General features: G+C 40.4%; 4 protein-coding genes across 5 annotated transcripts; 2 read left to right on the forward strand and 2 right to left on the reverse strand.

Annotated features, from left to right (window-relative positions):
- The first annotated feature begins 13,614 nt into the window (after positions 1-13,614).
- On the forward strand, positions 13,615-80,024 carry LOC129108416 (cGMP-inhibited 3',5'-cyclic phosphodiesterase 3A-like). Of its 2 annotated transcripts, none has more exons than XM_054620224.1 (14): positions 13,615-14,553; positions 50,229-50,279; positions 59,466-59,726; positions 62,240-62,397; positions 70,129-70,202; positions 70,910-71,061; positions 71,203-71,337; positions 71,595-71,706; positions 71,937-72,050; positions 72,657-72,856; positions 73,407-73,610; positions 74,762-74,923; positions 78,242-78,500; positions 79,161-80,024. In XM_054620224.1, exons 1-14 carry the CDS (start codon positions 13,615-13,617, stop codon positions 79,454-79,456), a joined length of 3,117 nt encoding a protein of 1,038 aa, XP_054476199.1. In that variant the 3' UTR covers positions 79,457-80,024. The 2 variants fall into 2 exon arrangements, with proteins under 2 accessions (XP_054476199.1, XP_054476201.1); XM_054620226.1 differs by having other exon boundaries at positions 70,913-71,061.
- A 13,223-nt stretch (positions 80,025-93,247) lies between these two features.
- On the forward strand, positions 93,248-100,373 carry LOC129108272 (solute carrier organic anion transporter family member 1C1-like). The gene is made up of 13 exons (XM_054620002.1): positions 93,248-93,389; positions 94,416-94,548; positions 94,764-94,885; positions 95,270-95,416; positions 96,002-96,100; positions 96,616-96,864; positions 97,274-97,438; positions 98,048-98,243; positions 98,511-98,676; positions 98,874-99,058; positions 99,355-99,419; positions 99,791-99,908; positions 100,148-100,373. Exons 1-13 carry the CDS (start codon positions 93,248-93,250, stop codon positions 100,371-100,373), a joined length of 2,013 nt encoding a protein of 670 aa, XP_054475977.1.
- Positions 100,374-101,634: 1,261 nt separating this feature from the next.
- LOC129108791 (B-cell receptor-associated protein 29-like) lies at positions 101,635-103,530 on the reverse strand. The gene is made up of 7 exons (XM_054620708.1): positions 103,430-103,530; positions 103,075-103,175; positions 102,831-102,978; positions 102,544-102,679; positions 102,154-102,250; positions 101,823-101,923; positions 101,635-101,670 (listed from the first exon to the last, which is right to left on the reverse strand). The coding sequence occupies exons 1-7, from the start codon at positions 103,519-103,521 to the stop codon at positions 101,635-101,637; spliced, it is 711 nt and encodes a 236-aa protein (XP_054476683.1). The 5' UTR covers positions 103,522-103,530.
- A 10,582-nt stretch (positions 103,531-114,112) lies between these two features.
- LOC129108701 (G-protein coupled receptor 22-like) lies at positions 114,113-117,595 on the reverse strand. The gene is made up of 2 exons (XM_054620600.1): positions 117,414-117,595; positions 114,113-116,494 (listed from the first exon to the last, which is right to left on the reverse strand). The coding sequence occupies exon 2, from the start codon at positions 116,488-116,490 to the stop codon at positions 115,174-115,176; it is 1,317 nt and encodes a 438-aa protein (XP_054476575.1). The 5' UTR covers positions 116,491-116,494; positions 117,414-117,595; the 3' UTR covers positions 114,113-115,173.
- Positions 117,596-144,179: the final 26,584 nt, after the last annotated feature.

Below are 144,179 nucleotides of genomic sequence, written 5' to 3' on the forward strand. Positions count from 1 at the left end.
TGTTTAAAAATATGAGTATTTCACAGGTATTGGGAGAAGCCACTAAACTATATCAGCCAAAATTGCTGCAGTAAAGTATATGAAGAATATATATCAGCCTGTTTACTTGTATATTTGTTAATGAATGGACTTCTGGTTCCCTTTCTAGTTTTTTGACCACTCAAAGTGCTTTAGCCAACATTACATGCCAACATTCACCCATTCACACACACACATTCAAACCTATACTGCCATTCAAGGTGCCACCTGCCCATCAGATTCTAATCTAATCTAATCTAATCTAATCTAATCTAATCTAATCTAATCTAATCTAATCACACACACACACTCACACACAGCTCAGCCTTCGGGAGCAATTTGGAATTCAGCATCTTGCCCAAGGACATGCGGATTGGAGGAGCCGAAGATCAAACCCCTGATACAATATAGAACCGCTCTACCTCCTGAGCCACAGCTGCCCTAGTGTTGTTTGTATTACAACTGTTTCTGTGACAATTAACTCATGAGTCAGCTAATTGCCTCTTCAAGATTTATAACCTCTCTCCTCCCTCTCTTCACACATGCAGTGTTCATTCATGCTGCAGACACACTGCCGGTTGGTTGACTGAACCTGGCTCTCTCACCTTGCATCACCAGCAGCTGTTATATGAGCTGGAGAGCCACAACGAGTGCAGGAAAGTAGCTGGTGCATGCTCAAAACGTTGTGTAGTTGTAGCAGCAGAGCTTGCATTGACAACTTAAGTTAATTGTATTTTATTTTATTCATCCTGTATTAATTGAGGCTAGTTTAGCTGATTCCTGGTTACACAGTTAGAATTAATGTCAAAAAGAACAGACAAACATAAACATAAAGCAGTTATAGGTAGTTATGGAGTCATATTGCACATCTTGTAGTTACGGAAGAGCATACATGTTTTGATTTTAGGTGGTTTTGTAGATTACTCCTTGACGTCAGTGTGATTACAGTGAAAGCTGTCTCTCCTATATCACTTCTAGCATGGGCTCCTTAATCATCAGCCAATTATTGTAGAGAGTTAAGTATGGACCAGAGTTCCAAAATTGAGATATAAGAAGTCAATTTTCCGACTGGTGCTTTTTAGATGAATAAACACCAGTGGTTATTATGTCTACAGTCATGGAGGACCAACCAACCTTACTGTATTAAATGCAGTGTTGTAATTATCTCCAGTAATGAACCTGAGAGCGAATGGTTAACCGAATCTTAGGACCTAAAGTAGAGACAGCATCATGTCTACAAAATGAGAGGAAAACTTTGAATAATTATTCAGATAAATCTGCTTCTGCTTCCCTTTTTTTGGAAAAGTAAACTTCTTGTCAAACCAGGCTAACCTCAGTCTCAGCATTAAAACTTGCAATGAGGAACCATGTCTTCTTTACACCTTAAGGTTTAATGAATCTCTAATAAGCATATCCCTAAGTATACTGTATGTACATGTTGGCATTGCTTCAGCAAGGTCAAAGGTCACGGTCAGCCATGCTGTAGTGTTTCTGCCCATTTAAAACATTGTGCGAATAATAATAATGATATTTTTTTTTCCATATCTGTGGATATGGGGAATGCAGGAATGTTGTTTTATTTGCCTTAATTGCCAATTTAAGACTAATAAGAGCAACTTGCAGTGCATTTAAGGCAGTTGAACTTTCACAGTGGCTAGGTAGGCAGAACAGCAGCACTGTATAAAATAGCATTATCTGTATATAGATGTGCCCTTCTTTAACTTCTCTTTGAAAAGATATTTCATGTTTGCTGTGAGCAAGACAGGAATTTAGCACTTTTTTAAATTCAACCCACGTGCTACATTGACGCTAAAAATATATGGTTCATAAACAGAAGTCAACAACTCCACAGGAGCACCTTGACAAGAAACATCCAAAACAAACTTAAACTCTATTGCACACAAGCTGAAGCTAAAGTGCACAGTGTTCTGTTACAGATAGCAAAAAGGAAGCTGTCAGATCTGACAGCTCTGATTCACAGCAGCTGAACCTTTGTAATGTCCGGTTATAGAGAACCATTTGACATGTCAAACTTGAAAGAATATTTCCAGAACTAGCAAGAGTGTCTCAGGTGCAAGTGTAATGAAACTTGCAAGAAGTAGGGGGATGGGAAATGGGGAGGGGCCCAGTGAGCTGTTAATGAATATTCTTAATAATGTATTTTTTGCTGAACAAGGAATAATTAAACAACAACCGCAATGATGGCAGAGAACCTAGCCGCAGAGAAAGTGACACTGCGTCCAAACAGCAAGCATTTCTTTACATCATGTAAACAAATCATGTCCTTATGAGCTGTACCATCGAGATAAGACTTGAGAAATTACTGATAATACAATATAGTGAACATCAAGTAGGAAACTTCTAGCTGATCTACCTCCAGCCGGCTGCCACCTTATTAAGGTTTCTGTAGTGAAATGAGGACGTATCCTATGGATAACATTTTAACTTCACAAATGACCCATTCCTCGTCCATTACAGGCTTTCAAAGTGAGCGAAAGATGTAAATAGATCAAAACAGCGTGTTGCTTCAATTAAGGCTGCTGTCTACCTTTACACAAAATGTTCCTTGACATTGCCAGGTGAAGATAGATAATAGTGACTATACATTACTTTCCTTACTACTGCTCTCTCTGTTCAACACTGTAATACATCAAAGGGTTTGGTAGTTGTAGCTCTCATGATTGGACAAAAATGAAATCAATGCTCCCTGTGTTCAATCAAATGGATTGCTGAATACATTTGCCAATGCACTGCTAAATCAAGCACAACAGTGAAGAGCCGAAAAATAACTGAAGTGTTAGCTGAAGTGTAACTTCCACTTGATTGATGGATGTTGACCTCCTATTATTTTTAGGTGGGTATAATAACACCTGGGGTGTGTATATGCTGAATACTGGTGTATTTGTCCTACCACACCTTGGGGTCAACCAAAGGTGAATGAATGAAATCACATGATGGCAATGTCTCCTACAGATCCCACAACACAGCAAGTGTTTCTCTTTCCTCACGCAATGGAAACTCCCTACAACTTCTCTGCCTGTCATGATAGATCAGCAAAATATTCATCCAAGGAAACTTGAAAAGTGAGAGTGAGTTCCTCCCAGATGGTGTGCCTCCTGGTTCAGCCAAACATGATGTGCGTGTGCCTTCAGCAGCGCATATGAACATGTATATAAACTGCTCTCACACACATGCAAATATAGCTGCAGGCTTGATTTGTCAAGCACCCTCAGCCATGATTACATACAGCTATCCACTGGCATATGTTTCCTTAACAGACTTATTCTTCAGATTCCTGAGCGGTTAGTTAGTCAGTAGGTTTATCTGGCTGCTGAGGCCAACATCCGAGCACAAGGAGCACTTTCCTCGTGAACCGGAGTAATAACAAACTGTGCTGGGTTTTTCTTGCCCAGCACAGATTAGATCAGTGCCAGGGCCCAATGGTTTGGTCTGTCTGAGAGCTCCAAGTCTTTGGCTTTCACCACTTGGCCCAATGTTTAGGCCCTGTCCCCAGGGAACTGTCCAGTTGAGGCCAAGCAGAGTGGAGGGCTGCAGGGAAAGTCCAAGTCCAACACACACAGGTCTGAGCACCAGACAGGAAATGACCTGGGCCTTTGGAAGTCATTAAACCCTTAATCTGATACCGCAGGGCTCGGACACACTTCGGCAGCTCCCATCGCACTCTCATGGAGATATTTTATTCAGTATTTCCAGTGAATGTTTCAGTTCTTGCTGCATTGGAGACTGTATTTGTTTGATTTCATTTCTGATGATGTCTTGTCAAAAATCATTGCATCCATGAATGTGTTGTCTTTATACTTAAAGATCCAGCCCATAAATCAGATAAGAATGATCTTGTCACCAACATAATTCAAGAGAAATCCTCATTATAATGATGTCAAATATTGATCAAATAGAAAGTATAAGAATAACTTGCACATTAAGTCAGAATCTGAATTTTATAAGTGTTTCATGATGTTTTCCATTTCTTTAACTTGCCTTTTCATCTCTTCTTGTTTTTTTGTGTGACAATAATGTTATTTGTATCCTCTTGAAGACACTGTATGGCACATCCCCCAATGCTCATGAAACTGGTAGGATAGTGAGAGGAACAGTGCACAAGTAAGGCAAAAGGGGGTGGTTTAAATTTTTAAACATATGCCATTTTAGCACTTTAATTATTGAAAGCTCCCAGTGAGCCGTGAATAACTTGTGCATAATGCAGACCAAGAGAAATGTTTCAGCACCATATATTCTGAGAAATTTAGCTCATGTCTGTACTCAGTGTACTGTAGTACTTGTTACAGTTTCCTGAGAGAGAGAGAAAAAAGGGGGTTGTGGCGTCACAGGGTTCGAAAGTCAGCAAAATGTTATGTTTTTGTGTCTTCCTAGAAAAGATGACCGGGACTTAAAACTGATTAATTCTTAAGTGCTCTTGTAGTTGAATGAATAGCATTGTAAATGTTTTGAAACTCACATATTACAGAGGACACAGGAATCTAGATGCCATTAATGTCTTTAACCTCACTTAGTCCTACAGATTCAAACCAAATACTTACTGACAGTGATGGAATATTTCAAGAGGAAAAGTACACAATGTTTAAAGTGCAAAGTTGTAACATTTTCTTGTTTGCGATATTTGAATTACATCCTGTGAACTTTATTACAGTGTTTCAGCTTGAGGCAACTTAGACCGAAAACATGTGTACCCCTTGTTCTCATTCACTTTTTCAACAATGACATGTATCGCTGCAGGCTTTGCCTTTAAAGGGTAACAGGGATCTGTTGGTACAGAGCGACAGAGCACACGGTTCTTATAAACACTCCTGACACAAGCTCATGTTCAGTGTATCCTTGGGCACACATGCCTCCTGTAAATTGAACCAAATCTCAGACAAAGCTTCTCATCCAGCAACAGGGCACGAGTACAGGCAAATAGTACAGCTTTGATTCAAGAAATTCAATTTTTGTGATTTTATGCCTTCAAACATAGCAATGAAATTGAAGGTTCCGTGGTTAATTAAACACACGTCCTCTCTCTGTGCCAACTCTAAATCCCTGTTTAAACAACCTCAGTCTAAATAATCCCTATTACCAACAAAGCACTGTATTTATAGATTAAATGCTTTTGCTGAGCTGCTGCTAACTGATAGTATTATATTTGTGTCCATTTCCATAGCAATCTAGCAAACATATTTAGGGGTTGAGTACTTGACCAACTGAGAGAAAGGGACTTGACACGAGAACATTAAGAAGGCAAATGTAGGAAAAGGTGCAGAGGATAAAGTGCTTCGACAAACAAAAGAAGTGTTTGCATTGTCACCGCCATCAGTTTGACATTTTTAGCCCAAACTTCTTTAATGTCTCCCTTTTCCTGGGCAGCACCTTGTGGGTTTTGTGACTCAGTAATGCTTGGATTGCAGAAAATTTGAAAGGTGAGGTGTATGCCCTCGCTCTTTTTTCCACCTCTACAGAACATCTGGATTTGCAAAGCTCATTATAACATTTTTACTGCTGGGGTCAGGCTTTTACTTATGAATGCCATGATGTTTTATGTCATTCTGGACATATCTGCTTGGATCTCTGAAACTATAACAGGGTGTTAAGGAATTATCGACTAAGACGTATTTCATTCCTGTGTTATGAGGTACATAATTAACAGTCTCTAAGATTCTGCTGTGTTAGAACGAAGCTTATAGCACATATTGTACTCTGCAGAGGGCTCATGGGCGGCAAAGATCATGTACGTTTTTTCCCTGATGTTTACAACGTTCGGGCTTAACCAAATGACAACTGTAAGCTGTTAGAGAGGTTTCTCATTTTTGTCAGTTTACTTAAGGCAGCCTTTCCTCCATTAAATGACGTCAAACAGCCACCGGGAAGACTAAATAGGGCTTTTTAAAGCCTGTTGCCGTCTACACAACCGCCGTCACGCAGTTCTTAATGGGAGACTTTAAGTCCCTCCTTCTCAGTTGATGAAGGGAGAAAAGTGAAGAGGTGGAGAAGCATTATATTCTCAATTTAAGAGGCAAAAACGTTGCCTTAAAAGTCCCTGTTCAGTGTATCAACCATGTAGGTGTTTCCCATAAAATGTAATTGATAGAGAAAGGAACAAGAGTGGAGAGTGAGCGTTTGTAAATGGAGGCCTCAACCTGCCTGCTTCATCATGAGAGACCACACACTTTATAGATCACTTCCTCCTCCTCTCTGCTCCAAGACAGGCCTGACGTGTGCCGGCGCCATGCTCTGTGATGGCAACCAGGATAAACGGTACAAACAGCGGGGGATACATGGCAGCCTAAAAGCCTCTGTCCCAAATAAAAGTCACAAAAAAACAAAACAGAGAGAGGGGCTGTCAGAATGTAGAGATGAAGACCAGCCATGTGAGGTTGGAGCTGATCGGACAGAGCCAGGATGAGGCTGAGTGTACGTCTGCTGCTTCTCGGGGACAGGAAGTCTGCTGTGGTGTCCTGTCTTCTCTCTGTCTCTCTGTCTCAATGCCAGTCTGCTGTCTTTGTCTTTTTGCTCTTATGAGCGCCAACTCTCCAAAGGTCAGCCAACATCGAGCTTAAATCTCACGCTCTCTTCTTCATCACAGGGCTAAATCGTGTTTTACGGTAAATCACCTGACAAGTGATTCAGAAAAACTGACTTACGAATGTCTGAAGTTTGGAGGATTTGGCCCCAGGAGAGGAAAGTTTACTTTCATGCTTCACTGAAAGCCCACAGCTGTTGGCTGATTCTGACTGGTACCCTAAATTGTTCCGTAGGTTTTCATGCTTGATGATTGTTTGTGTCTGGCCTTTGAAAGACCATTTGCGTGTTATTCTGAGTTCTCTGTGAATGAAGTCCTCCCAAAGCAGCCCCCTTTTAAACATCACTGTACAGAATTTATTTGGATAATCCGCATGCTAGGTAACACAAAGACAACAGTCTCTATAAATGGTGATGTTCATTCAGCATAAAACGCTTTTTAAACCTGCATTAACTGGTGTTTTGGTCACTTGAGGCAGCAGAAACAAGCTGTGAACACAGCATTGACAACTGACAACATTTTAAGGTGATAAGGGCAACATGTTGGCAAGCCCTTACACATCCAACAGACTCACGGCAACATTATCATTCATTTGGAATATTAATATATATAATATTAACTTTCTTTTAGCTCTGTTTTGGTCTCTACCAACTCGGGAGGGAAATATCCTCCTCTTAAGCTGATAATTGTTCCACTGTGCTCACCAAGTGGTCACTAACTTTCTTCGTCTGACTTTTTATCCTGAGCAGGTAGTTATATTTTCTGCCTTCTGCTGCCAAAAGCAGTACTGATGAGAGCAGTGAGAGTGAACCAAAGCAGTTAAGTTGTCGTGATCTATTATTGATATTGAAACAGTTTGCTTTAACAATATACAGTTTATGGGATGTATTGTCATAATGCATCAACCTCATTTGACCATATCCTTTAGAAGAAAAAAAACTCCAAACATTTACATTTGTGTTCAACAGCTCTCAGATTATCTTTCATCACATTTTGGCGTTACAAAGTGAAAACACAGGTCTCTAAATTAAAGCCTAAAAAAAAGGTTTTTTTATGCTAAAAGCAGTTGAATCATTTTTGACTTCATCCATTTGGCTCGGAAAGATTTTCATCAGTCATGGGATTTTGTCATCCCTTAAAATTCCTTGTGATCTTTCAGTTGAAGTAAATCATTACACTTTCTCCAAACAGTGATGTATGTTTGAGGGTTGTTCCAAGTAATTAGTTATTTAAACATACAGAACAGGGCAAAAATATTTTGCAATCAATAAGAATCTGTCTGATTGTTTGTGATTATGCTTTTGGAAAAGGTCGTCCATTACCCTCATCCTTTTTTCCCCGACTGGAAAGTTGCCGTGAAGCACTTTACCCATGACCCCCTGTTTCCTTAACAAGTGAATAGAGCCCAAGGATCTGTTTCTGGGCCTGAGCGCCCAGCAGCATTCCTCATGTTTAGGAAAACATGTAAACTGACGTCGAAAAAATAGAAGTGAGCAGTCAGCTCCCTTGGCCTTTCTCGCCTGGCCCAGATACCCATATGAAAGCTGACTTTTGTGTGCTGGACAACTCTCATACAAGGTGGACGGCCGGTGTTTTTCCTGGCATGTCTTGAACAAACATGGACCAATTACTCTGGGCTGCCTGGTGTGTGGAGCCATGATCCACGGTTTTTATTTTGCATTATTTGAGAGGGCTTAGGAAGTAAATCTGTACTCCACAGAACAAGAGAGACAGAAATATATAATAAAAGTTCCTGCAGTTCCCTGGGTTAGCATAAATCCTAGGCTAAAGCAGATATCTAGTGTCTAAGACAAGCAGCACGTCCCACGCCAGCTAGCTGCCACGTGGTCTGAGCGAGCAGCTTTGAAAACTTTGACATGGAATATTCAAAACTCATACATGCAACTCCCCTGCATATATATGCAATAAAATGTGTGGCTCATTTTCCACTCAAACCTTGGAATTACATTATTCATCTGAGACAGTGTTTCAACTTCCTCTCTTTCTCTGCCTGCAGTGCTTCCACCCACAGCAGTGAATTAAGAACCCGTCTTCTAATTCAATCCCAATATTCTTCCCCATCGTTCTCCAAAAGCTGAGCCCCACTAGTGTTCACATGTTCTGTCTCTGTGTGCACGGTGGGGACATATGAAACCTTTTTACCTAAACATGCCACATTGATATATGATGAGTTTTTTCAACACAGAATATCATTTTGTTATATGTAAGTAGCAATACCACACTGTAAAAATACTACTATTAGAGAAAAGGTTATGTCGTGTTTTGTTATATTTTGATATATTATATTATTGGATTACAATACCAATGCATTAATTTGTAAGCAGCATTTTACTGTTGTAGTTGGGAGAGGTGCAGTAACTAATTCCTCCACTGACTACTGACTATATGCATATGTTATGATTAGACTTATAATTTGACCTAATAAAACAACCAACAATATGATAAAGGTTTCTCCTGAAGCAGTTTTTCGCACATTTTCTTGACTGTTTAGTTGTCAATAAAGTTTTCGACAAATATATTTTTCATTTGAAGTCTGTCACAGTTTACTTTTCTGTTAATGAGACCTTGAGCTGCCAAAATAATTTAATTAGCATGGGTTTTGTGTCCCACCGGTTTTTAGAGAAAATATTCAGGCGGTGAAAACTTTCTCTGCCATGAACAGTTAAGATACTAAATCAAAACCAAAACAACTATTGGCAGTCTCTGTACAAACATATTTTCATTGGCAAATCTTTCAGAAATTCATCTCCTATACCCCTGTGTGTGTGTGTGTGTGTGTGTGTGTGTGTGTGTGTGTGTGTGTGTGTGTGTGTGTGTGTGTGTGTGTGTGTGTGTGTGTGTGTGTGTGTGTGTGTGTGTGTGTGTGTGTTAGTTAGAGTTTGTTTGCATGTGCATGTACTGTATATAGACATCTGTTTTGGAGTGACATTTCATAACCCTTCTTCTAGATACAGTATGGTACAGTCTGCCATGTGTAGAGTCAGCAGTTTTATTTACCAACAAACACAGGAGACAGGGACAGAGCCTTTCCTCTTCAACAGTAGACTGGAGCGGACTGTAAGCACTGGATTATTCTAGTTATTGATTCATCTGCAGATCATTTTCTCTAATAATTGAGTCACAATTTGCTCTTTTAAACTTTTTTTTTTATTTCCTGAAGCTGATGGTGATAGTTGATGCATCGCTTAGCTTGTTTTGTACGACAAATCACGACGTATCATCAAATGTTTGGATTATAAAAATCTTGCAGATTAATCTTCAATTGATCGATAAATTGCTCTAGATCACATATTCTGTTTTTTGTCATAAAACTAGAGCAGAATGATATCATAATATTGGCTGTGTGTCATCATCTTTGGCTTGAGCATTTTATTTCAGTAGATATAGCATTAATAAAATTGTATCGAGACATCTACTGTAAATCCGTAGCCCTCTTGTGCCAATGAATCTCTGGCTTGTACATGATTTAAATTGGAATATTGATGGGAACATTTTAGTGGATGTTGAAATCATTGATTCACACTCATACATAATGCAATTGGCTCTGCTGTAGGTTCCTGCCAAGTTTTTGCAGTGATTGTTTAATACAAAAAAAGCACAGACTAATTACAGTTAGGGTAAGTGAGGTCAGATCCATGTTTCTAAAGAGAAAGGAAGCTTGTTGATTCCTGCCGGTGTCCTGCCTAGAAGGCCCCTGTTCTGTGGACAACTGCCTGTACACACAAGGGCAGATAAATGACTGTGTCAGGAAGTGTGTGCAAGTGCATGTCTGTGTATATGATGGCGGGAGACGGGTGTCCACAGCACCTTAGTGGAAACTTGGCCACGAGCCGATCGTTGCCCATGAGGGCTGGTAAACACGCTGGATGGATCTCACTCTGCACACGAGTGCCGAACACAATGTAAACTTGTTTCCATCACTCTATTCTGCCTCTTCTCTTCTTCTTTCCCTCTGATTTAGTCTCTCAACTCTGAATCCCACTGTATCCTCAATACAATTCCTGCCAAAGTGTAATCAAACTGACAGCTCCTCTTGATGGATAATCCTATTTAAGTTTATTGAAAGCTATTTACAACCAGATTTGCCTGAAGCGGAGATCATGTGAGTTATGTCATCAGTTCATTGTCATGTTGGATATGAGTAGAGCATGTAGGGGCTGCAGGGCGAAGGGGGGTTTAGTGGTAAACAACTCTGCAGGACATTCACACTTCCTGAGTATACATCAGATCTGTCAGCCTCACTCCCAGAGGCTGGTGTAGGTCTGAGCGAGGTCACATCACAAGTCTGGCCCCCCCATGCTGCTCACAACATCCAAACCAGATGTCTGATGAATTGCTCCTCATAAAAAGATTCCTCTTTTACAATGGACCGTGACATTGCCAAATAGGGTAAGACGGTGACGTTTGCATTCCCTAGTTGTTAAAATTCTTACGGGTAATTCAGAATGGCCTCTAGACGTGTTTGTAGGGACGACCAGGATTTGGTTTTTTTATCCACAACGATCTATTCCGGAGATGCTGCTTGCAGTGGCTGCTGAGGACTGTAGTGATTAATCTTCGTCTGAACCATAACGTGATGCTTCATAGGGGGAAGATGCAGGTTATGATGAGTTTCATTCATGGCCATTGAGAGTTTGCAGGAAAACAAAGACAGCTGCTTGCTTTCACAGTTGACAACACAGGTTTTGTTCCAGATATCTCACATCTGCATAACTGTAATTTATCTCTTAGTTTCCAGCCCATAACATAACCTGCGTCATTTCACTTTATATTAACACACACAGATATAGTTATTTAGTTATTTTGGATAACGGATTTGCCTCTGAAATGTAAAAGAGGACCAACAATGTCACACCATGAGTGCAACCTTGTATCCTACAAGAAAAACGAATGCTTGTATATCCCTGTTCTCTGGCTGACTTCAACTCCTCTCTCCTTTGTCTTGCTCTTATCTTCTGTTTGTAAAGAGGGAATGTTTCTGTTCCTGTCATCCATGAAATAAACCAGTCACATGAGGCAGTATTGTTTCAACTCTTCCAAAGAAAAGTTACCCATGAGATTTGATAAGGTGGAGAAAGAAAAAAAGATGTTGTCGCAAGGATCTGCTCACACTTGGAGCCAGCAGCTGTCCTGTGTGATGCACTGCATCGAAAGAGCTGTCTGGCACTCAGGGAGCATGTGCGGAGGTGATGGACAGGACCTGGCCTCCTCCTGCTCCTATCGCTCCCTGTTAGCGCTTCTTTTCCTCCCGCGCCTCCTGCTAATCTCTACCGACAAGGGATGCACAGGACTCTGTCTACACGATGGATAGAAAGAGTCCAGCTAACCTGTCTCAGCCAGGAATAAGCACAGGTTATGAACATCAGCATCCCAGAAATGAGTCCTAATTATTAGCTCCTTCTCTGTTTTGAATTCTGCAGCAGGATTTCAATAAATATAATGAAGGAAGTGGGGCTGCAAAAGCAAGAGTGTGGCATGATAGAGCATTGTCTATTAGAATGCTCTGACCTCATAAAGATGCTGTGAGGAGACCAGATGTTGGAGAGCTTCAGGGTTAAAGAAAAAGGGGGTTACAGAGTCGATAAATAGGCTGACTCCATTTACAGTATGTGCGTCAGCAAACGTGATGGAGATTACGTGTGCTTGCTCGGCTGTAGATGTCTAAACTGTATACGTGTGAGGGTGTGATCCCATGAGAGCGTTACATCTGAGGGAACACACGTGTGCCTCCTGAACTGTGATGTACTTATGCCCAAAGAAGATCTGGATGCTGAAAAATTGATGGAGACCTTCCACTATGACGCAACACATCATCAGTGACACTTAGAGTGGGATGAATATTTCAATGACCGGGTTAGGGTTAGGGCATCAGGAGTCAAGCTGGAGGGCGAGCAACCACAGGACTATTCTAGGATTTTCACAGCAAAACAGTTTGCATGAGGAGGTCCCACTTCTCTCTTCAGCATCTAGATTCTTATCCCGAGTTAAATATAAATTCATGTCAAGAGAGTTAAAGCCCTCATTTTGCCTCGGCCACCAACCACAAATCAAAATGAAAATACGGCCTTTTAATGTTTGTGTATAAATACACCATTTGTATTCCTTTCAGAGAGGAACTCACTGGGGAAAATATAGGTCAACTCCATTTTATACAAAACAGGTTTTGCCGGTGTTTGAATAAGTGGCAACAACATAAGAATATATATAAATATTTAGAGATTTCTTGTTAAAAAATAAGATATTCAAAAGTGTTCAAGAGACAAATCTAGACATTTTTTTCAGATCTAATGAGGACAACGCCTGCTGGGCTGTCTGGGGAAAGATATGGGGGGTTTCATTGCTGCTGCACTGTCTTGCTCCCTGCGTGGAGCCGGAACTGGAGGGTGTGAATGAGCTGAATCTTGCGGCTGGTTGCAGAGCTGGTGACAAACAGTCCGGATTAGCACCTTCAAAACCGGCCAGCAAAAACCTGACAGACTCTAGGTCAAACTGCTTCAATTCCTCAACGGCGTTTATCCTGGAAAGTAAAAAGGAAAGCCTCTACTTTTTTTTTTTTCAGGAGAGACCGGGGAAATGGTCAAACAATGGACAGGAGGAGCGCGTTTTACCGCTGAAAGCTGACGGAACGGGGACTGATGTTTTGTAAAGACTGCTGCTGCTGCTGCAAGGACCGGGACGCGAAGAGAAAGACGGCAGAAGTCGAAGAAAGGAAGGAGGGCAAAGCAGGACGCGTGTGTGTGTGTGTGTGTGTGCAGAGAAGCAGTGCCCTAGATCTGAAAAAAAAAAACTTCTGAGTTACTCTGTCCTTCAGGCTCCTTTTCATGCCATTTCTTAACCCTGCACCTGGGGGAAAAACAAAAGGGGGAATGCGTTCATCTCCATGCGTAAATGGAGACCCATCGGCGCGTATACTCGCTGTACTTTTCCCCCCCATTCCGCGTACAATAAATTAAGGTTGTCACCGACTCTTGTCCTGTCCCATGACCACACTCGTATAGATGCATTATAGACTTCCTCATACTTCACATCTGCCATGAGTGATGGCGATGCCTGCACAATCTGACAGCACCGGTGCGCAGAGCACTCGTGAAAAAAGCCTCAGCGCACCGGATCGTAATGGTTATGTGAAAACATGTGTCATCCCACTGTGCAGTGACCGAGATTACGAGTCGAGGGTGAGGCTGATGTTCACAAAAATATGGAGTTCCCAGAGACTGCGGAGTGCGGTGTGCGTGTGCGTGGGGTCGCTCTCGCTTTTTCTCGCTCTGTTGGTCAAATGTGCAGAGTGGAGAGCTGGAGCCAGCAGCAGCAGCAGCAGCAGCAGCAGCTCTGACAACAACAGACTCTCGCATTCATCGTCCCCTCTTCACTTCGTCTCAGGCTGCGCGCAGGAGCTGTTGCAAACTTGCTGGAGTGTCGTTTCCCCTTTGTTCACCCTCCTATGTGCCTTCTTTTGGGTCGGTGTCTACTTGATCCGCTGCGGAGTCCTGATCCGCACCGCCCTCTCCCTCCTGACCTTGTGCCACCTGGGCGAAGCAGCGGCGTGGTCTCTCCTGGACGGGACAGATGAGCAGCTGTTTTCACTCACGACAGCAGCCGCGGTGGTGCTCATCTGCGTGGCCACCGGCGCACTCATGGTAGCGCGGCTGAATCAGGGCATATCTGTGGTCGTTTTCATAAGCCTGGTCAGGACTATCTCGCTCTTCTCGCTGCACAAAGTACGGGCCACTTGGAGACCGTACGTGGCGTACCTGGTCGGAGTGCTGGGCATCCTGCTGGCGAGGTATGCTGACAAGCTCCTTCCCAACCAAGGGAGACACAAGGAGGGCTGCACCCCCGTGACTGGAGCTAGGGAAGAGATCCCTGTATTTAAAAGGCGCAGGAGGTCCAGTTCTGTGATAGCCTCAGACATGGCACACAGTCAGTCCAACAGTAAGTCACATCGCCGGACCTCTCTGCCATGCATCCAGAGGGACCAGGTAAGAAGTTTCTGTCCCATTCAACTTTTTTCTATTTCTGCCTTGTTTTTCCTTCTTTCCCAATGACGAGTTTTGTGTTTGAGGCGAGGCGAAAGGAGGGAGAAGTGGGATGGCAATTTCAAAAAAAAAAAAAAAAAAAAAGGACTGTTGGCCTTTATGACTGATTCGAATTTTCATTATTATTATTAATATTATTATTATGGTGATGATTATAGTTATTATTATGGATGTTAATGCATGTAAGGATGGTTGCAGAGTTTTGTAAAATTGATGTATGTATGACCATGTGTAGTGTAACACACAACAACAACAATAATAACATTAATAACATTAATAACGATAATAATAATAATCATACACATGATAGTAATAATAATAATGATAATAAGCTCATATTATGTGTTTCCATGTCATGCTCCTGTTTTACATTGTAGTGTGTATTTTACAGTTTGCTTGAGTGGGATTTGATCTTTGCTCAGTTGTTTTTCTCTGATCTGCACAGATCATCTTTGGACTGATATCTTTTCTGTAGAGCCACTTGCAGCCATTTGAAGGCAAACATGGAATTATAGCACTTTACAATATTGTTTTTCTACTTGAACTCCCCAGTAACATTGTCAAATACAGTAATGCTGAATTATATATTTTTTCTCATTAAAAAATTATACATTATCTTCTACTAAAATAATAATAATAATAATAATAACGACAGTCTATTCATAGATATATACAATATAGTTTACATTCTGTATTTTGTTGCTGAAGAGATGCTATTTTAGTAATAGCTTTCAAGTGCTGATGAGAAAGGGAAGCTGAGGACAAGATGCCAATGATTCATCACATCCCTAATTATTTATGTCAAACATTCTCCCCGGATGATCTCTGAGCCACAGCCACAAAACTGACAAATGCATTATTATCTCTTTGTCCTGGACTTTAATACCACTTGCTCCTCATCACTTATCGGGGATTGCAGTCCTTAAACTCCAGGAATGTAGCAGCTGCCTTTTAAACCTCCTGTGATACTGATACACATGCATACCTTTTTTTAAAAGGAGAGGAGGGGGGCTTCATTCAAGCAGACTCATATCAGCCCCTCAGCCCTCCTTATGGAAAATCAATGAGCATGTTGAGCACATGAATTAGAAACAGATTTCTGCAGTGATCAAAGCTCTCGTTGTGACCTGTGAGTGCGGTGAGGCTGCAGATGAGAGGCTGCACTGTCGGCCTCGGCCACTTGAAAGATGCCCTCAGCTCTCAGGGCCAGTTAACGTTGTAGTGTGCTTGTTTGTTTTTTTCTTTGTAGTGACACTCACACACTCCTGCAAACACAAATCAGATATGAAAAGACTCTTAGATATTTTACCGTTAACACTTTATCCTGATTAAGGTTTGATGTCTCAGCTGAAGCTTATTCAAGTGTCTATCATTATTCATTTGATATTCAGTCGTGGGTTTGCTGCAGTGATGGTGTGAAGATGCATATTTGTTTTTTGAATCCGCGATGAGCTGGAAAGAGGCTGGTTGTATAGTTTACATTGAAGAGTTACTGTATGGCTATAAACAAGCATGTGCATGGATGGCAGATTGCTCTACACTTTGAAGAATATAATACATTTATATTGTCCCTCTTTATTTGTATATATATATTGCATGAGATAAAAATCTCTGTGATTATGCAATAAAAAACAAGGAGAAAACTGGATAGGTGTAAAAACAAAGAAACATTTTTTTCCACTTCACACGGTAATGTTTCCATTATGGTAAGAGCAAACATAGGCATTAGACAAACATGCTGAAATAAACTCACTGATTTTAAGTTGCAGCAATGCACTATTTCAAAGACAGCAAATATGTGAAAAAACAGAGGATGAATGCCATTGCTCTCGGATTCAGACTCCTTTACTTTAAAGGTTTCAAGCTGGAGTTACTCGGAAAACAATAAAAACAGCCCTAAAATCAAGGAATTAGTCGTAAACAGCTACTATTGATGCAACACGTTTTTTTTCTTCTTTAGAATTTTTTCTTTTCTTGCAGGAATGTCCCAATAAAAGCTGAGCAGAACGGAACCACCAGACAAACAATGTAGACAATATCATGCAAAGATGCTAAACATTTCCAGCATCTCTGACTCTTCTCTGCTCTGTCACCTCGGCCAGACTGGAGCCCTCTGCTGAGTGATGATCTCTACTACATGTGTCTGTTGTGGCACATAAAGACAGCAGTGCTCTGACTGTCTTGATAGTACGTTAAAGTTAATGAATTCATTAGATCTTCTGTAACGAAACCTGAGCGTTCTAGCATTTGCTCTCATCTTTGGTGGTGGTGCTAAGCAGTTGAGCAGTCACTGCCTTCCGGTAATTGAGACACACATGGCGGACATATGCTGTCTTAACCGTGTCTTGTCTGTGTGGTCTGTAATGTGTAAACAAGCCTATGCTGACCCACACTAGTCATCACCTTGCTCACACGGGGCTCTGGCCTCCCTAAGGGGGGTCAGACGCACATTTGGGGGCCACCATGCAACCACCACATGGTGACGGGAACAGAGCAGCGTAACGTGTCTATCTGAGTCTGCCTGGAGCCCAAAATGTAGGAAACTTCATGGCTTTATTGTGGCCAAAATTTCCCTAAGTATCACTTCTCAGTTTGATGATATAAAGAGGCCAAATGACGTTTGTGTTTTTGCTGTGTTCAATAGAGTTATGATGTTTTAAAGACGCTGTAAGCTAAGCGCCGTGACAAGGAATAGATCTGCACTTTGTGATGTGACAATGTTTGCATTAGTGCTGAGCGTCTGAAGTGTGTGAAGAATAGTGCGAGGTTGGAAGAAGGATTACAGTTGATACCTAACTTTGTTTTTCTCAGGAAGCTTCTCCCACAGACCTTCTAGTCTTATATAAAGGCCCTTCAGATTGATAGTCACTGTGTAAAAACAGTTTATTCAGAAAATAAATAGAGCAAAGAGGAATCCCTCTGTCTCCTCTTCCTCACAGGCCTTAGAGCTGCCATGTTGCCCTCCGCCGCTCTGCCAAAAAACATGCTCTGAGGCAATGCTTCGCTCTGCACAACTGTAGATTTAATAAACAGCCATTTTCCCTACTTTTGATTACAAATTGGCTGCCAGCATCTATCAGCTCACTAAGTAGGTGCATTTCGCAACGCTGGGGTCGTCCTTCCCATCATGAGTGTAATAAAAGAAAGTCATTATCAGCTGATCTGATAGTGGTTAGTGGGAGCCTCTGCGGGATAGTTCTTCTTCTTGGGTTAATACAAAATGACAGGCCGGTCTTCTGTATTTCAGCTGGCGATATTGAACTGGAGGAAGAGGTGTGGATCGCTTTTCACAGTGTGTCAGGGAAATCTGAGTCCAAGGCTCTCCGGCTGCAGACATCAGCACTGTCATAGAAAATTCCTCTGCTCTCATTCAGAGGAAAGCAGTCTGCCATGTTGCCAGCACACACATTCTTTTTTCAGCTAAACCTACCTGAGCTGCAGAGCTGATTAGCCAGGAAGTGGAGTAGACATTAGCAAGACACTTCTACTTTTTCGCTGATTCTCTTCAGGAGGCGTTAGAAGCCACTCCCTTTTCTGTCAGTAACTCCATCCCTCTCCACAGCGCTCGGCTGTCTGTCCTCTCTCTGACACTAACACAAATATTATCCCAACCAGAGGAGGAAATTCTTTCTTAACTTGTATGATAAAGATATTCTTGAAATCTATGGTAATGACTTCCTCTGGAATTGGATCCAAACACAATTACTGTTGCTGTTGTAAATGTTTCCTGTTACTCTATTTTTGCTGCACCGTCCATAATTGAATTGTGTTTTGGATGGAGGAGGTTGTTGATAGCCTGTAGGGCAGAGATTTACCACTGGGCCACTGCGCACTCTCATCCCAAACAGCTTGTTTGTATTCTAAACACATCGCCTCGTGGGATGTGATGTTTTTTTTTTTTTTTTCTGGACTGGACAGGCCTCTGGGTTAGAAACGGTCTCATTGAGAGCCTCCCCCTGCGTCTGGAAAGGAAGCTGATATCAGCATGGGGCTGTGTGTCTTGTGATTGGGCGATCCACTTCACACTTTCAATCCCCATTCAGTCTCAGTGTATTAGCTGCGCTGTGCCTGTGTGAGGAGGCAACGGGTGGAGGAATTGGTGTAGGAATGAAAGTAGGTCATTCCAGGTTTTGTTCAGTAGCCAGGCAATACAGCAGGGTTACTCTTACCCCCCTGAATGGTGGAAGACAGGGTTTAAACCAAAAGTGCTAGCACCTGAATGCTGGTTATGATCTTAATACCCTATGTTAAAGGATCAGTGTGTAGCATTTAGGGGGATCTATTGCCATAAATGGAATAAAGTGTTGATAAGTATGTTTTCTTTGGTGTATGATCACTTGAAAATAATAATCATTGTGTTTTAGTGGCTTTAGAATGAGCGCTTAGGGACTAGAGCCTCTTCACGGAGTCCGCCATGTTTCTACAGTAGCCCAGAACGGACAAACCAAACACTAGGTAAAGAGGGACATACGTGTTTTCAAACTGTTGCCTCGGCCACAGTAGTTCTATGACATGCTTGGCACACGGGAGAAGTTTCAGTTGGTTTCAATCTGCATCCTCGCCACTAGATGCCACCAAAAAATTGTCTCTAAACTGTGATAAATGTTTACAGCTAACACTTTGTGTAATAATTATACCATTAGCCTCTCTTCCCCAAAAAATCTAAAACAGGCTTGTTTAATGAAATAGTTTGTCATTTCGGGAAGCATTGTTATTAACTTTCTTGCAGTGAGTCCGATGAGAAGTTTAAAGTACAAAATTGGATTTCTGTACTGTAAATATGAAGATACAGCCAGCGGTTTATTAGCTTAGCTTAGCATAAAGACTTGGAAAAGGGAGAAACAGGTAGCCTAAGTTGTAGAGCTAAACCTGTATGATCATCTGAGCAACCCATCTGAACAATTTTTTGTGATGTTGCTCTGTTCCTAGATCTCAGCCATTAACCGTGCGAGAACAATATTGTTATAACCAGCAGCAATGATGGGGAAAAACAAACAAAAAATAAGACCCAAGTTGTTATAAAGTGGAAATATCCTTAAAACTCTACATTACATGGCTCACCCATGTGTGTCCAGCTCTTTCATTACCTTCATTTACAGCAACAAGAGTAGCTCATATTCTGGTTCTTGCCCTGTGTCTCTGATCCCGTATAAACAGGCCAACCAAACCAGAAGTCCAGGACTAAGCTGAGTGCCTCTCTTCCCTCCCTTCACAACCCCTGGCACGACCAAGATCTGGCTCCCTACTGATTACCATGGAAATTATGGAAGGACGTCTGTGTGAGCATGTGTGTGCATGTAAGCGTGTGTGTGTTGCCAGCAGCTTGATGGCTGCCAGCTGCTGCAGGCTGAGAGGTTGAATCCGCTCGTAGAAACACGGAGGGCCTCAAACCACAGGCGCAACCCAACGCAGCTGGAACTGCTAGACAGGCAGAGGCCTCCAGTCCTGACACACAGCACACATATTAACACCTCGGGATCCTAATAACTGCCTCGCATTTGAATAGAATAGTAGAATCTGAAACAAATTATTGATGTACGTGTGCGTTGAAGGAGTAGATTACACGCTGTACTTTCTTCTTCTGCTGTCTGTTCTAAACTAAGGCAATTATGTCACTCAAGTTTTCTGTGTTACCATAAGAGACTATTTTAGTGATGGAGGTGAACAGAATGTTCCTGGCACAAATGTGTGTATGCGTACAGTACGTTGGTGTGTGTGTGCTTGTGAGGCAAAGATAGAGACAGAAAGGAGAGATATTGTGTTTGTGAAGAAATAGATGCATTTGCATATGCACATATATTAGGTGTATGCATGAATAGGACTGGTTATTGTTAGAAATGTTTTAACACTATAGAGCCAGTTTCGGCAACATTACCATAATGACACTTTTGTTGACATTTTTTAGACATATTTTACAGAACTCTTTATTTTTGCTTTAGTAATGTAGAAGCCGCACTTCTTAAATGTTAGATGTTTTTTTAAAACCCAAGCAGGTTGTAAATACATGAATAAACAAGGCTACATAGTATGTAGACATGTGGCATTTGAGAGTCAATTTCAAGTATGACATGTTTAGGCGCAGGCTGAAAACTCACCTCTTCAAGAAGTACTACCCTGAGCCTTCCTCGTAGCACTTATTGCATTCGTATTAGTTGTTGCACTTATTGTATTCGTATCAGTTCGCTGCACTTATTGAATTTGTATTTGTTTACTGCACTTATCCTATTCGTAGTAGTTTGTAGCACTTATTATATTCGTATTAGTCTGTTGCAATTATTGTTTTCGTAGTAATTTGCCTCTGCACTATACTTTTGCTCTGGCTTATGCTTTAGGATGCTTGTTTAAGAAAGGAGATGCACTTATGACTTCTGGTGACTAGTAGTTCTCTTGAATACCTATGTTGAATACACTTCCTGTAAGTCGCTTTGGATAAAAGCGTCTGCTAAATGACTGTAATGTAATGTAATGTAATGTAATGTCTACTATACAAAGTTCTGAGTACTATTAATACTCCTAAACTACTGTACCACTTACTAGCAATAACCATCACAGCTTGATCAAATACAAGCTTTGAATATACATAATAATATTAAACACTCTGATAAGAATGATTGAGAGGAAACAGGTGCAGGCAAATGTAGAAATAGACAAATTTAGAATTTAGAAAAATCTAAGAACTACAACATCTAGAGTGACCGCTGGAAATGCCTCCAAAAGTTGCATCTTTAGTGACAGAATATTGCAGCAGAAATACTGCTCATTGCAGTTTGAAATGATGGTTGTATTTGTTGTGCCATACTGGAGGAGGTACTTTAGTCTGTTAGGTGGTTTTCCCCCGCTGTGCAACTTTTAATAGTTTCTGGAACCTCTTGACGAGGATGTTTGATGAAATGCATTTTTGGGATAGCGTTTAGTTAACCGAAATACATTGAATATTTGTATAATAAAACAAGTCCACAGAGTGCGTAGATTGGAATGGATCAACTGGAAATAGGAAAAACAGCTTAGAAGAGAATAAAACATCTACTTAGTTCCTGGTTGGGCAAAATCTTTCCAACTATGAGCAGACATACAAGCGGCTTGCTTAAATAAAATGAAAAAGGAAACATTTTGATTTGAGAAATATGAATAATGATTTTTTTTACCAAACCCTTTTTCAATTAGCAGAGTAAGCCTAAGGTCTAACATCTTAACACAAACAGGCATTAAAGAAGTTTCACTAATTACAAAACCATCAAATAGACATATCTGATCAAAGAATAACTATTCATTTATCCAGGCATAACTCTTGGTACTTGACACTTTTTGATACTTGGTGATGACCAGTGGTTGTTTTTTAAAGGACTCAGGTTTGATTCCCTGCTCTTTGTAATAAACAAGCTTGTGTTTGCAATGTTGAAGCAATGTTTGTGCCCTTTTAAAGGATGGCCAGGTTAATGGGTGCCAGTAGGTATCCTGTAGGACGACACATCACTTTTGGGGGAGCTTTCATCTCTATTTATCCTCCTGAAGGGCTTTTTCAATCACACGGGAAGCCCACCTTTAAGACAGTGATCCCTTACATGAGGGGGACATTCCTGTGCTTGCCCCGGTGCTAAATGAACTGGAATGTGCAGGTTGAGCAGACCCTGAAGGACAGGCCTGTGGGCCCATTCACCCAGCCCTTCCCCTTCCCGTTCTTCCTCCCCCCCCGCACACCCTGACCTGAGCCAACACCACCATCCTGGGCTGTCACCAGGTGTGCAGCTGGCCTCTGCCGAATGAATAGACACTCTCACATCGCCCGGGGAAGTGTGTGCGTGAGTGTGTGTGTGTGTGTGTGTGTGCATGTTTGTGAGAGGGAAGGTAGCAGCAGAGAGAGGGGGGAGAGTAGTCCGAGACGTAAATAGCTGCAGTCGGTAGATGTGTGAAAAACAAATGGAAGAAACAACTGTTAATATCCCATCTCAGAGTGTGCACATGCACATCCCAGACAGCGGTGTCCAAAAAAAAATATTGATCTCATGTCCTTTGATTGGTGTTGGAGATGAAGCGCAGGTCCAGTCTGACCATTGTGTCTCCACAACGAGCCGAGGAGGCCACAGTCGCTGCTGCTGCGGCCATCATTCATTTAACCAGCAGGAACATTTCAAACCTCTTTGACTGGGGCCGTCCACTAAATCCTAATATGGTTAGCTATTAATTGATTATATATTTTAGGAGCCTGACAAGGAAAGATGTTTTCAGTAATTGATGATTCTGTTTAGTAATCCACTGCCTGGTTGGTTGCTTTACGGTTAATCTCTATAAACAGATTCTACATAGTGCAAAGTAGTCTGTATGCAGCTGGACAAGATTTGGGTATCGGAAACTTTCAGGTTTCTGTTTGTAGTCCAAGTAGTATTGACTAATCACGTTTGGGCAGGCTTTGTAGAGGCCTTTGTGGAACCCACCGGCTATTGTCTGACCATGACTTAGCTTTATATTAGCTTAAAGTTAGCTTGTAAACGTGCTACTTGTGAAGCAATCCGTCTCTCTGCTCTAGCTCCAGTCTCGACTCTCAATCGCCCCGTAAACAATGACCAGGCTTTTGTCCAGGATATCAATCAAATTGACACCTGTCAGAGTTATATGATATATACAGTAATTCTTATTACGGATTGATTTATTAACATTTAAGAAGCATTATTTATCTTGCCGAGGTCAAGCTAGTATTACAATTTATTATGTACTGTCAGTCTGATTAATCTGTCAGAATGCGTTATATTTTATAAACCGATCTTATGTTTTGTTTCAAATCATGATCTATAAAGTTATTAAAGTAGCTCTAAATTAGTGGAGTAAAAAGCACATAATTCCCTCTGTCAGCATGCTGCATGTCTGTCTAGCTCTATGGCGTGGTGCGAGGAAATGTGTTATTGTAACCTCTGCCTGTTGAGCCCCCCTTCCGTCCAGCCCGCTGCCTCACTGGCTCGCCATGAGCCAGTCTGTCCCTGCAGCCAACAAGGCTTCTGCTGTTCCCTGCTCAATGCCATGTTTTACTCTCTAAATATGTTTGAGAGAAAAAATTCTGTCTGTACATCTGTCTGTCAGTCGGGTTATTTCACCCCTCGCAGCGGCGAGAGTCTTAGGGTTTGGGTTAAGGGGGTGTTTTCGTGCAGTCACTTTCAATTAGTCAGATATTTAAAGCAGAATGTATAGCTGCAGTGCTGTGCTGGATTTGCATGATGGTATACAGTGTCTATATGATTTAGACTTTTATGGACATATGGTGTGTACGAACAAATACCAATGTTGGAATGCTGGTTACGATGCTGACATTAACAGTGTGGAGATATTTTTGTACTATGGTCACATTTCTGAATCCACTCTGCAAACAGAAACCGCTTATGGTAAGCACAAGGAAATGAGTTCTTTTTTATGAATTAAAAATAGCAATCTGCTATTCTAATGTTTTCTATTTATCTGTATTTGTTAGCACCATTGCTTGAAAAACATCTGTGCACATTATCACTTATTAAATGGGAAACTGGAAAAAGTTTAGAAAAACTTTTTTTCCCTTAATGTGCTAAGCTCAATGAATATTTAATCAGATTTTTAAAGTGTATGTCGTCTCAAGTTAACCTCCACTTGTTAGGTATTTGGTTTGGAAAAGACATCCAGAGGGCCCTGAGATATCCCCACCACTTGCAAGAGTTCAACTACACGCTGTATTATTCAGTTTGAGAGTATGAGTCTCTACTGTATTGTTAGAGAATCGGCGAGACGAAGGAAGGAGCTATGGCTTGTCCTGAGTTAGTTTTACCTCAACCCTGCTTTGGCCCTCGGCTTTTGTCCATGAGGAGTATGATAAAAGTGGTGACCCCCCTCCAGTTTTTCTTTTCTGTACACTGTAAACACCTGCTAATACACACACAGACACACACAGTCCAGCAAGGCCTCATTGATTTGTTGCTGCTCGGCTCTGCATTGCCTAGAGACACTAAACGATGTCTGAGCTGACGTGTTCTTGTGTTGGTGACATCCGTTTATAGTCGGCCACAATCGATGGCTATGAACAGCAGGCTCTTCTGTGCATATGTGTGTGTGTGTGTGTGTGTGTGTGTGTGTGTGTGTGTGTGTGTGTGTGTGTGTGTGTGTGTGTGTGTGTGTGTGTGTGTGTGTGTGTGTGTGTGTGTGTGTGTGTGTGTGTGTGTGTCAGACAAGTGCTGTGTAGTGGAGATAGTGGTCTATTGGTTCCAAGCACTCCTTCCTGCCAAAGATAGCCAAGCTCACCCACTAATTGCTTTGTGGAGTACAAGCCAAGCTGGTTCAAGTCACATCTCCACCCAGAAAACACAACGTGAGAAAAAGACACACCATGACAACATGTGAACCTTGTGATAAGTTGCATTGCATTGTTTCAGAAAACTTCACATGGATCCCCAGCCTTTCATCCACCCAGATAACTCATAGCCACATGGTGTACAGTATGTCTCTGAAAAGTCTCTCTGTGTTATAAAGAAAGGGGCTCATGTGCCTCAGGTTTCTCTCTAGACCATCTCTCTCCATGATGTTTTCCATTAGCTCCTGTTCCATTCATACTCTCACTGACCCTGCGTCGTCTCTTCTGCGACTGGACGCTTAAATGAAATCTCTACACCTACTGTAGCAGACACCTCCTCCCTTCTCTTCATCTCTGTTATTTTTTCTTTTTTCCTGATCCGTCCTCTCCATGGACAGTGGAAAGACTTTAGTGTCAGGTCTTCAGGCTCAAAGACGTTTAGCAGCCTCAGATCCTGGATCACATTGATGGCTCTGAGACCAGATTGCAGATTCTATCTTTTATAGAGCGTTGCTACAGACATAGTCTGTCTGTAAATATCTTCCTCTCTTTTACCTCTCTCGTATTAGTCTCCTTTTTGAGCTAATGTGAGAATTTGTGTTGACATTTTTTTGATCATGTTTTTTACTCTGTTAATAATAATCCCCTTCACCTTGTGTCTCGCTGTCATGGTCAGATGCACTTCAGTGTTAAGATTTGAGAATTGTTAGAGGTTTGGCAGGTGATTCATCAAGGCTCTTGGCGAGAGCATTTCCATTGTCAGGACGAGGAATGGCATGCGGTGGTTTTGGCAAAGCTCCACAAACTGGAGAGGCAGAAGGACTTTTGACGTCATCTGGAAACGTGACCCACTTCTCAAGAGGCGAGGAGCCTTGGGCTGGTTGAGCAGATGTTGCACAGATGAGCCTGCGCACACACACACACACACACACACACACACACACACACACACACACACACACACACACACACACACACACACACACACACACACACACACATGCAGGCAAGCATGCATGTGCACCTACACTGTGTGCACACTTTCTACTCTGCCTTTATGTCCCATTAAAATACGCACAGAAATAAAAAATCAACGGTCCAGGAGCTTTAGCCGGGTCTCATTTGGGTTTGTGGTTGTGCACAGGTGTGAACTGGTGTAAGCATCAGTGTGCGCGCCACCAAAAGAGGTACAGTACAACAAAAGAGAGGGTGTTAGTGGGTCATTGAGGTCGTATAAACTGGATTTTCTCTAAACAGGTCTCAAAGGGGTTCTGTGGAACCTGAAGCAGCTTAATGCCTTTCAGCTACATTGCTCCTGTTATGTAAGGTGGATGAAGTGAAGACTAGGTGATGATGGGCCCAAGAGAACCGCTAGTTTAGTTCTTCACTGGCTCCATCCTACCTGTCAGCCAGGGGCTTCCTCCTCCTCCTCCTCCGCCTCCTCTCTGCCATCACTCTGGCTTTTTTTTTAGACATTACATAATGCCTTTCTTTCTGGTTTGTCACTTAGTTTGACGTGTGACAGTTCAATAGGCTCTCTTTATCTCTCTGCTATTTTGCACCTTTTATTATCCCCGCCAGGAGATTGTGTGGATTTTGCACATGAGCCAGTGAGTGACTGTGCATATCTGTCCATGTCTGATCTCGCATTCTGCTACAGCAAACTAAGCATTATATTTTGGGTTGCCAGTTATGGCTGCATGCTTAAGGACCTCTCGTAATTGCGGTAACTCACACTTTCTCCAAAACACCTTTTATCGCCTGTTTTAAACTGGCATTGAATGCCGGCTGTCTCCTCGCTCACGCCTCTCTGCAGCCATAGATAAAGTTATTAGGTGCTTTTTTATTTATATGTCAAAAACTGCGCATTTAGCAACTACTGAACTAACTAATTACCTCAGGATTTGGTAGAGACCAAAACAAAGCTAAAAGGAGAGTATATATTGGAATTACATTAGTCAGGTGGACAAAAACATGTCTCGAATAAATGTTTAAGTTGCTCGGTGTCTGCTTTATGTGTAAAATAAACATGCAAAATTAACAATCATGTTCAACATATCAATTTAAATGGTGATGATATGTCGGTGGTGTATTTACAGCTCGTTGCCCAAAGTGGTAAAAAAAACAGGCTATCGAGGATATTATTATTATATAAGTTTTTCTGTCAGTTCATTGATTTTTTCATGTGCCACCATGTGGATCAAAACTCAGTCCCCTGTGCGAGATGATAGTGTTTCATCTAATCTGATTTCACCTCCTAAACCTAATACCCACATCACAATTTGCGGTGTAACCGATCTTCTATATAATTTGTGGTAATGAAGGGAAAAAAACCTCTGGCATTTGACAAATTTCAGAAGATTAAATCAGATCGCGGATAAAGTTTGTTCACAATACTTGCAGCAATTTTGTCTTTGTTAGATACAGTTGTTGGCTGAACGGTCCGGCCTGCAATCTGAATGTTCATGTGATTTGTATATGAATATCACAGGTTTGACAAAATAAACAATTTCAGGGCATTTTCCCTTAAATCTTTCTTTACGTTCATTTGGAGCACTTTTGATAGATATGTTTGGATTTCATCTTAGTTGCATTTAAGTCTCTCTGTCCCTAATGGGGTCAGAGCATTTATCCGTTGCATACAATTGCTTTCTGCCAAGCCGCAGCTGGCAGTCCCATCCTAATTTCTGAGAAAAATCTGATGAATATCCGGGATCTATGGTAAAAGGGAATTATCAAAGTCTATTGATCTCAACCATACACTTGGCTGTGTGCTATTATTATGTTGATATTGTTTAGTTTTTAATCTAGCTCCCTTTTGGCAGCCATGTCCCCTTCATTTGTTGTTTTTTCCCCAGGGACAAGTCAGAGGCTCTATTGATGCAGGCAGATGCTGGGTCAGACCCTTTTTCTATGTGTTCAGAATTCAGACAAAGTCCCGAAAACAAAATGGTGGCTCCTCCAGTGAGAGTCTGCTCACGCTGTCTATGATGAGCTCATTATTTCTGAAATGTCAGTGGTAATGAAGATTGGTCACCTTCAAGAAGCAACCCAATTTACTGTGACTGAGGTCTTTACGTTTCTCGTCACGCCCTGTTCCTCGCCGTTGTATACTCTGTCCCTGAGGCACAGTGAGCTGAGAGCCGATCCGACAACATTTCATGCTTATCAAGATTATCCCTGCTTCGTTTCACATGTGCCGATAGTATTGCTTGACGGCAGGAATGCGCTTGGATGTTGAAGGAAGTAAAAACATTCATGAAACACACATTCATGAAACACACACACAAACACACCTGCGTAGAAAGGGGGCCGGAGCCTGTGATGTTGCCACAGATGTAATAAGCACTCATTCATTTCCACGCTGGCAGAATCTTAAGACTGATTCAGGGGGCCGGTAGATGAAAAGGTCAGCGGGCTTGTTTTGAGTGAGTGTAAGATTTCCATCATCATGCCGCACGCTCTACCAGGCCCAGTCCAAACTACACAAACAGTGTCTCTGAGGCCCTTGACGGCCTCGCTTCTGCCATTAAGTCAATAATCTGCCCTCACTCTCCTCCTTCTCGTCCTGCTCTCTCCTCCCCTCACCACTGACCTGCTGTTAGTTTACGTACTTCCCTTTTTACTTACCCTCAACAACGCTTATCCAAACAGCAGCATAACTTTCCCCCCCCTTATGTGTTTCTCTTTCTACCACCGTGCCATTTTCCACAATTCTTCCACTTTTTCTCCCCTTCCCACTTCTCACCCAATAACGTTCATTGTTTCCAGACAGTGGTGAAACATATTGAGGTAAATGTGTGGAACCTTTGAGTCTGTTTGCACGGAGAAAGACAGGGACACACACACACACAGACACACACACACACACACACACACACACACACACACACACACACACACACACACACACACACACACACACACACACACACACACACACACACAGGAGTAATTGTTCCAGGAAAGTGGCATCTGTGCAGCCCATTAGACAGGGATTCAGTGGACCGGTGCCGTCCTTTCTACATATGGTGGTCAGCTGCTGGAAAGGAACTGGAACCAGGGGTCACATTTGAGAGAAAACATTAGGGGAGATGATGCATGTTGGACACACACACACAAACACACACACACACACACACACACACACACACACACACACACACACACACACACACACACACACACACACACACACACACACACCCTTCAAAGTCCTGTAGTGCCCTTCACCGCCTCCCTGGTACCGAAGCATTGCTCTGGCCAAGTCGTTCATAACCGCAGGGCCCGGCTGCAGGTTGGAGCAGACTGCTACTCTGCGACCTGCAAATAAACCCTCACTCTCTCACATTTGGAACCTCGACAAATTCTAGCACTCATCTCCTCCAGGGTCACTCCTGGAATCAAAAGCCCTAAAAAGTTTGACATTTGTTCATGAGTAAAGGGTGTGGGAGAGAGTGAACTCTGAGAGGCCTCTCATCAGTAGCAACTGAGTTATTATTGCAGCAAAAAGTCCACCCTACTGTAATGGCTGCTGAAATGACTCTCTAGGGAGCAGGTCTGCTTGACTTTAGTGAGAGAAGAGGAGCGAGTGAGGAAGAAAGGAGAGGAGTGGGAGAGTAAGAGACTATTTTGTAAAGATTTTTTGGGAAATTAAGTAAGGGGGAGTCTTTCTCTTTGGATGCTACAGCTGTGATTCATTAGTATATTTGTGTTGCTAGGTCTGAGTTGACTGGACCGTGTATGGAACCAGGCCAGGATACTTCCTACTGGGCCAAATGTTCTGGCCCCATATCTCTCCTCACTGTTTTTATTCAAGAGCCCATAGAGACATTCCTACTAAATGTGTAATGGGTAAAACATGATTGAATTGCACTATATTTATGGCTCATAATTGTGTTTAATTTTTCTCATCTTCTGAACATGACATATTTTGATATATATATTCTATATTACAAATATTTTACTGCAAAGGCATCTTGTGAAAGGAAGATTTTTTTGACTCTCAAATCAGTTTTGTTTAGGCAATCTGAAATGGTATTGTTGTTTGATAAGAAAACCCCTCGAGGCAAATATTGGTTTGTGACAATGGGCTGTATAGATAAAATTGACATCTTGTGAAGCAGTGAGTTACATGGTGATATTACAGCATTTAGTTGAGCCGTTGTTTGGTTCCTCCTACATTGGTTATAATGTAAGAAATTCACTTGAACAGCATTTGATATTGATCTTGTAACCCATGTGAAATAACGTTTTTAATACAACATTTTCTATGCATTATTGTTGCAGAAAAATCTGATTAACATAACATCAAATAATCTGGAAGAATGGTGTCCAGAAACATAAAGGCACTGATTAAACAATTTGGCATAACTTTTTTGGCATAACTTTACATGAATAAAGTAAGCTTGGTGGAACAGATTTAGTACTTTAAATAATTTTACTGCCATGAAATTGGAGTAGATTGTCCATTTAACTTAATATGCTACCTTTATAAATGCAGTTGAAAGCAATACGATCATATGCAATGTGGTTGTACTTTCAGAAGTTAGTCAGTGATAAATTACATTTGGAAAGGTAACTCAATCACCCTTTTTCCAATCCTTTTTTTCGTAAAGAGCCTCCAACATTTTAAAGAGTTAGTTATAGTGAGGTCATGTTATTAGGAGCGAAGTTCTAAAGAAAACTGCTCCTTCTGGGTGGTATGCTGTTGGTCACGGTGATATTACGAGAGGTACAACCCTCTGGGAGGATCCTGCTCACGTTGTTCGAATGTGTGTTGTGTCAGAGCACCTGGTCAGAGCCTCAGGCAGCGGATGTGGCTGCGCATGCTGCATGAATATGAGACTCATTAAGTTTCACTGGCCTGCCAGGTGGACTGCAGCTTGTTCCAGCGCATACACACATGCACAAGGTGCACAAACACACTCGCATGAACCGTGATGCATGGATGTGTACATGTGTGCCTGCTAATAGTTGTGCAAGTAAGACACGTTCACACACTTTGCAGGGACAGACGGAGGCAGGCAGAGCTACTGAGCTTGTAATCAGATCAACTCAGATATGGTATCATTGTAACCAAATTAGTGATGATGCAGAGTATAGTATATCAAGTTTTGGCCAGAGCTCAGTCACATTTGTGGCAGAGAAGTGACATGGAGCACTTGTGCCAAATGCAATAACTGAACTTGCGTCATGCACATTAGGGACAGTTGAAAATACAGATGCAGGGGAAGATAGACTGACGCTGGATGAAGCTCACTCATGTAACTTCATGTAGAAAAAGAGAGAGACAGATATGTCAGACTGGAGCTACAGTCACAAGGTGTCATTTGATTAGTGCTAATCTGTGTCACACAAGGCAGACTCTTTCAAGAAGAAAGCAGTAAAAAGTGTCAAAGAGAGGCCGCAGTTTGCAATTTTTGATGTGTCTTTACTGTAAAATGTTAATCAAAGTTGGAATAGTATTGATGTCCTGGCAAGACATTTGTTCATAAGTATAGGTCTTTATTTTTATTTTAATATTTAAAAATAAGCACTGCACTTAAAAGACAAATGACATTTGTTTTGAACAAAATGGTCTGACTCGAAGCACTGATGTGTGCTTCGAGTCATAAGACATTACATTGCTCTTATTTAAGAGCAATGTAATGCAATGTTTTGATTTTTTTTGTTCCCCTCTCGGTCCAGGACAAAAGAGCAAAGAATATGGCACAAATATACTAACCAGCTGTTTTATTGTTTCGGAGAATTCACTAGTGAGAAGCAGAGCAGATCATCCAATGCCATGATGGTTATTTAATGAGATTTCATCAGCAAAAAATGTTTTTAAATCCATCATTGATGCAGCATACGAGAGAACATAGAGAACTTATTTTCCCTTCATATCATTACTTTTCAACGCTTTTCTCCAGCAGTACCTATTTCATGTCCGAACAGATCTTTACGTAGCTTTTTATCAAGATATCATACATGTGCAGCTGTTTTACGTTTGAGCACTGTGCATTAGAGACCATTATTTTTCTTGACACCAGAGACATTCAGTAGACATTTGGGGTGAAAACACAGTTAATATGATCACAGCTGAAACTACTGGAGCCAGTCTGGCTTTTTTGACTTCTGGTGACTTGCCGTCTGTCTGTTCCCACCTAATGGTCTTTCTGGTGGGAATGCGTACGGCCCCAGTAATGGAGTCTGGATCACGTTTGTCTCGGCATACTCCTCTCTGATAGGCCCGTGGTTCTTAATTACCAGAGTGACTGTTTATCCACACTGTTTGCCTGGATCCTTATCAGCCCTAACAGTGTTTTAACTCCCAGTGGAGAATGTGTGGGAGATGGCGAGAGGAAGTGAGCGTATGTGTGTGTGTGCTGGTGTGTTGTGACGCACAATAGGGTACATGTCAGCGTGCATGTTTGATGTACTTTGTCAGACGTGGGTCAGAGTGTTTGGAATGCAGAACACGCAGATTCTGCCAGCGATATCTTGGTTGTGGTTGATGCCGATGAGGTTGTGTTTGCACTCCTCGTTGTCGGGACGGAGAGAGTCAGACTTGTGGTCTGCAGTCATCGAGGGGACACTTGTGTCGAGGTTTTTAGCGCTGAGGGATGAGTGTTCAAGTTATTACTTCATTCCTCAGCACCAACAGTATCAAGCAAACGGGGAATTTGCACGTTTTTGCATTCCAAATCAGGAGCCCTTGTAAAAGTGTGACCAGTTCACTGAGTCTGGATTGTAAAAATGTTCATGCAGTTTATCATCGGTCTGCTTTTTATTAAAGGTGGAGCGGCTAGAATGAGTTGGTACTTTGTGTGTGTACACAAGTGTGTTTCCATAAGCTTTTATTTGTGTGTCTACTGTATGCATGTGTGAGTGCTTGTGTGTGTGTGTGTGTGTGTGTGTGTGTGTGTGTGTGTGTGTGTGTGTGTGTGTGTGTGTGTGTGTGTGTGTGTGTGTGTGTGTGTGTGTGTGTGTGTGTGTGTGTGTGTGTGTGTGTGCGCATATGCAAGCATGTGTGTAACCTGAGCTCTGGCCATCTCGCTGTGTGTGAGTAATGGTCCCTGTTTTATTGGCCCGCTCCTCAACAGACTCTATGAGTAATCACATAATGCCTGCTCTGACGTCAGAGCTGTTTCCATGGCAACACAGTGCTCCCCACTCTGGGGAGGTGCGTTCATTTTTTATTTTTTTTCCCCCTACATCTCGTCCGATGTACGCTCAAAGCTCCGGCTCCGGATGGAGACATTACTCCTCGAGCTAAAATCACCTCCCCCTAATCTATAGTTTCACAATGTGCTCGTATGATTAGAGCAGCACACTTTGCTCTTTTTTTACCTTCCACTTCTTCTTTTTTTATTATGGTCCATTTCTCTGTATCTCATTCTGAGCCTCTCCTTCTCTCACTTCACTGTCCCTATTTTAGTCATCCTCTGTCTCCTCTTGCCTCCCAGCTCTGTCTCTTTCATGATTAGCCCCCATTTTACTCTCTCTCGTCTCCCTTCCACTCTCCTTTCTTCTCTTCTCCAAACTCTGTAATGCCCGACAAACCACCTCTCCTATTTCCACGCCAGATGTATTCATTTTTCTCCCTGCCTTTCATGCACTGTTGAATTCCAGTGAACGGCCGACCCCTCTCTTTTCTACAGGCTCTTCCTCTTCACAGTTTTGCCTTTTTCCTTTCTCGTTCCCTGCTCTGGTGAGAGGACAGGCTTGGATGAAAAAGAAACATACTCCCTTGTGTACCCGTGCCTACATAAGATTAATACTGCTCCAGCCATCCCCCAGGGAGCCGGAGGACAATACAGCAAGTTCAGGTTTAGTTTGTTACTGGATAGAAAAAAAGAAGCATCGTTAAAAATGATAACTTGCTAGAGTGCACCGATCTATTAACTGCACTCTGTTAATTTGTTTGTATTGAGTTTCACCAGGGCAACCAACTTTTAACAAATAGAAAATAGGGACAAACAGAAAAATGGCCAGCCAAAACTCTTCACTTTTATGTGAGAGGAGATTCAGCTGTTGAAGCAGAATCGAGACAGATTGGAGGTCATCTCTGAAAGTAGAGATTACTTCAATGCTGAAGGGCCAACGGATCTGTGGAGGAAATAAGCACAAAGGTCAATAAAACCACATTTTGAAAGGGAAAGAATGGATGAAAAAGCAACCAGGGACTTGAGGGTCGATATGTTAACGGAAAACACTTGAAATTCAAGTTCTGTAAAATATCAGATATAACACAAACTACAAAGAATTTAGTTTAGTTTATGTAATAAATATTTTATTCTGTTACTACACATTTTCATTATTAAGCTTATTCATAACAGCAGAGTATCTATTACTCAAAATATAAGTTGACTACAAATAGCAACTATATTTTCAGTTATGGAAACCAAAAGCTGATGTCCACTTTAAAAGTAAGTATTGAGCCCTGGTTTCACATTAAGTCAGATACCTTTGGATGCACCATTCAAATAACCTCCGTACATCCGTAATTCAAAGTTCAGCTAAAGCTTTTAAAGCGTCAGAGTTATTCTTACTTTTTCCCAGCCTGAAACCCATCAAAATATCAATAATCAGGCCAGCCTCAATCTCTAGCTAGCAGCGGAAGGTCTGTCTGGCTAGCCAAACACTCACACAGTGAACCCGTTAATGGCTCTGTGTTATGTCTGTTGTCACTGCTCAGAGAGGCCGGGGCTGAAAGCATTACTCTGCCCATTTCCAACCCATTTCCTTCCCCTATTGAAAGTGGTGTATTGCTGCTCAGGAAAAGGGGTATTGCTGTCTCCCAAACCAGTGGTGATCTACCGCCACCGCCCCTCTGTCATGTGGATACTCGTCTCCGTCAGTCATCCAGTCAGGAGTGTGATTGGTGACAAACAATGAAGACAGACTGGTTGTCTGGGTGATGTGTTTGGGTCGGGAGCAGAAACACTGTAATAGACTTTGTGTCTCTACAGCAGTGCTGCCTCGTACAGGCGTCCGTCTTCATTTTCCAATCAATTAGAGCCCAGTGGAAAACAGGCCGTCTGACACAGGTGCATGTGTGTGTGCACAGTTTCTCTGTAGATGTGTGGATGTGTGTTTGAGAGAGGAAAAAGAGGCAGACAGAGGAAACATGAGGGGTAGTGCATGAGTGTGTGTGTGTGTGTGTGTTTGATTCTGTGCGGTTTGCCAGAAAGGCAGCCTCACCAGATGACGGCCATAAAAAAGTGCCGCCTTGCAGCTCAGCCCCGAGTCACGGCCGGGTTTCTGGCTGACTTGTCCTTGACTTGTTTCTGAGGCCCAGGAGCAGACAGAGTCATACCCATTAGTGCATTGTTGCATGTGACTGGAGCTTTGACCCGAGAGCCTGGGAGCACTATCGAACCATAACCCAATGGGCCACAGTTGAGGGCGTTATTGCCCGGGGCGATGTTCATTCTGCTAACACAGGTCCCCTGGTTTTGCACAGTTTAGCGTGGCACTGCCAGCTCAGCAGTGGGATCGAATCCAGCCAAGGACGAGGACAAGGTGAGAGTCAGAGCTGGGGCGGGGTGGATTTTCCCACTGTAAAAATGTTGGAGTCATTGTCAAAGAAATAGTTAGACATTCTTGAAAATACAGTTATCTGCTTCCTTGCCAAGATATTGATTCAAAGATCAGTAGCACTCTTGTATTTGTCTGTTAAATATGAAGCCAGAGCCAGAAGATAGTTAGCTTAGCTTAGCATTAAGACCGAAAACGTGTGACTTTGCTATCCTGGCTCTCTTTGTCTGCAGCTTCTCTTTAACTCATTAATCGACATTAAAAACAATTTGTTTAATCCATACAAAAAACGAATTCTTCCAGTCTTCATGCTAAGCTAAGCAAACATTTCCTGCCTTTAGCTTCATATTTAATGGACGTGTACAAAAGTGGTTAAATTCTCTGGAAAAAAGCAAACAAAGTGTCTCCCAAAATACTGAACTTTTCCTTTAAGTGTACTCGTCTCATCAGCAATGCTGTCGCGTCACAGCCCATCAGTTTAAATAAACCAGTTGGTATAACAGTGTTTAAAAGATCGGAATGAAATGTGACACATGGAAAATGCCCCGTCCCACTAAAACAATCTCCCTTCGACCTGACAGGAGTCATTTAGCCATTGGCTTCCAACTTCTGACAGCTCATTATTGTTGCCGTGTAGTTCTTAGTACTGTAATGTTGTATTCACAGACAGCAAATGTTTTGGTTGTGGGTGCAGGTTGGGCGAGATCTGTCTGCAGTTTCTTCCTCCTTGTTTTGTCTTCAGTGTTTAACCGTGTGACAGTGGCAGTGACGGCCAGCTCTGAGAGCCCTCCGCCCCCCCTCTTTATCCCCGCTGGTTGTCTGCACAGATCCATTAGCTTCAGGCTGAAGCAGCTGTACTAATCAGGTTATATGGGGGGAACTAATTTGGTTTGGGGTCTGTTTTCCATTAGATTAATGCACACATGCAGATAATAAACATGCAGATTTTTTTTAGATGGAAAAAAAATAACCATTTGCCCAAATTTCCACAGTTTTTAACTACAAGGTGGCCATTTTGCAGTTATAAGTCCTGCACAGTACGGCCTTATCAACCGTGCCGTTGATACTGTTTATGGCTCAGTTTTATGATTCCTCTCTTCTAGTCTACCTCCCTAATTAATTGAACTACTTCCCATTATACTAGATTATCCTTTCCAATTGGGCATTTTCCAGCCAGGATTGTGAAAACAACCTTGGCTGATGGTCATCATTTATCCAGAGTTGCAGCAGACATTATTTGTTTCTGCTTTTACATGGTCTATGGAAAGTGCAATTACAGCAATTACAGATGAGGAGTCACACTAGCTTCAGGCTACAGACCCACTTTGTCGGACTCATACGGGCTGTGAACCTCTGTTGAACACGATTTTAAAACCAGGATTAATCTTTCTTTTCATTGTTTGATTAATTGTACTGCCACCATTACTGATTGGCCAATTAAGAGTATAACAAATGAGGATTTGGACAGTGTAATGGCTGAGTGAGGTTAACCGCAGCCTCCATCACACTCTCCATCATGTTTTTTCTCTGCTTCTTCAGATGGTAGCAAGATGAGCCCGCTGTTTTGCGGTGTCGTTGGATCATGTTGTTGGGAGCAGAATGCAAAGGCAAAGGTCTCAGCAAATTGTTTCCTCAGCTGTGCTGCAGAGGGGACTGTTTAGGATAGGCTAAGAATGGAGAAGCCCTTTTACAGTTGTGTTGTCTTAAACTTTCTCTGCTGGGAGAGTTTTTGTGCCACCATTTTGTGAAGGAGAACAAAAAAAGTTAACAACAAAATGACACTGTTTCCTATGTTCATGATAATATAACATACACATACACATTACCAAATTAAATAAATTGCCTTTCTATGACACTAAGTTGTTATAGGATAACAAATATGAGTTGAAGGAAATGTAACTGCCGCCTGGATATATTCATGTTTTTTTGGGGGAAAAGAGGAATTAAAGGAGGTATTTTGCTTTTGTACAGCATGAATGCATTAGGGAGGTGGTTAGGTGTGGATGGGGTTCATACAAAGCTTAGGACTGTTACACCATGGACCGGGGATTGCATCCTGTGTCCCCAGTGGATTTGGATTTGGCAACAAAATCACTTTGTTTAAGGTTAAGTTTGGTTTTGGTGTGCTGTTAAAGGGACAGTGTGTAGAATGTTGTGGCATCTAGCGGTGTGGATAACACTACTTTAAGATCAATGGCAGTCCACAGTTCTTTCTGCGGCTCTCGTTACCAAAGCTTCCCAAGCGTGTCTGAGAACTACGGTGGCCTTTAGATAACGTAAAAACACGAAAGAGGCTCTCGCTAAATACATGGCTGTGCAAAATGGTGAACCCAATAGTGAAAATGACCTCCTCCCTATGTAGATATGAAGGACTCATTATAAACTAAAGAAAGCAATACAATTTTTAGTTACAGGTGCGTATACTCCAATGGAAACAGGTATGAATATTATATTCCATGTTGTGAACTGTGCCTCAACTCACTGTTGACTTTTTCAGTATTAAACAATAAAACAGCCTATGTCTCTTATCTTAAGTGAGTGCTACGAGTTCCTGAACCGTTGACCTTTACCTCACATGTCACGAGCTGATATCGTATTGCAATAGCGTATGAGAGTAATTTCCTTGGAACAGATTAACTGTTGCAAATTAGTTGTATAGAAATGTAATTTTGTAATGTCAAATCCTATTGTTTGGTACATGACCTTCTATGAATACTTAACTGTTCACATTAAGCCTACATACACGCATTGAGCAACCATTTTATATGATCATAGTTAGAAGGTATTGTCCAAAAGCTACCAGAAATCATTTTTCTGTTATGTAAACCATGTTGTCTGGAAGGTGGTGAGTAGCTGTAACTGTTGGACTAAAAGTTAAATGACCTGCTTGCTTTGGTAGTCTGGACAGTGTAGTAACTTTCAGCCAACAACATAAACAAATTTACATTAAATACATAACATAACTTTTCACACCATAGGTTAATCTAATTGTAAATGCTGTACCGCTAGTACAGATTCAAATGTTTCATTTACACACTGTACATTATCAGACATACCTTATACTGTAAGATCCTCTTTTCCACTATTGTCCTCTATAATACAAGAGAGGAAAATACACTAATTTAACAATAAGCCTCAGACACGACACCAAACAAAACACATTGTAGTTTAGAGCTGAAGCGTTCATGCATATTTATGTAGTGAGTTGTTTGTTCCCTGTATCCATCTCCTGACAGCAGTTTTGAAATTATTTATGGATTCCATGTTTTAAGTGGAACAGGAAGACTATTTCAGGCAAAAGCTTTTTATGAGCGCACAACTGCATATGAAAACAGATGGCAAACACAATGCAGTTCTTATTTATTTTATCAGGAAAGAGGAATATAGCAAACTCAGGCCCGGTGAATGATTGCTGCTTTTATAATGTCTGATTTCTGCTCCCTCTGTTCTGCAGCATCTGAGACAGTATCAGTGAGAACTGAGACTGATGAATGTAAGGAATGTAAGCTGACGTCACTGCACGTACTGTAGCTTCAGTCACATGGCTAGGTAAACACAAGTATCCGTTTGGCCTAATGTGTGTGTGTGTGTGGGTGGCACCAGTGGCTCTGATCAAGAAGATCCAGGAGCAAAATGTTCCTTCAAGAGAGTTTTTTGCTCTGTTTTGAAAAAAGAAACAAATGCTTTGTGTATTTTATTAAGATTCCTTCCATGTTTAAATAGCAGGCCAACAAAGTTTTTTTACAATGTTTTTCTTGCTTGTGGTTGGCCTTAATGCTGTTCAAGATCCTGAGCACACATGCATACATGGACATTATTACTGTACACGTCTGTATGCACACAGACATTAAACCTGAGCCATGCACAAGCATATATATAGGGACATACTTAATGTTTATTGTACACCTATCAGGGATAAACTAACAGACATACAGTGTAAACACACAAAAGACCAACTTTTTATATATACAGACATGTAGTAACACACAAACATGCATTTTAACTCACTCACAGGTTGTAGAAAGTGCGTTTACTTGAATAATTCCATCATATGCAACATCATCTCTTCTCCGCTATTTTTTTACTTAACTACATTTATCTGACACCTTAGTTATTAACTACTATGAAGATCAGGATTATACACACTAAACATATATTGAGATTGTAATGTGAGACGCTGAACTTAAGTTGGTTTAAACGTGTCCTTAGTTCGTTGTGCTGACAGCCTTTTACCTAAAGCTGCACTAGTTCATATGTTTGTATTAGAAATATATCAAATGACTAAGTAATGTGAAAGGTCCTGTAGTGACAATAAAACGACACAGAATTATCAACTGACTCTGCAGTTCATCTCTGTTTTAGTTCAATGTCAACCTCTAGACATAGCACCCTGCTGTTTTCAGTAAACAAGCTCTGATAAACCCACTATATGCAACTTGCCCAGCAGCAAATGGCACAAAGGCAAAGTTAGTGACAAGCTGATCGGCATAATGGAGCATTTAGTTATCGTCTCCAAAAGTCGGTTAAGAAAAATTTAAGGAGAGTGAATAGTGGACTCACATTCACCTAGTGGCAAAAAACATTTTAAAGTTTAGCTCGTTAATCTTCGACTCTTTGCTAAAACAACTCCATAAGATGTTATTATGTCAGTGATATGCTATATGCCTTTTGTTCTACATCCAATTGGCAAAAAAAGCCATCACTGGCTTACACACATATAAAGCACAAGTCCACTCACAAATTCAGTTTGTAATATTTTAACCTTAATCACTCTGGGGTTTCCAGTAACAGAGCTGTTGTCACTTTTCAGTAGAGCTCTACTGAAACCATACATCATGATATACCTTTGCCAAAGGCATAACTGCTGCACGGCACAGAGACAACATATTATTGTTACTGTATCTTTGGTTATTATCACATCATATATCACTTATGTGAGCGGGACAGAGAGCTTTTTAGATAGTATATGTTGTGTGGTGCTTGCTAAGACTCCGTGAGCCCCAGCGAGGGTGTGATCAAAGAAGATGGCTTTCCTTTCACTTATGGAGCCTGTAGCCTATTTCCCCAGAGGACAACCAGGATCTCCTATATGTTATCCCCTTGTTTGCTTTGCTCTAAGCCAGGGTTTCTAGGATGGCCATAAGCATGATGATCCATTCCTAATGCCTTTATGTTTTGCCTCATCGAGAGAAGCCCACCAGAGTGAGTCAGAGAAGGCTGTCTCTTGTTCCCCTTTACCTTCATGGTCCCCGCAGACCCCTACATTCCTTCTACATGGGGAACTAGACCCCTCTGGGAATTTAACTGACAAAGCAAGCGTTTTACGAGCTAATGGTGGAAAACCCGCCCATGGGGCTGACCTGAGCCTCTCAGAGGGAACAGGCTCCGCAATGCAAAACCGTCCACCTGCAAAAAGAGGAAGCAGAGATTTATGCTCGCACACAGGTACACATGCTGTTTATTAGCGGCTGGCATTCACACACTTTCATGCATGCACACGCAGGCTTTGAGTACATCAGTCAGTACATAGGTGCTGTCTTGACTGTACATTTATATTTCTACAGCAGTGATTTATAAAGGATGTAGGGATGTGATTTAAAGGCACATGCTTGAGTGGGCAGTCGCTGTCTGTTTGTTGACTGGAGTCCTGTGGGAATCTTGATGGGATTGTAAATGTTCTACATGCAGCTGAAATAGTAGGGTGTGTGTGTGTGTGTGTGTGTGTGTGTGTGTGTGTGTGTGTGTGTGTGTGTGTGTGTGTGTGTGTGTGTGTGTGTGTGTGTGGTCCTCTCTCTGATGAGCATGGACAAAATGGGGAGAACACAGACCTAGCTGAGTCAGGCCTGTGAATAAAAGATGAAATAATGTATGCACTGGAGGCATGAATGCACAAATTCCCATACTGCTTTCATAATGTTGCCGTTCACTGTGTCCTCAGAGTCTCATTCCCCATTCACTGCATTATCTTCTAGCAAAGATTAAGTTAGATGCTAAAGCTATAATGGTTAGATATAAAAATATAGTAAATTTCAGATGTCACTATTGCGCCAAAACTAACTCAATTCGAGTCAATTGAAATGTGTTTGCTTCAGTTCTCATGTCAGAGTCAGGTCCAAATTGTTTTGTTATTCAACTGTTCATTAACTTTGAAATCCCCTCTTGACGTAGGTTGCCTCCTCCAAAAGAAATATTGCCTTCCGTCCCAGTCAGACTTATGGCTTCATAAAAACATTTTACAGTGGAACTGTAACACCCAGCCCTGTTGTCTGAGACCTGCACTCTGCACTAAACCAGCACATATCTATCCATTTCTCATTGCTTAAGTAAGACCAATGAGCAGCAAAATACTGTAAAATGTGGCTTAAGCCTTTATTATCGGCCTAGGCTCCTTATCCTCTCGCCTTTCATAATGTAATTCATAAATGTGACAGAAAGTCTTTAAGAAGACACATAAATCAATATAACCATTTCCATTTTTGTAATGAAAGCTGAGCTGGAAAATAAGTGGCTGAAGCAGGCTGAAGGGCTGAATCACCGAGTTGATGGATGATGGGGAAATGCACTCTTTATCTCAATGCTGTCCATCTTTTCTGATTAACATGTAGCCGGGCAAATGACACACACATAAGAGATCATTTGTTATCCCGTTGATTGGTATGTAATTAGCAAATCAACAAGCAGGTGCAGTCACCTTTGGGGAAATGTGTCGACCACAGAATGAGTGACAGCCCAGCCTTAATATATTCCAGAGGGAGACAAGTTACCTTACATTAAGTAAATTAATTGCAGCGTCACAACCTATTTATTGTGAAAAAGCTCTTCGAAACAAGTGTGCAGTGGCCATAGAGTAGCCACTAGTGTTGTCACAGTTTGAATCGACTGTGAATTAAACCACACAAAGCCCACTGGCACCTTGCAGATTGAACAGAGCAGAGGCTTGTAAAACAAACAAACAAGTGAGTGCTGTGTTCCCTTCTCAGCTTTCCAGGCCCCAGCAGTAATCCTGACTGGACTATTATACACTAATGGTGTTGGCATGCTGTTTTGAGGTGGGCTGCCAGGTCTAGCCAGCCAGATCCCCCCTTTCTAACCAGGCTGAATGTGCGGAGCTGGGAATCTAACTGCTTGAGGAGGATTTTCGGCCAGAGCTCATAAGCAAGGAAAAGCAGTGTGTACACAAATAATATTACAAAAGAGTAAAAGGTGATGCTTTGGTTTAGGCTTTCATGAAGAGATTTCTGCTTTATCATTGGCACATTGCAGGTCGTCGTGTTTGATGATTTTCGAGGTCAGAATATGGGGTACTCCCATAGAGGTTTTCTCTGGGCCACGGCATCCTTGTGGCCTGTGTTTTCACCCTTGGAGACTGACAGATCTATCTCTGGTAGAGCCTCAAACACTGGGTTTCTTCGAGGATCAGGCTAATTCTCTCCAAGGAAACGTAGGGATAAATCCCATTAGTCACACTTCTGAAATTAGCGGAGTCTGAGTAAGAAAGTGTGAAGAGTATGTCAGGGCTAAACAGAGTGCAGATGCAGTTTTGGTGTGGGAAATATATCATTGGATCACATGTGTGCATGTGACTATTGTTAACGCACATGCAATTGTGGTTTTGCTCATTAAGCGTGCGTGTTTGCCTTGCAGGCTGGTGCATGAGACAGAAAATTCCAGAGTGTATGGATGCCAAACAGCTTTTAGGTGTGAGTGTGTGCTAAGCTTTGCATTCACATAAGTGCGTTCCTCATTCCCTGCACACGGCCCCCCTCCGCTTTGGCAGCCCACCTCAATAGTTCCCCTCCCTCCAGCGATGACGCAAATGCCCCAGGATGACTGACCCCCACGGTAAAACCTGTAAAACATTAGCCAGCGTGAATAGGAATGACTCTCCATACTCTACCCTCAGCATGCAGGCAGGGGAGGATTTATTAAATTATTTATTTATTTAAGTGTCCTCCCAGTGGACGGCTGCCGTGCTTTGGGAGGATGTGGCAGAGGAGAAGGTGTGGCAAGGTTTTTGGAGTCGTTTTGGACAACGAGCCGGGCCGTTTGTGTCATAAATGTGCATTTGCCGTTCCTGAGAATTTACACACTCTTTTTCTGCAGTTTAACTGTAAAGTGTACAGTAAAAAAAAGACACATCCCTATTAATTCATAGCACTTAATGTCTTTTTTGCCTCATAGCATTACTATTGCCTTGTGTCCAATTAAATTGAGAACAGTTTATGAAGAGAGTTTCTAAAGGAGGTTTATAGTTTATTTGCAAGAGTGGGAAAGTAAATATAATGGGTAGAAATACGATGAAGACTCACACGTTTCCACTTCTCATTTCCATTTTTTCCATGTGTTTGTTAATCATATGGAATTTTCTTTTCTTTTGCTTGTTGTAATGTAAGTGGAATTTATGTAGCCGGAATGGGCTGTTTCTGGAGTCCAAATGCTATATTTAGATATCTTATAAAGAAAATCTGTCTACACTTCAGAGAAAGAAATGGATGAAGAACACTACGGTAGACCAGAGGGTCCAGTTATCAAAGCTTCCTGCGCTCAAAGCTTAGGTAGCAATTAATGTAGATGATAAACAATAATGTACACTATTACATAAGTTTCTCCAACTGGTGCTGAAAAAATACTTTTATTAGAAGAAATATCCTATAAATATACATTGTCATGATTCTCTCAAACAAAAATGTATTAAACCAAAAAGGACAGTTTCCAAAACGGTGCTATATGGCACTCACCATGAGAATACCTCCACCTGTGGGTGCAAAAGAAGATTACACCTCAATTTCAGAGCTTTGATGAGCAAGGTGGAGTTTACTGAGGCTCTAACAATCATAAAAGTGAGTACAAGAATCTTTGATTGTTGCTTCGATGGTGTTCTTTCAGCTAAGCTGCTGTCATTTCTGAAGCCTTCTTATAGTGAGACTTAGTTGAATCTGACCTAGTTTCTTTTTGTCGACTGAAATGAAAGTGAGTGCGGGAATATCGGAGTCAAGCAATGCAGACGTCAGAATATCTTTGACAGAGACCAGTGATAAAGGAACAAAAGGGGAATAAGTAAGAAAATATTCAGAGACCTGGAGGCAGCGAGTGTGAGTCTGAGTGCATGTGTGTGTGTGTGTGTGCAACTATGTAAGTAGGCATATGTGTGAATTCATGACTTTGCAGACCTGATTGTAAGTTAGAGCATAGTGAGTTTAATTGGACAGAGCTGGGTACACTAAACCCATGGGGCAAGCTGATTAATTAACCCAACCATACTGTTAGATCAGCACTCTCTCTCTTTCTTCTTCCCTTCCCTCAACCAGGAGATCTTTATCTGGCACTTCTTGTATCCATGTCCTCAATTGAAGCTGTATTTGGGTCCCAGTAAATCCAGTTCACTAACAAGCTACCACCGCTACTGAAGATCCAAGTAGACACACATCAACTCCACTCGTATGAAGCCAGTAATGAGGGTCGAAGTAGGACGCGGGAGGCGGAGAATGAAAGAGGGAGGCAGAGAAGAATGAAGGCCTGATCATGAATGAATGATTAAGAAACACTGCACTACCAGTTATCTTGCACTGAGCTATATTAGGACGAGGCAGTTTCCGGTTCCCTTTCCAGACACATTTAGAAAAAGTAATCGGTAGTGAGTCGATGACAGTGGGTCAGACTCATTGCGAGGCTTTAGAGTTATCGGTGTGAAAGTGGAGCTTCACTACGGGTTGCTGTCTGCCACTTCACACTCACAGGGAAGTGGTTCTCTGGTGGGAGCAAGTCAAAAAAACAAGCATATTCCAGTAGTTTGTTTGTGCTTTGACACTGTGGTGTTTACCCAGCACCTCAGAGGCACGGCAGCTTGCTGTGGGCCGTGGCTCGGAGCCATGGTGGTGGACAGGGCATGGCTGCATACTGGCATCCACGCTGCTGCCCTCTTAACACTCTTGGTGAGAGGAAGGCTGGGAGTTTGCTTGGCTGGCACGATTTCATTTTGAGTCATCAGAGTGCAGCTCCTTTACAGAGGGAAGCAGGCTTATTTTGTCTGGCTGCTTTCTTTGTCTGACAATTTTATATCATCTACTGTACTTATGGGAGCCCTTTTCATCATTTACCTTTGTGCCTATAAATCTAAACAAACTGTCATCAAGTCGGACATTAAAAGACAGGACTTCTTGTAACAAGACACAGGTTATAATCTAAATCTGTAAACATCCATCTTCTCCTTAAGCAACTTAATCATAGTGAATCCACTGTAAGACATTTTGGACAAGGGACAGTCCTTGTTTGAGCAAATAGACGAAAATCTGCCAAAACTAATATGAGGTTTCAGTCTGATTTACCTGAATCCAGTCTGTATCTTTGTCCTGGTAGTCTTGTGAAGTTTATTTGTCATTGTTTTTTTTCTTCTGCCTCCGTTTAGCAATAAAACACCATCCGATTTAAAATAAAGAAGGAATTTTGCACTTAAAAGACATCTGGAAAAAACTTCTAAAACTCTATTTGTCTAACTTGTGCAGACTGCTCTCCCTCAAGAGGTCAGTTTATCCCCCAAAAGTTGGAGTTTCTCACTTAAAGTTCAAAGATGTAAATCTCTGAAATTTCTGCCTTCACGCCATCACTTGGAAAAATTGAACAGCAACATCTCTTTTAAGGAGCAATGTCATGGTAACTCTGTGTGTGAAGACTTTAAAAGCAGAAAAAAGTGCCAAAGAAAACTATGGACGGTGAGGTCTTTGTTCCTGGAAAGACACATTGTTGTTAAAGTTTAAACCCTAGTGGGTAACTCTGGAGTTGTAATTTGAGAGAATACAAGTATGTGAACACTAGTTCCATAGTAAAAGCAATGGAAAATAGTTCGAACCTCCAGTCTCTGACAATCCAAGAGGTAGTATGAATGCAAACGTGGCCAAACCGACTGAAATAAAAAACAAATGGACCAAACCTTAATGTTGACAATGCCAGAATATTTATGCCTCTTAATCAGTGTTAAATAACATCCAGTTTGAATTTGTTTGAAATGAATTAAAATTGACACATTTAAACATGACCAGTGGTGCGGATGAGGGGTCACATGAACTCAGTATGTCTTTATCATTCCCAATTTAGTTCATTTAAAGGTCCTTTACTTCGCTGCCCCTTCATGACACTGAACTCCACATTATCATTTCTTTCTCTTGTTTGTTTCTTGAAAGTACAGCAAAATTCCAGAATGAGTTCACAATGGAGCTAGAGTCCCATAAAAATGCCTTAGACCTTGCTGAGAGTTTGTGTGTCATGTTACTCTGGTAGCTATTGCGCCATGATTGAAAGACGTACTTTCAAAGACACAAAGCATTTTATTCCTGAAGACTGGTTTCAGTCTCTTGTAAATCAACAGCATTGCTATAACTAAAAGCCACTGCTAGACCTGAGTTATGGGTTGGTAATGAATCTAGCAGAGGGTGAAACAAAGGGCATAACTTCTACAAAGTTGTTATTTTTCCCAGTAGGTGCACTGGAGCTTTAGGACAAAAACAAATCCATTTGGAAATTTTACTGCTTCGGCTGTGTTGTGCCTCCTGGAGGGTGTCCATGAAAAACCAGGAGATATCTAAGAAATCATTCATGTGCGGTTTTACCTCTTCAGACATAATATTGGCGGTGAACTGTCCTACGTTTTAAGTTTAATCCCCATCCTCCTGAAGCAAAACTTGGTAATAAAGTTTGAACAAGACTTTTTATTACCAGCCGCGACAGCATGTGGCTGGTATTGTTTTCATCTTGTGAGTCTGTGTGTGTGTGTGTGTATGTGTATGTGTGTGTGTGTGTGTGTGTGTGTGTGTGTGTGTGTGTGTGTGTGTGTGTGTGTGTGTGTGTGTGTGTGTGTGTGTGTGTGTGTCATCATGGCAAATGGTCATGGAGACACCTACTGTAGCAGGAACTACAACAGATGTGGTTTTGAGTACTTTGCCTGGTGTTTATATTTACGTCTCTCTGTCTGTGGACAGATTTTAGCAACGTGATAGTATAACAAGATCAAAATGAAAGCCAAGTTCGAAGATGGCTGTGGGAACAAGAGTGATGGATTATGGTCTCTGTTTTTTCTTGTTTCTTATCATTGTTTATTCTTGTTTGAAAAGGACTAACTGGCTTAGAAAGAAGACGTATATCCTCTTTGTGTTGTCATATTTGTCTTTACTTTTTTATTGACCGTTATATACTGTAGCCTCTGTGAAGTTATTGTCTAGTTCTGCTGGGTTTCTTTTGACTCTTGTGGCTTAAATTTCTTCTTTTTGTTTTTGAAAAATAGATGATTGTTCTACGGTAATTCCTTGTTTATTATGACACTGGTGATTTGAAAGCTGGAAGCACTAACACCCCAAAATTTTGTTTACTAATTTTCCAGCACTTGTAAAGAACATTCAAACACAGTGGCACCAGACTGCATCCACTGTTTGGTTTAGTAAGTGAGTAGCACACCATCCACATGTATTTGTTGATGAAATGTTATGAGCCGGTCTCAGAGGAAATGAAGTCCACTGTGGCCCGTAAAGTCGCTCTGTGCAAGCGGCTATCTGCGGCGCTCAAATTTTATGCTCAGCTTTGAATTTGTGTGGGTTTTTTGTTTTGGCACATCAAAGGCTGCATGTAGACTTCTGTGTAGTCTGGGTCTGTCTCTCAGTGCATGGAGATGAAAGGTTGGGTTACATAAGACTGTAAGACCGAATAGGCTGTTTATGTGTGTGCGCCTGGAGAGCCTCACTGATGCTTAGACCTTCTAATGGAGCAGGACTCCGCTGTGACCATGGAGGGGCTGCTGCCAGCTCCTATACTGTAAAAGAAAACCCCGTCGTCAGAGCAGTAAAATAAGACAAACAGCTCACTGACTGGCTAATATTATCATTCACAGTAATTTACATCTCATACATGGGCCCTTTACACAGCTGATTGCCTGTTTGACTTCCTTTTTCATCTAGCATGGTTATTTTAATGCATGAGAGGGTACACACACGCTTGACAGAGCTTTAAAGTGACTCACAGATATTATCATGCTTACGATTGAAGAATCCAGGCTCCTCATAGCTGCAGTCCTTGGGCTAGAAAATGGAGGATGGGTGAAGAAGATGTTTGTTGAGAAAGGGCAAACCCCTCATATTGCACTTAAATCAAAAAAAAAAAACTCCTAAATGTCAAACTGTGGAAAAGCTGGTGTGCTTTATGAATGGATGTGCATCGTGTTGTATGTGATGTTAAATTAAGCTGCCCTTGTTTTCTTACTGTCAGGGTTACCGCCGTTTTCTGGAGCCATTACAAAATTAAAAACACAGGATTTAAACTTGCTTTGACTCCCAACTTAATTTATAGTGCATGTGTCTTAAGGCCCTGAAAACATAGGTTCTCAATCAACTTCTTACTGCAACTGGTTCAATTAGATTCATATATTTAAATGTATAACGAAACTATCTTATAGCTAGAAAGGTGCACTCATTGGAGTGCAGACTCCACCAGATGTCTGCACCGGCGCTGTGCAGGTGTTGGTCTCAGCTCTGTCTCACAGGTGTAACAATAACTTGAAGGAATTATTTATGCTTAAAGTATTTTTTTATGACAATGCATGTGTAAATGTAAGATTGATGCCAAATAAAGAGGCATGAATTAACTGTGTCTGTGGCTGCAGAGCAGTGGCTAAGCGGCAGCGATGCAGATAGCTGCGTGTGTAGTTCTGTTAGCTGATAGCCAAATACAACGTGAAAAACAAAAGTCGGCAAAGTGCTATTCCTACTGTGTCTCACTTGCCTTGTCTCACCTCACCTGCCCAGGTAGGGGCCGCAGAGTAATGAGTGAGGAGTCAGCAGTCAATCAATGGCAGTATCAAACAGGCACTAAATGCTTGAGTTCCTCGAGCCATCAATGAGCACACAAAATATTTAGCTGATTGGTGCAGCAGTATGCAAGATTAGCCGTGGACAGACACAGAGGCACACACACGCGCAAACACTCAGTCACTCATTATCTCCTGGCAGAGATGATTATAAGGCAACAGGAACAATGTGTTTAGAACCTAGCAGCACTGTTGAAACACCACACCACAAAACAACATATCTGTCCAGATGGACCAGAAGCACAGACGACCGAAACCCACAGTTTTATAATGTTTTCTCTCACAGCATGACACAACTCAATGACCTCCTCTGACACAGTAAATTACACCTGAATTATCAATTTGGCTCTTATGCTGAGCCTCTTGCCTCAGTGTGTGCACCAGCAATTTGTCACAGCGACATGCTGGGTTTCTCAGGGCTTCTCAGTTCTGGGGCAGAAAGCCCTAACAGAGGTGGGGGGGGTTGACTTGGCTCTCCTGCAACATGTTCACCAAAAAAAATCAGTGACAGAGCTGCACTGATGCATTCGGTGACTCCCAAGAAAGTGGAAAACGGGTTTAAGAGGCCTGTGGGAGGACACAGTGGTTGGTAATTAGACAGCGTAAAAATCCACAGCCCCCACCAGGCCCTTAGGCCGTGAATAGGAGCTAAAGTAAACCAAACCTGGCTGTGAAATTGCATTAGACGTCTGCGCTTAATGGAAAGTAAAAAAAAAAGATAGACAAAACCCAATTTTTGCATTTACGAGCGTTTCCATTCCCCTGTCCATACACACACACTTCCTCAACTGTTTGCATCACCATTCCTGCTCCTCCTCTTTTTCGCTACAGCACAGTATTTCTCAATTACGGTGTTGCCTTTGTGCAGAAAAGTTCTGTTGTGGGACGCTAACAGGAACAGGATGTTCATGACTGTGGTTTGAACATGTCTCTCTTTTCCCACAGATGCTCTCCCGTTCGGATTGGGACCACAAGAGAGGCTCCCGAGGATCACAGGTTAGCACTGTCCACACAAAAAGAGACGCACTAGTAATAACAATAATGTTAAACAGCTGGAAGGAAAACACACAAACACACACAGGAACTAGTTCCCTGATCTCTGTCACTCGCCCACCCACACCTTATAAATGATGCAAATAGCAGAAATCCTACCACTAACAGGCCCGTTCACCCACTCATTTCAGCCCTGGTTAAACAGCATGTCCAGAGGTGTCACTTCCCACCAGAGTCCTTGTTGTGCCCTTCTAGTCTAAAGGATGCAGGTCTGTGATTTGGCTGTAAGGTTCTGCACAAGCCATTAAAGGCCAGGGAATTGAAACTAGGGGGACTCAGGTGAAACAGCTCGTAGAGGGCAGACACACACAAACACATTGAGATTACCTTTCCCATCTTTAGGGGGGGAGGAATGTGTGTGTGTGTGTGTGTGTGTGTGTGTGTTTTGGTGATTGGTGTATTGAGGTGCCACAGGGCTGAGCTCTAGAGTACATGAAGAACAAACATTGCCCTTGGTGTTGGCATGGCCATATACAGTATGTTCTGCTATCAGTAGGACATCTTTCAGAAAGTAATAGACAGTGCGTTCCTGCTGACAGTGTATGCTGGGGTAGCAATAAAAAAGTTGTGGTTGCGGGGTGAATTGGGGCCTTTTTTTTATGAAAAGCTCTCATAACTGTGCAGCGCAGGACTGGGCTTGAAATCAGATTACACACTGTAATTTCCTAGAGATGCTAAGACTCATAGAGCGGTATATCTGTTCCTGAATCAGCCTTACAGTAGTATCCCCTTTGAGCAGAGACATTTTCAAATAGCATGTTACCCTTTTGAAATATTGTCCAAGGCTCATATCAATTTGTTATGTGGGGTTAGTGCTGTAGGCAAGCACATAGTTTTTGATTGATGCATTCCCTAAGCTGCCATTTAGACTCAGTGGTCAGCTCAGTCTTTTTTTTTTTTTTTTTTTTTTTTTTTTTTTTTTTTTTTTTTTTTTTTTTTTTGGGGATTGGTGCTCTGCGTTCGTCAGTGGAATCCTGTAATAGTCCAGAGACTGACAAGACGTGTAAGAAGCCGAGGCTTATGTTGGCATCTCTCTCCATCTCATGGCTATTTTCCCTTGGCTCTGCTCTCTCGGACCGGGCTGCCGGTCAGAGAGGCTGGTAGCGCTCAACTATGCCATGGCACCTCGTAGAGTTTGTAAATCACACACTCCGCTCTTTACCCGGTGACCAGAGAGTTTGAGTGATCTCCACTTTGTCGTAGTCGCCAACATGCACACATTAGCAGGCTCATTTTCCAAACCGCGTTTTTTTTTTTTTTTTTTTTTTTTTCCCCACCCGTCCAAAGCATGCGGTGGATGTTTTAGCCTAGGAATTGACAGTGAAGTTATGTATGGAGAGAGCTATTTAAATATTTGTATTCGACTTGAAAACACATTGGTTTTGGAACACTACCCGGGGAGATTATCGAAGAAAAGAGTGTTTGTAGGTCCCGGATCTTGTGACTGTTATTCTAAATTACAGAAAGGCTGGAAGAGTGGTCTGTGAGGCAGACGAACCATGACATGGCAGTCATGTTGAAGATTTCTCAAAATCACTGTGAGCACTTCAAACACTTGAGACCAGTGATTCTTAAAATGCTGTTTTTTGTCGTTGTTAGAGGTCACTGACCTTCTGGTTGGTCCAATCATGACAGTCAAGTACAGTATTTTCTCATTAAATTGGGTCCTTTGGCATGACTGAATTCTAAGGTGAAATAGATTGAAAACATTCAACTTCCTGAGCTAGTGACCGTCCTCTGCCTGGTAAATAGTTGTATCTGCAAAGGATACAGAAGCATTAGCAGTTTTCAAGCTCCTACTTTTATGACGTGTGACAGTAAAACACCTCTGAGCTGGTGCCATTTCTCAGAGAGAAAGTGATGAATAGAATGACATTTTAATTTGGTTTAATTTATAGCAGGCCTATTCGGTTTGCAAGATTTAAAAATAAATTGTGACTGTGCTCACTGCTGATCATGGATTTATGTTTAACCACTTGTATCATGTGGTAAATCTTCGCTCAGTGTAAGCGTTCTGTATTACGTTTGCCCTGTCCTATGTGTCGGCATTTCTTGCTTGCTCCTGTCTCTACCGGTCTGTTTGTGTGTCTCTCTAGTTCTGTTTTTTTAATCTTACTTGGTTCCTTTGTTGGAATCAAACCCCCTGAAATATGTGTAAGGAAAAACAAGCCTCTCCTCGGAGATGAGATAGCTGCTTGTAAGAGGTCAGTTGGCTTGACCTTTCACAGTAAATCATTAATGAGGCAGTTATTATTTTTTGTTTTGTGTTAATACCCCTCAGATCCCACAGCACACCCCCTTTAATAAAATATGTAATAGTGTGTAATTGTATCCTGGCTGCAGCCGAGGACCTGGCTCAGCACAGCTTCGGTCTGAGTTGACAGAGGGGTTTGTGAGGGGAGTTGGGTCGTGGTGGGGGTTTCGTCGGGAAGTGGGAAATGCAGTTTTGGCTGTCGGAGCTCAGGCAAGGAGCAAAGAGTGTCTCAGTGGAGTTTTCTGTTACCGTTCTGCTGTGATTCACACAGTATCGCTGCTCCCTTATTTCAAATAGAGAACATCACCAACTCCCAGGCTCCTCCTCAGCTACTCCATCTGGACAGATGTAATCAGGGCCATTTCTGCACTGCCACTGAAATAGAAAACGGCACGGTAATGATTTTTCAAACATGCAGAGAGTTCTGTGTAAATGAAATCAACCTAAGAAAAATAATGAATGCACTTAAGTATTTTTTATTTAATATATTCCCCAGCTTCTTGCTCAGCAAATCCCTGTATATCTCAGTGTACGGGGGGTTAATTGCACTTTGTGCTTTTTGAGGATCCAGAGTTGCTTACATTATTCAAATGTGTTTACTAAGAGAATCAAATACCTTTCGTTCTCCAGTCGGCCCCCTGAGGTATTTGTCTCTCCTGTAGGATACATTATATTCTCACCATTGCACAATTTTTAGAAGCTTCACATATCACTGGTATTTTACTTGACTCTTAGAGGACTGTATGTTTAGATGAGGGAGCCAAGGGGTTAAAAGTGCAATAAGTGGAGCGTCTCAGAAATTGCAAAAATGTGACCTCTCTGTCTGTGTATCCCATTAATAATAATCATTGGACAGAAGGATCAGCGTTTTGTTTGTTGCATCAAATGCACTTCATCTGTCTTCTGTAGAGTTATTGGCAAAAACATGTGGACGCATCAGGAACACCAGCAAACATGTTTCAAATGTTGCAACAGTAAATGTCTGTGGTTTTGTTTATAATGTGTGATGTTTACCATGAAAAAATTACTTTTGTGCATACACATATCTCAAGTTTAAATATTGTAGATGCAGTAGAGTCCTGAGTACAGACAAGCTGTGTGGACAAACAGCTTTTCACTCTTCAAGAGTGATTGCTGGTTTGTTTTGACTGGCCCTTGGTTTGGTTTACATGAACTGCTGTGCGGGTGTTAATCTATGGCATGCCTACTGACGTAGTTTTCCAAACTGTGTTATTCACTTATACACTGTTGTTATTCATAGGAAAATGTCATTCCAGCATGTCCAAGCATGGTTTAGTATATGACTTGGCTCGTTGAAGAATCATAAAAATTGTTTGTTAATGCTGGTAGTCAGTTTTCTCAAATGTAGCTTTTCAACAAATGCTGGGGGCTTGTGACCAAATATCACACTGATTTGTGGTAAATTTGTGACCAGAGGTGCCTGGCACAGGGGCCGGATTAGGAGGATCAGTGGGTGTGTGAAAGGCTGGCATCAGTCGAAACAGGAACTTTTCTGCCTTTTAACATCAGCATGCCTCCTGCCAGTTAAATGCAAAAGATTGGCCAGCCACAAAAATACCAAACAGCTGCAAGCATGAGAAAATCCACATGCTCCAAAAATATTACTTCTTCAATAGCACAAGGTCACCACAATAATCTCCAATGGCACAAAAACAGGCTCTTATATATTAAAAATTAGAGATAAATATATTTCTAAATGCCCCAACCGGTAACTTGCTCTTGAGCAATGTATTTAACTGATAGAAATTGTAAAAATCATTCACTTCTCTTTCGCTAAGAACACCCTCCCACAGGATAAAGCGCAGCACAAAGTGTAGTCTGACTACTTTATTTATTTAAATTGGAAACACACAACTTTCAACTTCTCCCACTGGCATTTCCAAGTGGTATTAGACAACCGGAGCGATTTCCGTTTTCCTCATAGACTAGCAACTATACAACACAGGACACACTGCATTTTGTTTTCCACAGTTACTTTGGTTGTTTCATCTTCTGGAATTTCCGCTGCAAGGGATAGTACCTGCAAAGAACTACATTGATACTTTTTGGCAACTGAGGATAGCTAATGGTAGCTTCTGGGTAAAACAAAAGTGCTATCCACTTCCTGATTTAGTTGCACAATGGTTGATGCACCTTCTTTGGGTCGTGAATCAAGCCGTCATTATCCCAGGAGATCTAACCTGTTGGCAGATAGAATCTCATAATGAAAGCCAGGCTTATAGGGAGCCAATCTAAAGGCAGATGGTGTCATTATTCTGTAGCCATTACATTGTGCAATCACCATTCACTTCATAATGAAAAGTTAAAAGGCAGTTTGTAGGATTTTGTGGCATCTAGCGGTGTTGTTGCATATTGCAGTCTATTGAAAACACCTTTGCTCACTTCTCCCTTGTCAAGACTGTGGTAACGAGAGCCGCCAAATGCATAACCACCTAGCTCAGAGTCAATACTTACCATAATAACATTACTTTAGGAGCAACGGGAGCCAGACGGCGGATGGTGCTAACACAGTTTTTCTGCGACTCAGTTACAGTTCACAATCACTATGGTGGCCTTTGGGTAACGTAAAAACGAGAAAGGCATCTCTAGTGTTTGGTTTGTCTGTTCTGGGCTACTGTAGAAACATTTTGGTGCAACATGGCAAACTCCATGAAGAGGACCTGCTCCTTATGTAGATATGAAGGGCTAAAATAAACACAACGATTCTTATTTTCAGGTGATTATACACTACTGAAAACATAGTTATAAATATGATATTCCATTACTGCTAATTGATCCCCAAAGTGCTACACACTGCCCCTTTAAAGCCCAAAACTTGTTTATTGCCAGTTTGAAGCAATAGTGTAATATTTTCGGAAACACCCCGATTTGGTCTTCTTGCTGAGAGTGGACGGGAATATACCACTCTCATGTATGTAATGTAAAAATGAATCTTGAGACACTTTTTTAAAGCTAGCTTTTTTCTGTGATACTTTCCCCAGACAGGGGTCACTGTGTGGGGCCGCTACAGAGGTGGATGTGGCTGATGAATGAAACTGATCATCTAACCTGACGGGAAACGTTATATAACCTCATGATATTATGTAACTTACTCACAATTCAATCTGTTTCTTGACGTCCATTGATGATTCTAAAGTTTTAGTTTGCAGATTGTTGGAAGATTTGGAACATGTGGACTTTTTTTCCAGCCAAGACAAACTTGCGCCAGGGATGGTAGATCCTTTCAATTCTTAATCTTTCCCTGCAATCAGCTTTGTTTGATAGCTCAGAGCTCTTGCTCCTCGTCTCACAAACATTCTTTAGATAACTGTAATGGGAGGATTTTTAAAGGCAGATATACAGTGTTTTTTAACAGCACATTTTTTCAAATTAAGCAAGATCCTTGCTTGTTTTTTTGTAGCAGAGCAGGTTTGCCATTTTTTCAGGTCAATAAGAACAGCACAAATTCAGTTGGAGCAAGATCCCCACTGTGTCCCCGAATCTCAAATGCTACCAATGCACCTGGAGCCTTTCACCACACTTTATTTATCAATGACATGTTTTGGGCGTTAAGGGGCTTGCTCCAAGTGCAATATCAAACTGCGCACATTCATCATACCCTCCTAGGTTACATTTTTTTAGGTATTCAAAATTATTGACATCATTCTCATCCTGCATAGTGTGTTTAACTGGGTGCACACATGTGTCTTTGTGCTGCATGCTCAGGATGATGCCATTTTCACTGTATATTTGTGAAAATATCATGTGTCAGTCTTTGTCTATGCAACATTTGTTTTACTTAACTTTTGTGTTGGCTGTGGTGTGAAAACTAGGTGTTAAGTTTTTAGAAGTTGCACAAGTTGTTTGTTCGTGCACGCATGCGTGGTTGGAGAAGCTCTGACCAGACAGATGTTCTCCAGCAGCTATATATTCTGCTTAAACCCCCTTTTGAGCAAACTCCTAAATCAGCCTGTAAATGAGCTGAGAGACAGGTGTTTACGTCTTATCCTCACAGCATGCTTTAAAGCAGAATATAGGAAAGAGGAAAGGGAGGAGAAGAAAAAGAGAAGTGGAGAGGAGAGGAGAGGAGGGATGAGGGGGGTACAATAGTCTTCTGTCCAGAAACGTTCCATCGACCATCCCACAGGACGTCTCCTTGACTTTAAAACTTTAAAACGGATTAGCTTGGTCCCCGTGCTGACCATTTGTCAGATTTATCAATAAATGGGTGTCATTATCATGTGTGGATCAACACGTGTGGAGGAATGCCCTCGCACCAGCTGAACACACGGCTTTTGTCCTTTTGTAGACTAAAAGGAAAAGTGCATAAATACAGTGACTTATCTGATATGACTAGGAAAAATAAAACGCCAAACCTTCACTGTTCCCACAAGTCGAGACGAATGAAAGGTGTTCACACATGTGTTGTTCAGGTCAACCTCTTGCCACTTAGCCAGTGTAAACAGTATAATTCAGGGTGCCTGGCAGCTGGTGTCAAAGTGAATGGGACATTGGGGGAGAAAAATCTGATAACATTCTTTGGAGAAAAAGGGAACTCGTGAGCTTATTAGATAAATTTGTTGGCAGCCAAGACTGACGTATTTAATTGTGGTTGTTCAACTGCTCTCGGCAAAGCAATTAAGAGTGGGTTGTGAACTTTTCACTTTACCCCGCAAAGACAGGGCAGGCTCACACTATGATGGTGGCTTCAAAGCACAGGGGAGGAAAGGTCAGAAACAGACGAGGGCTGGTGGCCGTCTCAGGGGTCGAGAGTGAGGAAGTCAAAGGTCGGATTCTAGCTGAGGCATTGCTAACGAGTCCATTTATTAAGCATTAAGTACAACACAGCTGTGCTCAACATGATTAACTTCATGTTGTTGTTCACATGTCTAAAAGGCTGCAAGTATGTCAACTCCTACAGCTGTGAAGGACCACTCCCTCCTCCTCCTCACGTTTTGGCTTTTGTCTGAGCTGAAAGGAGCCATATAAGGTGTAGGTTAAAGCCTTGATGTGTGAGTGGATGGACGAGTGCATGTGCGTGTGAAAAACATTATTAAAATACACTTTACAAAGCTTGGCCTCATCTCAGTCTGACACTGTGATTGAATATGTCTCCTATGATAGTGGTCCAAATGAATTGTCTATTGTTTTCCCGCTTTCATATTGTTGTTGTTGGGTATTGTTTATAGATGTCATTTGTGCCATGTTGGTTTTTTCCCTGAGCTAAGTGCACTATTGAGACATAATTTGGTTATGGCTGTGCTCACTGTCATTGTCCTCTTATAATATATTCTCAATAAACATGGGACAAAGCTGATGAGTGTTAATTTTTGCTAGGGGACAATTGGCCTCCCCACATAATTTCTGAATACAGACTGTGGTAGTTTTTAAATCAGTCTTTGTTGTGTCAGCAGTAGATCCTGCTGTGATATAATATTTTATAGTAAAGAAAAAACAGTTGTGAAAGCATATTCAGATCCTTCATTAAGTAAAAAAAGCAAACGTAAGCAATGTAATGATAATCCATTACTAGTTATGCATTCAAATTGTTACATAAAGACAAGTATGTTCGAATTAAAAGCTAAATGTAAATATACTAGTTTCAAAAGTGAAAGTAGTCTTTCTGTAGGTAAAGGGCCTCCATAGGTTCCATTGATAAATAATTATGATGCATAAATGTGCAATCCACATTAAAACACAAAATTAGTACCTTGCTAAAAAAGCTGTTTCATTGTATATATGTTAAATCAGTTAGCATCCCCAATGGGTGTAGTATTGTTGTGTCAGAAGTTTGCTCTATTGCATTTGTAAACAAGTCTAACAATGACATCACTGTGCACTGACACAACCTGGAGTACACCTCTACATCAATGCAGCAAGATGAGAAGTCTAACCACTAGAAGTCAGTGAAAACTAGAGTTTGAGCTGCTGTTGTGTTGCTCTTTAATGTTGAAGCCATTTTATAAACTTAAAAACATAAACTGTATTAGAATCAACATATAAAACAGGTACATAGATGAAATTTGACCTCTGCATCTAACCCATCCTGAGCATTTAGCACACTTTCACATGCAGACAGAAGGAGCAGGGGGATTAAACCTTGTGGTTAACCTGCTCTACCATTTGCTTTATTGGCACATACACTGATAAAGCTGTTATTGCAAGTCCAATAGAAATTCCTGAATCCTTGTGGTTCCATCTTGTTCTCGAGGGAAACATATCTGGCTCTCGAGCTGCTAAACGCTCCACTAAGTTCACAAACTAGTTGCTTACTCTGTCCGTCGGTGGTTTGGCGCTGGACAGGAAGTGAACAGTGGATCTGTTAGAGCTAGCAGTTTTTTGCTGATGGGAGCAGTGAGACTGAACCAAAACAATAAAGCAAAGACAATGAGCTTAAGGTGCCAAAACACTCTGTGGAGTTGAGGGAAAATGTAGAGTTATTATTCTTTATGGGTTTGTTTTTATGGTCAACACCTTCTAGTACTATATGACCCATTGTTTATATAAAATATTTATCAGTGCAACTTAAAGTACAAATACCTCAGAATTATTCCAATTCTTTTTTTGTGCAACTTCCCTACAAAATCTTAGTTTTGCCCAAAAATGTTTGCTTGTACAACTTTAATACACTGTCAGTTTCCACCACTGAGAGAGTTTGAACTGTTTGTCTTAATGCAAAGACATAACTCCACCATAGTTTATTCCATTGACTTCCATTTCGGTAGAATTAACAACACAAGTGATGCCACACCTGCCACCCAAGAAGCTTCACACAACCACTATCAGATCCAGCCATACATCATCATCGACTCACATTAACCACAGCAGCAGTGATGTTTTATTTCACCTTTATCTTTCTCCCTGTCACCCCACAGTCATCAGGCACCACTGTCATGGTGGACATAGCAGTGATGGGAGAAGCCCACGGACTAATCTCAGACCTGCTGGCTGACCCCTCTCTGCCCCCCAACACCTGCACCTCACTGCGGGCCGTCAGCAACCTGCTGACCACCCAGCTCACCTTCCAACCGCTGCACCGGCCGCGCCCCGCTCCCCTGCTCAACCCCGGCGATGCCTACACTTTCTCCGACTCAGAGGAGGGACCAGAGAAGGGGGAGAAGACGTCCATCCATAAGGTAGAGATGTAGATGAAGATCATGATTTTCCCTTTACTGGTAAGATATACAGGGACAGGAAAGTGAGGATATTACACCCACTTATCAAAAGTCAGAATTGTTAATCAAAAGTAGTCATAGTACTTCTGTTTTTGGGGGGGGGGGGGGTTGAGATTAATCCTTAGATGGAAATGCAGTCCGCTTTATTAGGGCCAAATGATTTATACACCACACAGCGCTCCACACACATGTTAATCTTTTAGCCCATGTTTCAGCTAATGAGTGCTTCCTGCTCTCAGAGCTTTTAGCATCAAATGAAGGAGCGTATTTTCATAGAGTTGAGTGAAGAAAAATAGAGCGTGTCTACTGCTCCGAGCACTGTTCTCCCTTTCATAGCCACAGCTGTGTCAACATGACAGATGTGCCGAGCCAGACAGTGTGTGTGTGTGTACGTGTGTGTACGTGTGTGTGTATATACATATGTAGTCGTGAAAAGGGAGAGGCAACATGAAGGTGAACACATCTTTCAAAAGGTTACAAAGAGGGACGAGTATGTGTCAACAAAGCTGGACCCCCCACCACAATTACGGATCCAGTTATTAATCTCGGGAAGGTACCTATCCCAGCTGTTTCGGAAGCTGCCGTGTGGTCGATGGCTGCCATGCCATCAAGCCAATTTTGGGCTGACAGGTGGACGTTTTTTGTATATCGTCTTAACTTTGTCAAAGTAGCTAAGACAAGCTGTGCCTGTGGAGCGGCCGGTGAGGCTGCCCTCATTAAGACTCTGCTCCCCAGAGATGACGTGCAGCCTCTGACTGCCCAGGAGGAGAGTAGCGGGAGGAGTGAAGGTGGTTAATGCAGGAGTGGAAAGCCCTGTGCTTGCTTTTCTGCCTCCTGGCTAAGAGTTTGATGTCCATCGTGGTGCATACTGATGCCTTTCAAGCACTTTTCCAAAAACCCATTTTCTATCCAACACAGCGTTTGTTCTCTGTGCTGCAAAGAAGGAAGAAACACCTACTGTACATGAAAGAATACACAACTAATTATGAAATATTTGAAGTTTCATCAATCTTACTTTTATTCTGACTAAACAGTTATAGAGATAGGTCCAGGTATGGACTTCAATCAACACTGACTTTTTCTTTTTATGTGAGGATGGCCTGGTTTTTACCATGCTGTTGCCGTTGGTGATGCGTGTGTTTCTGTGATGTGATGTTTTGCTTTTGGTGTGTGTCTGAAGGGTTTACATTAGAAAATGGAACGATGGTGCTGCAAAATCATACCACAGCACCATTATTACGCATTCAAAATCAGGAATTAAACTTTTAAAAGCGTCTGCTAAATGACTGTAATGTAATGTAATGTTATATTCATGCAGTTTTAGTATACAATGTATTGTTCAAAACATGTCGGTAATACATAACTCTAATCATAACAGCATCATACACAGGATGTTTTGGGGACAACCCTGGTATGTGCAAATTTAAATGCAATTTTGAGTGCTTAAATGTGACAGTGCTGTCTGAATGTGTACATAGTATGATTGGGTATTGCTCTTTTGTGTGTGTGTGTGTGTGTGTGTGTGTGTGTGTGTGTGTGTGTGTGTGTGTGTGTGTGTGTGTGTGTGTGTGTGTGTGTGTTTGTGTCTGTGTGTTTTGTATGCATTTGCCTTCACAAATTGGTTTATCTGCAACTGAAATCAGCTAATGCTAAAACCAGGCATTTGTATTGGTCTTAAATTAAGGTTAAAGGTTATGGTAAAGCCCAAAGATAAAGTCAGTGAAATGTCCACTAAAGTGGTTCAAACCGACAGCGTGTTTGAGTGTATGTGCTTGCACTCAGTAAATGACGCCTTGCTCTGAATGGGCCCATTCAGGATTCTGAGGCGATCTTTACTAGGTCACCCTGCAGAAGACTGAGAGAGAGAGATCCTGCCATGTTTGGCGCTGATGTGCCAAGCTGCTGCATGGCACCGAACAGATGGAGGCGCCACAAGGGCACAGACCACTGGGAATCCCAGAGAAAGAGCAAAGATAAGACGGGTTAAAGAAAGAGACTGAGAGAACGAGACAAAAGAGACATACAGAGAGAGAATAGAAAGCAGAGAGGCAGAATCCATGTGATGAAATCTGTGCAATGCAATAATGGAATTGTAACTTTTAATGTTACTGTGAGAGGCATCGTTGGCACAGCGGCCCGCCAATAATCTCCAGTCAGTGATGACTGTTGATTTCTTGGATCGACTGAAGGAAAAATTAAAGTGCCCCATGAAAGATTATGCATATTCTATCAGCTCATGTGTTTCATCTTCAAGAAAAACAATTGTCCCATCTAGATGATTAACTTGACTGCAGACAAAGCAAATAAGCATTAACCTTATCTCACAGGTGGGAGTGCTTTAAGAGCCAACGCAATTATAGCCATGGGTTTTTTTTCATTTGTGTAGTTAGGTTATGGCTGAGGATTTTATTAATTTATGGGAAATAGTGCTGAGAAGGGTTTACCTTTAGTGTTAACTGTGTGTGTGTTTGCAGCGTCTTAGGCGGAGTCTACACCCTGGTCTTCTGAGGAGGATCTCTTCCACGTGGACCACCACCACCTCCGCCACAGGCCTGCCCACCATTGAGCCGGGGCCCGTCCGAAGAGATCGCAGCGCCAGTATCAAACCCTACCATGAAGCACTCACCTGCAGGTACCTGAGCTACAGCTGAACACCTGATGTCTCATTCTCCTCTCAGCATCCTATCCTCTGAAACTTTTACTTTTACTTGTGCTCCAGTTGCAGATTTAGCAAATGCAATTTTTACATTACTTTTTTGCCTGCTGTATTATTTTTTCCTCCCCAGAGGGAGCTACATGGAAAAAAAGTTGTTTTGTAAAAGAATTTTGTATTTCGGTATACTAATTAGATCCTACTGTGCAACTACTACTTATGCACAACTATGGTGCAAATGCGGACTCCTACAATGGCTAGCACAGTATGACACATCACTCTGAGGCTTTAGAGGTTTATTCCCAGCAGTGTGGCTGTAGTTATACCAAAGACAGCTTGAGTGAACAGTAATGGCGCAGCAGTTCGGAAGAGGATGTGTGTGCATGGGAGCAGGAATGGAAATATGCCCCACAGGCAAACGCATTAACCTGAATAGCTAAGACACACAAAAACTCTCTGCACGCTGAGCTGAAGATAGCACGAGACTCAGGCTACACAGAAGTATCATGGTTCAGAAGTAGATGTGTATGCTAGTGATACAATTTTTATTTCGTTTTATTTTTCTTTGCATACTTTTAATGCAATAAAATCATAAATCAGTACAACCACAAACTGTACAACCACATATATTTACATGTATTTGCAAATATTATTTTTATCTATCAATAATGCCTTACAACACTAAGCATAGCATATTATAAAGCATCTTGTAATTACTTGCCAGGTCAAGTGTAATATTAATTTATAATTTTTGGTCACTGACATTTTTTTTGCTCATGCTCAGGATCATAGTGTATTATAATCCCCACAGTTGTAATACATTATAATCTTTTCATTATACATTAATACATTTTAATCACTTGTGTAATGCATTATAATGTGATTATCAGTTACTCTAAGTGCTAACTGTGTTTTCAAATAAAGTAAAAATGAATTTGAATATATATGTATATATAAATATATATAATTGGGGTTTTCTTTTGTGGGGGGGGTTGTTGGATATAGAGAAGGTTGCAGGATAAGTGTAAGTATGGATGAGCGTATGTGTGCATTCATGGGTTTGTGTGTGCATGAAAGCATTTATTTTTGTGCTGGGGTTTATGCTTGGCTGCTTTTTGGTTTGCATAAGCTGTTGAGAAAATCTGGCCTGGTAGTTCCATTGTGTTCTGACAGGACTAATACAGATGCAGTGAATGAGTAGAAATGTCAAGACAGGACAGACCAATATTGTTGAAACTACATTGAAACTACAATAAACACAATTTATTAGTGTTGTTATGATTACTAAGTGAAACATTTCAGCATAATTTACTGTGATCAGTGCAGAGATTGCATTCCTTACAATTACTTTGTGATTACTGTGACGTTATGTTTGGATTATTTTAGAACAGCTCGTGTATTTTATGAATTTCAAAAGGGGCAGAACATTGGAGATTCAACTTGAAAATTTTCATCTGTGCATGTTCGTGTGTGCTTCAATATGAGTTATCGTGCACACAATGTTTTTATGATGTGGATGCACAAGCAGTACCAGACATCACATGCTCCCTGTCTTTAAAATATTAAGTATCTCTCAACAAGAAAGAGACTCTTCGTTTTTCATCTACCTTATTCAGTTTCGCCCCTGTGGAGTTTGTGTCACAGGCATGAGAGTCCTCAGATGAAGATCGGCGTTAGTCTGTAAATACAAACGCTTCTGGGCGTCTCTGTGCTGCCAAGCAGCGCCGAGGATGCTTGTCATGTGCCAAATTTTGGGACAGTTAGTACATGGTGTAGGTTTGTCTATATGTGTGTACATGTTGTTGTAGTGAGTTTGTTTTATTTTCAAATGCTGCAAAAGAACTTTCTCTCAGATCTCTAAACTGAAGCTGGAGCTCAATTATTAATGTGAAAAGAACTGCAGAAAGCCCCGTCTGATGCCTGACTCAAAGAAACCCTGAACAGCCTGCTCGGATTCAAACAAAACAGTTTCGACTGATGATAGCCTCTGAGTTCCTGGGTTGGGTTTGTTTGGGAAGTGTATGTGCAGACAAACAGAACAAGAATTCATGCAACTTGTTTCTTACTTACTGTATTTAAGGCTAGTATTAGGAAATATTTAATTCTAATAAATTAAGATTTGTACATAAGAAAACCTGTCAATTTCAGACAGAATACATCTCACAAGCTTATTTTTCACTACAATTTAAGTCTACAACTTGAAATTTAAATCAGCTCACTCACATACATACTGGACCGGTTGAGGAACTTTTAGATAAAAATGAACTCACTGCTGTAAAATGAGGCATGACTCTGCTACTGCATGGCCTATTTCCCACCTCAGATTAATTGAGAAATTATTTTTGGGTTGGTAGTTTTGCAGAAATTACATTTTTTCCAGAAGAGTTGCCATGTTGTTTTTAGTTTGGAAATTACAAGCGGATACCAATTACAGGGCAGCCGGTGATAAGTTGATCCAATCAGGATAAGGAGGATACTGGCTCATTGTACTTTTAAGTATAGTTTGTATATCGTACATATACACTTATGTACAAATGACTTCACTTAATTCATCCAGTTAAAGAAGCCAGCCTACCATTAGTTGTGTATTGCAAAGTATTTTTTGTCGTGAGGAGATTTCTTTATGATTATTGCTGCACCATAAAGCTGAACTGGTCCCGTAAAAACATGTGGCTCCTGTCTTCTAAGGCAGTGGTTCTCAAATGGGGGTACGTGTACCCCTGGGGGTACGTGAAGGCACTCCAGGGGGTACTTGAGATTTTTAAAGAATATATTTAAAATTAGCATCCGTTCAAAAATCCTTTCAAAATAGTTATTTGATAAATATTCAATAAAATATAAGTGTAAGTTCATGAACTGAATTCAATGCCACAATGCAATCTTCAGTGTTGACAGTTTAATAAATCAGACACTGATGGCACAGCGCTGTGTATTCCATCTTTTTTTCAACCAAAAATTCTTTGCGCTGGTTAGGGGGTACTTGGCTGAAAAAATATTTCACAGGGGGTACATCACTGAAAAAAGGTTGAGAACCACTGTTCTAAGGTAATTGTTAAAGCTGAGCTGTCTCGAGAAACATGCTAACTATCCAGTGAAACAATCCCTGCAGCTCATGGTACATGTAGATGGACAAACCTACAATATTCGCTCAGTTTATGGTCCTTATCCAAAACTCATGTTGTGTTAGTTTAAAGTATTTGGTGAAGTTATATTCATGGATTTTTACCTTATTGGCACATTACTTACAGATTCTGAATGTTCAGTTGACATGATTTTACATCACTAAACACTCTGCAGACAGCTTTCCAGTCACATTTCTCTGTTTTCAATTTACCAGAACATATGTTATTTGAATTGTAGAAATGCTTTAGCAAGAGCTCCTTGTGGCGTTTTTACATCCTTATACTAATACAAACTCATAATATTGATACAGCACCTTCAGAAAGACTCACCCACCAACTCACTCTTAGGATGAATTCTGTGTTTTCAATTATTTATCAATATGTTAGTGAACAGTTAAATATAAAGTTAAAATATGTCAAGAAAACCTTCAACAAGGTGACAAACTTTTTAAATAACTTCAGTCGGGGAGGAGTCTTCCATGCACATTATTTATCCGTGGACAACATAAATGTCACATTGTGTATCTGCTAGTTGATAAAAAGCTGGTGGCTTGGTTGCTTTTTATTCTCTTATAAACAATCAATACATAACACACTTGTTAAAATATTTACACAACAAAAGTGTGGGACAACGAGATGCAGAGACAAGAATGAAAATAAATGAAACAAACTATTTATTGCATATTACACAAACAAGGTGTTATGCATACAATTGAGACCTTAATGTTAAATTGATGTAAAATAATAGAATAATTAGTAGAAAATTGATATAAAAGTTGACTACAGTATATCAAACCTTCACATCTAAATGTTTTGTCTTGCGTCTTGAGCCCTATAAAGAACGGTGTGGGCTGTGTCTGTCAGCGACCTGTTTGGGTCTGTTTGCACAATGACAGTGTGATACTTGAACAAGTTCTGTAAATGTAAGCACACTGAGCAGCTTCTGTACACAAAGACCCGTCGCCTGGTCTTAAAGCTCAGCCCAGCCCAGCAGCAGGCCCCAGCTATGGCCACTTATGGTGGTGTGAGTATAAACAAACACCTGGGCCTTTCCCCAGTCACCGCAACCTCACAATTAACACACACACACACACGCACGCACGCACGCACGCACGCACGCACGCACGCGCGCACACGCACACACACACACACACACACACACACACACACACACACACGCGCACACACACGCTTAGACACACTGTCACAGCTGCTTCTTCTGGCAGGGGTTATACAGACACAATTGGAGAGAACAGAGAGTCTCTGGGTTTAGTTTACTGCAGCTGAGAGGGCTCTCTTCGGGGTAACACTTCATTTAAATTTTGTTTTAGGCATCTGGCTCTTTTACAGATGCCTCAAATGAAAAAGAGATCTGGTTAAGGCTTCCATGACGAACTAAACTTAAACAGGGCCAGTGCCTTCTGACAACTACTCTCCATTGTTGGGGTTTAAACTGTGATGGTTCGATAAGCAATCGGCAACTTGCCAACACATCATCTCTCAAGTGGGCTTAAACAAAACAATCAAAAGTTTTGGGAAGTAGTGGGAAGTATTTTTGTAATTGATGTACTTTAAACCTGTATTTGTCATGCCTTGTGTTAGGCCAATACACAGTGACATCTGAATTTATTCACAGATCAAACAAACTGCCAATAATCATTTCTGATTTGTAATGAGTCTCATCAGAAAAGTGAGAGGCAGAAATGTTTGGATGGAGGCGAGAGAGAAAACACATGGAGGGGATAAAATGAGCACATGGCTTCAATTGCCTTCTCTCTGCTCCATCATCAAATCTCTATAATCTTAATTAGGACATTAGGCTTCTTTTTTTACTCCCTTCTTTTTTCCATCATGTCAGCTTTCAGTGACGTACGTTGTTAAGGCGGAATAACACAAACTTCAAAGCTACAATATCTTCTTTATTATCACACGGACCCGGTAAAAAAAGGGGCCGATTGAATACCTTCCATTTCCCTGAGCCCCGGCCACTGTGCTGTTATCTTCTTCACGTCATCTGGCTCGAGAGTGGGTAGATTACTGGAAGCAGAAATAATGGCTGCTGTGTTTATCGTGGCTTGGACACTGTCCGTTTGGGCTCTGAACCAAAGGTAATCTGTCAACCTGCTGTGAGTGGTTGAGTTTAAAATCTGGGAGTATACTGCAGCGGAGACGGGAGTGGACAGATTATTGCATGGCTTGAAACTATTCAGATAAGCAACATGGAAAATGTGGACAATGTTGCAATTTATACAGTATTTCCTATTGCAGGATAATTACCTTGATGAAGGTTTATTCTGGAGAATGCCAAGGTGCTTTTGTATGAGAACAGGAGTCATTTTCTACTTCAGAGAAAGACTTGACTGTCGACAATTCACCTTGGCTGTATTAACATTTGTTAAAATTATGCAGACGGCAAGAAACCAATTTTGACCTTTGACAAATGCATTATAAGTCTTATAATGTTTATGTACTAAACATTTTCTACAACAGCAAAAGCACGTTTTGAATAAAAAAGTGAATTACCTTTTATATCATTATTATGAGGAAATATTTAATTTACTTAATGCAAAGTCACAAAAGGATTACACAGAATTTATCTAAAGCTGAGAAGATCAATTAATTAGACGATCGACAGAAAAGTCATTCACAAATATTTTCATGCCAGATAACAACTCTATAATGCTTCTCAAGTTGAATATTTGGTGTAAATAAAAATATATGGCTCTGTTGGTATATAAAGTTGCATTTTTCCCATTATTTACTTGTTTCTTTTGACACTTTATAGACCAAACAATGAACAGGTTAATTGCAGTAATAATTATCTGATTTATAGTAGATCAATATAAAAGGTAGTTGCTGCCCTAGATGTATCTGCAAAATATTGATTGACAAACCACTTGTAGCAACAACATTATAATTAATGTTTTTTTGGTTGCACTCACAGCACTTGGTTAAGGTTTGAGAAAAAATGTTGATTTGGTTAAAGGATGAAGACCTCCACACTGACTTAAAGCACAAGAGAGGAGATGATTTTCTTTATTTTTTTTGGTCTAAATCTAACCACACAACGTGATGAAGATTGTTTCCTGGACCGAACAAACATTTTTGCAGACATCAGTTACATTCCCCCCAAAGTTATCAGGCAAAATAAATTATTTTCTTTGAGACAGGGTTGAAACAAAAACAAAGGATAAGTGTATTTAGTCTTCGTACTGTAGGTACATCTCACTGGGACAGTTAAATTACTGTAACTACAGTGCTAAATACTGTAACTACTCTTAAGAATATTTTCTGTGATAAAAGCAGAGTCACTGGATACATGACTGACAGATTCCTCAAGTGAAGGCGGCCCGACTTCCTTATTTACATTCAGTGCCGAAGGCTCAATGTCAGTAGCTGAGGTTATTCTGCTGCATTAGCAGAATAGGGAGAGTGTCTGCCAGTTCTTCAACTTTCATTAAAAGTAAACCTTTTAGGCCAAGCGCTGCTGCCTGCCCAGACCCCCCTGACAATAATGTACTAACTGTTCGCCCGCCAAACTATCAAACTATTTTATATTCCACACCTGCTAGGCATTACACGCAGTGGTCCAACCTGGCCATGCAAACACAACAGAACTGCCTTTGTTGGGGCCTCAGGGCCATTAAGGCAGGGTGGGTACAGCTCAAAAGTGTTCAAGAAACAATTTATCAGAAGGAGAAAGACACACTACGGGACTTTGTGCTCCCTTTGACACAATGCTCTAACGGCAGGCATTTCCTGCCCCTGAAAAAGGCAGGTTTTACTGCATTTAGAGAGAGGTATTTTAATTGGAACCACCTACATGTACAGTTTGACAGTGGCCTCAGTGGAGAAACATGGAAAAGCTGTTGAGAGCAGCTCGGGAGGCGAACAGTGATTTGTCATAAAGCTCAAAGAGGGTGGGCTCAATTTCTTATGAGTCATTTATAACAGTGCCAGTACCAGCAACTGTTTCGAATTTGTTTGGTTGTTTATTCTTGTTGCATTGTGTTAATGTGTGCGTCCATTAAGTTCAATAATGAGTATTTTTTGAAGCATCTGTACAACGTCTGTTTCATGTGGGGACAGCACAGTAGGAATCCCATTAAAAAAAAATTGACAACTTGACAACTTCTGCCGACCGGTTAGACATCAAAGACAGATGTAGTGAATGCCGTTATTCCCAATTATTTGGCGCAGCTACAGACAGCAAAGGCTTGCACAAACGCAAATGTACAGAATACCAGTCTGCAATTTTCCCCAATGTTTTCTTTTTTTTAATTTCTTCTCATCCTACAAAAACTACATTACTGATTCTAGCATTTGAAAATATAAAAACTGAAGCAGAAAATGTGTTGTTTTTTGACATTTAGCAGCCTTTCCGTGTGTATTCTCATAGCATGGAGGTTGAACATGTTCTTCTTTAAAGATCATTGAAATTGATTGATTCTGACATATATATGCAGGAGTGGAAGATGCAACACAGCACCGGCTGCAAATACCACAGCATTACAACAGGGAACGTCAAATATAACATTTCCCTTTTATGCACTTTATCTCTAACCTTTTAAACCCCTCTCGTCTACAGCTGTGGGAGACCATACATCAGACTGAGCCATGGGGAGGGTTCTATAGACAAGGGAGACAGGATACCTCGGTCAGGTATGCTCTCAAACTCCTTCCTTCCTATCACTACAACCACTATACTTCCAAACAGTAATGTGGGCATATATACTTTATCTCCTCTGAGACTCCCTGCACCCATTGCAATGTAATTAAATAGGAGTCTAATATATAGTAGATCTATTAAAAACAAAAAAAAGCATGTTCCTAACTGTAGGGCTGCATGAAACCCTCAAAATCAAATTCCATTCCAAGTATTAATTTTGTTGTGGTGTTACAAGAAAAATAGAAATAATTCCAATGTATTTTGTTTCTGTTTGTTGTTGTTGTTGTTGTTGTTGTTGTTGTTGTTGTTGTTGTTTATCCAACTGGACTAACCTAGATGTTATAATGTCAAATCAATATAGTTTCAGAATAATAATAATAATCATTTAAAGGTGACCATCAAATTTTAGTCTCAATCCTTTTTTCTGATGATTCAAAGTCAGACTTCTGCCACTGGGCACCCTATAAGACATCTTTTGAGTCAGAGGCGTGGCAGCAATCACTGAAACGCACAAGTGTTAATGAACAAGAGCAACCGAGATCTCTGGGAGTTTGAAAATAACCAGCTATAGTTGGATTATAGGAGGAGGATTTACCAGAGAAATCAATTCAACACCCCCCAAAAAGCCAGACGATAAGCATCAGTTTATCAGTTTCCTAGACTTCAGTGTGACATCTCTTTTGTTTTTGTCTTTTACTAGCAGAGGACCAAGTGGTGGCGTCATCAGACTATGACAGCACCCACGAAGCAAACCACAGTGACAGCAGTGATGTAGCACACACAGAGGAGGACACAGAGGAAGGAAAAAACCCTGCCCAGAATGTCATCCTCCACCCACTAATACCTCCTGAGGTAAGGCCAGGCGGAACGACTGCTATTACAAAAGCACCCTGTTAGTGAAACACAACAAACCTGCAAATGAACACTCATATTGGGACATTCATTATTAACATTGTATCTATTTGTCTCGCTACTTTTCATCACTTGTCACAGGACAAACCAACCCTTGCTCCAGAGCCATTAGTAATGGACCTGGAGCCTTTGATGAGTCAGCTAAATAATTGGAACTTCCCCATCTTCAGTTTGATGGAGAAAACCAATGGGAAATGTGGACGGATCCTCAGTCAGGTGAGCACATCTGAGAACACCAATGATTAAGCTCAGAGTGTCAATACATCTATTGATTATTTGCATAATGATGGAGAAATTTCCATCAATAAAATGCTTGAAAGTAATAAAAACTGCTGAGTAACATTGTATTTTGTTTCATTTATTAATTGGTTAGACAAGCAAGTAATTGCAGAGATGATTATACCCCCTCTTAACTGTGATGTGATGATTATTTAAGCCTGCTGATGATCACAGACTCTCTTTTTGTGTTTCAGGTCTCCTACAGGCTCTTTGAGGACACTGGCCTGTTTTCGACCTTCAAGATCCCTGTAAATGAATTCATGAACTACTTCCATGCCCTTGAGAACGGTTACAGAGACATACCATGTAAGCCTGAACAACCCTCTCCTTCTGTTTTTGAGTTTGCTTCAGTTTTTCTTGTAATCTTGTTTGCAGCTGTAACAATGGAACCCGTCACTAGAGGGAAATGTCACACCGTCATATATGACTGTTTGCAGCCTTTATGTTGTTACAGGAAACATAAGCAGCCTAACAGTGCACCCTGGTGGGGAAGATTACACACTGACTGAGGCTTTTTTTGCTTTTTTCTGACCCAGATCACAACCGGGTCCACGCCACAGATGTGCTTCATGCAGTCTGGTACCTCACTACGCAGGCTGTTCCTGGTCTGCCCAGCCTCATTACTGACCACGGCTCTGCCAGTGACTCAGGTGTGTTCATTAGTACATACATGCAGACATTTTTGTGTCCTGGTGGGGGTGCTGCTGTGTATGTGAAACTATCACTTCATAAAAGTGTGTTTTAAAACACATGAGCTCCGAATACCTTTTTATCGAGTTTTCTAACTTTTGTTAAGCCATTTATTATCATAAAGACCGTCTATATGTAGGCCAGACTTTTTTTCTTTTATATTTTTCCATCTGCCTGCAGCTTTACTGTGAGCCATCTCATTAATGGTGGAGCATCAAACCTGCAGGAGTATGTGTTCTTATCCTACTCACAGTTTGTCTTATCTAACTCAGGCTTTTGGCACTTGCAGTTACGTACCAAACGCTATTTGAAGTCTAGAACACCATGAAATTGCAGGAAGATTAGAGTTCCCTCTCACCCATATTTCCATAACCTCATTTGTATGCCTCACTAGGGCCATCCCTTTGATCCACATATAAGTGGATTTGAATTTTCAAGTGTGTGTTACTGCGTGTGTGTCTGTGTGTGCTCCAGAGTGCGTGCACATGAAAGTACATTGTGTGTTTGTGTAAATTCTGCCACCCTGCTATTCAACCTCCTCTCCTTGTCTGCTCCCCTGCGGCTAGACTCCGACAGTGGAATAACACACAGTCATATGGGCTTCCTGGTTTCAAAGACCTACACTGTGTCAGAAGATGGTTACGGCTGCCTGTCGGGCCTCATACCTGCTCTGGAGCTCATGGCGCTTTATGTGGCCGCTGCAATGCACGACTACGACCACCCCGGGCGGACCAATGCTTTCCTCGTGGCCACCAGCGCCCCACAGGTACTCGAGCTATTCAGCTAAAGAGAACGGCATCTAATTAGGAGCAAAGTCAGTAGAAGTCCAATTAGTTTATTTACTGTTACACACTCAGTTTTTCTTTGTTATCAACAAGTTGATCATTTTGATTGCCGATTTTCTTCCATTTTGTCTGTTTCACTGCCAAACTGCACTGGCAAACCTGAGGCGAATCATCAATCTTTGACAGCATAATCAGACAGTTACAGTAACTCGCCACGGCCAAGCAATGGGGAGGAAATGTCAGTGTTGGATTTGTAAAGTTCTGTTGAGATCTGCAGAGTATTTTCTGTCTAGACATACGTCCTGAATGTGGATAAACATGCTGTCATAACACTGAAAGATTGCATATCTATCAGAGGGTAGCAATGCAGTGCACTGGCTCTATTTCTCTTGAGAATACTAACACACCAGAAACATTTGAATCAACTACACCATCCACTCTCTAAAGTATTTAATGTGCAGGAATGATGGATTCACATAGATTAATTTCTGTACTTGTTCATGTAAATGTAAAGTGTTTGTGTGTTTGCAGGCAGTGCTCTACAATGATCGATCCGTCCTGGAAAACCACCACGCTGCCTCAGCCTGGTCCCTCTTCATGTCGCGGCCAGAGTACAACTTCCTCGTCAACCTGGACCACGGGGAGTTCAAGCGTTTCCGTTTCCTGGTCATTGAGGCCATATTGGCCACTGATCTGAAGAAGCACTTTGACTTCCTAGCTGAGTTCAATGCCAAGGTACTTCTAGAAACAATCATTTGACATTAAATATTTAAAAGATGTGACTTTTAGATCTGAAGAGTTTCTGAATGTGGTGATTAAATCCTATGAAAAAATGTTGAGTTGACAACATCATGAACTTAAAGACTTCTCAGATTGTTTTTTGACCTTCATTCAAGTAATTTGTAGGCAGTTTGGGATTATAGGTCAAAAAGTTTACGTTTATTTACATATTTTATTTTCTTGTCTTTGGAAACTAGGCTGATTTGAATTTTCTTGACAAACTCTAGCGTCCAAAGTACGAGAAGTGCTTGTCTCAAACATTCATACCTCAGCTCTTGACAGACTGAAAAAAAGAGCTTCATTGAAAGAGTAATGTCCAGTGGTTTTTCGAAGAACAGGTCTGTTTGTGCAGAACATTGCAGCACTTGGAGTATGTTCCGCTCAAGTCAACAACATAAAGCGCCCTGTAGCTTTTCAAGAACTGCAGACAGAATGTTGGCTTTGGATTTGAGGTTTTTCCATTGTGAGTATTAGTACAGTGGTGCTGCTCGATGGCAGGGGCCTGTCAGCTAGCACTGAGCTTGCTGGCTTGGCAGCAAAAGTAAGAGCAATGTCTCTCACTGTAGTGAACCCCACTCTGCTCTTCCTTGAAGCAAATTAGCTTTCTGTGAAGTACCCATCAAGTTTCTCACTTGATCTCTTCAGCTTCCTGAATTATTAGGCGAGGATGATAAGACTGCTGCTGCCTCTTCAGATCTGAAGCTCATTAAACATAACTAGAAATAATAAATTAATTCAAACAGTGTTGTTCTTAATGCATACGTTAACCTCATGTGTTTGAAGCCTACTGCCTCTGTGGAAATAAGTTAATAATCAAAAATGTCACAGATTTAGTTCAGAGAAATGCATAATTTGTTATATTTTACACAAACTATGAGGGGTCATAATATATTTAAAGCATAATAATGAAAACCTCTTCACTTTTTGGGGGACAAGTCTGTTCATGTAACTCATAATAGGATAAGGAGGTTCAATTAAAATGCCTAAATAAACCTTCTTCACATTAAAATGAATATGAAATCTTTGAACAATGGCATCATATTAACAGAATATCCACATATTTGAATATATGTTAAATGTTAATGGTCTCTCTGTTGATCCTCTAGGTGGGCGATGATCCATCCACGGGTATTGATTGGTCTAATGAGAACGACCGGTTGCTGGTCTGCCAGATGTGCATCAAACTGGCTGACATCAATGGGCCTCTGAAGTGCAAGGACCTGCATCTGCAGTGGACCGAGGGCATCGTCAACGAGTTCTATGAACAGGTGTGTGAACTGTCTCCGATGGGAACGTAGACCTTGTTTGTATTTGCTTAAGTAAAGATCAATCTACTGTCATGTTTAAGTGAAGGGGGAAACAAACACGTGTGCAGTTTAACACACCACGTCCAGTGCAATACTTCTGTAATACTAAATCATACCTTTGTTAAGATGAGGAGAATGTTTTGGTGCCAGTGTTATGTCATTTCTGAGGACATCATTTTCTTATTTTGCATTTGGTTTATATAATTGATATAATAGATATGTTATTCTGTCTTTAAACTGGACCCCCCAATCCCATGAACAGTTCAGAATCTTTAATGAGTTGATCAAACTAACAAGTGTTGTCTGTGTTTCTATTAGTCTTATGAATCTGATGACTTTGAGCCATAGATCTTCATTACTGACCAATTACTAAAACGCATACAGTCAGTGATCCTCATTATTGCACTTGGTGACATGTTTTTTCATTACTATTAAGACGGTTTTAAGTCAATCCCACATACAATGCACTGTTCTGGTGTCTCAAATAATCACTAGCCAACCAAATGTGTATCAATCCCTATCTGAAAATAATCCTCAACAAATACACAATTTTCTTCTTTTTTTTAACAGGAGGAAACTGTACATGTGTTAAGGATTATTTTCCTGTTTCACATTTGTTAAGAAATTATTTGATATTTATTTTAAAATGAATGTGTATTGTAAAAGAAATGTAAGTATTTGTGATGTTTTCTGTTGTTGTTTTATAAAAAAATATATAAGATTTTAATCTTATTGAAACAAATGGGCAGAACTATATATTTCTTTATCTTTTCATGGGATTTGTTTAACAAAAGTAAAAAATAAAGACAACACAGAAAATTGCCAACCTTATCCTTTCAGCAACACAACTATATGCCTTATCTTCATCTTAACATGCCTAATCTTACCTATATTTCTAACTTTAACCCTTAAACCAACTTCTAAACATCCACTTTAATCGGATCCAGAATGTCCTTATTATGCAAATTTCTCTGATTTTTCAGACCTGAAAATATAACTGATGAAACACAAACACTCATTCAGATACACATTCACATACAGAGTGAGTAAATATATGTAAAGTACTTGAATTTGTCTCAAACCCATAGAAGCAAGTACAGAATCTGAAATACAGTCCTCCCAACTTTGTTTTTTCTTCTATGTAGACTTGATGCTTGATGGATTTTTCTCCCTTTTCTTCATTTTTTCTTCAATCTTTCATACTTATTGAGATAGATATGGCAGTGCTCTGCCTGAGAGCTGTTATTCTGTGAGGTGCTGTCATAATTCCATGGCAAGATGGATGCATCTGTTCAGTTATGTATTCTGCTTTTGCATTATTCATTTACATGTTTTTTACATAAGCAAAGGAAACAGTAGAGATAGTAGAGGATTCTTGTAGTTTGGGCTTTATTGTCAGTGTTATAAAATAATGTTTAATTGTGGCCTCATGTTCAATATACTTTCAGTTCCCAACTTATTAGGTACACCTGTACAATTTATTGCATTACATTACATTACATTACAGTCATTTAGCAGACGCTTTTATCCAAAGCGACTTGCAATTAAACTTAACAGCTCTGCCATCATTTTTACTTTGACTAAGTTTATCATGTTTAGTTTTTGTTGTCATTTGCAGGAAATATATATAAATGTATATTCAAGTATACGTTTCGCAGAAGAAATACTCTTCAGTGACAATAGGTTTAAGGCTGTGGGATGTGGTGACACAAGCCGGCTGCCCAGGCAACTGTCGGTCAGGTGGAGCAGAAGCCTGTGATTACACTGACCCCCCCTGAGAGTCCAACAACCTTGGAAAAAAAAGCAGCAAAGCAATACAACTCCCCCTTAATACAGAACATGCTCAGGCATGCATACAAAGCATAACCACCATCAAACATACACAAACACTTTGTCATGAAGCACAAGAAAACATGTCGACAGAGCCTTGTGGTTAAGATTTGTTCGCCATGCCGACAGAAATCTCTGAAATTGATTATGATGTGTGAACTAGGATCTGGGTGTCTTGAATCTGTATCGCAATTCCGGAGGAATCTCTTGGCTTACAGGGCTTTATACTTTATATATACCCAAAGTCCTACTCCAAAATATGAGCAGTCTTGTATTTATTTGGAAAGATCCCTGAGAATACAACTGGCCATTGTATTCATAACAATGTTTCTTAACCATATCTCATAGACACGAGAGAGCTTACCTTGCAATACCTCTGAAATCTACACATCTGTATAGGATGTAGTCATTGTGGCAGCTGGATCTCAGATCTCCTCCTCCCCTTCTTTTATGAACGCTCACCTGTCAAGAAATTCCATCAAGTTGCAGATCCATCTCAGATCCCTTCTTTTGATGACTCTCATTGTACCTTACATGAAAAGCCCACTGATCTGCGGTAACAAAAGCCTGCTACTGTAGAGTGTATGGGATGACACTTGAGGTCAGTTACCACGGCAACCAGGAAACCTTTCTATAGCTGTTGTTTATTGCCATCCATACAGACGTCATAGACGGCGCACATGCTGCTGCCCCACAGCCTTCCCACTATTTTCTATATTCTTAAGGTCTTTGTGTGAGTGACTTTCATGGATGCTTTTGACTGGTTTCCATGTTCAGCTTTACAGAAGATATATTTTGCTCATTTCCAATTTCATGCTTGTATTTTGGGGTTTCTACTAGAACTTATTTACATCCTTTAATGTTAAAAAAAACTCTTGTTTCAAGCCTTTACCTGAACTAGCAATTGCCCTGCTAGGCAATAGCTTGGGTCTAGTTTAACTTCCTGTTAGCTGCTTTCATTCACAGGAAATAAACCGGGACACATTTAGCATGTTTGCATTTCAAATTTTGAAATGGTCTATTTATTTAAAAGTTGTAACATCTCAACTGTAGAGACAACCTTACGTCTTGTTTAAAGGCACAGCTCCTAATTACGGGCTATGTGTATTTCGCCATTGTTTGAGCGTTACGATACTTTCACTGTATTTATTTAGCACTAAACCTGCTTTATTAAAAAAAAAGACATATAAATCACACATTTTACATTATGGGACCTTAAAACTTCTCTCCTTTGTACCACCTTTATATGATTTGAGAGTTAACAGTGCCTTAAATAACTTTCTTTGGTTTCATCTCTCTGATGCAGTCGGCACCAACTGTCGGTTGTTGGCTTGATATCTTTCCCATGAATGTTTTTCGGCCTGAATGACTCAGTTCTTTTGTATGATGAAAGGTGAATCGTGCCATGTCGTGGCATTCATGCACTAATGTGGGTCATGCTTCATGTAGGGCGATGAGGAGTCCAGCCAGGGCCTCCCAATCAGCCCCTTCATGGACCGAGCGGCACCACAGTTGGCCAAACTCCAGGAATCGTTCATCACACACATCGTGGGCCCGCTGTGCAACTCCTACGACTCAGCCAGCCTCATGCCTGGACGATGGGTGGAGCCAAACCCAGAGGAAGAGGAGCCAGAGATCACTGAGAATGAGGGGGAGGATGATGAGGATACTGCAGAGGAAGACACGTCCACCAGCTCAGAAGCATCACGTAAGAACTACGTTCTCAAACAGAGCTATAAACCTGAAGTAGTCGTGCAAGCATGAGAGACATGTCAACTATATTGCCTGATTTTGCATGAAATAGTTTTTTCTAGCCATCTTTAAAGGTATTTGATTGTACAATATAATATTCTGAGGGACCTCAAACAGTGGTTTGTTATGTGAACGATGGGAAATAAATTTAGCTGATTTTTGTATTTTACAAAACATTGCAACATTGGATTACAAAGCCTCTGATCAGAATAGTGTATGCTACAAATGTTAATGAGAACAGCCAAAGGGAAGTGCAATTTTTTAGTAAACCACTTGACCAGCCTGGGAGTAGCACTGTACATGTTGTAGTGTATATTTGTACAAGAAATCAGTCCCTCCCAGTAATAATATTTATATCAAATACAGAAACAGAGAAGAAAGAGTGGTGAGTCACACTGGTTGAGCCATTTGGAGCTGCTCTTGTGTTATTGTTTAGCTTCTGACAAAAAGATCTGACCACACAGTCTGACAGAGAGACCAATCACTAGAGGTGAGCTAGAGGTCTTTGGTTTGCTTTCTGTTGAATGACTGCAACTGTTAGTTACTTTTCAATTTGCACAATGTGTAAAATCTGTTGTAGAAATGTTTTTTTAATCAAGCTATTTTTTTTTTCCAGAGAAGGGAACATCCAAGAAAAGAAGGAAAGTCTTCTGCCAGATCACCCACCACCTGCTGGAGAACCACGAGATGTGGAAGAAGGTGATTGGAGAGGAAGCCCAGAAACAGGGCCAAGGAGCAGAATCTGTCCATTTAAACAATGTAGCCGAGCCAATCCTGGCTATTCACGAGGAGGAAGAGGAGCCAGGCAGCCGAGAGGAGCTAGTAGAAGGAGAGGATCCAGAGGAGGGGGTGGAGGAATCGGAGTGGCCCGTTTCTCCGCAGGAGGAACTAGCGGAGGGGGACCCACAGTGAAACAGCCTATTGGAAATATGGGGCCAGTCAGGGCAAGGACGTGAAGAAGTATTTCTTGTTTTCTTATCCTATCAACTGACTCCTGTCTTTGCCAGCACTTCACTTAGACACAACACTGTAGATGTTTGGGAAATGTGTGCCTATACAGAAAAAAAAAACAGGGTGGGAAAATTTGTGCTTTACACATTTTATCTGAATATCTGGTTTCACCAAAAACATTTAAAGGAGCTTTCCATATTGCAATACAGGATTATTTGTGTACTTTGGGATACAGACTCTTTTGCTACTGTCAAGAGAAGAGGAAGACTGCTTGCACAGACCTCAACCCAATGTGGTAACAGGACTGCAGAAATTTGCTGCCAATTTATACATAATTATTTTCTGAATGCAATTATATATAGACATCACAGTTACTTGTACTTGTGTTTCAATTTTAGCAAGAGTTTTTGAGGTCTCACATGGACCATAATATGTTTTTTTTTATATATATATGGATTATAAAGGGAGTCAATCAAATGAGGAACATTGGCGTATCTTTTATTCCCTTCACCTTCTGCCAAAATGAATCACTCACCCATAGGATTTAGCATATGAAATCAAATGATAGTGCTTTTTTTTGTCTTACATTTGTTGCCAAATTAAGTACTTTATACAATTAGCTGTAGCCATATTACTTTATGGTAGGAGGCTCGAGGCTCCTAACACTCTGTATTTGTGTGCGTGCGTGTGTGTCTGCATGTTTAAATTAGTGCGCTCAAATGCACAATCCTTCTGCAGAGGACATAGATAGAATCAGCAGATTTATTCGTGCCATCTCTGGTCTGCAGCCCCAGGTGAATATAGTGGTCATTACAGGGTTCACTGTTTCAACAGTAGTCCGGAGGCCTTCGCTGGCAAGGCAACAGAGAGATGTTGGAAATGGATATGTGCTGAATACAAAACCAAAAAGGGAATACAGTACACAGAACATACAGTAATACTACCAAAGTGTTAAGGGACAAACAACTGCATTCTTAAAACACAAAGAACCAGAAAGCATAATCTATTCAACAATAGTCATTAAAATAAATGTAAAATCCTACAAAGTTCTTTAAAGATGGCCATAGGGAGACTAACTAATACACTGTCCTTCAACTTTTTTTGTCATTTATTTGCAATTTTTTACTCTCTGACTATGTATTTGGACTCAGTGTGCTGTATTATAGTCTTTACTTACTGGTTCTCATTATGTAAAACCTGCAAATGATGCTGACCTTTAACCCTCAGGAAAAACTAAACCGTTGAAATTCAAAGTAAGCATCTGTATCATCTGTGAGGACAGTAAGTTACAGTTACGGTTACAATTATACAGGGATAGCAAGCTACTTTTGAATGCGTTCATAAAAGGCCTAGAGCCTTTATGTCAGAACCCCTTTGACTATTATAACATCTTTGCATCCAAACACAGTGCATCTGTCTGAATTCTTCTCCTGGCACCTCAGGGAGACTCAGAGTTAAGAGAAGACAAGACTCCAGAGTTCTTCTGCAGGTTAAAGTCTAATATGATAAATCAAATCTGTTGCTGTGATAATACACAGGGAAGTCGAGGTTGATAAAAGTGTGTTGGTGCAATGCTGAGAGGCGCAACAATTCTCTAAAGGAACTACTAAAGCTCTTTGATGCCAGTAGAAAATATAGCTCTTAATGAAATAGATATGCATCGCAGTAAAAGTAACATTTTCAGTAATGGCCAAGACGTAGGTGATGGTAGCAGTATGTCTTATTTAATCGCACTTTTAATCTTTGAAACATCAAGTTTGTCATTTGGATTTTAACCGAATGTTCTTCCATACTCTCCATGTGAATTTATCCAAATATTTGGCCCTAAAATTTAGTGTCCAATCCCTTTTTAATGGTGGAAAATAATTGCTTACGTAGCCCAATGTGATTATATTCAGAGATTACATTGTCTACCTATAATTGAGATCTTTGTGTCATTGTTTTATTATTGCTTCCAGTCACTATGAAAATACAAAATAGGCAGTTAGTATGTTAGTTGTAGCAATCATCACTCCAGACATTTAATTGTTGAAATCAATGAAGCAAAGAAAAATTGCTCTCCAAGAGTATCCAACAGACATTAAAAACATTGTTTCCAAAAACATGACATGTAAATGGAACTTAACAAAATAACATTACTGACTTGAAGTTGCATGATATCCCCTATTTTCAAACAAGAAAAGCCACTAGCTACACCAATTAAATAACCAACTGCACAGTAGCTTGAGTAGGATGCAAATTATCACTGAAGAATATACAACTTTGCTTTAATAATTTACATTCAAAGTGTTTGAGAGACCATCAGTAGATCTTGAGTTGAACAAGTAAAGTGCTCTACACTGAGTTGGCAGGTCAACTTTCTGTCACACACGAGTGCAGTGAGGCAATATGTAATGAATTATCCACCGCTAGTCGTGTTCTGATGACCTACAAGCACATTTGATTCTCTTGTGCACTGATATCTCATAATGCACCTCATCTCTCCTTCACAATCTCATTTCTTTAAACTGGTCTATAAAAGGCTCCACAGCACACAAGCCAACCTGTAGACAGGATATGATAGAGCTTTTCTTTGATGTAAATTACAGTGGCTGAAGAACACCATGTCCTTGTATCCTGCAATGACATATTATAATATCACCCAATGTTCCCAGCAGTGGTTAATAACGCACTCCATCCGTAGAGGCCTGTTAACTGCTAGCCTGACGCCGCTCTCTGCTTCAGTGTGAAGGAGAGGAGGACGAACTCGTTGAATAGAATAAGTTAACCCACTGATCGAAAGGCATTAGACAGAGAATCAGATCAAACTTGAGGCAGCCACTAAATCAGAACTTGTTTTTTCTTCTGGCCTCTCACCTAATGTTCATGTGTAGCCTCACTCATTGTATCTTATATATAAATTGCCTCCTGTTTTCTCTATGTTGCGTGCAATTCATCCCTAATGAGCTATAATCATCATTACAGAAACAATAAACACGTTTTATTCAGCATTTTGAAAAACCTGATAAGATCAAAAAAGCTATGTTATATAGATAAGCAATTCAATACAACACAGACTTATTAGCTAAAGTGGTCCAGAATTAGAAATATATATATAAGGACATCAAATCAAACTGTTTAGAGCCCCTGCTTTGTGAATGTATAAATAACGTATACAGTGTGTGTGTGAGAGAGAGCGAGATAATGTGTGTTTGTGTCTGTGTTTGTTTGATTTCTTCCATTAGCCTCTCTAATGTGACTTTATTTGGCTAGTGTTTACTGTTGAGTAGAGACTTACTCACAAGTAGAAGTGGTGAAATAATGAAGGGAAAAGTGATGCAGAAAGTAGTTCTACAATTCTTCTCCGATGCTCAGATGAAATTGTTACTCACAGAAGGTCCTATAGCAGATGTTCTCCTTGTGCTTCCTCTTTGATCTGCCAAGTGCTCAGTGTGCAGTTCAGAGATCCTCGCTGGTAACAGCAGTCGAGCATCATCACGTCTCTCATCTTTAAAAGGTGATGAGATTCTGTCCACTGTGTTAGTTTGTTGGTGGTCCCTCTCTTTTTTTTTTTTAATGATGCATTTTGTCCCCTGTCACATCAGTCTGAAGTCAATACTTGCGTTTGAACTGATACAGTATATCTGTTTTGATAGTGTATTTTATGTGTCTTAATTGGTTTTATTTCATTGTCATATACTTATTCACACATAAAGCGTAATTATAACCATGGGAACCAAACAAGCTTTACAATTATGTAAAACGAAATGAGATGAGTATTTTTATATAGTTGACACATGATTAAATCATTTCTTTCTTCTCACTAGTACCTTGCACTTATCACATGTACTAATACTTACACAAGGAAGAATATGTCCAAATACACAGTATTTGTGAAAGTAAAATAATTTTTTTGCAGGTTGACGCTCCATTTTGTACAATATACATGTATGCTGTACAGTAGAGAAATTTTAAAACTACAAAAACTCTTTTAGATATACATTATTTATTTTTACCATTTTGTAATTTAGACACTATACTGTAGCTTCAATATTGCCAGACATACTGGAAGTGCCTATATTGGTATTATGTATCATACAGTGAATATATTTGAAGATCATTAGAAGTTGTCACAAACTGAACCATGTGGATGTTGTAATGTGAATACATTGAATTACAAGACTATAATTTCTGTGGTATCCCTGTGACTGTGTTGTGTTTATTTTTCATCTTTGATATATGTTTAGAATCGGCTTAAATTTAAATCTACAAGGTACATCACAAACTAATTTCCTTTGAAGATCCAGGTGTTGTGCTTCATTAAGACCACATTTGTGCTCAAACAGTTTAAGTCTTGAACCTAGACAGAGGCTTATCAATTTTGTGTTATTCAAATGCTTTACCGAAAATTGTTGAATTGGTTAGAAGCAGACCACAGATACTCCACAAGTCCCTCTCTGAGCAAAACTGGATTAATTTAGTCCAGTTATTTTATTTGAGCAATATACAATAATTAGAACTTTAATATAGCAGCACAAAAATATTATCAATGTGAGGATATAGCAGAGTAAGTCTACCTGAGCAGAAAATGACATTGCTCTCCCTCTTCGTGTGTTATTATCCAAACTTCTCCTTGCTTTTCTAACAAAGCCATGGCACATGCTGTTAGTGCATGTTAGTGCATGTTAGTGCATGTGAGCGTGCCCCAATGGTTAGCTCATGGCTGCCACTCTGCACTGGTCTTATATGCCGGTTACGGCTGAAAACCCTGTCCCATCCAACTGCATTGTCTGGGAAGTGTTTCAAACTCCTTCCAGTTCCCCCTCAGGTTAAAATAGTAGGTGGCATTGATAAAGCACTACTGAAGACATCCAACAGTAATAAATAGTTTTAACTAACGTATTAATAGTGCAGCTGTCTCTTCTCTTTGAGGATCTTCACCTTGAAAACATCAATGACCCGATTTTTTAATGAAGCAATGAAGCAATCTAATGTCGGTACCTCACAGTTGCTGAAGTTACAAAACAGATTGTGTTTTAAAACTGGAGAGTGTCTATGTTCTCTTCCTGTTTATGGTCTTAATCATGTCTATTGAATGCACCTTCAGATGCACTTGTACACACTGTGTAATCTCATGGGAATATCTAAGTGGACCAAAACATGTGAACTTAATATGTGTTGTGCTCAAAAGAGAGGACAAGACAGATCATTTGAAGGTAGATACGGCGTGTTACATCTGGGATCAGGCCATATGATAATATATACTGTGTGAGAGAACACTGTGTTAAACCACTGTGGGGCAATGCTGGAGATCAGAAATCAACACTGCTCTTTGTAAATATTCAATTGGGAATGAAGTACCTTGATTTGTTAAATTGGATTTGGCAAAAAACAAACATTCCTGTCTGCTGATTTTATCCTTGAAAAGTTTCTCAATTGATTTTCTGGAAAATGTATCAGACTATATGGCTACTGCTATTCCAATCTAAAATAACATGTGCAGTGTTTGTATATTTTAGTTGATATTGCCCAGTCCTAATCACATAATAAGAATTCATTCTTACTAAGGTAACAGTTCTGCATCTAACTTTGGGTGGTTAAAACGGTAGGTTATGTTTACCTATAGAGAGAGAGAGAGAGAGAGAGAGAGGTATAATTCATAACAAGCGGACTGCTGTAAAGCCATGGCAACAGAGAAACTTGAGAAATGAGGTCTGACCAGCTGCTGTGTCAGTAGGCTCAACAGGAGAACATTATGACCTTATCTATGAAGCATTAAAGATGCATTAGTACCCAGTTGGTTTTGTAGGCTTTAAAATAAAAAAGTCTTTGATTTATTTTTCTTTCATGAAAAGTGTCTCTTTGGGATGAATTTAGGAAAAAATTTAAACCAATCCAATTCCAATCCAATTCATGCTGACTTGACTTCATTTTGAAATGTGATTGAACCTTGAGGGTTTGTGAGCCTTTATGATACATTTTATTGACACGCACTGCAGTTAGATGATACTAGTTCAATCAAACTTGAGGGTGCTAAAGTATTGCAAATTCCACTGCTTTCCGCTTACTTTTATGACTTGTTAAAGTAGATACATATACAGCTTGGAACTCACTATATTTGAAGAACAAAAGTAAATAGAAAGGTGAAGTCTCTACTGTTGACCACCATGCAACCATATTTCAGAAATATCTGGTACAGTAATTAACTGAGAGGAAAAAATACTTTATTGATGTGTTTTATTGGCATTATGAATTAATTCATTGTCAATTCAAAAGATAATTTTGTAAGTCAAGAAAGTCGCCGTTTGTTGCAAAACTGTTGAAGTATTAGACTGTGAAAATATTGTGGAGAACAGAGATGTATAGTTGCACACAAGAGAAGTATGGCTACAGTGCTTTCTGCTGGAAAGAGTTTATTTTAATCAAAAGCATAATCTATTGCTAAACCTCACCAAGTATGATTGTTGCCTAACCTCAGGAGATTTCTCCCATGTGCATTATAGTTCACTGAGCAGTTTCACACAAAACTAAAAAGTACTTCTAACAAACAAACTGCGACTGTCTTGACGTGTAAAATTATATTTTAAAATTGACAATCATCATATGTGTAATTCATGTCACACAATTCAAAATGGATCAAGAAACATTAGTCCCTTGCCATCGACTACCATACATATTCTTTCCAAAGTAAGGTCCCATGGAGGTCACTGGATGGGGAGGGACTTCGCCTCTCCTTAGCCATGGATGAGCAAGAAATGTTGTGACAAAAATCTGCTACATTATTACAATATCTGCATGGTTTAGGATAGCTGATTTGCTGACGGTTCACGATGGATGACAGTTTGGCTAAAGAAGCTAATCACGTCAATTTCATAGTGAGTGTCAAGTTGAAAGGTCCCAATGCACTCCACTTAAGTTAACATGAAGTCGTCCACTTATCTCAAACAAGATCACATTTTTTTCTTTAGACATGTCTCATTATGTGTGAGATCAATCTGCATTACATAGTTTTGCCAGCAAGCGAGACACCCTTTAAAGCTGTTAACACTTCATACTGCAGGAGGCGGAGGGAGAATAATATATCCATGCATGTTGTCTGAGCATAATGATGCAGTCTACCTCTTGTAGATTAATGCCACAGCATGCTGCAGGTCTGATAGATTAATTATTTAGTAAGGGAATTTGGAACATGGCTTAGTGTTTAGGGTTTAGGGTTTAGCGACACATTGCAGATGTTTGCATTAACACTTCACCTCCTAAAGCTTTAACTCTGGCTTATTTCTGGATATTAGTTTTCTTGCAGCTCTCTTTAAGACATCACGTGTGCTTCCCTGTGAGCACGGTGCTCTCTCTCTCAGCATCCACCCCGTCGCCTCCAGAGAAACACACTGCTCTCTGCTGCCGAGGAGCATGTTGGCTGCAGTGTGAGAAGGTGACTTTATTAGTCACTGCCCGTGAAGCCTTTCCCAAACAACAGGATTGTACTGCCTCAGTTTGTGTTTTTAAAATCTAAGAAGTTAGAGACGTCTTTAAGGGAGAAGGTTGGAGCTTCCAGTTGGGTAAGTGGCGTGATGTTCTCTGTCACTGGAAGGTCATGCGCATATTGTTTCCTTGACAGTTCGTCTTTATCTAAAGTTGCAGCGATGTGATTTGAGGTGATTGTCGACAGAAACTACTTCAGTGTGGGTGCGTTTTCATCCACCTGTTTTTATCTGCTCGTTTTAAATGTGTGCATTAAAAAAAAACTAAATGAAAACGTCAAAAATTCGAAGAAAATGAACAATTAGAAACATTGCAGAAAACTTTTTACGCACGAAATGATGGCGTTAAAAGATTAAAAAAAAAAAAAAAAATGCAAGAAAAGTACACCGAGAACAGACAGGGATTTAATAATGACGCAGCCTATATGAAGCATGTGACTCACACGTCACTGAAGAGACGAGACATGACGGTAAACCATATTAGATCATATAACTTTATGTTTATGCTTTTTGCTGTTTATCCCTTAATTGCATATATATGTATGTGTGTATATATAAGTATATTTGTATGTATATGTTCACACAGATCTGTGTGAAGCAATGAGAAGACTCAAATCAATCCATGAAACAAACATATATGACGTATTTATTTAGTATTTTATATAATTGTTTTGTTTGTTTGACTGACATCATGACTCTTTTCTTCTACAATGTTTTAAAGGCACCTGACAGGAGAAACAATTCCGCCACTGCTGCTTATATCTAAGAACCAACTCTAATTATTAGTGTAACAGTAAGCTAGTGAATGGAAATACCATGTTCACATTTTCTTATGCCAAAGTTTTAAATCTATTTAAAAGGCTATATCATATTTATTTGGATGAAATCCTGGAAGCATCAACTGGGCATCAACAAACTCTTAACAAGCTGTGCGCACAGCTGAGAAACAGCATTGGATTTGCAGTGTACAGAGATGCTTATCACATTCCTCAATATGCATTAAGTAATTAACCTGAGTGCAATTGTTTTTTTACCATTGCCCATAATTCAAAAGAGATCATGTGATTATCTTTGAACTCAGCGTAAGTTTACACCCTGTTTCTTGGTGTATTAAACATCAGAGTGTGTTTGGCGATAACCTGTAGTCTTTATCAGTCGGTTTCAAAGAGTTTGGCATCCTAAAAGATATTGATTTGCCTTCATGCAGCTGAGCAGCCACCCACTAATGGATTAGCCTACTGGCAAGAATCTTGATAAGGATGTCACTACCTTTTTAAAGGACAAAAATCACTTTAAGAATAATAATTAGGGTATTTTTAAAACCATACATTTCAAGGCAATACCCAAGAGTGCATCATGTCGTGAAGCAAAGTTTTTGCTTGACTGCACACTGATATTTAGCATTAAAGGTGCACATTTTATTCAGCTTGAACACCAGGATAAGAAGAGTTGGATTTGTATTCACAAAATACTCCCCCCTGTGTGGACTTGAATAGGTAATATTGTCTGAATAGAGACCCTGGAGAGAAGGCAGTCTAATTGTGTATACAGAATGTGGCCCATTAACGGTCTCTCTCTCTCTCTCCGAGCAAACCTCTCAGTCAGATACAAGCATTAAAACAAACTGATGAAATATTTTGACTGTTGTGTTTGAAATACCCGGCCCACAGTCTCTGCATGTGGGATTCAGGTCTTGGTATGCCAGAATACTGTTAAGCTGAATGTCTATTAGATGAGCATGAAAGCCTTTATGTCATCAGCTATAGCTACACTTCTTTCTTGCACAGTTCAAAGCCATGTTGTGGTTCGGTGTATGGAGGAGGGATCCAGAGGGAGTTTTCATGTCACTGAATAAACAATTTTGGCTTTCGAACATCGTCACAACTGTTCTGCTCTCCAACTCTATATTCCTCTATCTCTCGCTCTCATCATGTCCTCATTCACAAGCAGACTAAACAAACTTAATGCAAATATCAGTTATCTCATGCTGACACTCTTTGCATTTCTAGTTTGCTCTCTTTAGTTGGTGGTTACAATTCTGATTTCAGATTTATGGTTTGTATGTTACTATGTGTTGCAATGTGTTGAAATTTGTCCTGAAACAGGTTTGCGGTCACATAATTGGTCAGATTGCACTTGAAAAAAGTAATTTTTTAATCCTAAATTCGACATAACTGTTAAAAAAAAAGTAGTTCTGGCCAAATTCAGCAGAAAATTTCAAGGAAACTTGTCAGACTGACATGAAACCCACATTTATTTTCTGTCTCTCATCAATGAGTTCCATGATTCCTCTTGAAGTCCTCATCAATTCTATAAAGCTCTTAGTGCCATCACTGCTACTGAGAAGATTATTCTAACAATTACATGAAATAATATTTGTAATGTACAGTTTTCATCTCCCATAAAAAGATAAATTCCATTTACTGAGCTTGTCAGTATTTCCCAAAAGCTTCTAGAGTGTAGTGATTGACTTCCTGTAAGTCGCTTTGGATAAAAGCGTCTGCTAAATGACTGTAATGTAATGTAATGTAATGATTGATTTTCATGTAGGCATTACTGACCTATATGTTAAATTAGGTGGAATACCCTCAAGAGTTATAAATTACATGTCATGATTACTTAACCTCTAAAATCACTGCAGATTATAAACATCATGGAATCATCAATCATGAATCAGATGTTTAAAGAAAATGTAATGTTTTTCTCTTCTGCTTGGCCTTGCATTAAAGGTTCCCTATACGATATTCTGAGCATTAATATAGAAGCAAACAACTATTTGCTATGTAAAGATATAATAGATTAATGTCTACTTGAGCAGATATATATATATATATATATATATATATATATATATATATATATATATATATATATCCCTCCCTCCCATACATAGTACTTACAATGTCTGTGTTTAATTGTTCTGTTCTAAAGAGTACTATTATTTTTGTTTAGCAAAATGGACAGATTTTTGAATCTAAATTCCTTCCCACAGGTGTGAGTGAGTAGCCACAGTAAAGCATCTAAAGAGAAACCACAGCTCAGGTAAAGTTCAGTAGGAGGCGGCCATGAGGAAAATGGACGAAACAGCCAGAGGCAGCTGGCCTCTAGACAACAACCCTACCTCCTCTGCAGTGAAGAACTCCTGCCACCCCAATCTGAAGGTAAAATAATCCGCTAAAAATCCTTTGGTTTGACCTGTTGGCAAACCGTTATTTGTTACAGTTCCTGAATACATAACAAATTCTTCAGTCAATGCACGTCATTAATTAAGGTTTGTTATGTACCAGTTTAGTCAAAACTTTGGATTATTGTAAATCACTGGTGTGATGACACATGGGTCCTGAAGTTCCTTTGTTTCCATGTTTTGTGTAAAGACAGTACAAAACTACCAATAATACAGAAAAATGTTATCTATATCAAACTTGGAATTGCCTTAACAATATTTCCCCAATTATTATTTCACGTCTCGAAGATGTTTTGATCCAGTTTTGAAGTGGCAGAGAGGGAAACAAGTAGATAAACACAGTTGCACAGGCCAACGAGTGCAGCGTTACATCCCAGAGAACATTCATAAGAACATGTGTATTGTGAAGAACTGAAATGGCGGAAGTACCACATGTCTGTCATTTGACTGGCCTTGAGGGGGGCACACAAATATCTCTCCAATTACTGGGATCACATGTATGTGAGAGAGGCACAGAGTGCACATGTAGATGAATGTACCCTTTTGTTTGTGAATAAAAAGCTATTGCTGTCGTCATTTCTGCTTCAGCAGGTTTCTTAGAAAATATTTATTTAATTGACATCTAGCTGCTTAAAACCGCTTTATTTATGTTTGAACACCTGCTGAGAGTTTGAGTTGAGCGTGCTTACCAGGAACTGGTAAGCCTATTGATGACCATGCAAGATGTTGAGTGCAGCTCTCTAACCTTTGGACTGGGTATTAAGTTTCTCTTAGAAATTCCATAGACAAAGTTTGTGATTCAGTAAAAGAGGTCAGATTGGACCGCTTTATTTGATTTAGAAGCACATTGGACAGAAATTAAAAAGCTGCTTAGTGAAATACCAGGGCAACGACAAGAAACAATCATGGGAATTTCAGTCATTAATCCATATGTCTTTTCCTTCTGTGTAAACTTACAATGACCTTCTCAGTGCGGTGATTTGACTAAAAGCACCGCACGTCATATTTTTGAGTCCGGCAAATGATCTGGTCCCGTCACGCATTAGAAAGATTTCCAGCAACTTGAGATCTGACGGGCACAACTGTATCTAACATGCTGGATTTTTGAGATGAGGACTGTACAGAAGAGCACAACAATTGTTCAGTTAGCCCAGTGCTCATATGTTTAGTTTCTCTATTTGGTTGTAGTTCTATTCAATTGTGTTAAATATATCTATACATTCTATTTAAACACATCTTTTTGAAAAAACAAATTATGACAGCTAGAATAAAACCAAAGCTTTTGTATATGTAGCCTTTGTAAAAAGAGTCTAATTAAACACAAATTTGACGCAAACCAGATGTAGAAACATAAAGAGAATGTAACATAAAGTATTGTAAACATTTATCATAGAAGGTATAGATATTGGATGGATTAGTGTAGATAGCCTTCGCAGTAATGCCAACAACAAGAATGAAGCAAGACTGATGTAAGACAATAGTAAAAGTATGTTTTAAAAAGAGATCTGATATGATGTTCCCCACACACAATCACACTCATTGTTCCAAAAAGCAGTGAAGGTTCCTTTAAATATAACGTCTGACAAAATGCAGATTTCTATATCATCATTATCAATGCAGTTATATGAGACCTCCCATGCTTCAGAATTCCTGCAGAAGCATTATATCCACTTATATTCTGCGGTATGGGCGGTAATTATGCACTTGACATTAGAGCGGAGCCATCCCTTACATTGAGAGTTTATTAATCAGTTGCAGACCAGGTGGTTGCCATAGCAACGCTGACACCTCGTCATTTCCTTGGTCTATGAACAAGTAGTGTTAAATCAATACTGAGGAAATGTCAGTACACACTTGTTGTTATGTTATACTAGTATTATACAATATTTCTAAGTTTAGAGACTAATTTTCAGTTTTTAAGATTCTTGCTCAGCTGGATTGTATTTGGACGAGCTTTGGGTTAAATCGGGTTACAGTTCACATGAGGAAATTTTAGTGCATTGCCATCTGCTGTACAGTAACACTGCTGAAAGATTTCAGCCCACTGAGATTTCCATAAGCAGGCTGGTTTTTGAGCCTCTCTTGACTGACTATTAAGCCTGGCTCAAGTTCACTATTCATGTTGTTTAGCATCTACTTAGCCAGTACTAAATTTGGTATGTGGCACGCTTAATTCTTCACCATCTGCTAATTAATTTGTGCTTACACTTGGAGTCACAACCTGAAAATATAACAGGGTTTTTTCAGGGTTATGTGAATGTGTTTCTTACTGCAGCTGATTACAGAGTCCCTCAAAATGCTCACCCACTGGTGATGTTTTGAAACGTATCTGTGAATTGTATTGAACATTTTATAAGACATTTAGATATTTTTTGGTATCCATCTTTAAAGTAGTTTATTCACTATGACACTTTATTGTCAAAGTCAGTGGTTTGTAAATTCATCGTTGTTTATTAAATGGCAATGGAATACATCCATTTGACCGAAAATGTTTTTTTGTTTTTTTTCATGTGCTTCTCTTTCAAGCTTGGGCTAATTTCATCCCTAAGAGTGTAGGCTATGGTTACCGCTCACCTGTTTCCAATTATGCTGCATGTCAGTCGGTCTCAGCTCATAGTGCAGTGGATGAGTCTGCGTCCCAGTGGGTTTGGCTTCTCTAATCCTCTCTTTGTTACGGACTGTCAGTGTCCACAGGTAGCTTAGCTCGATACACTCTCTGGCCAAAGCTTTAACAGCCAGCTTTTCCTTTAACAAATGTGTATCTGCCTTGCAAATTCACATCATACAGTACGAACATACACACTCAGAGAAAAACATACACGAAGTCACAAGCTACTGATTAACAGTTGTATGTACTTTTTCTTCATGGTTTTGTTCTTGTTAGAAAATCCTAATCCAGAGTTTGACTTTCTTACTTTTTGTGTTTCCTTTCCAGTGTGGCTCTGAGGTGTTTGAACTACAGTATTTGAACAGACTGAATTGAAGATAAAGATAATAATAATAATAATAATAATAATAATAATAATACAGGTTGATTTGTTCTTTTCAAATTAAAATGTACGGACCACATAGCTTGACACACCGTCCTCTCTTTCTGTATCTCTCTAGATGTTCCTTGCAGCCTTGTCCTTTGCCTACTTTGCCAAGGCTTTATCCGGCAGCTACATGAAGAGCACAATTACACAACTAGAAAGGCGGTTCGACATCCCCAGTTATCTGATCGGCATCATAGATGGGAGCTTTGAAATAGGTGAGTTTCTCAAAATGTTTTGTCCTTGTGTCTCTCTGTTAGCTGGCTAAATCATTTTGAAGTATCAAGATTGAGATACATTTAGATGCAATTAGATCCTTTATGACTAATGTTTATAGTTTGTTATCCTTTGTTTACATTTTAGTTGTTGTAGTTCAGTATATTAATAGTACATCTAAAATATTCTTTATGTTGTTTATTCTATTGATATATATATCTCCTGTGTTGATATGTATATTTAGTGTGTATTTACCGTGCCGTGGATAATCTGCTGGGATTAATTAAGAACATTTATCAATCTATCTATCCATCTATATATCGAGAAGCTACTGCGAGACAATATTATGTCTCCAGCATGCCTGCAAGCGTGACACCATAACATATATACATCCCCTTTGATCTTTGAATAGTCACAATGGTTGCGTACCTAATCAACTCTTAATGAGTGAATAATTTATCACAGCATGTGGGCTTGGAATAGAGGGATTTTATGATGGTGTGTGTGTAGTTGCACAAGAGACTATGGACACAACATATAGTATTGTCTGTGTATGCCTCAGATAAATCTGAATATTCACACTGACTTTGATCAAAATCTACAAAGACCTCTTGTTGGGCTGTTGATATTGTACATTTTTACGGACATTTTGTGAAAACCCAAATTGCAGTGATCAACATACCGTGTGTTAAAATAGCTTGTGTGTGGTATGGTTGTCTGAATATAAAGACCTTTCCTCTGTATTTATATGTGTTGAGGTTAGCGATCTTTCTGCTGTCAGCGTAATCAAAACAATAAACTAACCTACTGTGCCAGCACAGATATATCCCCCCCATGGTGTTTCTACATAGCAAAGATGGATTCATTTTAAATGAATTGTTAGTTACTTTGTATTCTGCAGATCTTTTTTCATATATAAATACAATCTGTACGGAATACAGCCTTTGATGAATACAACAATAATTGAAATTCTTTAAACAGTAGGTCTCATATATTTTATTGCTCTTCTGATCGTCTCAACCTTGCAGGGAATTTGTTGGTCATTGCCTTTGTGAGCTATTTTGGTGCCAAACTCCACCGACCTAAGATCATAGCAGTCGGATGTATCTTGATGTCTTTTGGGACCTTCTTGATCGCGACGCCTCATTTCATCATTGGCCGGTAGGCAGAGTGTCATGTCTGTATGCATTTAATGCAACTCACAAATTCCGCTCATGATGATTTAAGTCTTCAAGCATCATAAACACAATGTAGTGACAGTATTCTTTGCACTTTGAAAATGTTGTATGTTTGTGCTTTACATTGTGAGTATCTAACGATACCTGATGCTTTCTCCCCTCCCTTGTTTAACAGTCAAATTGGTATTTTGTACGCAGCTATAAGATCGAAACATCAGTTAGATGGTCTGTGAATTCAACCAATAACCTCTCTCCATGTCCAGCAAGCTCACCTGAGTCCACCAGGGCAGGTGACAGACCTGCTATACTGCCCTCTAGAGGTAAGAGTGGGAATGGTGTGCTTTGTCAAAAAAGCACACATTGCTTATTTCTTTAGTCACAATTTGCCAACTACCAATACTATTTGAGTATTGTTTCCATCTTGGAATCTACCTGGCACTGCCGGACAGACAGGAAATGTAAAAAAAAAAATACAATAAACTAGTCTCCTTTGACATTGCTGGAGTTGTCTTGATGGGATGTGGTAGACCAAAACCAGCTGTCATATCATGGTTAATAAGAATAACAAGAATGTAGTAATATAGAATATATATATGTAGACGAAGCGTGCATTAGGTCCATTGAATGTTTTTGTTAATATTTTGTATATTTTTGAGGGTTTGAATTTTAAATTCCCATTTTTCCTATTTCATTCTGAACTGTAGGCTGTGAGCGAGAGTCCAGTGTTTCAATGTGGATCTATGTGTTCCTTGGAAATGTCCTGCGTGGGATTGGAGAGACTCCAGTACAGCCTCTGGGAATCTCCTATATTGATGATTACGCACAATCGGAGAATGCTGCCCTCTATATTGGTAAAGCATCTTACTCACTGGCTATTGCATTGCACTGTACAAAGATTAAGATCACTTCATTTAGGAATGGATTTTCTTTGAATTTGGGTAATTGAATAAAAAGGGTTTTATATTCAAGCAATTTTTTTTAGTAGGAATTGACATATAGGATGTACTAAGGATTATTTAAGAGTAGGTGACAACACGTTAAATGCATACAGGCTTCCGCTAAAATAATAATAATAACATCAAGGTTGTATGGCACAGCCAACAAGTTATGTTGCTGTTTACATTATTGTCTGTCCAAAATCTCATCATTTCATAATTTTCCCGACATTTATGTGAAATTGACATACCTAGCATCTGAATTATTGAGTTATGGCCCCAAACATTTTTTGTGAGGTTACAGGGACCTTTGACGTCCAAAATCTAATCTGTTCATCCATGTGTCCAAGTAAATGTACAAAATTTGAAGAACTTCCCTCCAGATGTTCCTGAGATATCACATTCACTAGAATGGTACGGACATATGCCTAGACAGACAACCAGATAGTTAGTGGGTGTTGAATGTTGTTAAATGAAAATCCTTCTTGTTGTGTGTTCTAGGATGTGTCCAAACCATATCAATCATCGGTCCTGTCTTTGGGTACCTGCTGGGATCGCTGTGTGCCAAGATCTACGTTGACATTGGCTATGTGGACATGGGTGAGTAAGCTGTCATCTCACTGATAAACTATGACTGATTAAAAAAAAACAATGTTCTACTTGGTGAGTTTCATAATTTGTTCACACTGCATAAATGCACTCACACTCCTCCGTGGAGAGTTGGATTTAGAAATTGTTTGTTGTACATAACGGTGTTAAAGCGGTGTACGACACAATACACCTTGCAAGAAGAAATTAATTAGGTCAGGGTAAATCCTGTGATACAGTGTAATCCGACTGTGAAATACTTTGAAGCTGTTGTAAATACAATACAAGTCAGGAGACGTCTCTTCATGTGCTGAACTGCTGCATTTGAATGTCTACCGCAGTCTTAAATTTTAAGCGTATATAAAGCACTTAAAACTGACTTTGTATTATTTATTTTGCCTTGCCGTAGAAAGTAATATAATTTAAAAGAAATACATTAATTGGAAAACGTAATTATAGTAAATGAGAAGCAAATCAAACAAAATAAATCCACATCCTATGCTGACATGGGTCTTTTCTTGCCACAGAGACGGTGACTATCACCCCTGGTGATGCCCGCTGGGTGGGGGCGTGGTGGCTGGGCTACCTGATCGCTGGAACCATCACCCTCATGTCTGCGGTTCCTTTCTGGTTCCTGCCTAAATCCCTGCCCATGCCTGTGGATAAACACGATACCAGCTGCACTCCAGAGCAAACAAGGTTCATCAAAGACTCCCCAACCATGGAGCACAAGTTCAGACCTGAGGAGCCGGCTAACTTACATCAGATGGCCAAAGGTAGGATTATAGTCACAGCAAGTTGTAATGTTAGAACATTTTAATGTTAAGTTATGGCATCGTAACCTGAATGCAGTCCGGGGGGGAATCTTTAGTGATGTTAAAACTTTCCCTTTTATTGCTATCTTTTGCAAATACTTTCTTTATTTCCTTTATTAACCCACAGTATTCTTACATTTCTACCAAAACTCAACTTTTTAAAGAACTTTATTTCTTCTCAAGAAATGTAATTGTCCTCAGATCTATGAACAATCCAATTAAACAAAGGTTGCGTCATTCTAATCACGTTTGAGGGTCTAGTTTTGAAGACCATGTGCTTGTTATAAAATCTGTAGTAATCTGGGAATAAAGAAAAACATTAAACTAATTCTCACATGTGTTTTTTTTTTTTATAAACTTCCCCACACAGAATTTGTGCCCACATTGAAGAATCTCCTTGGAAATCCTGTGTACATCACTTTTTTATGCGTGACCATCATTCAGTTCAACTCTCTTATCGGGATGGTCACCTACAAACCCAAATACATCGAGCAACACTACGGCCAGTCAGCGTCAAAAGCCAATTTCCTCATGGGTAAGCAGATTGTTTAGATAATTCATAGTGTTAACCTTTTTTGGATGACTTTTGTTGGGTCATTTTATCCCTATAGATGATTTACATGCTTGTCCAAAGCCATTGTTGCTTCATGGAAGGAGAAGTATTTAAGGCTGCAAAGTGATATGATCTAGATGGTCATCATAAGAGTTTCATGAGCCAGCTTTTGATGAATTTTTTATGCCTCAACTCCCACTTCCCTCTTTAGTAAACGCTGCAGCTTCCATATGGCAGCCAGGTTTACTGAAATCCTTGGACAGTTTGGCATTTATTTAAAAAAAAAGCACTTGGATTAATGAGACCAGTTATTAGGGTCAATCTTATGGAATCGTAGATGGTGTAATAACAGCATTTTCCTTCCATATAACAGAATGAGTGAAGAGTTTGTTGCATGATGAGAAATGCATTTCTATCCTCTCTACCAACAAAAGTCATTTTGATCTTTTACAACATGACTGCAGTACACTTTACATTAAATATGAATGAGGCTACTTTCATATGAATGAGTGCTCTGTCTTTGATCCCTTTTGGGGAGCAATGTCGTTTAATCCCGCTGTTTCCTGACATTGTATTCTGCGGCTTGGCTAGGCACGATCAACATCCCGGCTGTGGCCCTCGGTATGTTCTCTGGAGGGGTTGTCATGAAGAAGTACAAGCTGGGTATCATGGGAGCAGCTAAATTTGCCTTTGGGACCTCGTTGCTGGGCTACTTCCTGTCGCTCATTTTCTTAGCCATGGGCTGTGAGAACTCCAAGGTGGCAGGAATCACAGTTTCATATACCGGGTATGTGATATCTGGATATATGTCCCTCATGTGTGTAGTGTAAGGTAAACAAAGGTTAAAAATAAACAAACAAAAAAAGAACATTCAGAAGAAGGAGCTAGGTTTGGATTGAGGAAAATGATGCATTAAATCAGTACAGCTAACACACTTTTCTGTGTCTCTATTTACATATTCCATGCACATTAGTGGATTAGGCTTCCTTATTTGGTCAATTTTTCATGTGAGCCATCAATATTATATGCATATTCTTCATGTTGTCACATGCAGAGTGGAAAGCTTGTCTTATCAGGAACAGTCTCTCTCCTCTGACTGTAACTTGGCCTGCTCGTGCTCAAGAAGTGAGTGGGACCCGGTATGCGGAGAGAACGGCCTCACTTACATGTCCCCCTGCTTGGCCGGATGCACCTCCTCCTCTGGGACCGGCAGAAATACGGTCAGACAGACGTCATGCCACATCCGTATTTCTCAGTTTGACTGTTGACTAACAATTGCTGTGATTCTTTTCTATAATGCATACAGATGCCATTACATAGCAAATGACATTTCAGTTGTATTGGCGTGACTATTTTCCCTCAGGACAAGAAGTGTGTCCTACCGTGCTGCAGCTCATCTATCATTCTTCTTTGTTAGGTGTTTGACAATTGCGGTTGTGTATTGCTGGCTGACACCCAACAAGGCAACCTAACGGCGGCTCTGGGCCAGTGTCCACGCGGAGACAGCTGTGACAAAATCTTTCCTTACTTCCTGGCTCTGTCTGTGCTCAGCTCCTTCATCATCTCTCTCGGGGGAACACCTGGATTCATGCTGCTTGTCAGGTCCGTCGACAACCCCCCCATGTGGAGTCACTGGACTCATTACACATGCAGCCTGTTGTCGGAGCAATACATCATGTTGTCATTCTTGAAACGATGACACTTGTTGCTGTTATCAGAGAAATTGTATCATTTAGTATCATCAGTGGAGATATTTCCAAAAGTTTTTATATTTCCAGAAGTTTGAATTAAAGTTATATTTCTACTTTTGTGCCTTAACGTGTAAATCATTGTTCTTCTCAAAGTGTTGCAGGGTTTAAGATTTAGTCTCCTTTAACCTCTAAGTCCTGTCTCTATAGGTGCATAAAGCCTGAGCTGAAATCCCTTGCTCTTGGAATCTACACATTGGCCACTCGCACCCTCGGTGAGAACCAGCTTTGGTATTTTCTGTCTAGTGTGAATGTCAAACACATGGATATCTCCTAAGAGCTGACATCAGCATACTGTTTGTTGGAAGTGAGCAAAACTACTGAAATTATGTGTTTGTGTGTGGAAATAAATTATTATTTAAAAATCATCATTTTATATTTTTACTTATGATAAGAATCCTATGTGAACAGTAATAATCACCAAGTATTTTAGAAATCTGTTGCCATTATAAAGCATCATTATAATCTTTACAATAAGTACACTAATAAGATAATGATGTTTGTTATTTTTAGTGATACCTCCCCCTGAAGCAACCCTTTATGTGCTCTTCGTTTGAAGTAACAAGTTATTTTTAATTTTGAACAGCTGGAATACCTGCCCCAATATACTTTGGAGCCTTAATCGACACAACATGCCTCAAATGGGGAATCAAGACGTGTGGCGGAAGAGGAGCATGCCGAATATATAACACCTCAGCTTACAGGTAATTGGATCCGTGGGGCTTTGTTTTAAAATGCTTTATGTAATATCCAATAGGATGCCTTCCAAAATTACAGTTATCGGCCCTGCAAGGCGGCAATGCTTATTAACAAAATTATTAAATGGATAAATACCAGAGGTTGTACAAAAATAAAGTATAATGCATAAGTTTGCCACTTGTAGCTTGACTCTTTCCCAGTTTGTCCTTTAACAGTATTGCATTCTCTCTCTCTTTTTTTGCAGGATAGTGTACCTGGGCCTGACTCTGGGCTTAAGGACAATCTCATTCTTCTTCTGTATTTCAGGCTTTGCTCTACTCAAGAAACATATTAAAAAGGAAGAGAAAAATGCTCTGACCAATGGGAGTGCAGAGTTGGAGTCACTAGGGAAAGACGAGAAGAGCTCCATACACCGTGAGCAGTTTATACTGGCCTTGGACTGCAATCCTGACAGAGAGACTCACTTGTGAGCCTCAGCACAAGCTCTTCTCTTCTGACTTAGCTCCATGGAGAACCTCAGTCAGATGCATAGAGAAACACACACTGTGGACACTTTTCATAGTATTCAGAGTATATATTTGTACAGGATTTATGGAGATGACTAGTCATTTTAAAAAGAAAAACTACTATTTCTGGAATGTTTAAATATTTGTTTGTGTTTTTCATGAATGAAAGACTTTTGTAGAAAAAAATAATGTAATTGTGATGTATTTTCTATGTTGGTCTTCGTTTTTATGAATAAACTTGATGAAATATATTTTTGGATTCAACATATGTTAAAGATGCAGTGCATAGGAGCTGTTGGCATTTAGAAGTGACGTTGCAGATTGCAACCAGCTGAAACTTCCCCTGTGTGCCATGCATGTAGGAGAACTACGATGGCTGAAGCAAAAACGCAAAAGTTAGTGTTTTCTGTGGACAAATAGGGTCAACACGCAGATCAAAGCTAAAGCAGCACAAGAGCAGCCGCCCTCTAAAAGACTTTCCCGTTGGCATACTGGGAAACTTCCTGTACTTATGTAACAAAAAGCATTCCATCACTAAGATTTAACCATTTTTTATGTTAATAAGGTATCAGCCTTTTCAGTGACCTCATTTTTGATATCATCATGGCAAAGAGGGACACACTCTCTGGGGTTTTAAATGTAATTTTTTAATGCTCATGTTTGTCAAACTGTCAGAAATGACATTTTAAAGTTGGCCGGGCCAACTTTAAAATGTCATTTCTGACAGTTTGGTTTGTCAAATTATGCATATTAAGGTTTTCAGTAAAATCTACCATTCACTCCATTATTCTCTCTACATTTAAATTAAGTTCGGCATTAATAACAAAATGTATTTCTGGGATGTTGACGGGTATTAATTATTATTAAGAGTCAGCATAAGCATGAGCCCCTGACACAAAATTTCAACACTTTTAATAATGAAGAGTAACATGCACAAAAACATATTTTATGTTCGTGACAAATACTTTAAGAAGATGTTTTCAGCATTTGAGAACTTGACATGCTGCTGTTAATCTGATACCATAGTCTACTGTTTGTTTAATTCCATCAATTAAAAAATGCCCCTCAGTTTAAATTTAAAAAGCAATATTAAATTTGTTAAAGATAATACAAAACATTGCCTCTCGTGGCCCACTGCATATGGCAAACAGTTTTATTGTCATGAGAAAAAAGTATCCATGTAAAGAGAAGGAATCATAAAACAATTGTCACTGTGTTCCTGTAATCACTGATCCTTTTTGTCTGCAGTACTCTGGGGGTTCTGTGGATCAAGTACAAGATTTAAAACTGTAATACACTACAGTATTAGGTGAGTTAATATGCAATAAGTATTTTGTGATTTGGTATTTGCATGCACACATAACGTATTTGTGTGTGTGTGTGTGTGTGTGTGTGTGTGTGTGTGTACTATACCTGGAGTTGATGATGTTCTCTCAGTAGTCTGTCGTATTCTTGTGCCAAACCTTTGGCCTGCCTCTTCATGGCCTCCACTTCAGCATGAGACTTGCGCACAGCTACACACACAAGCAGTTATACATCAATCAGTTGCTCTTCATATTATCAATGCCCCTTAATATTACCTTACATTTCTACAGCTGGACATAACGTATGATGGTCCATGCTCTGCAAATGTTAAATGGATTGTTTTCTCATAATTATAGCTTTTCATAAACATTATAATAACATGTCTATGGGTTTAAAGTTTAACTGCAGGTCATCCTGTATGAAGTAAATTATTACTCACCCTCCTCAGCAACCTTCACCTGATCTGCCAGCTTCTCAGCTTCCAGCTTGAGTTGCTGTTTTTTTACTGACATGGATTTTTCCTCATCCAGGAGAGCCTGAGCACAAAATATTGTCCTTAATTACCAACAGCAGACAACTGAGCACATATAGAATACAACACATAGAAATATTACTCTGTGAAAATACATTATGTAATAATGCCTACACACTTTAAAAGGTGAACATGAGTCACGATCCCTCTAAACCCTAAAGTAATGTGTTTACTGAAGGTACAATTGAAATTGCAGTAGATATTACACATACATATATAAGTAAAGGAAAAGAACAGGCTTTAGGACTACAGACAAAAAGGATTTAGTTCTGCCTTCAGTTTCTCATTAACTCTTACTTGTTTGAGCTTCAAGTTGTCGTCATGGTGCAGCTTGGCTGCTTTGACAGCACTGTCCATCTGTGCCTGAAGACCTGCACTGTTCTCCACCGTGACAGCAACCTGATTTAGCAAGGTGACAATCCGACGCATGATACTGTGATGGAGGACAGGAAAAGATGCAGAGAACCGGAAAGAACAGAAGGCACGGCCTCAGAAAATGAAGAGGACGGTTGTGTGGAATGGTAAAGTAGGTCCCAAACACATTTTGTTATGATGAATAAATGTGGAAGGAAAATAACACTAACAGCCAGAGGAAGAGAGAGAAGCCAGATATGTAGAGGTTCCTCTGGGCTCTGAACAGCTTCATGTGGACATTGTCGTACAAGTTTGGGTTCACCTTGGCATCATGCATGGGCTCAGGACCCGAGTACTTATGCACCTCACGGACAGCATCTGAGAGTGGGCAGGGGGAGAAAAGCATGAATGGGCTGTCAGCATGCTGTCAGCGTACTCAGTGTTATTCAATGTCAGTCGTAGTAGATTGCTTACCGAGGAAGAGAACAATAAGAACCATGATCATGGTAAAAAAGCATTTGTTCCAATATGGAGATAACCAGTTCCATATTCTCCAGCTGAAAACTGAACGCCATCTACAAAGTAGGTAAAAAGGCCATTGTGAGTGTAACATAATAGACAGTAGTTCTACCCTGGAAGGACATGCATGCACTCTGCTGGTGATTTGTGTGAAGTGTCTCTTTCATTTTTCTTAGTTCCAATCAGACTCTTGCATAGGATTTTTTTTTTTTAATTGATTCAGAAAATGGGCCTCTGCACAGGAAGCTGGGCACGAGTTGCTGAATTAACTTTTGATCATGTTTTGGGTTTGCGTGTTAAATTGCAGTACCTCCGTGCTGATATGAAGGGTATACACAAGATTAGTTGGACTGCTATCTCTGCATAAAGGAAGAAAGCCACAGCAGTCCACTGGAGAGTCATTGTGACTGTGATTTCCTGAGGAGATTAACAGGTTTAATTACCTCCATACAGTTACGCACCAACCTGGAATGCACATTTCAAAGCATAACACTGCAAAACATTTATTTTTATATCGTTCTATTACTCCATTTGATAGTAGCAACTACCGTTAAATTATAACAGCATTCATTCCCCTGTAACGAAGGGCATTGGAAGAATACATATTAATGTGCTCTTTGCCTACATAACTATATACAGTATATTACTGTACTATATGCTACTCTTATTGTTATGTGACTCTTGAGCACACACAAATGTTTCTGTAGGGCTACTACATGAAACAAACAATCTGCAGCAGGTATTTATAGCCCATTTGCTATTTAAAGGCCTTTACCTCTAAATCTGTTCTTACTTCTCAGTATCAGTACGAGTGGCTTCTTCTGTTTAAGAGCAGGAGGTGGTCAATCTATTCCAAGCAATGAACCGAGTAGTGAACTTACCAGTCAAAGTTGTGTGATCAGAAGAATGGGAAAGTCCAGACACGCATGCGCTCACCCACATTTGCAACAGCTGCTGGTGAGCATATGAGGAGCTACAGCCCTAAATAAATCTCCACTGTAGGTGAAATCATTGGTCAGCAACTTTGGATTTGTTAAGGATCCCAACTTAACTGACCAATCCAACCAAAGGCTTTGTTTTTTTTGTTTCAAAATGAGTTCAAGACTTTTTATTTTTTCTCTGCTCTACTTTTCCCGGTGTGTGAGTGTGTTTGTTGCTGTCCTATCATATTTCATGTCATGGTACAAAAATAGTCATGTGAGGGAGGGACACTAAGTCTCTTTTTAAAAATATTAAATAAGCCTTGGTGTTCGTTACTTATCCCCAAACCACTAAAATAAAAAGCCCTCTTGATCTCTTTGGTTATATGATTTTTTGGACTGGACTTTTTCTGCCCAGAAGAAGCCAAACAAATGTCCACGAGAGGGCGATGTTATCAAATGACATAATATAGCTTTTGCACAGAGGCCGGAAGCAGCAAGTCCTGTTATGTTTTGCAGTTTTTTGCAGTGAATTCAATCCAAATATTCCCTCTGTGTCAAGGAGATATACAGACAGCCGACAGTGTGGATAAAGGGCTCAGTGTGCACACGCCAGCTGACTATAAATAGTTGTCACTGAAATAGCAGATATACACTCATTCCAAAAGCTTATTCATTACAAAAAGACTTGAAAGGATTGCTCTTTTGTGTGTCTTTGTGTGAATTTTGAAAAGGAACACAAACCACTATTGGCTTGCTTATCTTGCACATAAACACATAAATTGCATGGGTGTTGCACATCAATAACAGACTGAGGGAAATTCTGGAGAGCAGTCTTCAGTACACTCTTCTTCCTTTTCTATAATGAAGTTTTTTTGTTTAATTTTTTCACCAAATTCAGCTCCAATGACTGTTCTGTGTGTTTTCCCCCTCTCCGATGTATTCATCCTGCAGAGTGTATTCACACGGGCTTCCTCTGTGAAAAGAGACTGATAGCTGCTATCCTCTTTGACTGCATGTCTCAGGAGTGCTGAGGAGCAAAATGTTTACAGCTGCACCCTGTGATAGCTTTTTGAGAGTGGCCAAATGACTGTAGCAGAACTGAATGCGCTTTGATTGCTCACCCCCTCTCCGCACCATCTCGGAGGTCGCAGCTCAGGAGACTGAAGAGTCATTACAGTAAAATGCCTGCAATAAGCAGATGGCCAGGCTATGGTGACAGTGTGCTTGCTGGAGTGTTGTAACCTGAGCGCTCCATTAATTTTATTCATTGCCTGTCTATATATATTTGGCAGGTACAGTAGTCAATGTGACAATGGATATGGACTTCATAAGGCTATCTTGAATATTATGTATAAGATTGTTTTCATATTGGGTTTTTTTGTCTTTTGATGAAGGGAAGTGTGCACAAACTCCTCCCTGCTTTTTGAACTCAGGGCATTGCTGCCAACTGAGGAAATATTGAGGCCCTATTGAGTATTTTGTGTGTAACATGGAGTCCACACCAAGCTGCTTGTGCCCAGAATGCCTCCACAGAGAGGCGTCCAACTTTTCTCATGTATATCAGAGTCCCTCACCTTGTCCCAGAGGAGTAGCACAAATACCCTGCCAAGGATTTCTCATTTTCAGCTGCTTGTATCCTTGGATCTTATCATCCCAGTCACTACACAAACGTGTTACTGAAGGTTGGAACATAAATCAACTTGTAAATTGAGAGCTCTGCCTTCAGGCTCAGGTGATTTTGTCACTATAATAGCATGGGATCCCATACCTTTATGCAATTTGGTAATATGCTGGCCTATCTCAGCCACCATGTTGCCCATGTTTGTGAGCAATTCAGTCCTCAATGTCCATGTGGGCCTACATGGGATGGGACCATCATGTGCTCCATATTTGTCACTAATCGTGCCAAGAGTGGACTTCCTTTGGGGCCAAAATGAGCAAACACCCCCAGGTGACACAAAAATAACAAACAGGACTCATAAGAGTTCATTCAAAGTGCACTTCCTTTCTTTTTTTTCCTGAGAAATCTAGTCCATGACATAACCAAAAGCTTTTTCCTCTGCAACTGCAAAGTTAGTTTTTCTGGCATGTTGGTACTTGTGAGTTAGACCTGGAAAGAGGACACACATACTGCCTGACACCATACAAGCACACCATTTGCACAGAGGGAGAAGATGAGACAATGAAATAATACACAGAGGGAGAGGGAGAAAAGCACATCATTCATCATACATGGCGAAAGAAAAACGGTGAGGACGAGTCTCCAGGAGGAAGAAAATCCAGATACTAAACATCTGGAGTGGGCCACCAACATATGGTGGTATTGCTTGGCCATATTGTTTGGCTGCTAGACCTAGCTACATTGTACAACATAGTGCTTACTGGACAAGTCAAATTGGTTATCTTAAAATTTGGCCTTTTCGAAGGAGTCAGCGATGTTTTCTCTTTGACTGACCCTTCTGCCAGCAACACATATACAAGGCCCCACCAGAGTTAAATGACATTAACATGTGCAAGCCTAAAACCAGTACTGTAATTCCTTTCCTTGACTGTTGGTGGCGCATGTGTAGAAGTGCATGCACCTGGAAATTTACCAATTTACCAGGCAGCCACAGGTGTGTGAAGATATCTGTTGGGCTTTCGCCGCAACTGCATCATGAGGATAGCCTTGGAGGCAGGAACTTTAATAACGCTAGAAAAAAATGGAAACATGTGGTACATTCTGCTGTAGAAGAACTCATATCAAAAATATTGCAGACAAATTGTAAAAGACACGGACTCTTAGCTAGCTGTTAGCTGTTTGGCTAAGTGTAGCTTTGGTTGGTTGTTGAACAGAGCGATAACACCCAGACATTTCCATTTGGTTATTTTATCCCTTTGAACTGAAAATGGATCATATTAAGAATTTAACACCTACACATGACTCACAACATGTTCAACACTTTAGATCATTATTTTTTTTAGTAGAACAGATATATATTCAATCTATGCACATAATACTTTATTTTTAGCTTTAGCTTTATCAGAGCATTTATAGTTCAGCTGGAGTTGCAGGTGCAGAGGTGTAGTGTTTTCTACACCTGCGATTCCAGCTGAACCATGAATGCTCTGATAAAGGTCCTTTAGACCGAAAGCAAAAAATAAAGCTTTGTTTTAAGTGTGTGGAAATCTCTTCTACCAGTTTGAAAAAAAATAAACTTAATGTATCCAGTCAGCAGTAAAACAAACCGTTTAACCTTCCTTGTAAACTTACAGTGAGCTACATCAAGCTATATACTTGAACAGACCATTAAGCATGTACAGGCAAATGTTGCACTTTCTTCCCTTTGTATGGTTTTAAAAAATCGCTTTAGATGTGGAGGATGTGAGTGATTTTAAGACTCAGAAGCAACCCACTTTCATTGTGGGTGTTGCAGTTTAAACAATGCCTCTTATTTGGATGATAATATACAGACTGTGTTTGTTTTATAATGAAATAAGGCCAAATGATTAATTCACAGTCTATTATGCCATTGCTGTATAGACAGTTTCCAAGCAACCCTAGTTCTAGATGCTCATACACATAGGGGGCAGAAAACACTGTTTCACAGAGAGCAACCGAAAGAGGAGTTGAGGGGGAGTTGTTGTGTTGTGCAGGATATGTTCAGTATCAAAGAGGTTAAAATTCATTTCAGCACAGAGTGCATAATTTGATGCATCCAGGGGGATACGGTATGAAGAAGATTTTTCCCCAGAAATTGCTGCCGGAACACCTGGATTAAGGAGAAGCATCAAACTCATGTCTAGTTCGCAACATGTTGAAATCTGGTGTTTCAGGTTTCATAGAGGAGGCAGACTGAGATTTCGAAAGAGATGAATAACTTCATATCCTGTTAGTTGGAGCTGCAGTATCAGCTGTCTACTGTTCACAGCATGTCTTAAGAATTATTTAAAAATGAAGATAAATGTCCAAAACAAATTTACTTGTAAAAAATATTTTTTTCCCACCAGTTTCAATAACATCAACACCAAATGCAACTAATGATTGTTTCATTATTGTTTAATCTGGTTCATCATTTGTTCAATAAAGTATTGAAAAATAGTGCAAAAATGTCAATAATCTCAATATTTAATTGACCATCAAAAAAATATTATGTAAGCTGTATAATGAACTACAGATATTGCCCATTAACAAGCTACCATGAGGACTAGTGTATCTATCCCCCACCCCGTTTTTAATTAGATATTTAAGATATATTTTAATGAAACACTCAATGCTCCTCAACCCAGAAACACATGAGTTTCAATGCTATCGCTTTATATTAGCTATCAGTGTTAATTATTTCAACTTTAGTTTCAGCTGGTTGTTGGCAGCACAACATAATTTCAAGTATGGAGGTTGGTTGTTATGTTAGGAAATGCAAATTGGTAGTTGGAGGGTAAGAAATTATAGATAAACCTGAGTATCATGATATTATGTTTTGTGATCCTGATTCATTTTTAAATTAAACTCCACTTGTAAATATTCGTTGCAGAAAGATCAAAATCACTTCTACAACTTTGCAATTCTATTGTTACACGGGGACATTTGGAGGATAATGGAATATATTTAACATTTATTGGTCTCTTTTGGCTTTAATAATACAAATCTTCACCTTGTGGTGTCTCAAGCTGCCAGGCTGCTGTAGTGGGCTCTGTTGTCGTGGTCCCATTCGTAGCTTTTCATGCTGAGAGAGAGCTGGAGGGCAGCAATCTCCTCTCTGCTGTGTTCCCTCTCACACACGGTGGTTGACACTCTGTCACTGCCTGATAATACAATTGGAAAGACATATAGCTGCATGCACATACTGTATGGACATAGCTGCACTTGTTGGAGTATACACACATTGCTGAATAGATTCCCACACAGACAATCACACACTGACTGGCAGGTGAACACACACACACACACACACACACACACACACACACACACACACACACACACACACACACACACACACACACACACACACACACACACACACAGCGACTGGGCATCCAGCCATGTCGGCACTTCTGACTTCTTTTTGTCCTTCACATTTTTGGTTTAGTGAGATAAGGATATACTAGTCGGTTTCCTTTTGTCTGAGCCACATTTTGTAAAGGATGGTTTCACAATATAATGGCACATTTCATCAAATGTAACATTCTTACACACTAAACAGCCTCTATTAGCATGCTTCATACATCAGCATTTATTGTGCAATGGCAAATTTGTGTACCTCTAAATTCCAGGATTCTATGTTTTGTATTATAATACAACAATATTCTATATTGTCCACTTTGGCATGCATGTTAAGTTGCTTTTCCGTGTTTGCCCCTTAGGAATAATTTGTTTTCTGATGTAGACTGCATAATAAAGGAGAGCACTTCATCTATCATTGAACATCTGCTCTGGACTGATAGAGAACAGTAATCTACACAGCATTGATTATGTTATTTTCCTCCAACCACACACAATGATGGCGTTAAGGTCATAGGAGGTAGAGGTCATACCCTGTTGTCTGCCTCTGATTCCTTGTTTCTCCTTGAGACATAGATTTTCTTGTACTGGGATTAGAGGTTATATATCAGAGTCATACATCTTTCAGCTCATTAAGGTGTGCTTCCAACTCTACACAGTAAATGTGGCTCGGTGAGAGTAACATTTGGAAAATGACCACGAGCAACAATTTGTCAAGCTGTGCTGGCTGGGGTGCTCAATTCACTTTCTTCTTCTCCACGATAGCAGAATTACAGTTGAGTGTTTGCTGACCTAATGCAATAGAGGCTCCATACGGACAGAGTAATATGATTTCCCAGGCTTTTATTCTGTGTCTGCAGCTGGATAGAGAGGAGCCCTGAAGAGATGGCAACTGAGTCGGGGATGGCTGCCTGAGCCAGAGAGGGAGGGGACATAATGTATGTGATAGGGACAGCAGTAAACACCGGCCTTATTGTGGAGTATAGAAGGGAGAAGGAAAAGGAGACGTTAGGGTCAAGTTATTCTAATAAGGCTCACAGTGAAGTGTCAATAAAGCTCTGCTATTGAATATGGTAGTTGATTGATCTATTTTTTTCTTTGCAGGTTAAAGGTCTAGTGGCAGCCTGCTAACCTATCCGATATGCTAACCAGCAACGCTGACCTTGAGATAGCAGCCGTTCGTAAGTGTCTGCATTAATGAAAGTGGTCCCATGTGGGCCAAAATGAAACATGAAACTAAACAGTGTTAATATAATAGCAATCATAACAATAAGGGTAGATGATACTATTTTCAGCTGAGTTCAGAGTTTAAAAATAAAAGCCAATGCTGTAAATGCTTGCCCATCACAACATTTGATTATTTGGAAATATATACAGAATAAAAAGGAAACGCATGAGATGAGACTGACGGTGTAGATTGTACAGCTTTTGTTTAAGTTATTAGTCATAGGCTTAACAGGGAATTTTTAAGTCCCGTTGATTTTAAGCTTCATCAACCCATATTTTACAACATTTTAACAGTACTGTAAGATACACATCTGTATTTACATTACATTTACATTACAGTCATTTAGCAGACGCTTTTATCCAAAGCGACTTACAATAAGTGTATTCAACATAGGTATTCAAGAGAACTACTAGTCACCAGAAGTCATAAGTGCATCTCATTTCTTAAACAAGCATGTAAGAGCATAAACCAGAGCAAAAGTATAGTGCAGAAACAAATTACTACAAAAACAATAAGTGCAACAAACTAATACAAATACAATAAGTGCAACGAACTGATACGAATACAATAAGTGCAACAAACTAATACGAATGTAATAAGTGCTACGAGGAAGGCTCAGGGTAGTACTTCTTGAAGAGGTGAGTTTTCAGCCTGCGCCTAAAGATGGGCAGCGACTCTGCTGTCCTGACGTCAGTGGGGAGTTCATTCCACCACTGTGGGGCCAGGACAGAAAAAAGCTGTGACCGGGTCGATCGGCCGCAGGGACCTCTGAGCGACGGGGCAACCAATAGCCCCGAGGCAGCAGAGCGAAGTGGTCGGGCGGGGGTGTAGGGCTTGACCATGGCCTGGAGATAGGAAGGAGCTGTTCCTTTCACTGCCCTGTAGGCTAGCACCAGAGTCTTAAACTGGATGCGAGCTCTTACAGTGTAGAGAACGGAGAAGGGAAGTTGTGTGGGAGAACTTGGGGCGATTGAACACCAGACGAGCTGCAGCTTTCTGGACAAGCTCCAGAAGTCTGATGGCCGACGCCGGGGCTCCGGCAAGTAGTGAGTTGCAGTAGTCCAGGCGGGAGATGACCAGAGCCTGGATGAGCACCTGCGCCGTCTCCTCAGTGAGGAAGGGGCGAATCCTCTGTATCTTACAGTACTAGCCCAGTCTAGTACTGTAAGATACAGATGTGTCTTTCCCAGGAGTGACCTGGTTGACGCGCTGGTTGTAAGCCTAAATTACGATACGTTACCCAATGATGTGCATTGCGTTAAGTACAACATCTACAGACACGTTATTCTTTGTAGAATGAGAGTCCTTTTATTTAGCTTCGCCGTGCGGCGACGTTAAACAAATCCATTTGCGTCAACCGACAATCAAACACACCATTTGCAGAATGACAAAAAATCTGTTACCGCCACAGTGGTCAAAACCCTTTGCCCTTCCGGGGTCAAACACCTGACAACAGTGATTTCAGTACCTACATACCTGAGCCCAGGTTATTAGCACAGCAACACCCAACGTTAACACAGAGAATAACAGTTACATTTCTGGATATTTCCAACACCATATTTGGCCAAGTTACTCGATAAGCAAGGGAATGTCAAGGGAATGTCAAGGCTCTGTTGCGTTTCCTTTGCCCTAGATGGTCGATATCAATAATTGTTCAATGCATCTTAGAAAGTTAATGATATTTCATCATGATAATGAGATTGAGACAAAACTGAGATCACTGGTCATTGCCTAATGTCCTAATTAACATTCTACAATACAACCTTAAGCTCTGGATAATGGTTTGGTACAGAACTGGTAATTAAGATGAATATTTCAAAAGCGTACTGGAGCACATTGAGCTGTATTTGACAGAAATATGCTATTTTAAGTTAAAGTGCATCCACTCTGAAATTGAATCAGTGTTATTTGTGGCGTAAGAGGTTCAGATTTGTTGGTGCTCTCATGAACAGCCTTTTCCCCAGTTGGAGAAACTACTGAGCCCGTTGGTGCCTTTAATAGGTTGGACCAAGGTTAGGAACGTCATCTTCCTGTGCCAGAGCCAGAATCCAAACAAATATAGCAATAAGCTTCAATAAAAAAGGTGGAGCTATCGAGCCTGTGAATTAAACCGACTAAAAACAGTTCTCAAGTGAGAACAGCACCATGCATTGAAGGCATTTCTATAAAAGATAGGAGTTTGTGCCATTCTCCCCAAGAGAGTTAAGGAAAGGTTTAGTAATACAAGGGATTCAGTACTTTCTCCTTTGATGGTCTTAATGAGGATCAAGTTAGAGAAGCTGACAGGTTTGGCATGTCATGTAGCTCTGTGTGCACAGTGGCAATAAAATAGTAAAAAGTTAACATCGCTCTATATGTTACAAAAAGCATCATCTCCCATAAATTTACATTTACAAAAAAGCATCATCTCCCATAAATTTAAATTTACATTTATGGGAGACCGCTCCTATCTAGCACTCACACAGCTTAAGTTTCGGCTGAAAATGACATCAAGCGAATGGATACATCAAACTCGGTGATTAGTGAGAGCGAAATACCTCCCAAACAGAAAATGACAAAACACAAGAAGGGAATGTCAGACTGAATAACGCCAGATTAACAATATGACAGTTCATTCAGAACATCAGGCTATGTTGGTTGTGCTTAAAAATCCTTTTTTTGCCTAGCCAGTGCCAGCTGCACCCCAGGATGGAAAACCAAATGTGACCTAGATAGTGTAAATAGTATTGGTTTTTCAGAGGTAATTTTAGAAGGTAATCAATTGAAGTGATTTTTTTTTCAGTACCACTGATTAAGTTTGGATTAGTACCTGACGTTTGAGCAGAGGGCTAAATTATGTATTCAGGAGAGGTACACAGCTGGTAGTAGTGAATCATTGTAATGTTGGTAACAGGAATAAGTCTATATATTTGTTTATTGATACCCAACCTATGAGGTTTTCCTACTAAAAGTTGGACTCATACTGGATACATGGGTTTGTTAAATGTATCCTCTGGCTCAATGTTTCATCTCATAGGTCGTTTTCCCTCCCCTGACGGCTAATCTGTTGCTGGCTCTCATCCCATCTCCTCCCTCAATCACAGACATGCCCTCAAGGTATCGTGACATCCACACTGCGTGTTTACAGCAGGGTCATAAAGAACCTTGCCTGCATCAATATTCCCATATCAGCCCGTCTCTGTTGTGCTACAAACCACACACTGGTCTGGCAGCCGGAGAAGCATCTGATCAAGGTTGTGTAATCGCTCTGGTAGCCAATAGCCCCGTGCTCTCAGTATCTAAAGGGCTCTTAAATTTTCAACTGTACCCGAGACAGCAAAGACATAATAAGCTCATTACTGAGATAAACTGTGGAGTACAGTGTGCATATGCGTTTGTGTGTGTGCACCTTTATGCATGCATGTGACTGTACTGCACAGTGTATATCCACATCTTTGAAATAATGTTATACTTGACCCAAGGATTGTAATGAAGTGAGCTGCTGGGCTAGCTGAGCATGGCTTTATATGCTAATGGTAATTGTAACTCTGCATCTAGATTCCACATTAGAGCGCAGACTGAATGTTATAAGCTGACAGCTTTTCTTCTTGTTATTACTACTGAAATTCCTCTGCATTTGAATGAATAAATTATTCCTACTTATTTAGGACAAGTTGAGCTGAAAATATCAGGCCGGCTGAATTATAATCCCTCAGCAACAGCCACCTGGGAAATTCAGTTTCACTATCGTAGTCCTTGATAAACAAAGGAGGACACGCACTATTGGTAGACATACAAAAGCAGGGAAGAAGGACTTCATTATCATTAAATGTGGATTGTAAACAGAATCTTTTGTAAGGCTTCAACATTTTTGCAGTAGTTCTTTATTGCAGTTATGGATTTGCTTATTTGGAGAGCATTATTGTTTGGCTATTGTTATTAAAAACAGACAATTGGATAATACAACCATTTTCAACACTTTCCATTAGTTTGATTAAATAACTGTTTTTATGAAAAATAACCTCTGAGGATTCACTCAGGTTTAAAACAATATTTGTCATTATTTTGTTCACCGTGTTCAATACGTGCTCTCCCTGTCCCACCGTAAAGTCATGCTCAATTCATCAAACCAAAATAAGGCATCTGTATATTTTCCATTTGGCTCAAAGACGCGACTGTTAAAGTAAAACAGACTATGCTTTGATTATATCTGTTTTTTGTCAAAGAGGCAATGAGAGCTATGGTCTTCTGTTGTGTCTGTGGAATGCAAGTGTTCTTCTTTAACTCTAAAAGCAGTGATTGTGAACAGTACCCCACAGCTTTCCGGCTATAGCAACATGAACATACGTTACTTATGCTGCTTTCATTTCCATGCCTGTCTCTTTCCATGTTTGACCTGTTTGCCTTCCCTCTAGAGGGTTCACAGGCAATAAGGTCAGCGGTCACTGGGGATTGCAGGTCTGGTCTCGGAGCAAGTGGCATGTTGATGAATGGTTGTAATCTCACAGTTGTTACAGGAATCACAAACACTTAATTTAGGGGGGAGGGTAGAATAGGAAGCTTTTTGCTGCGTTGGGTGAGTGAACACAAAATTTATTATAAATATACATATGACATAGTAATTCCTACTTCTCTCTCTCTATTTTAATACCTTGTTTACCCTATGCTGTACATGTATTATGTATGTACACAATGCTCTGTATGTTGCTACCATTACAAAAAGCCATGCAATATCTACAGTACAGTATATAGTGTATCTATGAAACCTACATTTGTTCTCAATAAATAGTAATAAATTATCCACATCTTGTTTTTGTACATTCTATTGCACATATTATTTACATTACTGCTTTGGATTAACATTTTCCCTTTTTCATCATGACCTGATGTCAGTTTTAGCTGCTTATATTGACTGTATAACGTAAAGACAATGAGTTCATTCACCCCACGACCTCAGAAGACAGACATTTCTGTTGGGCGTCTTTGTCCTCAAATGTCACCTTTTTGTTCCTTTTTGGGTCGATCCAGGAGTTGTGGATGATGGCATTGTTAGGGGTAGGATCCGCCTCAATGATCGACACCACTCGCTTCTTCATCTTGCTTTTCAAGACTTTCTGGAACTTCTGCCTAGTGAAGGCATAGAGTAGAGGGTGAAAGATAGTGGTCCCGTAAGCCATGACCAGGAAGCCCAGTCTCAACTTGACCATTAGGTCACTGGGGCCCACACTCAGGATGACTGTGTTGAGCACCGTGATGGGCGTCCAGCACAGCATGAAAGTAGACACAATCAGGAGGGACATTCTGAAAACCCTCTTTTGGCGCTCTCGCCTTTCTCTGTGGCGCTTAACAGCCCTGCGCAAGGCGATGATGACGGAGACAGAGGTACGCATACCCAGTACGGGGTTGCGGCTGCCACTGCTCTGGGATGCATCCGTGGCCTCATGCTGCGTTGTCATGGCTGTCATGGATGGACTTTTTTTCCTGCGAGCCTTCTTCTTCTGTGAAGCATGGAAACGTGTGCCAATGCGAATGTTGAGCGCCTGCAGGATCTTTGAGTAGGTGATGAGCATGACAACAGCAGTAAAGAAGAAAATGGGGATCTGAGCAAGCAGGTGGTAATAGAGGCCAAGTTCTGTGTAGTACTGGTTAGTGTGGACCACATTATCCACCACTGTCTGGTTCAGATCAGCCTGGCCCTGGGCAAAGAAGCCCACCTCAATAAAGGGTACGAGGAAACTAACAAAGGATAGCACCCAAATGGCAGTCAGCAGGGTCAGGGCACGGCCCATTGTCAGCACCCGGTTGGCTGGTTTGACAGAGATGTCGTAGCGATCAAGGGTGATGGCTAGCACATTAGCAGCAGTGGCGACACTAGCAAAGGAGACGCAGGCTTCATGGAAGCAGCAGACGAGTGCAGTGTCTCCCTCCAGGGAGAGCAACACCACCACAATGGTGAGGGGGATGCAGCACACACAAATTAGCACATCCAACACATGGAGGTTCATAGTGACGATGTTACTGACGGAGCTAATGAGGTTCGACTTCATACAGTAAAGGGCAAGCACAGTGAGGTTGGAGCTCATGCCCAGGAGGATTTCCAGCATGAGGAAGCCAGTCAGTGAGACCTGGAAACTAACAGGATAGGGATACTGGCTGGGGCTTGCCGGACTCATGGTGCGGCCGATGGGCTCAGTGTTGTCGGTGACCGTGACGTTGCTCATGGTGGCTTCTTGTTCAGGGCAGGGAAGGATATGCATTATCCTGCGTGTAGAGAGAAGAGAAAAACAGAATTCATGAAGGGGAAAAGAAGAGGTCCATGTTTGTGCATCCCCTGCATTAACCCACATCTGAGAAATCTTGTCGGACGTAATGCTGCCAGTAATCAAATGATAGATAGCATATCGAGTTTTAAATGAGAAATGCTGAGATGAGACACTCAGACACAGTGCTGGAACTTCTTTTCCTGCCATGTCCTGCAGATTAGATTGTCTCACTACGTACACGGCATGACTAAATAGTAACTATCTTGCCTCAATCAGCTTCTGCCTGTTATCACCAACCTTGATCAGACAGTTGTATCGACAGCGGAGGCACACAACAGAAACACTTCGTAAGAAATTAAATTCTAATAACTTCATAGCCTTAATGGCTTAGTATATTGAGGCTTTGTAGTGGCTTAGTTGTGGCTTAGTGTTCTTTTGAGCCTCAGCTGAACAGCACATTCAAGCTGACATAGTTTTGGTGTATTAGCATTTACCATATACATACTGAATATAAACCAGGGGTCATGAAAGCAATTATGAGAAAAACAAATTTTAACCCCAATTGGCTGTGATTAATGAGATAGGGGGGAGTTAGGAAATAACATACTATATGGTTCTTGCTAACTAAACTCGTCATTTCTGGCAGCATCTCAGTCATTGCCAAGTTAAAGGAGGTGGTTCATAACTGACCAGAATTTACTGCCAGAAGATTATGTTAATTTTGTCAACAGCAGGCGTCCAACTCTCAGAGATGCACTTCAGAACTAATAAATCCCCAAAATGAAAACTTATTTGAAGCTGTAATAAATGATGGGTTCGAGTAAAAAAAAAATCTATAACACATGGACTCTGTAATAATGATAATAATAAAAGCTGACATAGAGAAACAAGAATGTTTTTTTTATATTTATATTTACCCTTCCCGCCAGCACTATCTGAATACCAGGGCTGTGTAATCAGGCCATAGAGTCCATGTTGCATCCACAGAGACAAGCATCACATCCAAACATAGTTCACGTAAAAAAGAGTTTCCGCTCCAGCAGAGCCCCCCAGCTAGGCTTTTCCTTTTCACGGCTGGTCCCTCCCAGAGAGGCTGACAGCCAAAAAAACACCTGTCCGTCTCGCCAAAGACTCTCTATGGGCAACCAGCCTTTTCTTCCAGCCTTTTCTTCCTGCCAATGATAAGAAAGCTAAGGAATCAGCCACCGGCACCCAGTGGATTTTAGAGTATATAGGCTAATGTCCTCTACAGACTTTTTCTCAGATCACTGGTCCGTTTGCTTTGCCGATGCTTGGAGCTCTGATGAATGAGTGGAACGGGGATAAGATGTCGGAGCCACCTCCTGTTTATAATCTCATGATATTCCCAGGCAGGAGAGACACAGCCAACCAAGAAAACAAAGACGCACAGACTCGTTCCCCTGCACAGGGCTGGAATGTACTGCTCATTGTGCAACGGAGTCAAAGCCTTGCCTTTTTTTTTTTTTTCTTCAATGAGAAGATAGTAGTCAGATCTGTAAATACAAAAAAACAGTTGTATCCATCAGCTTGTACTCCAAGAGGCAGAGTTTGTCAGTCGGCCATGTAGATTTCCCCCGTCGTACACCGTAGCGTTGTCCAGAATCTGTCCAGGAGAGGTTAGTGTGTCCGGGCAGCATCCAGGCCCATGTCCCCTCTGGGAGCACTAATGGAACAGGCCTTCACTCTCCACTTTTCTCATCAGACCTTGTGCGCCTGACTCCGGCTGCCATTGACATGTAAATCGAGCACAGGTCCATGGTTTGCCCACTCGACATGCTGAACCCTCAATCACCGGAGATGGCGTGAGTAGAGCGGATTATTAGAGTGCATGCGTGTCGGATCACCATGACATGTGTGATCACTGAAACACTTGTGATCACCACTTTTTTCTATATGTGCATGGGAGGGGGGGTTGATTCAGCAATTCAGGGGAAGGTCATCCTCATGAGGTAGTGGGAGCAGGTTCATGAGACAGAGAGCTAGCTTGTAGATTTGCAACAAAGATCCCGGACTAAGAATTGAACTTCAGGTAGCAGGTTGCTGCATACATCATCTGTCTGTCCTCACAGTGACCTGAAGAGAGAGAAAGGATAGGGTAATGGATGAGATAGAGAGTAGGAGAGGGATGTGTGGGGGTCGCGTTAGTGAAGATAAAGATATCCTTTAGCAGCGAGGCGACAAGGAAACTCTCATTAGCATAGCAACAAGCTTCTGATGTCTTATCATGTTCCTGCATATCGCCTGATTCACTTTACATCTTTGCTATTGCATTAACATAATTGTAGCACTAATAAAGGGCTTGCATAAAAGCAACTGGTATTTGATATCTTGATTTTAAGATTGAAGATTAACTGTATAAATATTTTTAAACTATTTTTCTTGATTAGGTGTAAATTACTTCAGTAACATGCTTTGTGGTAATTATTGGATGTCACTTGTGCTTAAATGGTCATACCATTTTCATGATAGGCCAGACTTGCTTAGGGCTTTAGTGCCGTGTGATTCCTCTGGGATCTTGTCATAAACACATGGATGCCCTCTCGTGTGTCACTATATGTTATCCTTGTAATCCATTCAGAGGAACATGTCGGTCATCTTCAAGGTTGTCTGAGTGAGGGATGCCACACTTTACTATGCAACAATGTCAGCAGAAATTATCAGTGAGTACCATGCTTCAGTACCAGATAACAGAGAGGATCATGTATGTCATGAAGATGCACAGTCTCAAAGTGAACAGTTGTTTATCAAGTTTATCCTATTTTCAGCCTGACAGTTTAGAATAAATTAAGTGTGTAGGATAAGGACACAAACAGATGCATGTGAGGTATCCTAGTGCATAAAAAAAGCCTTTTAGATTGTGATGTTTACATTAGCAGCTACTTGGAATTACAAGACTCAACATTATTTAATCAGTTACTAATAGGTTTTACTTGAGCCATAAACAGTGTTTCTCAATAAATCAACCATACATTAGAACGGAAGTTATTCAGGAAATGATATTGATAGTTTCTAATCCAATGCATTTATTGTGGTGACAGAGCTGTTTGGCCATGAGTTTTCTTTGTCATCACACACGTTCTAAGCGACTTAACTCAGAAAATTCCAACCAATAAGTAGATTGCCCCATCAAGACACGGCAGAGCTCACCATGCAGTGTAAACAGATGCTTTGGAGCTGGTCCATACACCACGCTGTCACCTCTCCTTTGCCGCTCTGCAACAATCTAGGTCGACCGACTGAAACTGCTGGTTGATCTCCCGCTCCTTCCAGCAGTAATCCAAGAATAGAGATTGAATATTGATGAACATGCAAGGGTCACACAACTGACAGATGTTCTTTCCCTCCTGAGTCCCAGACTGAGAAATAAAAAAGTCCACAGAGATTAGTCCTGACAGGGATGTTGGTGGGATTCTTCTTCTCCTCCCTTTAATGTTTAACCATCCATATGGAAAGGTTTGTGAATACTCATCTCACAAACTCTCTGTTGCGCTCCCTCCGTGCCTTACTGTCTGGATTGGAGTGCAAAACCATCACACTCCTGGTATCTCTCTATCTCCCGCTTTGCTCTCCTCTCTTCCTCTCACTCCCTCTCTCCCTCTCTCTCTCTTACTGCGGAGGTTTGCAGTGCTCCCCCAGTAACTGATTGGTCTTCTGTAATAGGCTTAACCCCTTCCTCTCCAGCGAGGGGAGGTATTTCCTTTTGTTCTCACTCTATCCTCTCTTCCCTGGCAGTGGCTGTGACACCCCATGTGGGGCTGTAGTGATTTGGAAAGAAGCGTCTACGGTACTACGCTTTTGCGTAGGGACCTTAGATGACACTGCGCTAAACACACAACCTGCTGCAGAGTCAGATAAGCAGACTGCTGAAGGAAAAACAGCAGTAAATATGGCAATGATGTATTAATTAGCTCTGCCACTATATAATGGACAAGTTATGTGTTTTTTTTATAGTAGGGGGAATGATGAGGATGGAGAGCCAGCAAAGAGAAGCAATATTTTTTGTATTGATTTTGCTCACATACATAGCTCTTAATATGCGTGTGCAAGTGAGCCTGAGAGACAGTGAGACTGACAGAGAGACGATAAATTCTTGCAGCTGCAAGTGGGAGAAATGGATTATGCAGGAAGGAATGAAAGTCAGAAAAGAAGAGCTAGAGTATAGTGGCTCTCTGATTGATAGTTTCAATTAAGTTTCTCTGTTAGATCAGTAAGAGCTCGACCACCCTCCGTTTTTTTGTCGAAGCTCATTTGTCAGGTGCAATTATTGCCAGAGGGCATCCTGGTACCTGACAGCCTCCAGTAAAGAAGAGGGGGGCATCTGTCGCGTTGGCATGGCTAACTGATAAACTAACGATTAAAGACCACAGAAAATACATCAGGTGTAGTTATTCTGGTGATGACAGTTCAATAATTGAGGCAAATGCTTCAGCTTGTTTTCAAGGCATTTAAAGTTGACTTGCTGCAGTGGAACAGTGTTTAAAGCTTTAGAAGGGGTTGTGATGTTATAGTACCTTGGTAGTAAGGAAACAACTGTCAAGTAAATTTGTGGATTGACAGAAAATTTAAGAATCGATTAATAATTTAAGCGATTTTTAAATGAAGGTGTCAAACATTCCCTAGTTCTAGTTTTGCTGTTAATTTGGGCTCTGAGGAGTTGTCACGGACTTATTGTACTTATTTTACATTTTGAGAACTCAATAATCAACTGATTAAACCAAACACATTCACACAAAAATTGATAATGACAATAATAATTGCACCATGTTGCTAAATGTTGAAAATTGTATGTCTCCACATTACCTACATTTAATGTTGCCCTTAGGTCATACATGTTGAAAGCGGCAAGATAGGCTTTGTAGCTTACGTCCCTGATGCTGTACCAATGAAGAACAAATTGGAGGTCATGGGGAAAACCTGAAGTACAATCTGGTCATGGAGAGATACGTGTTTCCGATCCACTTGATAACAGAAGACCACCACTTATTAGAGGATTAAGAAGAGCAAATGCTTTCATTTTGTTAATCCTGTCATTATCACAAATTCTCATTGGATCTTTACCTTGCATGATATGGAGCTTGGCACATCGACAGAAGTTGTATGTGTGGATGGAGGAAAATGACAGGTGAAAGAAAAGTGCCATATCTGTGGTTGTTGTAGTTGTTTCTTAGTGTGCGAGGTCTTTTGTACTTATCTATTTGACATTAAGTGTGTCCTTTGGATTGCATGTTTGAGTACCTCGATGTCTGCACCCAACATCAAGTACCTGCCTCCTACACGGGATCCATCCGTACGCCTGTGGCTTTCAGACTATAATTACACAGCACATCATTGCAAAAGCCTGCAACTCAAGGCCCTGTGCGTTTCATAAGAAGCATCCTGAAGAAAGTGTGTATGTTTATAAAAAGACAGGACTGACCACTTGACAGCCTTTTCACAGCACTTCAGGAATCCTCCTAGTTTAAAAAGGGGTTAACATGCTGCTGCAAAAACACTGCATTCCCAAAACTTCAAAGTTCAAAAGAAGAATGATGTAAATATTTCATTCCTATTAATATTTCATCCAGCTTTTTCTCCCTGTCCCCAGACTCCACGGACTGACATACACTACAGTTTTTCTCCCCTTTCAGTCTGAGTGCCAGTAGACATCCATTGATGTGCCTGTCGATACTCAAATTTTTTCAGTTTTTTCCCCACACTTACTTTATGTGCACTCCATCTTCAGCACTGTCAAGAGGACCATCTCTGGCCTGAGCTCATCAAATATAGGAGATGCAGATGTGCCGTCAGTGGCCGTCTTATTTCCAGCCCATACTTTGCATGCCAAACATCAGCAGGCAATCTTGCAATAGTAGGATGGCAGCCTGGAGGCACAGAGGACCCAGCACACACACTTTTATCTCCTCCCTGCAGCAGGTGTCCTGCACTTCCATTTGGTGCCACTGTGATTTGCTCCAGAACAGGGCTAGCTCAGCGCTAATGGAGTGGCTGGTTTCAACTGTTGAAGCGCACTGCTGTCATCTGATCTATTTAAATTGTCCTTTTTGCAAACCCTCAGGAACTCTTGGTTCATCCTCACACGGATCTTGGCGGCCAAACAAAAATGGAGAAAGACAAATAATGTATCTTGAGGTGCCTTGTGAGCTGCTGTTTTTTTTTGTTTCCCAGTTTTTTTGAAAGAAATATATTTCTCTTATTCTATACCAATTTCTTCCACCTCCCAAGGCATAGAGCACCACAGCAAATTTAGCACCTTTGAGGATGTTGGACAGAAAGGAGAGCGAGAAGAAGATGGAGAAAAAAGTTTGGACAACATTCCAGGTTCCTGTGGTTTTTGCATGTAGTTTGACGACTTGGCAGTAAGCTTTGGCCTCAGTCCCAGGGTCCCTTTGGATTCATGCTCATTTGGTGAGGGATGAAAGTGCCACAATCAAGTACAATAGGAGAAGAAAAGAAGGCCATCCTCCCCTCCTCCTATGTTAAACACTTGAGATTGATGAGCAGCAGCTGAAGAGAAAATGCAACCTCAGTCCTAGAGGAAATGTTAATTTATCCTCTTTCATCCACATACAGGTCCACTAGTGTTAAAGTGGCTTCATTTTTTGCTTGACATTTAGTACAGTATATTGTACAAGGGTTTTTTCATACCATCGGTGAATGCAGTTTAAAAAAAAGACCAAGTTAATTTGGTTACACAATAGATTACAACCCTCAATTTACTGTGTAATTATTTATTTAATTATTCTTTGAATTTAATTATGTGCACTTGTAGATTAAGTGTGTGGTGCAATATAATAAAAAGGGTAACAAAACAGGAAAAACATAGGAATAAAGGGTTAAAGATTTATCAGACCAAATACTGCAAGGGTGAAAATAGACTAACTTGTTAAAGATCAGAGAGGCCATGGGAGTAATTTTTTTTTTTTTTTTATTTCCTCTGATCGTATGATAAGTCTTACAACTCAACCTTACTTAAATTAGTTTTCTCTTAATCATAAAACGGTTATCTGTCAAACTGTTATTTGTTGTTGTGTGATCATAAAATTAGTATTTTGCCATTCCTTACTTGTGAGCAATAGATAACATCTTGTCAGAACAAATTTCGACATGTTAATCATCTATAATTGTTTCAATAATACATTTTCCTAATGTCACTGCTCACATTAGACATCAGCATGTTTTCATTGCCTAATGCAGCTGCAACCTGAGAGGTGCATCGGGCAAGACAATTGCTTGTTTAAGCCATGTAGTATGTCATAGTGGAAGACAACCAGCCCAGCATCTGAGCTGCTTTGCATCGTCCAGTTAAGCTTGTCCGATTTTTATTTTTGCCTTTCACCTAATTGGAAAACTTCTATCACATTGACCCAAATTTTAAACACACCTGTAAGAGAAAATGATGCTGCTGGAGCCTTTAGGTGCATTTCCTTTACATATTACCTACTGTATGTATATCGTGCAAGAAAGATGAAAGCTATGACTGGTTCAGGTCTATGTATGCCTCTCAGACCCAAAGATATTGTGTCGTCTGTTCCTGGCGTGTGCCTTTTGGTTGTCAGCAGTAAAGGCAAATTTATAGTTTTCATGAGGGTTACCCTTTGCTGTGTGAACCAAACATTTTTTACCGTACAGACTGTATGAGTGGAAACTTGTTTTGAAGAGTGGATGTGCGAGGAGATCTGCCGTGGCCTACATTTAAATAATCTGTCTTTAAAGGAACCCAAGGACAGCTAAATGGCATTGAAATCCTGGCAAACAACGTTATGGTGCATTACAGCTACCAACTGGAATGGAGTGTGTGACTCAATTGCCTGGAGGAAAGTGACTGTCTGACTGACAGCTAATCTTTAGTAGCATATAGTGACCCATATAATTGAGGCCGACTGAATTTGTGAAAGCTCAATCTTGGAAATACTCATCAGCGACTAGTCATACATTGTATTGCTTGTTTTAAACATTACCTTTAGTTAGCTAACTTATTGCTACAACATGCCTTTTCTACACCCTGGTTACCAGTGATGTAGCGTAGCAGTACACTTTACACGTAGCTCTTCATTTGCTGCAGTATTCTTTGTTTCTGTCATTCAAGTTCTACAGCTATTTCTCAAATGTTTATTATAATGCGTGCCAAGTTGTATGATCTATCTCTCGCTCTCTCTTTCTTTCTGTCTCTCTCTCTCTTTCTCTCTGTGAGAGCTCTGAGAGCTCTGGCTCCTGCTCTCTCTCTCTCTCTTTTTCTTGTATTTATTCACGTACCTTCCCTCTGCTTTGGTTAGATATAGGCTTAGTGTTCTGCCATTGATTTACAGTCTTGGTGGTATTGTGGGTCAGTAAGGTTAGAGCCATGAAGTGGAACCAGGGGTAGTCAGCTGTTTGACCCTGACCGTGGGGTTAGAGATTGTAAATGCAGCCTCCCCCACATGAACCTGCACACTCGCTCGCCTGGGACATATTTCTTGCCGTTTCCTGCTGTACTGTGACCTCCGTGCTGTCCTCTGTCACGGACAAAAACAGCTTCTTTTCCATCAGCCCCTCAGAAGTCGGCCACTTCCTGTCGTTGTGCAACATCAGTTTACGTTAGTCGTGTCAAAGAGCATCGACCAAGGCGTGGGAACGCAAGGCAGCACATGGGGGACCCCACACTCGGAGGGAGGTGCGCGAGCAGCGGAGGGCTGAACCTTTGGGGAAGCACGTAGCGGACAACCACTCACACTCTGCACATAAACACAAATGCACACATTCATGCTTCCTCCCTCTCAGGCACTCAGCCATCAGAGCACTCAGTGTTTGTCATCTCATTTCATCAGGTCATGTTTCTACCCCTGGGAGTTCATGTTTCTTGAAAATGCAGTTTTCTTAAAACAGCCATTCTCCTTTAACAGCTAGTTTAAGGACTTCAGTCACCAGTTTGTTTTCATTGACTAACTTGAGATTTTAAATTGCCTTTGTTTTAAATGCATATAAGGAAAAATGTATTATGCATGCTATGAGCAAAGGACATTTCCTCCCTGTATATATATGTGTATGTGAACACGTGTGTTTAAGTTTGCATTTGTGTTATTGAGAGCTGAGACCACCATGCTGTCTGTGATCTAAAGCCTGTCGGCCACATTGGCATCCGTGTCTGTCTGCTAATTCAATGCCTTATCCCTGTGTTCAGTGCTCACAGGGGATCCAACGGAGAGGGAATTCCCTTTCTTAAAATAAATTACTTTCCGAGAACCACAAAGACCATTAGGCTCTGAAGGCCACGCCACAATGGCAGCATAGACAGAGGACTACTTAATGGAGCACAATGACATTTACTGCCATTTTATGCTGTTGTCACAGAGTAGCACGCCATTATGGAGTCATAGTTGGCATTTACTTCACCATTAAAAAGGTAAAAAAAAAGCTTTCTTTGAAGTTAGCTGTACTTTAGTTAAGAAACTCATTGTTATCTCTTACTCTGATGTTGGTTTCATGCTGTCATCTGTTTTTGAAAAGCAGCACTCTATGTTGATTTTCATGTAGCAGTGACTTTAAAGGTCCTATGAGGCTGCAGTGATAGCGAGATATGTGTGAGTAGTTTGGTGTGGTCGGCACTGATCGGCACATGTACTGTACGTAATGTGCCGATTAGTAATCTAAAGAAGGCTTTGTAGTTGGAACACTATGGCCTTGTGGTTTGTCTCTTCTGTATCTCCTTTGAGTTGTAGTCTTTAGGGGGATGGAGGGATCAACCTCAAACAGATAGGCCAGTGAACACCAACAGGAGGTCCCCTAATAAGCAGAGTTACTCTTCATAGTACACGTACGCATGTATTCACACACAGGCCAACAGACAGACAAAAGACAGACAAAACAATGAGTGTACATTGTTCATTTGCGTTTATACATAGTCACAAGTTATCCTAACAAGACATGCAGTAGTCTATGCTGTTAAGGAAGCTCAACTCCTCCACAAAAAGGAAAAAAGCCAACTAGGAGATTCCTGCAACCTTTCTTTTTTACACTAGAGCAGATTCCCTGTACAGTAATTTATTTGGCTCTTGACATTTGTCCTATTTTAAATGAAATGTAATGCCTCCAGGGAAGAGTTCCAATATTACACCTTGTAAATATAGACGACATGACGCAAACCTTTTGCTGTAGTTCCCTCTATCAAATTGCCAATTTTTCCCGCCCTCCTGTCCTGTGCCTTCGCCTGGTTCTCTTTCTTTTCATTTCCCTTCCTAACACCTAACAATAATTAGCCGGTGCTAGCTGTCGACTGGTGCCTGTCCCTAGTCACACCTTGTCAGCGAGGCCTCTCCTGTTTGGGCCACTGCCTTGGCTCTGACAGCCAGGATTACTTTTTTCTCAGCTGCTACTTCTTCATTAAGACCTGCCTCAAGCTACTGAGCCTCAAAGATCAGCACCTTTCACTGTCGCACCAGATGGGGATTTTCACAGCACCTCAGCTCCTCCTCACACACAGGTCAATATCCAAGTGACGATTAGGAATGCACTTTTTCAGTCCTGAAACTGATACCTGGGCCTTTATATACCGGCCAATACAGAGTACTGATCCAATAGCTGTGTTAAACTAATAATCTGAATGCCTCACCGTGTGGAAGAGACAAGGATCATTATTTTATGTTTAAGGCAGCATCAAGCTTGACTTAAATATTGTTTTCCTATTTAAAAAAATAAATAAATGGAACAAACAATAAATAGATATAAATTTACTTGATTGCTTTTTCTCTAATGAACTATATCCAATACCAGATCTTCCTATTTTTAACATTACCCAGTCCAGCAATTGGAATTTTCTGTATCGTAGCATCCCTAGTCCCAGGTCAAACATCATCTCAACACTTATGCACCTGTTGGGATGGTGGGACCATGGATGCATGTCTCCTCTCCCGTTCAAAGTGTGAACTGAATAGATTATACGATTGTTTGTATAAAAGCCAAACCTTGATATCAACCTAACTTTCAATCCACACAGCAGGATGTTAAGAGTCTGGGTTTTGTGCCGCAAAATGTGAAGCCAGTATTTTTTCCTGTTACTTCTCCACTGTTTGAATGGAAGGAAATAGATGTCAATTATATATAATTAAGAGTTACATTCAGCAATAAGCTGCTCATTCTTGTGCTGTATTCTGTAGTGAGGATGTGTAGCAGTCAATTGAGCTCTTTATTATACCTAAGGGCACATAACTCATACTTGAACAGGTGTCGAATGAATGATACTTTTGACATTTTCAGAATTAGTCTGATGTCCTTAAATCACTTCAGAATATGTATCCTTTAGAGCGTCAGAGACACCAGGTTCAGTTTTTGTCCAGTCCCCCATGCAGCAGTGGGATGACTGTTGCTCAGGAGTGTAACAGCCTGTGTGGGTGGCGGCAGTAGGGTGTCGGCCCTGCCCCCGATGTACCAGGCTGTTGCCCTTGATTGTCTGGCACAGGGTCAAGGTAACACAGTGCTGGTCACTACCGTCAGCACTTCTCAGGGCACACACTCTAACACCACTGGGTGGCTGAAAGTGTGTGTTTTTTATTTTGGCGTGGATTCATGTACAACATAAAATGTTTGAATGTTGCTTCGCTATTAGTGTTTTTCTGTGCATCACTATGAGTCATGTTAAAGGAGATTGGCAAACTATTTCTATATAATCATTGCGTCATTGCTGACGCCGCTGACTCATACACTGCACTTTAACATGTTCATCCTGCGCTGTGTGCTTCGTTGTATCAAACACTTTCTATCCGGTACGAGGAATCAAGCGCTAGTTCATTCGAAAGTAGGAAGAACCAAGAATATTATTGAGATCTCTCTTTGGCATTTAGTTATTTAGTGATCATTTTCCATTAAGAAATGTTTGCCTCCGCTGTGAATTAGTCTCTATCAGCATGGAGGTTGCCGATGCTCTCAGGCTGTTACTCATCTCTGCAGAATATCAATTGATCGTACTTTATCTAGGCAGGAATCCAGGCCGGGTGACTTGGAAATTGAATTAAGAGGGGGATGATGTAAAATAGTGGTGAGGGAAAGTGTTGAAATTCAAACTTCCATCAAACATGGAAAAGATTTAATCTGATCCATCAGTTTGATCTGGTTGAATTCAAAATTTACAGTTAACGCTATATGGATGAAACTAGAGTAGATAACAGTGACACTAAAGTAGATAACACAACTTACGGAAGAGCAATGTGGGGATGATCAAGATTTTGAATTTGACACCAAGCTCTTGTCTTTCAATGTAAAATGCAACTGACTTATAGTAACACTAGCACTCTTTGAAACGAAGCAGCAAATGTACTGCCAGTAAACGAGTCAACTTTAATTCCACAACGTAGCTTGGGATCAGGCTACATGGGTTTCATTCAAATTGACACACAAATACAGAATTACATTAGTTCTACTTAATCCAGTGCTTGAAGTGGAACAAAAATAAGTGCCAGTACTCCCCCAATTCAGATGTTGCCGTGTGTATCGGCCGATATCTGCAAACTTTACTTATTCCCATTCATTTATCGTTTCTTATTTCAGTCAGAGACTATCTATGGTGAATCCTTTATTTCTGATCAAATATATATTATATTTCAATTTTATTTTCAGTGCATGGCTAAATCAATATCCATTTATTTAATGACCTTTTTTGTAGTAAAACAGCTTTGTACAAGAAAATGAATAGTTGTTTTTTTATATCCCATCACAAGCTATTAATCAAAGTAATAATCAACAGATTAATTGATTATCAAAGAAATCCAACCAACCAAACAAATATATTTAAAATTATAATTTGCAGGTATATAAACTATATAGAGAAATCTATGATAGTTGACATATTCACGTCGTCATATTGCCCTGTGCCCCATGTGAATTCATATGGGACACCTTGAATAAGTGCTATGGATTTTATCTGCTTGTAATATATGACTAATATACACCGAAGCTGTGACTATAATATACTAAGACCACGACAGTTCTGAGACTGGATATGTTCTTAGGGGTATTTAATTGTTGTTTGTGATAAGCAGTGAAGGCACTGGGACTTAAAAACAGGCTGTTTAGTGGGCCTTAGATAGGAGCCTCGTATCATTAAACAAACAGATTAGATTTTGGTTCCACTTGAGAAATTGACTGTAATTTCTTTTGCTGGCTGGATGATAGGTAGATATTGGATTTCTGCTGGGCTCTGTAAGAAATTCACAGGGAGGTGTTAGCAAAACAAACACCTAACAAATGCTCAGTCTTGATTCAGATGCTTTTTTTTGCATTACCCAGAGACCGAAAATCACTTCTGCATGAAATAACACAGTTCTGGGGGAACTCCCAAATGAAACGATTAAGAGAAAAAGTTGTTTATCTTTGCAATTTGAAATGTCAATACTGATTTAATCCAGAGGTAAGAATATTTACCTCAAAGAGATTTGAATAAGATGTCGAACTGAGTGATAAAGCTGTCTTTATTAAGGGATTGTCCAAGTGAGTAGTCAATAGTGTCCCCAATGGGAGATAAGTCGAACAGGAAATGCATGCTCTAGTGCCAAACGTGGCAAGCAGATGGCAAGCACCAGGGCCCTGCAGTCCAGTGTAGGGTTGTGCGTTTGGAAGAAATCTTAGGGATAAAAAAAAAACCAGACAGGATGGATGATATCAGGCCATCTGTCTGCATTTCAACAAGGTGTCATTTTTAAGAGGGTGGAAAACCTCGCTCACGCTCTTTCTTCCAATCTGATCTTTACAGCAGATAGCACAACAACTGTGCCATTGCCTCCTCTGTCTTTGACTTTTTATGCAACCAAATCCCACAGTGTCAGTTGCGTAACGATGTTTGTTTCAACATTTCATCATTTTGTTAAAGGATACAGCGTAGTATTACTGATGAATCTCCTCATTGTACCTTTACAGTACTCTGCCCTTCCTTTAGATCTCTGTTTTTTCCTTTATGCCCCATTGTCTGTCTCCCTCTCAGCCTTGAACTCAATCTTGAACTGTATCAGGTTGCATTGTGGGGGGGGGCATTGAAATGATGCTGTTAAAGTCCCCTCTCTCTCGAAAGATGACAGTGACATACATAGGAAGGAGCTGCCTGCTGAAGGAGGCTCTGAAGATCAAACACATGTACTGGGGAGACATTCCGGCTGTTACCAAGCGAAAGGGAGTTTGTCCGCCTACACACTCAGTAGACCAGGAGATGGGTGTCTGGGCCTGGCTTAGAGGCTGCTGGCTTGCTCGACTGTAGCAGGTGGTGCACATTTTCCATTTACAAGAAAACACTAAGTGTAGGCAGCAAAGAGGAGGTGCTGTCATCTATTCCTGCTTCGAACACAGCAGATCCAAACCACTTTGTGGCGGCGAGGATGTATCGATGTTTGTTCTGGCGGAATGTTTTAGCTCAGTGATGTTGACAAAATGACACAATATAAAGTAGAAAAAAGTGTTGATTCACACCGAATCACATTTAACATCTCCTGAGATTCTGAATCGATTCACAATTTCCAAAAAAAGGATTTTGTACATTAATAAAATTACTGAACAAAGGTCGAACTCAACCATGAAAGCACTGTGCACCACCTGGACTTTATAATTTGATTTTCAAGACGAAGGTGAACTCTTTGTGAACACTAAGAACCCCATCACCCAGAGACTAACCTTAGCAAAGTGGAGCACCAAACTTCAGCACTAGTGAGCTGACCAACACACACTCTGATCAGACAAAGCAAACGAAGATGATGTACAATATGTTTGATTGTTCTCCAATGCTTGAGACATAACATTAGTAGCAGACCCAGCGGAGCACTGCCAAAGTGAACAGTTTGGCCCATTGATACTGAATCAAATTGTGACACCAAGAATCAGAATTGAATCAAAAGATTTTCAAATATCTCCACCACTAAAATTAAGAGCATACATCAGTGTCGAGACACTTGAGAGTAGTATTCTTCAGTAATTGATTGTCTGAGCTCATTCCCATCCAGTTACTCCAAGTACCCTTTATCTAGTCGTCAATGGAAGACCTTTTCTTTAAATGATGTTGTCAATGGATAATAAACTCGGCTGAGGAGCAAATAGACCCATTCTTTGTAATCATTGCAAAGGCAGTTTTATCCCTGCTGAATGAATAGTAGAGTCTGTCTATACAGCTGTATTCCACCTGGAGCCATGAGGATCATTGTTACATGTGAATGTTTTCAGGCCAGTGTAAGATGACTTTCTTTGTACTTCCTTTGTAGAACCTTCTTTGTTGAATTTATTTTGATTGAGAACAGGCTCAGGCTGCAATTTCTTTTTTTACAAGTGACAGTCAATGGAAGCCAAAATGTCAAGCAAGACGTTTTCAACTGTAGATAAGAAACACCGGCACAGTCTCTTATCATCGTGACCCAGAAAAGTCAAGGAGAACTCAGGGGGCATTGCCCTGATTTAGATGTACTCCACATGCGGGACCAATGGAAGTATGAACAGCAAGTAAAAATAAGGGCATAAAAAATGTAAAAATCCCTTCATTTATCCAGCACAGATTTTGATAAAACGTGCAAATTATGGAGTTTATTGAACCAACCATTGGTTTCCGCAACGAGGATTAAGGTGGAGCTGCTTGGGATTCATAGTCTCTGAGTAACTCTCATGGCTCCTTGATTGGCTGAAAGGTTGATTGAAGTAAATCAAAGTTAAGATATTGTTGTATTTTGTCTATTAAACAATATTTGGTGCCAGAGATATGCAAAATGTTTTATCACATGAGTTGTATCATCTTTGTTTATACACAATGCAAATCATGAACCATCCATCCCGAGCCATGTGCACAAGTGTGCTTAGGACTGCATGATATTGCAAGTTAGTGACATAGCTCCGGGTTATAATTGTATTTCTTCTTTTATGTTGGGTTGAGTTATACACTTGCCTCGAAACTTCCATAACTCAGTCCACAACCAATTTAACCACCATCACGACTGTCACAACATAATATTTCAGTGTTTCATTGTATAAATGCAAATGAGGCAACACTAGAAGGATGGCACAGGCTTTTCTGTGTGCCCCCGCGGTTGATATTTACACTAAACTGAACACTGATGCTGAGTAATGTTTGATGATGGGCCAAGCTTGTCCAATTCCCAAAATGTGATACGCTCCAGTGGCTTTAGTCATTATACTCAGAGCCAGCATGCTTTAGAAAGCACTTTTAATGACAGGAGTTCTGTAATAAACTGCTAGACGTTGCATTACAGGCACGTGGAGTTGTAACCATCAGTTTTAAAATATTTTTTAGCCAAAAGCATACTGCTCATACTGTTATGGACATCATTTAAATACATCTGCTTTTGAAAGTGTGACTGTGTGTTGTAGAGCTGAAATCTCTTTACTTCCAGGAGCTTTGTTTTGCCGTGTGAAGCTGAGAACGGAGAAACATCTTTGACCCAGAACTAATTTCACCTCACAATTTCCTTTGACCCTGAAACACTGTTTGATGAAGACATTTGATTTCTTGCTATTTCTGGAGCCTCTAGTTCCGGTTGATGTTGATGCGTTAAGTGTCAGTGTGGTTTACCCAGGCAGGCATTCACCTTGCGCATTGCTCAAAATCACAGATTTCTCTGCTTTGCAAATCTTTTTTTACTTCCAACACCCCCACCCCCTTTCCTTTCAGCCCCACTCCCACCACCTCCCCTTGGGCAATGAGAGCTAAGATGGAGGGAGAGATGGATGATGTTGTTTTGAACTGTGACATGTCTCCATGCAAGTCATTCCATTATTATTCATAAATAATTGGCCAGAACCGTCTGTGGAAGCTATTTATAGAGCCGATTGCCATTTTGCAAAGGAGAACAAACTCTTAGAGCTTTGATTCCCCCCCCTTTCTAGTCTAGCCAAGTGAAAACTGAGGGTTTAGTTTCCATGAAGTGCTAGACTTCTGGTTGATTTTGTTTGCCCCCAAACGCTGGTCAGATGCTACTATTTGCTTGTATGGTCAATACAGATAGATGTGTTATAGACGTATTGTTTTAAACTCTGTCGTCTCACCTCTTCTATAGCTAAAGTCACTCCAACGGTTTAGAGACAGCGTTTAAATATGTGTAATTCTCTTTCACTGGCAGCCAGAGATATTAACTCCATATCTCTTCTGAGGATCTATCTTCCACTTAAGTTGGAAATCAATACGGACCGGTGAGGCCAGTCAGTTATACTGGATTAGACAGGAGCACTGATCCTGCTCAGACAAATAGCTTACAAACAACATGAACCACAGTTCTTTTGTTCCCCCTGACCACAGCATTACAAGCTCCATTAGTTATATACGTGCGTGTGTGTGTGTGTGTGTGTGTGTGTGTGTGTGTGTGTGTGTGTGTGTGTGTGTGTGTGTGTGTGTGTGTGTGTGTGTGTGTGTGTGTGTGTGTGTGGTGGTACCTGTAGTGCTAAGCATGCACTGTTAAATGTTGAACAGTGCCCTTGAAGGTTGAAAGTGTGAGTGACAAAAAGAGAGAGCAGCAAATTGAAGCGGAGAGAGAAATTGAGGGAAGTAATCAGATTGGGAACAAGAGAGTGGATTATTTAGCCCTCATGGTTTATTATGATAAGCCCAGAGCCTTCTGGTGAATATTACATGAGAGCGTTAGATTAGAACAGATGAAAGGGAGGACTCTAGCCCAGCCAAATTGTGCATAAACATATTGAAGATTTAATTGGACTTTGTTTGACGGACGCATTTTAAATCGGAATATGCAGCAGGGCAGCGAGCAGAGGGCGAAATTAGATTTCCAGAGAGTACCTTGCACATGCATGTGGGATTAAGCATGTTGACGAGCCAGCAGAACGCTTTCACAATCATCAACCTCTGTCAGGAAGTGCTGAATCAGTATGTCAAGGTCTGGTATGTTGAACTTGCTTTAAAAAAAAAAGAAAAGAAGACAGCATGACGCAGGTTAGATCCGGGCCTATCTGCATGACAATAAAGAATTCAATTTCAAACACAAGTCGTAGCTTGCACGTGCCGTAGCAAAGCATCGCCTCATAAAGCGCTCCATCTCCACCGCAGCGTGACAGCATGAGAACATGGCTGGAATGCATGATGTGACGAGGCTGTGTGGTAGAAACAGTCTGCTTTCATTAGTATGCAGCACATAGCCGTCTTGTCTAGCTGGACCTTTGCAGAAACTCTCTGCCTCAGAACAGCAGATAAATTGTCTGTAGTGAATAGAGCAGCTGAGGCGAAGCTGTGCCCTTTTCTACACAAGGAGATTTCTCTTGTGTCGCGGGATTTGCTCCACACGGCAGTCACAATAGTCTAAAATACAGGAGTTGAATGGACAGAGGGGTCAAAGTTTAACTTCACTGTAATATTGCAATGAGAAAGAGAATTGGAGAGACAGAGAAAGAACCTTATTAAGACCCGTGCTCCAGCGGCTTAGCTCTCAACTCCTGAGTGAGTTTTATCAGAGAAGGCCCCTTCAAGCATGACCACAGTAATGAACCTATTAGCCATGAAATTGACTTTTCTGATAAATAAAGAACAGACGAGAGCTTAGAGGACCAATTCCGCATTCCAACTCCTTTGTTTGAAATACATAATAACGTTGTTTTTTTTCAAACGACTGGATTTGCACATGTGCACAGGAGTTCTTCGTCATCAGGTTTTCTGCTCTGTGACTTCTTTAAAGTATGCTGCAGAATAGTAATTGGACCAATTTTTCTGGGTTAAAAGCATTAACCTCACGCCATAGTCAGTGTTTAGAAAGTGTCCAAACGGCATAAATAATGCAATGCTAATATTCAAGGCAGTGTATCAACAAATGACTCAATCAGCAAATGCAAACTTCCCTACTGCCTGAAATAGCATTTTAATCAACTGCTGTGATGACACTTTGCAAACGTTAGGACCACCTAGTGAAAATGCCTTCTGTCTGCCTTTAATTACTGCTCGACAATGAACGTGATTTGTCTTCCAACACGGGGTATACTTTAAAGTCAGACAAGAAGCAACGTACAAATAATTCAAAAGATTCACCTTTTCCAATTGATTTGTTCTTAGAATTTATCAACATTGCAAACAGAACTCTTGAGTGGTCCAAGCTTGTAGATGTTGACCTCCTGCTATCATAAATCATGGTTTGTATTGCTTCAGCAGGACGCTCTTTAGCATCTATCGTTACATCAATAATTTCTCTTGTTATTCTGTCACAGTACATACATCTGATGACATGTCGTTGGCAGCAGAATCCATTTTTCTAATTGCTTCAGGACTTCTAACACGAGTACTGACACTGCAAAAATGTTTTATGTGTATTAATCTGCTGCATTACAACATCAGGACTTAATATGTTACTCTTTGGCAACATTTCTGTGAGTGAAAAAAAATGGATGCAGCCAGGTAGCCTTATGTAAACATTTATGGGCATCAATTATGCAAAAAATCACATCCGTTAAATGCATTCCTACACATGAACAGGTGGCGTTCATCAAGTTTAAATGAGCAACTTATGATAAGTTTATGCAGTAAAGAGAGATTAATGAATCAGATGTTTAGGATTCATGTCATAGGATCTTGCATGTCATATGTTGACTGTTCTGTATTTGCATTTATATTACTATGATTAACACTTCAATTACCTGACAAAAGGGACCGTATTCATATCCATGCCATCACCGTGGTCAAGCAGTTGTGTCTTTTCTGAAACAGGTGGTTTGAGTATTTCAGCAACTAAGGAGTAGAATACCAATGAACTACAACTGTTGCTGGTGTGAAAAGGTCCCATACAATCTCAGTGTGTACAGAATGGATGCACAACAACTTTCTCTTTGCATGGATATCTTGTGACATCCAATCAACATATCCCATTGTGTCGAGTGTCAAACCCTGGTTGATTGATTTTAGTCCTGCTTCGCACCCCTCTGCTCAGAGCTCAGCTCGGCAATGACAGAAAGGACACATGGATGAATAATGCATGTCCATATCAACCCATCTTGCAAGCACAATGCTACAAGAGAAAGAGATGGTTAGATAGAGAGAGGGACAGATGGACAGAGAGTGAGTGAGAGATTTATCCCAGAGCTGATCAAGATGGGCCGTGTACATGAAATTAGAAGTCATGACACATTTTCAAATAAAATGTCCAACACAACTTGTGCAATAAACTCATTGCAACCAATGACTTTCATTAAGTTAGCTGCAATAATATGAGATGACTGATCTTGTTTTGAAATTCCCTGAGGATTTAAAATTAAAAAAGCTTTCTCAGGGGTGAAGTCACCTCACCAGCTTTATCTAAATAAAGGTCTATCTTATTCTTTGAAGGTCTTCCGATTGCTCTCAGAATTTACAAACTGTAGGCCAAAGCCATTTTGTGCCATCCGCTCTTCCTGAAAGGAAACTGAATCACTCAAACCTGCTACAATAAAGTCAATTTAATTCTTGGAACAGAACTCAACGTAACTTTGGAGTAGGTTATACTGTATAAAGGGGTATCATAGTTACAGTGGAAAAATATCTTATTTATTACCTTTGGTGAGCAGCCATCCATGGCCAAGGGTCTGAGGCCAACATATTGAATTTGTATCAGTAGCTCACTGGCTCTTTTTTTGGAAGGTGCTTAATCACTCTGCAGCAAAATTGTATTACCCTCATACAGACCAGAACAAGACTATATCAACCTGCTTCCTTCTGCTACACACCATTAGACAATACTGTTATTTTTGACCAATATTGTTCTCCGATGCCATCAAATTGATTCTCTATGATGCAAAAGTGGTTTCATCTTTAGAGGATGATAGGGAAATAGAAAGAATAATAAGGAGACAGGGTTGACACTTAATCATGTCATCTGTCTTGTGCGAGTGTTCCTAGTAATTAAGTCTAATTAAGATGCATGACTCTCAATAAATTGAATGTCAAATTAGGTATGCACATTTACAAGCTGAATAGTGATTAACAATATGGCAATTCTGACACGTTGCGTCAAAACAACTATAACACATTTACATTTTGTGCTTTTGTCTAAAGAAACGTACAAATGACACAGAAATCCAGCCACAGTAGATCAACGAGAAGCCTTCAAGAAGAAGTATTCAACACTTAACACAAGAGCCAAAAGGCTCAATTTCAGCCATAGAAATAAAACTCTAAACTGGGTGTTTTGTCTCATGGACAAGTTCTGCCGTAGAAATGAAATGACATCCATTCCTACTTTGTATAGGAATATAGTATGGGATGTATCCGCAACTCTCTTTTTGTCATCTATCTTCAGGGACTCTTTAAGGAGGGGGTGTGTGAGGCGAGGCTTAATGCATTAAAACATAACTGTTTAGTTTTTAATTCTATTTAGTTTGGGTTTCTCAGTCAGAGAAATGAGTTGTGAGAATGTGTTTCTGTGTGAGAGAAAGAAAGAGTGGCAGAGCCAAGGTGGATGGACACTATATTAAAAACATGATCAACCTTTTACTGTGTATTTTTTACTTTACACAGTTACACAGGCTCCAGATAGTATTAGTAAAATGTTTTTTCCATATCCTAGAGGAGAAAAGAATAATAAGAATCATTTTAACGGTTATGTATCTGTCTCTTTTCCGGTTTTTTTCAATTATGGAATCTGCTGGAGATATCAGCAACGATGATCATCCTGTAAGCAAAAATACAAAATGCATATAAATACCATAAAATGTCCTACACAAACAACCCACCCACTCGCACATGGTGGCATGCATGCGGCGTCCTGTGTGGCTCTACACTGCTGGCAAGCCAACAAGAGTGTCGGAGAAACTTTTCATACTGTGCCTCATTTTCTTGCCATATCAACTTAATACTCTCTCTTGATGGTCTTATAAAAAGCAAGAACTCAAAATTTGATATCTTTAAGTTTATGTCTGAGTTTCTAAGTAGAATTCCATGTTGTGGCTCGTTGATTTAATCAAAATGTGTCATTTGGCAACATTTTTTGTTGGATGTTAAAATGAATGAATTAAAAAAATATTTTATATTTCCCAAACGTAAGACAAATCAGATCATCCAGTTTCAGCAATGTACATACTATAATAATACAAAAGAAATTAGTTTTCAATCCAGTTTTGTTGGCAAGTGGGAGCTGCTGCTTTTGAGATAAACTGTGAAAATGGTTTAATTTGAGGTTATTTACATTTGCTCTTCAAGACTTTTTCTTGTCTGTAAGCTTTTAGATAGAGTTTTATAATGCAGTGGGTATTTTCCTCTCATGCTAACAAACACTACCAACATGAAAATAAATCCTTTATAGCTCCTAAACACAGAAATCCTTCATAGTGCCCATACGAGATGAATCCTGTATTTAGCTGAAACGGATGACGTCTTAAAAAGCGCAGACAATGATTCCCAGAGAAGGATTTGAATATGACCCAGTTTCAGGAGATTTACTTGCGTTTTGCTGACGTCATTGTCTGAAACGCTAGAGGCCTGACAACTTCAGCATGAAGGGGAGACGTTTGTTAAAATTTTAGGAACCTTATGCAGAATGCAGAGTTGTGGGAACATTCTGTTTGAAGTCTTAAGCCTCGTCGACCTCAACAGCATAATAAATTTAAAGTAAGTGATTTCAATGGACTCTGAACTAGTTTAGTCTTTTTTCTAAATCCTGTTAAAGAATCAGTGATAGAGAATAGTTAGGTTCCTATATGTAATCTGATTCTTTATCAATCAGTCACTTTATCAAACAATAAGCATTCTAAATAGGTTATTAAAATATCAACTGATCTACCAACAGCAGCAGCCCAGTAACATATAATAAACCTAATTTTCCAATTAATGCTTACAAGCCATTAACCAGGTTGTTTTATTTTATTACAATGTGGAGATTCTCTTTGATACACACCTTATCTGATCTTTAATGGAGTATTTAATAAGAACATACTATTTAGTCTGTTCATGATCTCCCAGAGTTTTGTTGTAATTGTTCTGGCCAATAATGGCTGAATCAGTCAAACAGCTTTTGAAAACAAGCCACAGAACCGGGTTGTATTATAGCTTTTTAGGCAATCGCTTCCTTACCGTTCACGAACGTTGCGCCAGTGATGTTAAGAGACCTCTGTAGTCTGCTCCTCATCTCTGCTTGTGGATGTCTGCTAGCAGCTCGATGTTTCATTAGCCACTTCTAGCATAACGCATCCAAATCTCCCATCAAATTATGTCGACATCATGTTTCCATTACCGTTCAATTACCCTATTCAGGTTTTGGGGATGGTCTGGAGCCGGTCTCCGCTGACATTGGGCGAAGGCAGGGTACACACTGGACAGATGTACGGCTATCACAGGGCCGACACACAGAGACAGACAACCATTCACACTTACGTTTAAACCTATGGGCAATGTTATGGTTAATTAACTTTAAGAATGGGAGGAAACAGGAGAAACCGAGAAAACCCACGATGACAGGGAGAACAAACTCCACACAGAAGGGCCGGCCAGCCCGGGATCGAACTTGGGCTTGCTGTAAGGCAACAGTGCTAACCGCTACGCCACCGTGCCGCCCTTTTGTCCATTGCAAGTCTCCCAAAATAGGTGGAGTATTCGTGTCATTGCATCAGCTGCATCCGTTAAGAAGCCATGCTTTTTGTTTCAGAGTTGCTGGGCTTGGAGATTGGTGCACAATTGTAGTGATTGTATTGATTCTCCACTGCTCATAGGAACATAAACATCTTAAACATTGCTGTTGTCCTGTAAAAGCCTCTGGACTACAATTTGAGTGATTTTCTTCACTAATTAATAGCTGATTAGCTACACAGGGCAGATTTTCGTGTTTGCCTCGATGCCATTCTGTCTGCCCGAAAAATCAATCAAACTTCAGTAATGGTAGTCTGCTCAGTGAGAGAGGGCTTCCTGTCCTTGTAAAATATGTTTCTGGTTGATGGATTTCATGGTGTGTTCTTGTCCTTGTACATTGAATCCTCCCATTTCTGAGTTCCCCAGGGGCAGCAATTAGCCTTTAGTCTGTCAGCGGCTAATGGATTTCAAATTAAGTCTCCACAGGTAGTGTACCTGTTGTCAGGGTTAAATGGTAACAATGTGAGCAGGACGTAGAGCGCCACCATGTCATTTTAACAGTGACCAGCAGGACACTATGTCCGTAGTCCATAAGCATCATCCTGTGTCTCGATCTGGTTTTAACCATGCTGCTTAACATGCAACATACTGTTGACATCTATTTGACTCAGTTTGTCTGCCAAAAGTATGAAAGTATTGCATCGACACACCAAATACACAACTGCTTTTGTACAATGTCTGTATTCCAAGAGACACAATACAGTATTGAGGACTTTGTTAGCACATTCTTGGCTTCCAGGTTTTTCAGCTGCATAGGTTTGTTAAGCCTATAGTGTATAAATAATGCTTTTGATTCAAAACTCATGTGCATGTGACACTTTTCTGAACTGCTAACAAACATAGAACAATTTTCTTTTTCAATTTACGGTATCAACATTGCACATTTTCTGGGTATATTGGGTACATTTTATGTTGCACAGCTGCATCAGTGCTTTAAAAGTCCCTTTGGTATTGCACCACCACACAACCTTCTTTCTTTTTCCTTAAAGCCTCTCATTCCTCCACACCACACATTTCTCTGCACCCTGCATTTTGTCTAGCCTCTTACCAACTTCAATCTTCTTTCCAATATCCCTCTCCTAAGGTCCATTTTACACTTTCCATTATCATTCCCTCGCAGTGCTCTCTTTTTGGAAGCCCACTTGTCATCTCTAAGTCCATCTCTATGTGCCCTTTTTAAAGCCTTTCTTATTTTCTGACCTGACTGAAGGACACCAGCAACATCACCAATATCACCTGCTATATTTTCCTAATGATTCTCATATTTTTGTTGTGTAATCTTAGCTAAATCATTAATGTGGTAATACTGATGTCCTGACCGTGTTCACTTAAGGCAAAGTCACATTGCTGCAAAAGACCAAAAATAAAAGTATCATATCTCGTCCCTCCCCTTTATTTAAATCAGCAGCTCTCGTTATTGATCAGAGTGAGGAGTGCATTAGTGCCTAAACATGGACTCTCGCTCTCACCCTGCTAAAGCAATAAAGAGGTTATTGATCATGCTGCTCATCTGACAGCTGCCTATTTTGTATGTGTAAGTGTAGCTTGTAATGGCCCGGTATGAGGTGACGTGTTGCTTAAAAAATATCTTCAACAGCTGGTGCACTCGATTGCTTACTGTGCTGAAATGTAATTATTATCTAATGGTTTCTTTACAAATTAATTCTGTTGGGTAGCGGAGTAGTAAAGCGGGTGTGGAACTGAGCTCTGGTATAAGCCACTATGGCCACAGGAATGATGCTGTGCACCTGAACTTGTCCTTTGACCTTTCTGAGAGGACAAGCTCAAAAACAGGGTAGATAAAGACATAATAAATAAAAATCCGGATATTTTGCAAAAGCTGGACATGAGAATTCAGTCTCACACCACTTTGCCCAAATAATTTAATATTCACACTCTCATTTTTACTGGCATATGCAGCAAATTGCAAGCCCCACAGTTAAGGAATCGATATTTGATTGGCTTTATTTAGCTCAATCTGTTTTTTTCATTCTTATCATTTGCTCCGGACTTCTCTAATCATGTATGCCTCACATAAACTTACTCCTCACCTTTTGTTACAAATTAGTCTGTACACATTTCTAGGGATAGGACAAAGTAATATCAAGGTTCAATTACATTGCTGTCCTGAGTTTTTGCTGTCTGTGTCGTACATAATGTCCTCATGGTGTCACTTAATCACAGGGTTAACACAGCTAATTGCCCACTCTCTTGTCTGGCACGGGGCTATCTGCCTTCCTCTGTAACATCAATTAATAATGAATACAATTAATGATGTCATTGCTCATTTTTCACCTCCTCTTCAAACCACTCTATCCTTTGGGTTTGCTGGCACCAGTTTGTTATATTGTTTGAAACCAATTTTCAGAACCTGCAGCCCTCCATGAATAAAATGTCTTGAATATCTGAACACTTGCATTTTCTGCACAGGTCTTTGACCATTATGTGCATCTGATCATTTTGTTTATCTTCGAAGTGGTTTTTGAAATGGGAATTCACAGATACAACTGTGTGCTTCTGTATCTCTTCCCCCACTTATTTCGCCCAGAGAAGCGCATGAAGCAAAAATTGGAGTGTTTTTTGTGTGTGTGTTGGTGTGTGTGTGTGTGTGTGTGTGTGTGTGTGTGTGTGTGTGTGTGTGTGTGTGTGTGTGTGTGTGTGTGTGTGTGTGTGTGTGTGTGTGTGTGTGTGTTAGTGTGGGTGTACGTACTTGTGCTTGTTTGGAGTGGGTGTTGTTTAAAAGAAATGTGAGAGATTATGTTGTGCATGTGAATTATGCAGAATTTTCTATTGTGCTTCAGGGACATCTAGTTTATTTAGTGGACAATCTTACATTGATTTGGAAATCTCATGCTTCCCGGGTTAAGTGTCATTTAAATTTAACAGTTTGTGTTAGGGCTCTTTTTAATGATGTTGCACATGATGGAAGGCTGTGTGTGAATGTGTGATCATGACAGAGAGAAACAGGAAGGCAGAGAGGTGGTTGAGTGTGTGTGTTTGGAGGGAGGTGAGAGTGAAGGAGGAGGGATGTGAAGCCATGATTAATGCAGCATTGCCCTTGTATGTTTCAGAGAGGAGAGAGGATGGAGGTGAGCATTACAGCATTAGCATTCTGCCTGTGCTCCTGGAGGAGTCTGCTATGCCCCTGTACAGATGCTCCACTACCTTTCAGATTACTGAACAGACACTCCAGTCTGGATTCACACCAACCAGCTGTTTTCCAAAACTGATTTAGGTCCACTGCATAGTTAATACGCTTTAATATAGCATAATTTGTGATGGTGTTTATGTTCATCTGATCTCAGCCGTGTCGTCTCTTCAGACTGTAGCTTCCCTTCTAACGGTCAGTGAGTACAGGACATTCTGTTTGCAACCTAATTTGATCATTAGCATTCCTAATTTGGGTAGTTTAAAGGTGCAGGAGATGTTAAAACAGTGTTGCCTTCAGGTGGCAAGGTTGTACAGGGGGCCTGATTTTGAGCTGACTTGAAAACTCATCACATATTTAAATCCTTGCTATGCTGTGCTGCCAAAACCCCTTTGGGATGTTATGTGGAGTGGTGACAGCAGTTACTGTTGGGTTACTGGCATGCAGGGCAAGGCGCTCCAGCACATAGAGGAGCCGCTGGCATGACGGTGCACTTTCTGACATTTCTAGTACTGTGCTGCATTATAATAAAAATATGAGGCTAACATCCAAACTCCATCACAAACTAAACTTTTGTTTCGTGCATCTCTCAGCAGCACCAACTTTATGTTCACACTGCAGGCGAAGGTGTCCCAATTTACATTATTTTGTCCTCATATGTGACACAGATCTGAATGTGAGCAACAAAAACAAGAGAGCAGAATTTGTTTGGGGGGAATTGGGACAGGCTTTGTTGTAACCTCAATACAGAGGCAATTAATCTGTTTTAACAATTTAGATTAAGGAGGTATCCACATTTTAAACTATTATTCTGCATAAGTAATATTCAAAACAAGTATGTGTTCTCTGTTTTTGTATTGTTTATGTTCAGACAACTATTGCTCTAATGGGGTTTCTAATTGACATATTCTCAATGCGTGTACTGGGCATTTTCCAGAGCAGTAGTTTAATATGTTGGCTTTTGAGTGTGTTTTCCTACCT

This window comes from Anoplopoma fimbria, chromosome 19 (genome assembly GCF_027596085.1).
Source record: "Anoplopoma fimbria isolate UVic2021 breed Golden Eagle Sablefish chromosome 19, Afim_UVic_2022, whole genome shotgun sequence".
In the NCBI taxonomy this organism is placed as follows: Eukaryota; Metazoa; Chordata; class Actinopteri; order Perciformes; family Anoplopomatidae; genus Anoplopoma; species Anoplopoma fimbria.

What these genes read in the sequence shown, in the direction of transcription:
- LOC129108416 (XM_054620224.1), top strand. Translation starts at nt 13,615, where the DNA reads ATGGCGATGCCTGCACAATCTGACAGCACCGGTGCGCAGAGCACTCGT. An exon ending in CATGAAGCACTCACCTGCAG is followed by an intron (nt 62,398 to 70,128) that starts GTACCTGAGCTA and finishes TCTCGTCTACAG; the next exon opens with CTGTGGGAGACCATACATCA. An exon ending in AGACAGGATACCTCGGTCAG is followed by an intron (nt 70,203 to 70,909) that starts GTATGCTCTCAA and finishes GTCTTTTACTAG; the next exon opens with CAGAGGACCAAGTGGTGGCG.
- LOC129108272 (XM_054620002.1), top strand. Translation starts at nt 93,248, where the DNA reads ATGTTCCTTGCAGCCTTGTCCTTTGCCTACTTTGCCAAGGCTTTATCC. An exon ending in AGATGGGAGCTTTGAAATAG is followed by an intron (nt 93,390 to 94,415) that starts GTGAGTTTCTCA and finishes TCAACCTTGCAG; the next exon opens with GGAATTTGTTGGTCATTGCC. An exon ending in TATAACACCTCAGCTTACAG is followed by an intron (nt 99,909 to 100,147) that starts GTAATTGGATCC and finishes CTTTTTTTGCAG; the next exon opens with GATAGTGTACCTGGGCCTGA.
- LOC129108791 (XM_054620708.1), bottom strand. Translation starts at nt 103,521, where the DNA reads ATGACTCTCCAGTGGACTGCTGTGGCTTTCTTCCTTTATGCAGAGATA. An exon ending in CCCTTCATATCAGCACGGAG is followed by an intron (nt 103,176 to 103,429) that starts GTACTGCAATTT and finishes CCTACTTTGTAG; the next exon opens with ATGGCGTTCAGTTTTCAGCT. An exon ending in TCTTATTGTTCTCTTCCTCG is followed by an intron (nt 102,979 to 103,074) that starts GTAAGCAATCTA and finishes GCCCACTCTCAG; the next exon opens with ATGCTGTCCGTGAGGTGCAT.
- LOC129108701 (XM_054620600.1), bottom strand. Translation starts at nt 116,490, where the DNA reads ATGCATATCCTTCCCTGCCCTGAACAAGAAGCCACCATGAGCAACGTC.